Below are 144,179 nucleotides of genomic sequence, written 5' to 3'. Positions count from 1 at the left end.
GATTTTCGCAACGCTGAAACTATTGATCAACCTGACAAGTAATCCGTATTCAGTTTGAGGGGGGTAGGGTCTACCCCCTATACTCTCCCCCCTCTGGCTTGTATTTAGACACCTACTTAATACATACCACGACGCGCAATTTCCACCCTCCTTCATATTCAGTTTACCTGCACATCTCTGTCCTAATCAACCCCCTCTGTGAGGCAATTTCTTTCAATAGGTGAGGCATCAAAAAACATTTCTACAGAGTCAGTAGTAACACATTATATTCTCCTAGTCTAAACATGTATGTATCGCTAAAGAACACCTTTGTTTGCTTTCATCTGAGTCCGACCTCCATTACCCAATTTAATTTGATACTAACTATACATCAGGTCATTACGGCCACTATGAGAATCGGGAAAAAGTTGTACTTTGAGGGTACCCACCAGCCCATTTTCAGTTATTGTTCACATATGGCTTATACTCTCAATTTTTTCCTTACTTCCAATCCATAAAGTTTTCCAGGTTCCCCATGCACATTTACTCAAGTTCATTTTTCTTTTCTTCTTCATTGATCTTTATCGCCACATGTTCCATCTGACTCATCTTTGATTGGTATCCGTAGACTGTCTTTGTCCAGTTGAATTTGTCCTTTTTCGGGCTGCCTTGCAGCAAGTTCCTGGGCCCTTTATTTCAAAGGCCAGTCCTTTCATTGTCTTTCCGCACTTTTAGTTAGTATCTCTTTTATCACAGAGAACTTGAACTGTCACAAAGAAAAATGTAAGCAAGGGAGGGCACCTGGATTTGAACCGGGGACACATGAATGGGGGAGTTTTTGCAGGAAATGTCTATTATTGGGCATTTTGGCTGGGTCCCTCGACCGTTCCTCTCTGCTCATAGGGTCATGTGCCATCAATTTCCTAATGTATACGTGTCTCTCCTGTCCATCTGTAATAAAAAACTGAATGAGATTCAGTTGAAAAATAAGTATGTCTCTATCATCAGTACTTTTCTTCTAAACCCAACCTTTAATAAACCTACTCTTGTGTGTCTGTCAAACATTCCTGCCTCCTAAACAATCTACATCATGTTTTTCCTTTAATTCCTAATACATCAAAGCTACTGATCCTCTCCTTTTTTGCGTACATTTTTACTTTTTCTCAAATTACTGCTGTCTGGTACCGGGACCTGGTTTTATATAATGAACACATTCACCTGTGTCTAGTATTTTCTCTTCTATTCTATGGGCTTTTCTTTCTATCACAAAATATATGTCCTCTCAAAGTCGACATTCTCAGACTAGGGATTTAACAAACATAACAAACAACAAACAAACAACATGACAAAAAAAACAAAAAACATTAAAAAAGGGACGTATCCTTCTTCGTGTGTTGCTCTCCTTCTGTCTTCTAGGCGCATCTGTAGCTGGAGGAGACAATGCAGGCGAAGGATCTTGCTTTTTTCAGAAAACTGAAATAGAGGCAAAAGTCATTCGGGGCTGTCAAGGGGGTCAAGTTTCTCCCTAGCCTAGACCCTTTCTCCTTGCTGCTAAATAAAAAGATGTCTACTAAGATCATTGCTTCTAGTATTCTTAGACCCCTGAACTACAGGTGTTAGGGGCAGGCCCCCTTAGTCCAGCCGAGCCACTCTGGAGGTCAGAAGGTGCGAGTCTGTGAAAGGCCTAACTCCTTCCCGTTGCCCAATCAAGAATGTCAGGTCCATACAAGAGGCAAGGAATTAATGCGTTTTATTATAATACATGCACCATAGGGATCACATACATGGAAGAACGTCCACACATCTCTCAACGGACCCTGGCTCCCAGGCCAGTTTTGTGGTTGTATGACGTCACAATAAGCGTCATCCTCGGGAACCGTCTCAAATACCTATCCTAACTTGGGATAGGCTCTTGAGTAGTAGGTCCCATATGGAAACATATAGAGGTGCTATGTTATTGGCCTGTGTAGTGTCAGGTGGTACATTTAGCCATTCACAAAAGGTTTGTTAGGATTTAAATTAGGCGACACGCACACCTTGATCTCGGCCTAGTATGTAACGCCTAACTGAGGTGTTTTTCTCCTTATTTATGTGGATTACATTTTGGGATGATAAACCACTCATATCACACCCCCTTTTCAAATACCCGGGGTCACAATGGACCATGAACCAGGCTGGTTGGTCAAATGCAATATTTATTTATTTATTTAAAATTCAAAAGAAATCCCACACTTTTTAATGTGGGGCAGCAATCACCAATGGGGACATAGTTACAATGAGAATGCGAACAATGCACTCGGTTTGACTTTTTAGTGGAGCGTATACACAGCACAGCAGAATAGGAGCACTTTTTGATTTAAGACAGATAGCACCCAAGTTAGAATTTCCCCCTGTAATGTTCCCTAAACCCACCAATAATCAATTCTGAGTGGATACCAAAGAAGCAGCAGGTACTCAGGAATAAGAAACTGAAACGGAATCTAAATCTGACCTTCCCTCCCCAAATAAGAGAGAAAAAGGATTTTAAACCCCTTGCAATGTGGTGAAATGACACTCGGAAATGGATAAAGCAATAATGAATGTGTGTTAAATACGATTCCTTACTAAAGCAACAATGCAAAGATACTAACAATCAAAGAATGGATTACCAAAAGCATAATGTTCAGAAATTAGTGGAAAGTTCAAAACAAATTGCAGTCAAATAACACGTTTAAAATTTACAGTTTTGGAATTTCCGCCTAAAATTACCCAAATGGCTTTTAATAAAAACAGGTGAAATATGCTGATTTGGAGTGCAGGGATAGATATATATCACAGGTACAAAATAGAACTGAAAGTAAGTCTCTAGCTGGTAAATTAAAAGAGTTGTGCAATATAGGAGGAGGCGCGCTTTGAGTAAAATGAAGGGTAAAATTGGAAAGGAAATCAGTTTGTGAAAACACCAGTTTTACTTTAAACTAGATTTAATGACTAAGAAAAGAGGAACGCCACCCGTGTGAATTCTCACTGCAGATGTAACCCTTCACGCAGTGTACCCCTTTTCTTTAAGAAAACGTACTTTATTTAATAAAAATATCACTAATGACCTATGATCTATGTAAAACAGAATTGAAGAGAAAAGTCGCGCTGATGCTTGGAGAGTAATGACAAAATGCACAGAGAATTCTGACAGTGGGACAAGTTATCAGGATAAGGATAGGATGACTTATAGAGTGGGGTGAGGACAATGCAAGATAAGGTATACTAGGGATTTCTATAGGGTGATGAAATACTCACAATCCACTTTTTAGTTTTGGGCTTTTTGGACAGTCAACCGAGTCTCGTCACTACACGGCAGGGCATCTGGCAAACAGTTTTGCGGTTCTGGTCCCCGGCTGGCAGGGACTGGGTGGGAAATTCAGGTCACTGTGTACTACAGGTCAACAGGGTAGCAGGATTGTAGCAGCATGCAGTGAGTGGCAACAAGCAAGGCTGGATCAGGATACAAAAGGTACCACAGCGTTCCCCTTGTTAATGGGAAATTTAGTGGGTTTTTAGATTTGATGCCTTGCTGGGAATGGGATCAGCACTACTTGGGTTTTTCAGTGGGCCCTGGAGTAGGATCAGCAATGCTTGGCCTAGTAGTTGGAGTCTGGATCTGGAAGATGACAGGAACAGGAACGCAGCACAGGATTTCAGGAAGAGTGTGTGTCTAGAGTCTTGTCAGGGACCCTTATTTATAATGCATAATTACATCATCAAAGTATAGGATGGCAGGGTTAACTAAGCACATCTCTAAACTACTTGGATTGTACAGGGGTGCTAGTCTCTGCCTTTCTCTCAACTTGTTGGATTTCAAAGGGAATGATGTCAGATTTATGAGGTGAATTTTACAATGTCCAAAAACTCCCACAATTGCTTTACTTAAAATCAGATTTTTCCAAAAACATACATTTATACAATTGCAATATCTTAGCAAATTTTATACACAGGTTACGTAATGTGTGCAGCACATATCAGTCCAATCCTCCAGTCTGTGGGACCTTGTTTTGCCCTTCAGATACATTTTGGTAAATTTGAGAATGAAAGATTCAGCCTAAAATTCCATAACTTTCTACACAGATGCGAATTATCTCAAGAGATGTATGTACAAAAATGTATGTTTGCAACATTGATACTTTTCTATTTATCCTCAATACTTCTTTCTGTCCTCAACGTGTCAGTTAATTCTACCGTGTCTCAAAAGAAAGCACACAAATAATTACTTTTAAACTGTGAAATTTTTTCAATTTTTCAAAGTCTTGCTGCAGAGATAGAAGTCTTTAAAGTTTATTCCTGAAATAGTCTTTGGGAACAAATGGCAGTCCCTTTGTCCCTGGCTAATTTTCTTTCTTTCCTTCAACTCCTGCCAACTGTCCTTTCCTTCAGAGCATGGGGTGGGTTTCTCCCTTGATTGAAGTCTTATTGCCCCTTCACACTTCAGACTTCCTTCCCTGGGAGCTTCATTGTCAGGGTCCCAGCAGAGACGAAAGTTTGTTCAACCCCGTAATTATCAGGGGGTTGTCAGTATCTGCTGAGAGAGAGCCCTCCTTTTGGTGCCACCCCTCCAAGCAGAAAACCTGTTTTTCAAATGCAACTCCAGCCACCATAGTTTTAACCTTTATTTTCTGATCTTAGATCCAGAATTAAAACAAGCCTGTTGGATAAAATAACCCATGTTATATAGTCCAGCAACAAACCCCTTCATATTGCTGAAGACTGGCAGGCTTTTATTCACCAGTGTACTGTTCCAACACACAGGCATTTGTTTTTTGTTAGTTTGCAAAGGCCCATTTTTTTATACGTGGTGCAGCTGGCCTTACTTCTTAAGTAACTTCAACTTCAACTTTTCATCTCCCGCAGATTCACACACTGCCTTGCAGCTATAGTTATTCTCTTGAATGCTGGAGTTGGTCTGAAGCATGGATACACTGAAACAGACATTGCTCAGCTAGTTAGAGTCTCCCTCTGAACAGCTGAGTTTTGAATACTTTTGCAAAGAAAATGAATGCATTTCCCGTGTAAGTAAAAGTAAAGTTCCTGGTTGATTTTTTTTAGAGTTGGTTTGACAGGGCTTGCCAATTCAGAATCATGCTTGGTTTTGCTGAGGCACAGTGAGACACAGAGGGCTTGGTAGGGCTTATTAATCACAGTGGCTTTAAGGAACTGAGGGAATTAACGTGAAAGCCGCATTTTTTTTAAAGCTGAAAAAGGGTTTCTTTTCAATGGGGATTTTGGCTTTTGCAGCATAGCAACGCTGCTTTTTCCACTTTCTTCATTTTGTTTATGTCAGAACACACTGGCAATCTCCTTCAATGTGCCCCCTTTGTTCCATCCTGCCCGATGTGTGCTTGGCAGGATAGTGCAGCCATTTTTGTTGTTGTTGCAAAACGCAGTTTTGAGCCATGGCACTCACAGGAGCCAGCACAACCATTTTGTAGTGTCTGCGCAATTGCAACTTGGTGATGTGGGGAAATGCTGTTGAATGGGTCAATATATCCCACAAGTTGTTACTTCAAAGTTGTTACAGTGAGTAAACCTTGTGATTGGTCGGTGACCCCCACTGTCCACCCTGAGGGTCCTTGGCTAATGATTGGATGAGCCAGGAGCCCCCAAGCCTGGGACTAACTCTGTTGTCAGGCGTGGAACACCTGTGAATGGTGGCTTGTGTAAGTATGTATCAGCAAGTTGCAACTGTATGTCAGCATTATAATGGTGTGTAGCCCATTGCTGTAGTGAGCACGCTCCATTCCCCAACGCAGTGCTGTAAAATAACAGCAACAACTTTGTTGCAGCTGTTGTCTGAACCGCGGAACAGGTTGCTCTTCTCAGGCCCCAATCTTGGCAGCCCCTCAACGCGGCCAGATTAAGTGCCTGGAGACCATACCTGTGAGTCCAGGACCTCCAGATTTTTCTGTATTTTGTCGGAGAGCTCACCTCTCCTGCAGCTAGTGTTACTTGGGATCAGAGTGAGGAATGTCATTTACAAATGTGCGACCTTGGTGGCGGCTTCGCTTTGGCCACAGTAGTTCTGCTTGTGCATAATTCTGTGAGGCTTGGGTCCCATTTCTAGGCCAATCACGGCCTGCTAGATTTCTTAAGCTATGGTCTAGCTTCTACTATACACGTTTTTTAACAGTCTATAGGTTAGTGCACTATGGCTGTCAGGTCCCTTGAGTGCTCCATATATCTCGGAAAGACAAAGGATCCCTCCACTCTGGGCCAGGGTATTAGTATGACTAATTAGCTTGGAAAGAGAGTCCAGAGGGTGCAATTTTTTAAACAAAGTATCAAAAGGAATTTATTGTGCCTGATACATTATTGTAACATACAAGTTAATCATGATTTAATCTGCACTACAAGTATTATTTACATAGCAGGACAATTAAGAATATACAATTAAATACAATTCATCCATATGACAATCAATCATAAGCTCATTTGTTCATATCCAGCCGTCATACATCCATACACAGATCCCAAACAACCATATATTACATGGACGCGGTAGCATCCATGTAGTTATGGTTAAGTTGGTGTTTCCATAAGAAGAGCATTTTTTGGGTGGCTTATAACTTGGCTCCCTCTGGACGAATCCTCACCAAACTTTGCAAAAAAAGTATATGGCCCACTCTGAATTTTGGAGAGGTTTGGTCCAGGGGGGGCAAAGTTATAGGGGGGGTCCCAAAACGTTTGTTTTTTCCCATAGACATAATGGGAAAAAGCTTTGCGCACGCCTACAGCCCAAACCGCTGGACGGATTTTCACCAAATTTGCAGCAGGAGCGGGGGCTTGTTCCCGAAAGCGTGCTTTTGCAAATTTGGTGTAAATCCGTCCAGTAGTTTTTTTTTTAAATGACCAAAATGTAAGGCAAAAACATTAGTGATATCTCTGTTCGCTTCGCGGACGGACTTCCCGGTTCGCTCCGCGGACAGTGCCCTGATTGGCCGAGCGGCTTGTGTGATGTCCGCAGACATTCGACGTGTTCGCTGATTGGATGGCGTGGTGCGTGAAGTGCGTCGGATTTTCTGTGGCGCCCGCCATCTTGCATTCGCGGACGACTGCGGACAGCGCAGTGAAACTTGGATTAAAAATTGTATTTAGTGGAGTGTGTTGGTGTGTAAGAGTGTTTGGGGCGGGTGGGGGAGTATGAGATAGGTGCAATGTTGTATTTTGTTTATGTGCTAGACGCTTTTGTTGTGTTCGATTTGTTTGCGGACAACACGGCTGTTCTGAAATGTTCGTAAATAAGCAGAATGGATTCGGTGTCAAGTTGAAAGTGTTCTAAGAAGATTCGTGGGGTCCTGGAATGTTCGCAGGGGGTGGCCTGAAGACGTTGTCTGTATTGTTCATTGTCAAGCTGAAAGTGTTCTAAGAACACTCGCGGTGTCCTGAAATGTTCGTACATAAAGAAAATGGGGGTGTTTTGAGGACGTTGTCCGTATTGTTCGCTGGGAAGTTGAATGTTTTCTAAGAACACACGCAGTGTCCTGAAATGTTAGAAAATAAACAAAATGGGGGTGTTCTGAGGACGTTCTCTGTATTGTGTGCCTGCTTAGCTGTATCCAATGAGGGAATGGCACAGAGAATGAAGTGAAAATGGTAGAAGGGCTGTCTAAGAGTTATGCGGTCTGCGGACAGGGCGTGCTACATCTGGGGTTTTCCAGCAAATCCAGCATGGAAAGAAGACTGTAGGGATCAGCCAATCAGATGTTGAGGTTGTGGATTTGTGTTCAAAGAGACTGTGTGTAGTGAAGATGGCAAAAGTGGAGAAAGTCAGGGTGTTGGTGCTCGGAGATATGTTTGTGCATGGTTTACAACAGTATGCTCAATGCAGGCATGTTGCAAAGAATTTTGATGTTAAAGGAGTGGAGGTGGTGTGGAGCACTGTGCCTGATTGCAATGTACAGGGAATTGTACAAGTTTGTGAAGATATGGGCAGGGTCAACAGTCCCCATGTGGTAGTTTTGCACTATGGTGCTTTCCATTTGAGCTATGTCAGTGCCCCTACTTTGTTGGCAGATTTGGAACACTTGGTTCAATCAGTAATGAACATCCTTCCAAATGCCAAAGTAATTTTTTCTGCATTAGTACCTAGGGAAATGTGGGACAATAGTTCAGTTTTTTGTCCTCAGCAAAACAATGCTAGGTGTGTAATCAACCGAGGCATGTGTGCCTTTATGCTTAGAGCTGGTATATTCTTCTGTAATAATGAGAATATTGATTCCAGTAATGCTGTTTATTTTAAAGAAAATGGCATTTCCTTATCTTTTATGGGAAATGCCATTCTGTTTTGGAATGTAAGGGTTGCTTTGGAGAAGGTTATGTGAAGATTTTAGGAGTAAAGTAAGAAAAAAAAATTCGAAATAACAGGTGTCTGTCAAGCATCTGCAAAAGAAAACAACAAAAACGGCTCTTTTCAGAGACAACCTCAAAGGGGAAATGGGGCACACTATTTAAATTTACATTCACCACGCTCAGATTTTCGATATGTCCGCGGACATGGCGGTAGTCCGCGGACATTGAAATCACTAGCTAGGGTTCCAGTATGTTCTATGTTACATGTATATAAAGTCAGGGATATTATGGTTAAGTTGTGCTACTAAAAACATATGAAATTCAGTAAAATAACTTTGTTAAAGGGATGTTATGGTTAAGTTGCGCTACTAAAAACCTATGAAATTCAGTGAAAAAACTTTGTTAAAAGGGACGTTATGGTTAAGTTGCGCTACTAAAACCTATTAAATTCAGTGAAAAAACTTTGTTAAAAGGGACGTTATGGTTAAGTTGCGCTACTAAAAACCTATCAAATTCAGTAAAAAAACGTTGTTAAAGGGACGTTATGGTTCAAAGTAAAACCAAAAAACCCCTGAAATTCGGCAGTTATGGTAAGATAAGCAACCATAACTCGCGCCACCGTGCACTGCCAACACTAACACCCAAGACATCAAAGATGACATCACAAATGTCATTGATGACATCACTGATGACATCACATGTGCATTTACTTTTCATGAAAACTCTGTAGGGGGGATTCTTATAATGTTGACCAAAAAGTGTGAAGGATCATTTGAATAAATATCATGAGCTAATTAGTGCATTAAGCAATGCATTGATATAAATAGCATTCTATTATGAAGTTCTATCCAGTATACTAAGCAACTCATGCAGGCACTTAGGCAGTGTGTGCAGTATACATGATGAAGGTGCAATATTCATAATCTAACATGTAATAAGTAGCTAATAAAACCCACTTAATACATTATTACACTTAATACAGACAAAACACAAAGAGACAACAACACATACAAATATGAGTATATACAGGGACAGAGAAGTAAGCAAAAAAGCAGAAGTAGTAGCAGAAAGAGTTCATAACCTAACTATCTACCTTTATGCAGAGAAATGATTGCTCTGTTTCAAAGCTGCTACTTACTGTATGTATGTGTATGAAATGATGTCAGTGAACCCTAAGGAAAGGAGTGTGAGTACAATGTATACAAATATGAGCATATACAGGGAAGGTATAGTAATAAAAATAAAACTATGAGAAAATGATGATAACTCTAATGATTATCTTCATGCACAGAAAGGATTGCTCTCTTTCAAGCCGGTGTCTTCCGCTATATATATGTTTCATATGATATGACTTGACCCTAAGTCTACAAATATAGTACCTTTTCAATTTTTACTTCCTGACTGTTACTGAAGAAAACTATGTGGCTTAGATATGTCAGTAAAGGAAAAAAAGGGAGATCCAGCCATGTGATGTCATCAGTGATGTCATCAATGACATTTGTGATGTCATCTTTGATGTTCTGGGTGTTAGTGTTAGTAGTGCACGGTGGCGCGAGTTATGGTTGCTTATCTTACCATAACTGCCGAATTTCAGGGGTTTTTCGGTTTTAATTTGAACCATAACGTCCCTTTAACAAAGTTTTTTTACTGAATTTGATAGGTTTTCAGTAGCGCAACTTAACCATAACGTCCCTTTTAACAAAGTTTTTTCACTGAATATATATATATATATATATATATATATATTACATGGACGCGCTAGCGTCCATGTAGTTATGGTTAAGTTGCTGTTTCCATAGACAGAGCATGTTTTGGGTGGCTTATAACTTCGCTGCCTCTGGACGAATCCTCACCAAACTCTGCAAAAATGTATATGGCCCACTCTGAATTGTTTTTCAAAGTTTGGAGAGGCTTGGTCCAGGGGGGGCAAAGTTATAGGGGGGGTCCCAAAACTTTTGTTTTTTCCCATAGACATAATGGGAAAAAACTTTGCGCACGCCTACAGCCCAAACCGCTGGACGGATTTACACCAAATTTGCAGCAGGAGCGGGGGCTTGGTCCCAAAAGCGTGCTTTTGCAAATTTGGTGTAAATCCGTCCAGTAGTTTTTTTTTTAAATGACCAAAATGTAAGGCAAAAAAATTAGTGATATCTCTGTTCGCTTCGTGGACGGACTTCCCGGTTCGCTCCGCGGACAGTGCCCTGATTGGCCGAGCAGCTTGCGTGATGTCCGCAGACATTTGACGTGTCCGCTGATTGGACGGCGGGGTGCGTGAAGCGCGTCAGATTTTCTGTGGCGCCCGCCATCTTGCATTCGCGGACAACTGCGGACAGCGCGGTGAAACTTGGATTAAAAATTGTATTTAGTGGAGTGGGTTGGTGTGTAAGAGTGTCTGGGGAGGGTGGGGGAGTATGAGATAGGTGCAATGTTGTATTTTTTTAATGTGCTAGACGCTTTTGTTGTGTTCGATTTGTCTGCGGACAACACAGCTGTTCTGAAATGTTCGTAAATAAGCAGAATGGATTCGGTGTCAAGTTGAAAGTGTTCTAAGAAGACTTGTGGGGTCCTGGAATGTTCGCAGGGAGTGTCGTGAAGATGTTGTCTGTATTGTTCGTTGTCAAGATGAAAGTGTTCTAAGAACACTCGCGGTGTCCTGAAATGTTCGTAGATAAAGAAAATGGGGTGTTCTGAGGACGTTGTCTGTATTGTTCGCTGGTAAGTTGAATGTGTTCTAAGAACACTCGCGGTGTCCTGAAATGTTCGAAAATAAACAAAATGGGGGTGTTCTGAGGACGTTCTCCGTATTGTGTGCCTGCTTAGCTGTATCCGATGAGGGAATGGCACAGAGAATGAAGTGGAAATGGTAGATGGGCTGTCTAAGAGTTATGCGGTCTGCGGACAGGGCGTGCTACAACCGGGGTTTTCCAGCAAATCCAGCATGGAAAGAAGACTGTATGGATCAGCCAATCAGATGTTGAGGTTGTGGATTTGTGTTCAAAGAGACTGTGTGTAGTGAAGATGGCAAAAGTGGAGAAAGTCAGGGTGTTGGTGCTCGGAGATATGTTTGTGCATGGTTTACAACAGTATGCTCAATGCAGGCATGTTGCAAAGAATTTTGATGTTAAAGGAGTGGAGGTGGTGTGGAGCACTGTGCCTGATTGCAATGTACAGGGAATTGTACAGGTTTGTGAAGATATGGGCAGGATCAACAGTCCCCATGTGGTAGTTTTGCACTATGGTGCTTTCCATTTGGGCTATGTCAGTGCCCCTACTTTGTTGGCAGATTTGGAACACTTGGTTCAAGCAGTAATGAACATCCTTCCAAATGCCAAATTATTTTTTTCTGGATTAGTACCTAGGGCAATATGGGACAATAGTTCAATTTTTTGTCCTCCGCAAAACAATGCTAGGTGTGTAATCAACCGAGGCATGTGTGCCTTCATGCTTAGAGCTGGTATGTTCTTCTGTAATAATGCGAATATTGATTCCAGTAATGCTGTTTATTTTAAAGAAGATGGCATTTCCTTATCTTTTATGGGAAATGCCATTCTGTTTTGGAATGTAAGGGTTGCTTTGGAGAAGGTTATGTGAAGATTTTAGGAGTAAAGTAAGAAAAAGAAATACAAAATAACAGGTGTCTGTCAAGCATCTGCAAAAAAACCCCAGAAAAAGGCTCTTTTCAGAGCCAACCTCAAAGGGGAAATGGGGCACACTATTTAAATTTACATTCACCACGCTCAGATTTTCGATATGTCCGCGGACATGGCGGTAGTCCGCGGACATCGAAATCACTAGCTAGGGTTTCAGTATGTTCTATGTTACATGTATATAAAGTCAGGGATATTATGGTCAAGTTGTGCTACTAAAAACATATGAAATTCAGTAAAATAACTTTGTTAAAGGGACATTATGGTTAAGTTGCGCTACTAAAAACCTATGAAATTCAGTGAAAAAACTTTGTTAAAAGGGACGCTATGGTTAAGTTGCGCTACTAAAAACCTATGAAATTCAGTGAAAAAACTTTGTTAAAAGGGACGTTATGGTTAAGTTGCGCTACTAAAAACCTATCAAATTCAGTAAAAAAACGTTGTTAAAGGGACGTTATGGTTCAAAGTAAAACCGAAAAACCCCTGAAATTCGGCAGTTATGGTAAGATAAGCAACCATAACTCGCGCCACCGTGCACTGCTAACACTAACACCCAGGACATCAAAGATGACATCACAAATGTCATTGATGACATCACTGATGACATCACATGTGCATTTACTTTTCATGAAAACTCTATAGGAGGGATTCTTATAATGTTGACCAAAAAGTGTGAAGGATCATTTGAATAAATATCACAAGCTAATTAGTTCATTAAGCAATGCATTGAAATAAATAGCATTCTATTATGAAGTTCTATCCAGTATACTAAGCAACTCATGCAGAAACTTAGGCAGTGCGTGCAGTATACATGATGAAGGTGCAATATTCATAATCTAACATGTAATAAGTAGCTAATAAAACCCACTTAATATATAATTACACTTAATACAGACAAAACACAAAGAGACAACAACACATACAAATATGAGTATATACAGGGACAGAGAAGTAAGCAAAAAAGCAGAAGAAGTAGCAGAAAGAGTTCATAACCTAACTGATTATCTTTATGCAGAGGAATGATTGCTCTGTTTCAAAGCTGCTACTTACTGTATGTATGTGTATGAAATGATGTCAGTGAACCCTAAGGAAAGGAGTGTGAGTACAATATATACAAATATGAGCATATACAGGGAAGGTATAGTAATAAAAATAAAACTATGAGAAAATGCTGATAACTCTAATGATTATCTTCATGCACAGAGAGGATTGCTCTCTTTCAAGCCTATGTCTTCCGCTATATATATGTTTCATTTGATATGACTTGACCCTAAGTCTACAAATATAGTACCTTTTCAATTTTTTCTTCCTGACTGTTACTGAAGAAAACTATGTGGCTTAGATATGTCAGTAAAGGAAAAAAGGGAGAGCCAGCCATGTGATGTCATTAGTGATGTCATCAATGACATTTGTGATGTCATCTTTGATGTCCTGGGTGTTAGTGTTAGCAGTGCACGGTGGTGCGAATTATGGTTGCTTATCTTAACATAACTGCCGAATTTCAGGGGTTTTCGGTTTTACTTTGAACCATAACGTCCCTTTAACAAAGTTTTTTTACTGAATTTGATAGGTTTTTAGTAGCGCAACTTAACCATAACGTCCCTTTTAACAATGTTTTTTCACTGAATATATATAGATATATGATAAAACCTGTAAAAGGTCATGGCTAACAATTTAAAATGTTTACATTTTTAAAGAGCAATCCATGTACATGACCACTGTAATTGGAAAAGTGATCTAATCTCGGGGTGGGTCAAGATAAATGTCCAACACAACCTCATCCCCAATTTCTCAACTGGTTTCGACGTATTCACATCATTTTAGCAACGTTTTCATCAGGAGACAAATATATACTCTAAAAGGAAGGGAAACATAAAATTCATGAAACCCTCACTTTCAGATAACACACTCAACATTAAATGGAACCCCCTCAAACCGAGGGAGCCCCCACGGTACATAGAGTTTACACCATTATTAAAACTTCAAACAGTGGCCTGCTAGCACCCAGAGACACTATCTCCAGGGTGAACCATAGGTGTCCGATGGAAAGTGATATCATCTAATATGAATGCCCAAAGTAAGGTGGAGGCACAGGTTATGGCACATAAGAATCGAAAAAATAATAATAAATTGAATACAATCCTAAAGCCATCTAAGTCAAGGGCTACTCCATTTTGTCATGTATTATGGTCATAGCTTAGATGATCATGAGGTTAAGGAATTTAAAAACCCACAGAGATGGCAAAAAGACCATTGTCATGCTACGAAGCCACTAGACAGAGCAAATCTCCAGGCACTAACCTTACAGCAAACAACAGAAAACTACTATTCCAGGTGTCAAGGACTTCGGGAATTGAGGTTTCTGAGCCAAGGGCTTATAAGACATAGCACAATAAAACTGGGAATCACCTCCAATCTAGGAGATACTAGCATATATTTAGAGACCCACATATGCTAAAATAATCAAGAGGGTAAGAAACGAAAAAAAACGTAATTGCTCTTACCCTGTAATGTCAAAGTGGTGGCACGGAAGGCGAATCAATCGCAGATCAAAGGGTGACTTGAAGAATTGGGAAACCCATGAGCTTATAGTATGTATACTGTCACCTGAAAAAATGGTTTAAAACAAGGGAAGCAAAACATACCAAATGACTCGTGAACTTGTGCACTGAGACAGCCTATAACTAACATGCAGAGCCGATTTACTGTGAACAATTAATCTAAAGCAGTGATAGCCTTATAGATTCACTTGCCATTTTATACAATACGGCATGTTAGTAGCCGACTCATGCAGCGTATTTGCTGCCCAAATAAATTGCTTACCATAAACAGTTAATCTAAAGTAGTGGTACCCTTATAGATTTACTTGCCATTTTATATAATACGGCGTGTTGGTAGCCAACTCATGCGGCATATTTACTGCCCAAATAGATTGCTTACTGTAAACAATGAAGCTATACCAGTGGTAGCCTTGTAGATTTACTTTGCATTTTATATAATACTGTGTGTTGCTAGCCAACTCATGCAGCGTATTTACTGCCCAAATAGATTGCTTACAGCGTTTGGCTTGGGTGCTGCGGAACAATTCTTGCAGCAGTACAGCAGAAACAATCCCACATCTATGTGGAACGTAAAGGCGTGTCTGACCGTAGTCAGTCCGCAGGTTACTAAGGATGCCATCACGTCATTTCCTTCAAGTTAAAGGCTTCTGGTCTGCCTGCGTGCCTACGTGCCTCCCCACCTGACCAAAGCCATACGACTAAGGAGTGCGGCACATACTGTGGGATACTCAAATGCTAGCCAAATCACCACGTGCTAACACACACGTGGGCACTCATTGCATAAACCAGCGGTCTACAATTGGCCCACAAATGCATGAAATGCACAAGTAAAGGTCTTTTTGGATGCTACCCAAATTGTCATATACTTAAATGGAAGGACATTCATTGCATGCATGGACGTGAGGTCTATGATTAACCCACGAGTTGTGACAGAAATGAACTTTTTAATTTTTTTAAAAATAGGGTCCAAATAGCATGGAAAAATGTTTTCTAGGCTGGTCATGTGATCAGTAACTAATGTGTGGATTCCCACAAGCCCCAGGGATCATTATTATAAGCTTGAATACAAAAGTGTGTGTTCCCGCCAAATAGAGGTGGCCCAACAAGTATAAACTTGCATATCAATGTGATTCAAAGAAGATGAAGATACAACATGCTAAATCATCAAGAGATATTATATCTTCCAGGGCATAACTTTGGACAACTGAATAGCGTCAGTAGGAGGTGGAACCATGGAGTGGGTTACTCCGATGCAAATGTCCAATTCAGCCCTATTAAATATTGGGTTGCCAGGGTTCCAATGTGTTGAGGCCTTTTGTTAACGCTTTAAGATTAAAGGTCAATAGCTGTTCCTTATAGGCCAGATTTTTAGACATTGGTACAACATTGGAGGCCCCTGCCACACTATGAGGTTATTTGAATATTTGCGTCTGCAAGCATGTACACAAACTCTTCTTGCTTCTTGCGTTACCGCTGTGCTGTAGCAGGCCTAATGGCAAAATAATAAATACAGTATGTATATGTCACTGTCCCCAAACTATAGAGCTGTATACCTGTGTTCTTCATGTAGTTGAGTATGTTAGAGTGTCCAGATTGTGCGGATAGCACGTGTGCTTCATGTCTAATGTAGCTAGGTCTTCATGGTGTCTCTATCCATAGGTGGCTTGGTTTCTTAGTCGAGTCTGTCTATGTAACCGTCTCCAGCTCTGTCTAGTGTCTCCTTGTTCACTTTAGGTAAGATTCACACTACTGCTGGACTGTAGGGTCTGCTGGGAGGGTATCTCTCATGATAATCATCCATCATTGGAGCAGTGGGAATGGGTGAGAGTTCGTATGAACGACAGCTACTTTGTTGCAGATTCTTCTTCTTGTTGAAGGGCCTTCCTGAATTGAGGGCACGTTCTGATTCTCCCTCTTGAGTCCCTCCTCTGGTGCACTTGTAGACCACACCACCATTATCTCCTCCGTCGTGTATCAGGCACCATACTTACGTTAATTCCTGGTAGGTGTCCGTAGTAATTGACCTGATCATCAAATGACCAGTACATTTAGACACAACCTCCTTTGGGCTTGCAGTATACCCACCTCTCAACATACTTCTTCGGGTTGTGGGGGTTTTCAACCTTCATTTCAGGCAGTAATATGTCAGATAGTGCAGATAGTGCAATCTGTTGTCTCAGCCTCTCTCTTTCCTTGATGATGTCATCCATCTGCTCTCCTTTCTCTAGTTCCATAAGTAGTTGTATTCCTACTACCTCTTCTGCTGTCTTCTGACACCTTGCAATACACAGTTTTATTCCAAGCAAAGATGCTGTTCCCAATATCAGTCCTCCAGCCCGCACCTTTAGGCTATTTGCCAGCCACGAAGGCATCCATGACCAGAGATAGGCAAACCAGCTCTTGTCCTTCTCCGTCCCCCTTGCTTTGGCTTCCATTTTTACATGCATATGGGCCAACTGGGCTACTGCGTCTGATAGTGTTCCGTTATCTTCATCATTGGCAGGGATGAGCGTGCACCAAGAACTTCCTATTTTTGTGCAAACTCCTTATCGCTATGAGCTCTTATTGCATTGACTGAGTTCACCGTTGAGTTGATGGTAATCATGAGTTCCCATCTGGTAGTTTGCAGCCATTTATCATTGGTATACACTTGTACTCAAGGAAACAGGGATGCAAAGAACATTTGGGTTCTACTGAATAGTCTGTGGGAGGCTAGTACTTTGTCTAGTGCTGCTTCAGAACATCCCCAAAAGTAGTTTCCTTCTCTCTTCACCCTGCTAAGCTTCGATGTTGGTCTGTTTCTCCTGGTTTGTTTGATGGGGGGGTTAGTGATCTCCTTTTCCTTTTATTGTATTGCATTTAAGGGAATTAAACTGCTGAAGGTCTTCCCATGGCACCACCAGAGAGGACATATTCATATGCGCCAGTGAACATATCCCCCCCAATTTGGAGCCAGCTTGTCATAGGCCTTTGTTCAACAAGCCCAATAGTGATCCATTAGGATAATTGTCCCTATCCCCATCTCTGGTATCATTTCTATTCTTTTGCACCCAACGTTTTCTCCCACTTCTTCTTCAACATTGTTCTGGAAGCAGAGAGCTGGCGTGGTTAGTGGGATTATTGGTACGGGTCCAGCTTCGTTGTCGACTCATGTCACTAATCTTGTGTCTTTGTCCCACTCCTTGAGGCAATTATCCATTTCTTCTTGTACTTTATTCACTGCTGCCTTTGCCAATGTTACTGCTTTGCTTCCCACTACTCCATGTACCCAACCATCATTTGTGTATACTTGTGCATAGATCAAAATGTGTGGCCTTTCCCAGCACCCCGGTTCTCCTCCTATCTCTCTTGCTCTCCACTTGCATGGTAGGTAGTTCAAGGTGATTGTTTTTGCTTCTCCCTTTTCTATCCCTCTGCAAATTACTGCAGACTTTCAACGAGTTGCCACTAATTGTTCATCATGGGTAAAGTCTTGATATAACTGTCCTCATATGGGAAGGTCACCTTGGACATCCATCTTAAGGTCGCTGTCTTCCCTTGGCATCTTCCCCGAGTTTGAAACATTGCTAAGTACATAAGGCATTGTGCTGTTGCTGCAGGTATTTCTGTTGCTACGAAGGTCCTGGAGGCGCTCATGGCATAAGGGATCAATGAGCAGACATAACTGCTATCGTCAGTTGTGTCCCTCCCAATTTTGGATACCTGCTTGTACCAAATGTTGTTGTTTATGTGTGTCTGTAAAATATGTTTCTACCCCTTTGATGTCTGTGGCAAGACTGCGCTTACCTCCCCTTACCTTTTCAGCAGTATTGCCTGTACCACCTGACACTGTAGTCCGTGCAGCTTGGGTCGGGGAGTTAGTGTGGGATACAGCAGAGACATGCAAAGCATGAAAGAGCTGCCAGAAAGCAGTTGCTAATAGTCCAGTAGAAAGAAGTAAGCACACAATAAACAGTACTGTTTTTATTATTTTCATCATTGTCACTTACACTGCCAATGCAGCTGATGAGATGATAAAGTTGCCCGCATAAAATCGCGATAAAAGGCGTTATCGTTAGTACTTGTAAGTACAGTCAACCTCTGCATACTAAATAATCATTAAGTGCCCATGCAAATATCTGCTCCCAAATTCTCTGTATGGAAGGATGTCGGAGTGGGGGTAAGACAGGGTATGTGCTTTGCTCATTTTGTGGGTATATGTGTAGTAGGTATTCAAGAAATGCGTAGTAGTAAATTCGTGGTGATCTGGGGCTAAAATGCGTGGGTCTTCTAATAGCATGGATAAATTGGTCAGAGAGTAATTCAGGGTTCTCAATGGGAGGCAAAATCAGAGTTATTTCCTAACACCTACACCTTATAGTACTTGTACATCAACAATCAACTATCGCAGAACCCTGCATGTGTGAGAGAAGAGAGAGGTTAAAACAGTGTTACTCGTAGTCGGTTGCATGAAATGGAACTGTGCGTGCGGTATGGCAAATTAAAGCATGATGCTGACATATGATATCTTTGTATATTCCATGTTACGGAAGGGAGTTGAGAGTACAATATGGAAATACTTGGTTTACTGAGTGTCCTGGGGATGGGGCAGTGTTCAACAGTGGTCAATCTGTACTAATATGGCTGTGGGAGGCTCAGTTACTTGGGAACGTCTGAGCATGGCATGCCCAGATGGTTTTGAGTCATCAGGGTCTTGGTTATTTGGGTTGTCTTGTTGCTGGTTGGCTCATGCATTGTTGGTTTTATCGGCTTCTGCAGCCGTACATTGGGGTGAGGCCAATGGTTTATAAATCTTCATATTGTGCAGGTGGTTCCAAGCCGACTTTCCTAGTAGCATCACTGTCCTATCCATCACATCCTCTACAATGTGTTAGCCGGTGTAGCAAGGCACGTTCCAACACCGGATAAAATATCGCAGGTGCACTCGGTCGCCTACTTGAATTGGTGCTTCTTTCTTGTGTCCGTGTTGCTCGTATCCTTCTGCATGTCGGTCTCCGACTGTCCCCTTGTCTGTTGTATCTGGTGAGAAATGAAAGAAATGCTAGAAACAAGTGAAGTTACGTAATCATACATTTCCTGTCCCAGTATTTCTGTGCTATTTTGGCAATCCCTCAGAGATCTTGTGGGTAGAGCTAACAGAAGGTGCATTCTGCATCCTGTCACCACCTCGTGGGTCATTAAATGGTGGTCGGATCCTGGTTTATTTCGTAATTTGAATAAGACAAGAGACAAGCAGTAAAGCCAGTTCTTTTTTGTGCTCTGTTGAATTTTTGCAATACACTGTTTCAGGAGACCATGGAGGTGCTCGCATACTCCATTTGCTTGCAGGTGTTATGCACAGGCGAATTTGTGTTTTATTCCTAGAAGGGTGGTAATATTTTGGAACAGTTAATTGGTGAAGTGAGGTCCATTGTCAGACCGCAGGACCTAACCCACGCCCCATCTTGGGAATACTTCTCTAACTAGGAATTTTGCTGCTCTGAAGGCATTGACATGGGAACATGGCCCAGCCTCTACCCACCTGAAAAAGGGAGAGACCACCATAATCATGGATCATATCCATGTAGTCAATGTGGAGATGAAAGAATGGCCCTAATGGTCTGGGTATTGTTCCTGTTATTACTCTCGGTGTGCAGCCAGCAGTAAACCTTTGCCATGTCAAGCAATTGCCAATAAAGTTTGCTGCATGGCTGTTTAGATCAGGGCAAAATCATGATTCTCCAATATGTGTTGCAATGACTTCTCTCCCAGTATGTGCGGGATAATGCAATTGTTGTAATGCTGTTTCTAGGAGCGCTCGTGGCACGGCCACTTTCCCTGTGTTGTTTTGCTGCCGTAGGGTATCAGTAAGGGACATTGAGTACCCGCTCTTTACCCAAAGTTACTTCTCATCTCTTGGTGCTGCTGCCTGTAACTCCATTATCTTTGTTTATGGTAAGTGAGTGTATCCATCCTTCAATAACATCTGTCTCACCCCACCCCTTTGTTTTTGCTCCTCCTTCAAGTCCCACAATTCTCTGAAATATGATGCATGTTTTGCCTGATAATCTGCTGCTTCATTCCCTCTTGATATTGGATCTTCTCTATTTGTGTGCACCTGGCCTTTCTTTAATGCTACTTCCTCTGAGTATGTTATAACATTTATTAATTCCCCTAGGAGTAGGGCAGGCTGCACTGAGGTCCCATCTGCCCTTCAGAATCCCCTTCTGACCCATCTTCCGAGCCCAGAATGTACTGTGGAGGTGACATAAGCACTATCTGAATGGATTGTCACTTTTTTGACAGTATTAATGCCACTAATTCTGCAGCTTGTGCTGAGTAATGAGGGGCTACACCACTTCAATTGTCCAATCGTTTGTTTGTTATTTGTTTGTTTGTTTATTTGATATAGCGCAAAACCAAACCCGAAGGTAGAAGGGCGCAAATATTACAAGAATACTTGAGAACTTGGTTACAAGGTGATACATAAGTAAAAACAGTTGAGACATATATTTACAAATGCAGGTAAGGTGAAAACATTAAGGCAAGATGAGATAAGCACGAGGCAAGCGGGTGAGCATATATGGCATAGTCAGGAGGGCAGGTTGTTCAGTCAGGTTATGTGACGTTAGTACATAGCCAGGTGAGGGCCTGGCGTCTGAAGTTTGGGTAGGGTTGGTCAGTTCTGAGATTGGCAGGGAGTCTGTTCCAGGTTTGGGCTGCTATGACCGGAAAGCTGGAGCCGCCGGCAGTACTTTTTTTGTATCTGGGCACCATTAAGGTGTCTACGCTGGCCCTTCTAGTGGGACGGTTAGACGATCTCTTGGTAATTCTTTCTTTCAGGTAAGGAGGAGCTATGTTGTTGAGGCATTTGGATGTGAGGGAGAGAGTTTTTAGGGTAATCCTGTCCTTAATTTTTAACCAGTGGATGTTTCTTCTGGCGGCGGATATATGATTTCTGGATGGGATGTTTAAGGCTGCTCTTAAAGCGTTATTTTGGAGAGTTTGTAGTTTATCGAGGATGTATTTGTTTGATCCTGCATACAGAGCGTTGCAATAGTCCAATCTGGATATGATTAGTGCATTAGCCAGTGTGATGCAGCTGGTCTCGGATAGGAAAGGTCTGCATGCTCGGATTAAGTTACAGGTATACGCTGTGGAGGATGCTAGGGTATTGATTTGCTTCTTGAAAGTGAGTTCTGAGTCAAGATACACCCCTAGGGTTTTGACTGCAGGCATCACTTTAATAACATTGTTGTCGATGTTAAAAGAGGTATAGTTGGGGTCAAGTTTTTTAATTGCTGTCTCTGTGCCAAGGATTAGCAGCTCCGTTTGTCGTCATTCAGGCAGAGGCCATGGGATGCCATCCATGCCTGAATGAGGAGATATATCTTGTTTACCAAGGCCGAATCTTCAGCATAGTTGCCCTAAAGGGGGATGAGGATCTGAGTGTCATCAGCATAATTTGTGTAGATAACACCCAGTCGGTCCAACTTGTCGAATAAGGGCTTGGTAAAGATGTTGTACATCGTAGGAGATACACAGGATCCTTGGGGGACGCCGCAGGAGACTTGTATGGGATCGGCGGCTGCTAGGGGGGAGAAGACTCTCATTGTACGGTTGACAAGGAAGGATTGCACCCAGGATATGGCGTCACTTGAGAAATGGGCGGCTGTGCTGAGGTGATTGCATAAGACAGCATGATCTACCAAGTCAAAGGCCGCCGATAGGTCAAGGAGGAGTCGCATAGCTGATTTTCCATTGTCCTTCAGCTCGTCAATTTTGGTCTTGAGGTCTATCAGGGCTGTTTCGGTGCCATGAAGGGGGCGGAAGCCCGATTGGCGTGAGCCTAATAGATGGTTGGTTTCCAGGTAGTCCTGTATTTGCAAGTAGGCTAGTCTGTCTATGATTTTTAATAGGAAGGGGACGGTGGTTATAGGTCTGTAGTTGGTTGGTATGGCAGGGTCAAGTGTTTGTTTTTTGAGCAAGGAGAGTACCCAGGATTGTTTCAGGTTGTTGGGTACTAGGTTTGACCTGAAGGAGGCATTGATGAGCTTTGCGATAAAGGGGGCAAGATCTCTGGCTGCATCCTTGATAATTTGGGGTGGACAGTTGTCTCCTTTACAGTTGGAGGGTTTTAGCGAGAGTATGATTTTTTCAGTCTCTGGTATAGTTATTTGTTTGAAGGTGAAAGGCTTGGGGGTACTTTTAGATGGGTTGAGAGGTGATTGTGAAGCCCCGGTCACCAGGGGTGGGTCTGGTGGTGAGGGTAGAGAAGCTTTTTTATTGGCAATTTTAGTTTGGAGGGAGCTGATTTTACCTGCGAGGGCGTTTTGTATATTGGTACACCATGATTTGTCTTTGGGGGTATTGTCGGTCTGAGGTATGGGTGATTCCATTTCGCGGAGGATAGAGAATAGTTCCTTGGTGTCGGATTTGGCTTTAACTATTCTGTCATTATAGGTGTTCTTTTTGGTGCTGATGATTTCCTTTTTATACAGTTTGGAGTGATTGGTAAGCTTAGTTTTGTTCGCCTCGGTGGGTGAGTGGCGCCAGATTGATTGCAACTTTCTTTTCTGAGTTCTTAATTCTTTCAGTTGAGGTGTGAATCAGTTGTTCAGATGAGAGAGTTGTCTGTTTTTTCGGGTTTTAAGCGGGGCAATGGTGTCCAGTGCTTTGGATACCGTACTATTGTAGACTTCCACGAGTAAGGTGGGGTCAGAGTTGTTGTCTAGGTTGTTAAGGGTGGGGAGAAGGTGAGGTAGAAGAAGTTCTGCCGTGATATCTTTTTTGCACCTAGTGGGAAGTGGCGGGGCCATGAGTATAGGTTTGGGATGGGTAAGATCAAGTGTGGTAGAGAATGTTATTAGGTGGTGATCTGTCCAAGATTGCGGTGTTATGGTGGTGATGCTGAGGTTGCAATTCAGATCAGCAATCCAATCTAGAGTCCTTCCTTTGGAGTGTGTTGGGGCATCGTCCTTCAGCTTTTAAACTGCTGCTCCAGTTCTCCGAACCCCATCGTTTTGGTCAATTGTTGAGGACCCATCAATGTACAGCACTTCTCGCCCCTCAAGTGCATCTTCCTCTACCATGCACGATCCAGTGAAAAACTCAATGTTTTGTGTACAGTCGTGAGCCCAGTCACTTGGCTGTGGACATCTGCTGTTAATTGTGCTGGATTAACATTCTTACATCTTACTATTTTAAATTCTGGTCGGGTTAATATTATTTCGTACTCTTTTGCTCTTTGGGTTGTTAGCGTGCTCTTTGGTTTATGCAGTATCACAAAGAGGGTATGCTCTATGTAAAGTGTTGTTGCGCATCCCATGGTGATTGATGAAGCCTTTTCTACTGCGAATGCTACAGCAGCCAAATATTGTTCGCATGAAAAATGTCCCTTCCTTACTGGGTCAAATGTAATATGCAATTGGCTTATGGGCCATGCTTGTCTTTTGGGCCAGTACTGCTTTCATAACCACGCAATCGGCATGTGAAAACAGGAAAACATATTTTTTGTAATCTGGGGTCGCTAACACTGGTGCGGTGCTTATTACTTCTTTCAATTCGTTGAAAGCATCAGTCATTTCTCTTGTCCATCCAGTGGCTTTGCCTCCCTCTGCGCTTCCTTGAGGGCCGTTAGAAGTGGACATTTATAAGAGCTGTAGTCAAAGAACCATGCTCTACAATAGTTACATAATCCGAGGAACTGCTGCAGCTCCCTTACTGTTTTCGGTTGGGGAGTGTTTTGTATTGTCTGTGCTCTTTTCAAGGCTATGTGTCTCCCGTCTTTGGATATTATCTGCCCAATGTATAATACTTCCTTTTGGCAGTACTGAAGTTTGGCTTTGTCTACTTTGCATCCCTTGTCTGCCAACACTGTGAGTACATGTACTGAATCGCTCCTACACTCTCTTTCTGTGTCACTACAAATCAGTATGTCATCTACATACTGTAGTACTGTGCTGTCTGTATGGACATTGGCTAGGTTCCAGTTTACGGATCCAGTTTAAACTGCTGTCCATTTGACATAAGTGCGTTTTTGGAAACGCCCCAGCCTACTTGAAAGACAGAGTGAATGTCCACCAACCCACAAGAAACTTGCGATCATCTGGGGCTTGTATGCTGGAGGTACACTGCGTTAAGCAAGCCTGTGGATATGGCAGGGTCTTTCGTGTGCAGGGAGCACGGGCCTGCAATACCCTACCCGCACACCTATGAAAAACGGAAAATCACTTGGCTTTAAGAAAGCAGCTGAAATCCGCTCTATTTCAGCACAACAAATAAATTCTCTTGCCACTCTCTTCCGGCCTCTCATCCTGCTTCTTTGGCACCTGGATGCCCTCGGGCTTTGGCGCGGTACAAATGCACTAACATAACATGACATAACATAACATAACATAACATAGGTCCATCTGTATTACGCTGTTGCCAAATGGATGGTGACTCACAGTTGGCTTGTGGCAACCTGGTGTGTTTCCACTTCTGGTTGCAATACATAAAACTGGTCAAATTGTGTGAGTCTGGGTGCAATGATATTGAGAAAAAAGTATTTTTGAGACTGATAACAGTGAAGTATGTGAGTTCTGCTGGAATGCTGCACAGGATCGTTCCAGGGTTTGCTACTACAGGATACTCTGCTTCTACAATGTGATCAAGTGGGCATAGATCTTGAATAAAACACCATGACCCCCATCTGCCTTGCGTACGGGGTACACTGCCGTGTTGCATGGAGACTCTGATGGTACTAGAATGCCTCTTTCAATGAGTGCATTGATTGTCTCATATATATGCCCTCATCTGCCTCTTTTATCAGGGTTTATTGCTTGACTCTAGGTAGTATTGCACCGGGTGTCAATTATATTTTAACTCCCCCTATGCTTCTTATGTACTCCACATCATAGGGACTTGTGGTTCATAAGTCGTTGGGTACCTTGGCCAGGTCTTTCTCCATAAATGAGGTGCAGCTTCCAGCGCCATCGCCATTTGCTGTGCTACTTCCCTGTATGTGACGTGTAGCCAAAAGCACACACTCATTTCTAATATCATTTCGGTCTCTCCTCTGTCTTCTGAAAATAGCTCCTCATCTGTCACCTGAGTCAATCTGCATCCTTCTGCCACTGCAATTATTGCCATCCATGCTCTCCCTTGGTCATCTTCTGCATGTACTGTGATCCAGTCCTGTCATACTACAACCCCTTCAATGTCTACAGCCACTACCATTCCTTCTTCTTCATCTGATGGTGTTTCTGGTCTAAATATGTACTCACCTGGTCTTCTCCATACCTTCCCTGCTATCCCTGGCAACCATGCAAGGGCCATGTCTGTACCATATTGGAATGGTTTGGAGTATGCTGGCTCCCCCCTCTGCACTGTTTTCCCACAATACGCCTGGGGAAGTTGCCTTACTGTGAGCATGTGTATTCCTGGTGTTGAGCAGATTATGCCTTTGTGTGTTAATGAGATGGTCATGTTGAGTCTGCTCATTATATCCCGACCCAATATGTTTATAGATGCATTATTGTAGTAAAGTAATGGTAGTGATAGATTGTGCTCCCCAATAGATAAGGAGATGTTATCAGTAAATGGAACCACCTCTCGAGCCCCAGAGAACCCTTGTGTGTTCATGGCATCACCTGATAATGCAAAAGTCCCTTCACGTATACATGACCTAGTCGCCCAAGTGTCAACAAGAAAGGAAAACATTTTGTCACCTATCGTCACCCTTATGCGAGGTTCCTCTGAAGGATTAGGTGTGACCGACAGGATGGGACACAACATGTTAGTCTCTGGGCTGTCCTATTGGGGAAATAAGAATAGTCAGTTCCCTGTGTAGTGGTTGTTTTCTACTATAGTGACCCCTCCCATCTTCTGAATTGGTACCATTGCTGTCGTGTCCATGGGCTCTGGGGGATGGGCATGTACTTGTGCTAGCTGTTGTGCTGGTGTCGTCACTAGAGGCACCATCATTTGCATTGGTGCTGTAGTTGAAGGTGCTTGTTGGTGTTGTACCTGTGGGGGTGGCCTTGTCTGCTGCTGCATGTTTTGCATCGGTCCATGTTGTTGTATTTCTGGGATGTTTTAGTCATTCTGTGCTCCCTGATACCCCTGTTCTCCCCACCCTACATTGCCCCCTCTGTTTCTACATGCTTGGGAAATGTGCCCTAGTTGCCCACAGGTACAACACTGTGGTGGCTCCCTTGCCTTTCATGGGAATCCCCCTTTTCCCCAAACCTGGCCCTTGCTGCATTACCCTCACACGTATTGGTGTGATAATGGTCCCAACCCACATCCTTTATGGAAGTCTCCCCTTACTCTGAAACTCTGTGGGTATCTACCTCTCCCCAAGTACCCTCCTCCTGTGGGTGATGCGCATGTTGGTATGGTGCCATATGACTGTTGTGGTTGGAGCTGAGGTTGTGGTTGTGAAGTTGCTGTTTGTACCTGTGGACTGGGGCTTGTTATCAGTGCTTCTCTAGTGCATACTTTTTTTTTTTTTAAACATTTTATTGATTTCTACAACAAACATAATTAACATACAAGCAGAGAAACAAAATCATAAAAATAAACAGAAACAAAACTTGTGCATTCGAAGAATAATCAATAATAAAGTATGGTTAGAGTCCAATGAGTCCCCTCTTTAGCCAGCTTCATGTGATCTCAGTGCGCGTTCCTGCCGACTGTTAGAAGCTACCGGGAATCGCGCTCCTCCCACTTCCTCCAGATTTTGGAAGCTTTGGTGTGGCATCCCCTTGTAGATTCTATGTTCCAACATTGCACAAGTGTCCATGTCGTCTGCCCCCTGATCTAGTGTCTGGGATTCCAGAGCACCCCATTTCTGTGCAATGTTACATTTCATCAGTCCTGTAGGAGCAATCCCTCCCATTTATGTGCAGTGTTTTCATCAGGTTTACCCAACAACAAAATTTTGGGGTCTAGTGCAATGTTTCGACCCAGTGTTCTGGACAGCTCCCCACAGCATTCACCGCAGAAAGTCTGGATTTAGGGGCATTCCCAAAGGATGTGTATGAATGTTCCAGTTTCTGTCCCGCATCAGAGGCAGTTCGGGTTTGGGACTTGCCCCCATCTGTATATCATGGTTCTAGGATAATATATTCTATGTAAGATTTTCAGTTGCACTGAGTCTGGAGGAGATTGCAATTTCGCTGGGGCATTAGGATTTGGATCCAGTCTTCCGGGTCTATGCTTCCCACGTCTTCCTCCCATTTGGACTTAAGGTGAGGGAGTTCCAGGGTGGCAAATGAGACCATGGCGTTATACAATTGAGAGGTGCATTTGGTGGGGATGTATGCCGGGAGTATGTTGCGTTCTATGGGTGTGCTTTCGGGAATGGCAGAGTCCGACTGAATATGTGTTCTTAGAGCGTGAGCCAACTGAGTATAGTGATATTGTTCAGTTGTTGGGATCTGGAAATTTAGTTGCAGAGTTTCGAATGAGGCAATTTTCCTGCCCTCTAGGACGTCCCCGATCTTGTTGATACTGGCCTTCTCCCATTTGGACCATGGTTTAAGTTTACCAAGCTCCTTCAGGTTACTGTTGTACCACAGGGGTCGTGCAGTAGTGATCTTGTCTTTCCAACCTTCAAAAGCATGTGCCCATTTCCAAACCATGGTAATGTGCAATGCCACTGTTTGTGGGGAGGGTTTTCCCAGGGGCTGATAGAGCAAGTGAAGTGGCTCTGTATCGTGCAGGGCTGCTATTTCAGCCTTTATGTGTGGTAGCGCCTGGTCCCCGTGTAGTAGGTAATTGACCACAGCTAGTTGCGATGCCCAACAGTATACTCGGGGCGGGGCACGCTGATTCCTCCCTCCCAGATCGATCTCTGCAGTGTGGCTAGTGCAATGCAGGGTTGACCTCCTCCCCATATGAGTTCTCTAAGGAGATTGTCGAGGCGGTTGAATTCGGAGTCTTGGATTTCAAGCGGGGCATTCTGTAACACATAAAGAAATCTGGGCAGGGTAATCATTTTAAAGAGGGCGACTCTGCCCATAAGTGTCAACGGGAGGAGTTTCCAGTGGCGGACATCATCTCTAAAACGGTCCATGATTGGTTGGAGATTATGGGATGTGCAACGAGTTAGGTCCTCTGATACCCAAATCCCCAGATATCGGAATCCGGCTGATTCTACTTTGTACGGGCAGTCCTGGGGAATGGCTTGTGTACCGCCTTTCACCGGGAAGAGGACAGACTTTCTCCAGTTAATTTTCAACCCGCTAAATTCGCCGAAGCGAACAAGCATCTGCGTCACTATGGGGCAGGTTCGTATCGGGTCACCCAGATAGATCAAAAGGTCGTTAGCATAAAGAGACACCCTATCCTCATGTCTCTCCGGCCATCTAAATCCGGTCCACTCCTTACTTTGGCAGAGCCATAAAGTGAGTGTCTCTATTGCTAGAGCGAAGAGGAGGGGGGACAGGGGGCAACCCTGTCGTGTGCCTTCACCGAGGGGAAAGGACTCCGAAGGCCACCCGTTTACCTTCACCTCCGCATGTGGGTCTGTATAGAGGAGTTGTACCCAGCTCAGGAAGTTGTTTCCAAAGCCCATTCTCCACATGGTTTCCCAGAGGCTGTCCCAGCGAACCGAATCGAACGCCTTTTCAAAATCTATGGCCAGTAATGCCAGCGGTCCGTCTATGACTGGGGCTCTTTCTAATAGTAGGTGGAGGCGTCGTATATTCATCCGCGTTGATTTATGTGGCATAAACCCACATTGGTCCAGATGGACCAGGGAGGTAATGACCGATTGTAGCCGGTTAGCTAGGAGATTGGCAAGGATTTTGATTTCGGTGTTAAGTAGTGAGATGGGCCTATAAGAGGTGCACTGCTCCGGTGGTTTTCCCGGCTTGGGAATGACGACGATCATGGCTTTGCGTAGGTCTGGCGGGAGGGTACCCTGGTCCCGAGCCCCGAGGAACATCCCGTGGAGGTATGGTGCTAGTTTTTCCCCGCCCAGCTTCTTCCATGTCTCAACCGGGAATCCATTGGGGCCCGGTGTTTCCCCGGACTGTAATTGGGCCATGGCCTCAGCTATCTCTGTTTCGGTCAGAGCCGCGTCCAATTGCCCCTTTTGCTGTTCCGACAGCTGGGGCAGTCCAATGTTATCAAGGATAGAGGGGTTCAGTGGAGATAGCGGGGTGCCGTACAGCGCGGCATAGAAATCCACAAAAGCCTTCGCTATTTCGCAGTCTGCATGGCATCCCTCGCCTTGCGGAGTTATCATTTCTCTGACATGGCGTTGACCCTTGTCTCTCCTCTCAAGCCAAGCCAACATTTTCCCCGCCTTGTCACCATGTTCATAGACCCTCGCTCTGGACTCTCGATGGGCCTGCTTAGCGTTGTCTAGTTCGATGTTCTGAAGCCTTTCTCTAGCTCCCTTGAAGGATCAGATGGTCTCAGAGCATGGGTCGAGAAGCTATTTGGTCTCCCAGTCACTCACTTCGGTTTCTTCTTTTGCTAGTTCCTGGAGCCATTCCCTCTTTTTGTTTGCTGTCCAGTAGATTATCTCCCCCCTCAGCACTGTTTTGTATGCCTCCCAGATGATAACAGGGTCATCCACCCTGGTGTTATTGTTTTCAAAGTATTCATTCGTTATTTCCATGACCCGGTCGACAAAGTCGGGGAAACCCTGATAGTAACTGTTCAATCTCCATGACTTGGGGGGAGCAATGCCTTGCACCCCCAACACCATTGTCAGGGGTGAGTGATCTGAGATGCCACGGGGGAGCATGGCCGTGGCCGTCGCCCTGTGTGGTGTTTGGGAGGAAAAAGTAATCCAATCTAGACATGGAGCCATGTGCACCGAGGTGGAACGAGTATGCCTCGGTGTCAGGGTGAAGGTGTCGCCACACATCTCGGAGGACCAGAGCTGACAGAAATTTTGCCAGATTAGTGGAGGTGCTCGGGTTGCAGTCTCTAATGGGAGTGCGATCCCTACTGTTGCACACGACTTCATTAAAATCGCCCCCAACACCCACATGTCGGGTTGGTGTTTTGCCATGACGATAACCCGGTCTGTTAGTAACTCCACCCCGAACCCCGGTGGAGAGTACACTGATGCTATGGCTAAGGTTTCTTCCCTAGTGTTCCAATTGCTACCACATAGCAACCTCTGGGATCCCGTTCTACTGTCAGTACCTCGAATGGAAGGTGTTTGTGAACCAGTATGAGTGTCCCTCTGGATCCCATGGTATATCCCGCATGTAATGCCACTCGGTAATTAGTTCTTCGAAAGAAAGTGCAATTGGTACCGGCTAAGTGTGTTTCATTAAGTAGGGCGATGTCTGGAGAGTGTCTCTTCAAGAATTGCATCACAAGACGTCTCTTAATTCCGGAGCCTAGCCCATTCACGTTCCATGTGATCATTTTGAGGGATTTGGGTCGCTCATGGGGTGATGAATGGGTCATTGTAGGTGGCATTCATAACTTCTAGGGTCGGGTTCACAGGTTTTTGACAGCTGTTGCATAGGGGCATTATGCGGGGGCTGGTCGCGGGGAGGGTGTGTTGCCGTTTGGGGGTACCACATGGCGACACGTGCTGGTCGGATTGGCTCAGTGAATCCATGAATGCACAATAATTTTAAAACAATACAAAAACAACCTGAACTGCCCTTTTCCCCCACCTCATACTCCACCCCAACACGAAGTACCTGTTGCCCAAACATAAGTACAACCTAACTTGCGCTTAAACTAAAGCATAAACTTTCTATCGTAGATCTGCTCCGTACTGTTTGAGCCTCACAGTTTGTGTATGTACACTGAAGCTTGGGAGCCCAGTACTCTTGCTCGCTGTTGTGTAGTCGCTTCCTCGTTGGGGGCGGCAGCTCTAATTTGGCCGCCAGCCGTTTTGCACCCTTTGATACTTGCATTCCGTTTGAAGTAAGGAATCTGTCATGTTCCGGTTTACAGTGGTTTTGCTATTTTCAAGTGTTTCCGTACATTGTTATTCATTTCCTTGTGGCGGGATTGTGTTCTGTTTTTGTGGGGTCTGATGTCTGGTGGCCTCTCAGGATGTGGTCTGTTGCGTTCACCTCCTGTTTTCTTTCTGGCGGTCCAGTCGCCTTCTGTGTGGTTTTCCGCCCAGTTCCACGCTTCTTTTGGGTCTGTAAAATATACTGTCGTGCCATTGTGGAAAATTTTAAGCTGGGCGGGGAAGATTAGGCCATATTTCATACCCATAGCCTGCAGTTGTTTTTTGAGTGGATCAAAGGACTGGTGCGCTTTTTGCACTTCTCTGCTGAAATCAGGGAAGAATGCTACTTTACATCCACTGTAAGTGACAGTCCCTCTCGCCCTTGCTATCTGTAGCACAGCATCTCTGTCCCTGTGATTTAGAAATCTCGCGATGACCGTGCGTGGTGGTGCTCCTGGTATAATCCTACCCGTTGGAATGCAGTGCACCCGTTCTATGGAAAAGAATTTGGAGAAGGATTTTTCGTCATATATGTCCATGAGCCACTCTTCAAGAAAAAGTTCCATACTTGCTCCCTCTGCCTTTTCGGGGAGGCCGAGTATACGGATGTTATTGCGCCTGGATCTTCCTTCACTCTCATCCACTCTTGCTTCCAGGATTTTAATACGGTCTAGCATTCCAGACATGCCTCGATTGACTCCACGAAGGCTGTCCTCAGTTTGAGAGATGTGTGCCTCGGCCTCACCAGTACGTGAGGTTAGCTTTTGGAGGTCGTGTCTCAGTAGGGATACGTCCGCACCAATGCTGTCCATCTTCTTCTCCATTGATGTTCTGGAGCTGGCGATGGCACTCATGACGTCTCTGAGGGAGATGTCATCCTCCATATTGTCAGGTTCAATTGATGCCGGCCGTTCCGGTGAGCGAGAGAGTGGTGTGGTGGCGTATTGGTCTATCCTGTTCTGTGTGGTGGTTTTCTTAGGTTTATCTTTCCCCATATTGCCTTGGCGCCGTTGTGTTACTGGGCTCTCTTTCGGTTCATGGGGGGGGCTGGTAGTGTTAGCTCATCGTGAGATCGTGAGCTCCTGAAGCCCAGGAGGGTGGGCAGGAGACTGCAATCGTTAAGTGCCCTTATTGTTACCCTCTTTCTCACTCCTTACCTTTGCCCCGATATCTTGGCCCTCAGAGCCACCTTCACTGCTATGAAGGAGAATCGGCAGTCGCTCTACGCAGAGCACCCGCGCCCGTATTCCGGTCTTGCCAGATGTGTCCAGGGTTGTAGCGTGCCTGCCGATTACCACCAGGGTTTAGGGACTCTTGGGGGCGATTTTATTGTCCATGCGTTTTTGCAGGCTTCAATTGCTGGGATTGCTCTGGGTTCATCTGAACTGTGATGCTGGAAATGCATCGGAGGGACAGGGCCGCCGTATCCTTGTCCTTTACTGTTTTTTATCGTGTGTTCTGTCGTGTTTTCCGCGCAGGAATTCATGTGGGACTCCTGGCGGTGCAGCTCTCCCTCTTTTGGTTTGGTGAACGGACCCGTGGGATACCCTTATGGCACCCATGGGTGGGGGTACAACCCTGTGCCCCTAGATTATGTTGTTGGGCACCTGTGGGTAGCCCGCAGAGCAGGGTATGGGCTGGTGGCAGCTCCATGCTGAAATAGACAGGTGTGCGGAGTATCCTCCATTTTGGGATACCCCGGCACTGCCATTGGGATCCGTTGATTCCTGATGGAAAACAAGATGGCCCCTGTAGCCCCTTGCTTTCGATTTCCCATTACCTTGTTTTCCCCACAGTCCTGGGAAGCCCTGACTCTGTCCCTTCCCCCTGACTGACTGTTGGGTGGAAATGCCATATATGGTGTTGTTGTGAAGGCCCGGCCAGACTAGCTGGAGCCTTCCCGGTGATGTATGTTGTGGGTACCTCCTGTGGGTGGGACCTGGGTGAATAGAGTGTGTGACGAATATGCATTCTGTGTTGTGGGTGTCTAGTATCTGTTGGTTGACACAATGACTGAGACAACCCTGCCCGAAACCGGTATGAATGCAGCTTGGAGTGTTGAATGGCTCGGTACTTGTCCCAATACACATACCTTTTGTGAGTGTCTGGAGAGAAGTGAATGGCCTGAATACCTCGTGTGCCTGATTGGCTGCCTACCTGCATGAATGCCCGTAGTCGTGATTGGATGCTTGAGTGTGACCCAGCAACAGTATATCTGGGGACCGCTCACTGCTAGGAATCATGTTCAGAAGCTGAAGTCCACTACGACGAGTATCTGGATTATCTGAAGCTTGACCTTGAAACCCTGCTGGATGCGAAGAAGTGCCATGGCTCTCCTTCACAATCTGAAAGCTGCTGTTTTTTCAAGGACTGACCCAGAGAGGACCTGGTAAGGCGCCCTCTTCCCGAGCTACGAGGGACCATCGTGCACAGCTGATCTTTGCCAATGCTCCCTGGTAGACAGACCTTCGACAGGCTGCCGACCCGATACGAGGACTGCTGCGGAACTCCAAGGAGAAGCACTCGGACTGTTGTCCGCCACTGTCGAAGACCGCCGTCGCCGACCGGAGCCGCCGTGCTCCCGTTTGCCTAAGAACTTCCATTGATCATCGGACGCTCTCGCCTGCATCGTCACCCGCTTGTCTCCCGCTGGAGAAGGCCCGACCGTCGACGCGCTGAGGAGCATCCACCGGTGGGTTTCCCGCCACCTAAAGACCACAGAGACGCCGACGACTCGACGCCCTTGAAGGGCCGTTGATTCCCCGACACCGAACGCCATGTTCCCTTACACCTCTCGACGATCCGTGGCTCCCGCCTCAAAGGGAGGCACTCAAGAAGGATCGGTCGACGCATCGTCAGAGAACTCTACTCCACCAGGTACATTGGGGGGGTAAAAATCTTAATAGGAAGAAGTGAGACTATTGAACATATGGACTGGGCGTGTGCAATATATCTTATTTTACAGGTTGCCCAGGTGGGGGGATCTCCACACAGACTGTGTCTAGGGTACGGGGCCAGTATTCTGCCTACTGTTTCAACCATATTGCGTTCCTTCCTATCTCTATTGCTGGTTTCCTCGTTATTAATCTGTGTGACATTTTAACCGTACAATTGATGCACTTTAATGAGATTTGATAACATTGGTGGTACCACTTTAGAATTGTATATATTTATCATTATTGACTTCCAAGTACAAAGTGCGTTATTGTAATCGTGTACATACCCTTGAATATTAATTATATAAAGACTGTGTTTTCAGTAATACAGTGTGTGGACATTCCTTTGTGGGGGTTCGGGGACTACACTGTACTTAAGAACCAGCCTGCATCACCTCCTGAGAAGCTAGGCCTTGATTGCTCGTCCATTGCTACCTTATAGAGAATCTGGGCTGAGGTCGGCTGTGCCTCTCCTCTACCATATAGAGAGTGGAAGTACAGACACCCCCTACCAGTCTTCACACTGGTGGCAGCGGTGGGATGCTTATCGTTTTAAGAATCAGTGTATAACCGTGCCACTTACAAAATATCCGCACTTTATTAGATTAAGGTTTGGGTGTGTACAAAATAACTGCATTACAAGCAACGGAGTCTATTGCGAATGGTAAATTGACTCGGATGAGCTTAGAGGCTCTCCAGAGTACTTGTGAAGCCATGGAGTTAGACTTTGTGGATAAGACTAGGGCTGAGCTGATAGCTGCCCTGGTGGACTACCAGACCGATGGTGAAACTCTTGATGAGGGGGGGAATGCAACCAATGAGGACTCTGCCCCTGGAGTTTCTACTGAATCTGTTTCTGGGAATGCCGCCATTCCAGCTGCCTCTGTTCCGAACCCCAGCAATTCCTTGGAACTTGAGTTATTAAGGATGAAATTGGCCTTTGAATATCGCAAGTTGGAAATAGATGCTGAGCTTAAGAAAGAGGAGCTGGCACAACAAGTGGAACTCAAGAATAGGGATCATGAACTCAAAGACAGGGACACTGAATGTCAGAGAATCCAGCTAGAGAAAGCTCGAGTGGAGACTTCAGCGAAACCCAGTTAGAGTGTCAGGTCCCCAGCAACTAAATTTATGAAGGATTTGGTTGGTGTGTTTTCGGAGGGTTCTGATATCCTCCAATGGAATGAAGCGTTTGAAATGGCTTGTGTAATTCATGATGTTGAGAAAAGAGATTGGGCTAAGTGTTTGCTAAGCAGAGTGCCTCAAACTGGATATGACTGTATTCTGAAGCTGAGTGTGGAAGAAAGGGGTCAGTATGAGTGTATGAAATCTGCTTTGATTGCCAAGTTTGGCAAGACGCCTACCCAAAACCTTAAAAGGTTCAGGGATTTTAAGAAAAGAGAGAATGTGTCTTGGGTCGACTGGGTGAGTGCTGTGCACATGAATATGATGGGATGATTGATGGTTACAAGGTGCAAACTTTTGTTGAATTGTCCCACCTGTTGTTTTTTGAGCATTTTTCTGAAGCCTGTTCACAAGAGCTGCGTCAGTATGTTGCTGACCAGAACATTTTGGATCCCTTTAAGCTTGCTAGGTTGGCTGACAAGTGGGTCTCCCACCGGGTGTCCCCTAAGGACTCCAGTGGGAAGGACAAGGACAAAGAAAAGGGGGCCTCTCAGAAAGCTGAGGAGTCCCAAAAGCAGTCACAGTCGAATAAACCTAAACCCTCCTCTCCTAAGACCCAAATATCTAGTGGGGATAAGTCATCTGTGGGTGGGAATAAGAGTAGTGGTCCACCTGCTGCAAAGCAGGCTCCCGGTGGTTCCAGTACCGTACCCCGCACTCCCGGCACTTGTTGGGACTGTGGGGCTCTGGATCACAAAAGGGGTAACTCCAAGTGTAAAGGTAAGGCACTCGGAGTACAGGCTGTCAGCCTGACCTACCCTTACCCCATGTCTGAGGTGGAGGCCACTGTCCTCCCCTCCTCTACTGGGATCACTTTTGGTGCTCCCGTAGAGATTTCCTTAGTGTCCCTTGGGGCCTGGGACCAGTATGCGGAAGTACTGGCGACTATCCCACAGAACACCCGCAGATTTTTGAGAAGTGTCCTCCTGAATGGCCAGCCTTCTACTGGTTTGAGAGACACTGGGGCAAGCATGACAGTGGTGGACAGGACCCTGCTCAAGCCAGAGGACTATGTAGATGCTCCTCTGAGAACCACCAGGTTAGCTGGTGGGCCTCCCAAATTATCGCCTGTAGCCCGAGTCACACTCGTAATTGGAGACAAGACAGCAAAGCTTCCTGTCCTGGTTCAGGACAACGTCCCTGCTAACATTCTGTTAGGTAACGATCTAGTCGAGTTGGGATTGATCGCGGATGGTCTTCCCATGACTGCTGCTGCGGTCACTAGGTCACAGGTGACACCGGGTCTGGCTGTGAGTCAGGTACCCGAGCCGAAGGCGCGGCCTAAGGCAAGACGAAGGAAGAGCAAGAAGGCCACCTCCGAGGAGGGAGCCCCTTCTCTTCCTGCTGTTCCTACAGCACCCATTGGGATCCATGCTCCGGACGGGCTGGGTCCAGTGGTAAACCCTGTCTCAACTCCTGTGGGAGAAGAGCCAGAAGACTCTCCTGTGGGAGAGGTTCTCAACCCGGAGGATCATCCCGATCTTCAATGCTTGTTAGCTGAAGGGGGACCCTCCCGGGCAGACTTCTGTAAAGGACAGAGAGAGTGTCCCTCTCTCGAGGGTCTGAGGAAACAGGCCCTGTCCCAGGCACAAGGAGAAGTGCCTAGGACTTTCTGGATTTATTGGGAGGGTGAGCTCCTTGTTAGTGAGCCCTCTAAGCCTGAGCATGGTGCCCTTAAGAGGTTGGTGGTACCCCAGGTTTACCGGCCCTTCCTACTGCAGTTGGCGCATGAGGTGCCCTTGGCTGGTCATCTTGGTACCAAGAAGACTAAGCAGAGGCTCTCTGCCCATTTCTACTGCCCTCAAATGGGAGTAGAAGTGGAGTCCCACTGCAGGACCTGCCCAACTTGTCAGTTGTCTGGCAAGACTGGAGGCAGTGTCATTGCCCCACTGCAGCCATTGCCAGTGGTTGGCACACCGTTTGAGAGGGTAGGCATCGACATCGTCGGTTCCCTTGACCCTCCCACATCAGGTGGACATCGGTTCATCCTGGTTTTGGTAGATCATGCCACCAGGTACCCTGAGGCTATACCCCTTTGGACTGTTACTGCCAAGGTGGTCGCCCGGGCCCTCCTGGGCATTTTCACCCGTGTTGGATTCCCCAAGGAGGTTGTCTCTGACTGAGGATCCAACTTCATATCTAGTTACATGAAAACCATGTGGAAAGAGTGTGGGGTAACCTACAAGTTCTCCACTTCTTACCACCCCCAGACCAATGGTCTGGTTGAGAGATTTAATAAGACTCTCAAGAGCATTCTAGGTGCTTTGGAAGAGCCCCTAAGGAGGAAATGGGATCTCCTCCTGCCATGCCTGCTGTTTGCTTACAGAGAGGTACCTCAAGAGGGTGTTGATTTCAGCCCCTTTGAGTTACTCTTTGGACATCCCGTGAATGGGCTCCTTGCCTTGATCAGAGAAGGTTTGGAAGCCACCCCTCCCGGTCCCGCCATGCAAGTGGGGGACTATGTGTTAGGCCTCAGGCGGAGGATGACACAGATGATGGGTCAAGCAACAGCGAATCTCAAGGCCAGCCAGGAATTGAACAAATACTGGCATGACCTTAAAGCATCACAAGTGGATTGGACTCCGGGACAGGAGGTCCTCGTGATGGAGCCTACCAAGCCTCGGGCATTGGCAGATAAATGGACTGGACCCTTCAGGATAATCTCCAAGATGGGCGAGGTCAACTATCTGGTTGACATGGGAATCCCAGGGGTAGCCCCTCAGGTATTCCATGTCAATAGGCTCAAGCCTTTCCACAGGCGAGCCGAAGTCTCATGTCTCTTGCTGGCTTCAGAGCAAGAAGAGGATGAGAGTGAGCCCCTTCCTGATTTGCTGCATAGCAACCCTCAGGATGGCTCAGTGGAGGGAGTGCAGCTCTCTCCCGATTTGACAACCGAGCAGCAGAGGGCCTGTAGGCCTTTGCTCCAGCAGTATGCCTCTCTGTTTTCGCTGACGCCAGGCCTTACACCGTGGTGTAAGCACGAGATTGACACTGGTGACAGCGTGCCTGTCAAAAGCAGGAGCTACCGAATGTCAGATACGGTTAAGAACCACATCCAGGCTGAGGTCGCCAAGATGTTGGATGTGGGTGTTATTGAACCCTCAACCAGTCCCTGGTCCAGTCCCGTGGTCCTGGTCCCCAAGGCAAGTTCCCAGGCAGGTACCAAGGATTGGAGGTTCTGTGTGGACTACCGAGGAGTCAATGCCGTCACCAAAACTGACGCACACCCATTGCCCAGGGCTGATGAGCTCGTGGACACCATAGGTACTGCCAAATTTGTAAGCACCTTTGACCTCACCTCAGGCTATTGGCAAATAGCTCTGACGGACCATGCCAAGGAAAAGACGGCGTTCTCATCACCAGAGGGACTCTACCAGTTTAGGGTCATGCCTTTTGGGTTGAAGAATGCCCCTGCCACCTTCCAGAGATTGGTCAATCATGCTCTCAGTGGGCGGGAAGCCTTTTGTGTGGCTTATTTAGACGACATTGCCGTCTACAGTTCCACTTGGGAAGAGCACTTGACACATCTGGGTGTTGCAGGCCTTAAAAAGGGCTAACCTCACTAACAAGGCCACCAAGTGCCAGATAGCTCAGGGGAAAGTCACGTATCTTGGTCATGAGGTAGGAGGGGGTCCAATCCAACCTCTCCCCAGTAAGGTACAGGATGTACAGGACTGGGAGACTACTACTACTCAAACCCAGGTCAGAGCCTTTTTGGGCCTCACCTGGTATTATCACAATTTCATGGCGGACTATGGAACCATAGCTACACCACTGACAGCTCTGACTTCACCCAAGCAGCCTAGGAAGGTTAATTGGACTGAAGACTGTTAGAGGGCCTTTGACGGCTTGAAAGAAAGTCTGTGTCGGGCACCCTTGTTGTCTGCGCCTGACTACAGCTGACCCTTTATCGTCCAGACGGATGCCTGTGACACCGGAATTGGAGCTGTCTTGTCCCAGTTAGATGACAAAGGGAGAGAACATCATATCATGTTCATCAGTAGACAACTCAAGGGTAGAGAACTTAGGTGGGCTACTGTTGAAAAGGAATGTTTTAGTATAGTTTGGAGCCTTAGGCGTTTTAGGCCCTACCTTACAGGGTCTACCTTCAAGGTCCAAACAGATCATAAGCCCCTGAAGTGGCTTATGCAGATGAAGGGTGAGAACCCGAAACTGCTCAGGTGGTCCATTAGCCTGCAAGGGCTAGACTTCACCATAGAGCACAGACCAGGGAAGAGTCACAATAATGCAGATGGCCTTTCCAGAAGGTATGTTGACCGTCTGGATGAGGGTGTCTATCCCGTGGGAGATTAGGCACCCTCCACCTCAGTCTGGGGGGGGGCGACTGTGATGATGGAAATGCATCGGAGGGACAGGGCCTCCGTATCCTTGTCCTTTACTGTTTTTTATCGTGTGTTCTGTTGTGTTTTCCGTGCAGGAGTTCATGTGGGACTCCTGGCGGTGCAGCTCTCTCTCTTTTGGTTTGGTGAACGGACCCGTGGGATACCCTTATGGCACTCATGGGTGGGGGTACAACCCTGTGCCCCTAGTGTATGTTTTTGGGCACCTGTGGGTGGGCCGCAGAGCAGGGTATGGGCTGGTGGCAGCTCCATGCTGAAATTGACAGGTGCGCGGAGTATCCTCCATTTTGGGATACCCCGGCCCTGCCATTGGGATCCGTTGATTCCTGATGGAAAACAAGATGGCCCCTGTGGCCCCTTGCTTTCTATTTCCCATTACCTTGTTTTCCCCAAAGTCCTGGGAAGCCCTGACTCTGTCCCTTCCCCCTGACTGACTGTTGGGTGGAAATGCCATATATGGTGTTGTTGTGAAGGCCCGGCCAGACTAGCTGGAGCCTTCCCGGTGATGTATGTTGTGGGTACCTCCTGTGGGTGGGACCTGGGTGAATAGAGTGTTTGACAAATATGCATTCTGTGTTGTGGGTGTCTAGTATCTGGTGGTTGACACAATGACTGAGGCAACCCTGCCCGAAACCGGTATGAATGCAGATTGGAGTGTTGAATGGCTCGGTACTTGTCCCAATACACATAACTTGTTGTGAGTGTCTGGAGAGAAGTGAATGGCCTGAATACCTTGTGTGCCTGATTGGCTGCCTGCCTGCATGAATGCCCGTAGTCGTGATTGGATGCTTGAGTGTGACCCAGCCGAATGAATGGGAGATCAACAGTATATCTGGGGACCTCTCACTGCTACGAATCGTGTTCAGAAGCTGAAGTCCACTACGACGAGTAACTGGAATAACTGACGCTTGACCTTGAAACCCTGCTGGACGAGAAGAAGTGCCGTGGCTCTCCTTCACAATCTGAAAGCTGCTGTGTTTCCAAGGACTGACCCAGAGAGGACCTGGTAAGGCACCCTCTTCCCGAGCTACGAGGCACCATAGTGCACAGCTGATCTTTGGCAACGCTCCCTGGTAGACAGACCTTCGACAGGCTGCCGACCCGATACGGGGACTGCTGCGGAGCTCCAAGGATAAGCACTCAGACTGTTGTCCGCCACTGTCGACGACCGCCGTCACCGACCGGAGCCGCCGTGCTCCCGTTTGCCTTAGAACTTCCATTGATCATCGGATGCTCTCGCCTGCATCGTCACCCGCTTGTCTCCCGCTGGAGAAGGCCCTACCGTCGAGGCGCCGAGGAGCATCCACCGGTGGGTTTCCCGCCACCTAAAGACCACAGAGACGCCGACGACTCGACGCCCTTGCTGGGCCACAGTTCTTCATCATCTCTTTGCGGTCCAGAACTATCGTCATCGAGGTGCCCCGCACGCCTCCTCCTTGCAGGACGCCAACGCTCTGTCGTCGACGAGCACCGCTAGGAACGAAGCTGCCACTTCCCTGCCGTAGTTCACCCTGTTCACCGTCGGACGTTCGACGACCCGTGACTCCTGCCTTAAAGGGAGGGCACTCAAGAAGGGCCGTCGATTCCCTGACACCGAATGCCAAGTTCCCCGACACCTCTCGATGATCCGTGGCTCCCGCCTGAAAGGGAAGCACTCAAGAAGGATCGGTCGACGCATCGTCGGAGAACTCTACTCCACCAGGTAAATTGGGGGGGTAAAAACCTTAATAGGAAGAAGTGAGACTATTGAACATATGGACTGGGCTTGTGCGATATATCTTATTTTACAGGTTGCCCAGGTGGGGGGATCTCCACACAGAACTGTGTCTAGGGTACAGGGCCAGTATTGTGCCTACTGTTTCAACCATCTTGCGTTCCTTCCAATCTCTATTGCTGGTTTCCTCGTTATTAATCTGTGTGACATTTTAACCGTACAATTGATGCACTTTAATGAGATTTGATAACATTGGCGGTACCACTTTAGAATTGTATATATTTATCATTATTGACTTCCAAGTACAAAGTGCGTTATTGTGATCGTGTACATACCCTTGAATATTAATTATATAAAGACTGTGTTTTCAGTAATACAGTGTGTGGACATTCCTTTGTTGGGGTTCGGGGACTACACTGTACTTAAGAACCAGCCTGCATCACCTCCTGAGAAGCTAGGCCTTGATTGCTCGTCCATTGCTACCTTATAGAGAATCTTGGCTGGGGTCTGCTGTGCCTCTCCTCTACCATATAGAGAGCGGAAGTACAGACACCCCCTACCAGTCTTTACACGGACCACAATCGAATATGGGGTCTATACGTGTGAGTTTAGCTTCCACAAGGCATCCGCGTCACCAACACACCAGAAAAGTATCTTGGGGTTTCATATGGCTTGATCTGCAAGCAGGGTGCGGTATTCCACCTGTGCGTGTGAGGGTTCAGCACGTGGAGGAGCTCGGGTGCTCTGGAGCTTCCTGTCACCTCATGCCTTGGGTGCTCACTGGGTATATGTCATGAGTTAGCACTTTAGGCAGGAGTAACTGTAGTTCACAGGTATTCAGCCATATTCGTTGTTTTGGAGGTGATATGTGTGTTTCTGCTGCTTTCAGCGTCTCGTCCCTCTTGCTTCCCAGTCCAGAGTGTTTTCTCCTTCTGCCTGCAGTGTAGATTGTTCGCCACGTATTGCCACTGGCCACACCAAGACACTCTTCTAAATTCTCTTGCTGTTGTCTGATACACCTAGTGTGAGTTGTAGCAGCCAATGTAGGCTCCTATGTGTACTGTCCCACTCCCCGACCTACTTGTATCTCTTCAGGCTGTTTGTGTGACTTTATATGGCATTTCGGAGACTTCACCATCTGTCCCCTTTGGTCAGCCTGCACACGGTCCAATGTCCTGGTTTCAGAGTCTTTAGGGGGTTGCTTCAGCCCAGTTCTGATAGAATTATGATCTCCTGTATTGTGCCGTGTGGACTGTCCCAGGAGGAGTGCCTATGCCCCTGTGCTGTCAAGTAGCTTTAATGTCCCCACTGTACTATGCCGGCGTGGTTGATGCTGTGCTGAATCAGTGGTATGTGGGGTCTCTGCGGCTGCACAGGTGTGACTGGAGAGCAGGCAGGGACCCGCACCCCTGACCTCTTCCCTCCGTCACCCGCTCTTCCCACTCCTTACCGCTGTTCTGTGTCTTGTTGCAGCTCCAGGATATAGTACTGCGACGCTGGGGGAAGATTAGCAGGTGCTCTATGTCAAGCGGAGTGCCCGGGCCCACGTTGCGGGTCTTATCAGCCGGATACAGGTACACTGTCACCCCATTGGATTCACACGGGGAGGAACAGGACAAGTTCTATAGGCACCCCTCTCTCATATGATGCGCAGGGATAAGTTCATTTGTGCCCCAACTCCCAGTTCCCGGTTCGCGGGGTCCTCCTGCACGCCTCAGATGTTCCGGGCTCCGCCCCCTCTCTCCGCCTCGTGCAGGGGTGGAAGGAAGTTTGCCATCCTCGCGCCTCACGGGCGTGCCGATCCGTTAAATAAAGCGGCAGGCGTGATCTGACCTCGCTCAGTTGCACATTTTTGGGAGTCGCCAGATGGGGCCGAAGCGCCCTCCGACCTCCGCCTCCCCGGTGCCTGTGCAGCCGAAGATGGTGGCCGCTCTTGCTAGGCTGACTTCTTCACTGGGTTCGACGTGCTCTCCGCCCACCTCGTATCTCCGGTGGCCATCTTGGATGTCTTCACTCGCAGTTTGTTTTCTCTGAACTCCAACCACCGTAACTCTGAGAGTACACTTCGATTAAGGTCCGCTGTACCGCGTTCTGCTGCAGGAGTGTTTCGCACATCGCTGGAGAGTATTTGGATATTTCCAAAGTAGCTTTTAACCAGAATGAATGCAGGATTAGGCTGGCGTCCCGGGAGCGACGGAAGATCACATCTTCATTGCACGCCCGTCGGCCACGCCCCCCTTCTAGTGCATACTTGGATAATTTCTTCTGGACTAGCTTTACTTCATCTGCCTTCATCTCATCTGCCTTCTGTTTCATCTTTTGTTGCTATAACCTGCAATGATGCGCTATGGTGAGTTGCATTTCTGGCCATGCCTTCGCTTCAATGCCTACCAATTTTTTTAAAGTTTTTCTGTACTCGCTCTTGTAATCCTTGCACCAAGATATGATGGAATATTGCTATTGTTTTGTCCCACGGCTCTTGAGTTTCGAGGCGCCAAAGTTGTTGAATCTCTTGACTGCAATTAACAGGATCCTCATCGTCAAGCATCTTGTGTGATGAGATGGCCTCTATGTCTGAGGTGTCTGGGAATTGCATCCGCAGTGCCTGCCATAGTGCTGCCCTACAATTTGCGAATGGCGCTCTGTCATGTGCTGTTTTGTTAATGGTCACCACCAGGAACCCTGCCCTCTTCCAGATATCATCAGATGCGTTACCCAGTATGGAGACCAACAGTCCTTTTACGTCTCCTACTGCTAGCCTGTGTCCCGCTGTCAACTTTTCCATTTCGTAAATCCATTTCCTAGCTCCTGCACTTAGCAAGGGTAATCTGCATTTGATGTTTTCCTCATCTGTGTGCTTCCAGGGCACGTAATGTGGTCTCGTCCGGTGTTTGTCTATACTGCCTTACCTGAATGGGTCCTCTCTCGTCTTCTATTTCTGCACCTATGTCTATAGGTTCTATTGCATGTGCATGCTGTGGAGTGTTGGGAGGCCCCACCAATCTCCTTGATTGTGTGATTGTTACGCCATCTCTCCTGCGTCCAGGGAGGTCACTGAGTCTGCTGCTGTGCGATTCCAGGGGGCTCCCTCCACTGTATCTTATGTATGTCTGTCGTGCTGTGTATCCCTCTGTTCTAGAGTCCTACACTCCCAAGAGCTCCCTCCATTAGTCCTCGTGAGGTACAGCTTGTTAGGTCCCTCCCTCTCCTCATCACTATGGTCATCGCCGTCATCAGATCCGTCATCCATGTTGCTACAGAAACTTGTTGAGAAGTTCAATTTTCCTGTTAACAGGCTAGAGTTGTGTACAGTCTGTTAATTTACATATGTCCTCCTCCTCCCTCAATCGCAGGCATGCCTTGCCCGCTTGGCCTTCCATTGTACTCATCTGTACTTTCCCCTTCCTTTTGTTTGCCTTCTTTTTGCCTTTTCCTGGTTAGTTCTATTTTGACATGGTCACTTACCTTTTTCAACACCCATGCGTCCTCATCTTTCCTACTTTGTTCCCTTGCCCGCCGTTCCAGCCTCAACAGTTTCAGTTGCTTCTCGTACTTACATGATTCCAGCAGTAATATTTTCTTCTTCCTCAATGCCATCTCCATCTCTTTTTCTTCCTTTAACACCTTCTCTATTTCTTTCCTCTTCCTCTGCATTTCCTCCCCTTGTCTTTCCTCCTTCACCTCTCTTTCTACCATATCCTTTTGTTCCTTTTCTAATAGTGCCAAATACTCTCTCTGACTTTGCTCCCACAGCTCCAGTTAATTCGCCAACTCTAGCCTTTGCGCTTTATCTTCCCTTCCTAGTCTTGATTCTTCATACTCTTGAGGATGCTCATTTCCAACCTCCTCTGACCTATCTACCTTCCTGTGACACCTGTGTCCCAGCTCCAGATTCTCTATTGCCTTCATTGCTCTATAGCCTTCTTTGCATCCTCTGCCTCCCCCGTTGTGGCCCCTTTTAGTTTTAATAGTATCTGTGCAGCTATCCACACTTCTCGTCCGATACCTGCAAACTCTGTTTTCGCGTGCCGCAGCCCCTGCTCGTTGAGGTTGGGTCCACCAGCCACCTGCCCTATCCCTCATGGTTGTTCTGTTTGGGCATACAGGGGTGTTTTATAAGTGGTATTTGAGAAACCCTTTGCTGCTTTTAGTTCTCTAAATGGGTATAAACCCGTCATCAGATATTACACTCGGCGGTGCGGGAGGCAGAGCGGCAGGGTCTGATCCTTCCTCCTTCACCTCTCTCATACTCATCATCCATGGCCTGTCCTCTTGGAACATACGCCACAGCTCAAATATTTCCATGCATTTAGCTAACCTTTTCCCTTTGTATGTACTCTTAAAATGGGTCAAAAGTGATTGCAGCATGTCTGAGGGCTGAAACGCCTCTCTCTGAGAGGCTTAACCAGAAAAAACACCTTCCGCAATCTAGGATAGCTCCAGCTAGCCCATACAGGGATCCGTCATCTATATCCCGAACTAAAACGTCCAACACATAGGAATACCACATATGTACAAATTGTCACAGTCCGAGCCTACTGAGCCCACAATCCTTGCTCATTATCAGAGCCCTTTGTCAAGATACCCGAACAAACACAGAAAATTGACTTCTACCTCTGCTCAGTTCCCTGCCACCATACACGTGTCAAACCACCTCCAGCAGCAACATTAATCGCATGTTACATCTCCCTCCTTCTGCATACATGAAACCCACTTACACAACACATTGCCTGCTATGTGGAGCAAACTTACGTTCCTCTGTGTTCGTCGATGCTGCTGCGCCACTGGCTCCACGTTAGCTGCTCGTCTCGCCCCTCTGAACTGCGTGGAAACCTCATCGACTGCGGGTGGGATAGATTTCTCAAGGCGGCTCCCAATGGCCTATCTACGGTTGCGCTGTCCGTTTGTCTCGCAATTCCCACAAGGGTCCTGCAGCCTTCTGGGTCTGACGGCTAAGGAGGCAGCTTCTGGCCAGGTTGGCGCCACAATAGATCTCGGTGGGACCTCCAACTTGTTTGGGGCAGGCCCCCTTGGTCCAGCAGAGGCACTCTGGGGGCACGCAGGTGCGAGTACGTGGAAGGCCTAACTCCTTCCCATTGCCCAATCAAGAATGTCAGTTGCACAAAAGAAGCAAGGAATTACTGCAGATTAATACAATAAACGCACCGACCCTGGCTCGCATGCCAGTTTTCTGGTTATCTGACGTCACAATTAGAGTCATCCTCCGGAAGCGTCTCAAAAACCTATCCTAACTCAGGATAGGCTGTTGAGTAGTAGGTCCCATATGGAAACATATAGAGGTGCTATGTTATTGGCCCATGTAGTGTCAGGTGGTACGTTTAGCTATTCCCAAAAAGTTGTCAATTCAAAGTTGTTACAGTGAGTAAGCCCTGTGATTGGTCGGTGACCCCCACTGTCCACACTGATGATCCTTGGCTGTGATTGGATGAGCCAGGAGCCCCCGAGCCTGGGACTAACTCTGTTCCCAACCGTGTAACACCTGTGAATGGTGCCTTGTGTAATTATGTATCAGCAAGGTGAAACTATGTGTCAGCATCATAACGGTGTGTAGCCCATAGCTGTTTTCAGTGTGCTCCGTTTCCCAACGCAGTGCTGTAACGTGACTGTAACAACTTTGTTGCAGCTGTTGTCTGAACGGCGGAACAGGTTGCTCTTTTCACGTCCCAATCTTGGCAGTCCCTCAGCTCTGCCAGATCACGTGCCTGGAGACCATTGCTGTGAGCCCGGGACCTCCGAATTGTTCTGTATTTTGTCGGTGAGCTCACCTCTCCTGCAGCTGGTGTTACTTAGGTTCAGAGTGAGGAGTGCCATTTGCAACATTGCAACCTTGGTGGCGGCTTCGCTCCGGCCACAGTAGTTCTGCTTGTGCATAATTCTGTGAGGCTTGGGGTCCCATTTCTAGGCCGATCGTGGCCTGCTAGATTCTTAACTCAGTTGGCCCTTCTATAGGGCTGCAAATTTTCGAAAAATTCAATTCTTTCTTCAATATCTTATTGCAATCAAAATATGAACAGTCAAATATATCTATGTACTTTTAAATAGGAATGTTTATTCACATTCTCATATATTGATTCATATTGCACTGTGTTGGGCGATCAAATTTTGCCTTCAATATACATTCTGCCAATGCATTTCGGTATAAACCTTCGTCAGGGCTGTATAAAGGCACTTGATTACATCATCAAGTTAGTCATAATTATGTATCCATGAATTTAAATACACTTAACGGTTTAAATACAATATATTAACAAATTCACACATACCATTTGGATTGTCCCACGTATATGCAATAGTTCCGCCAAATGAAAAATAAACAACCAACAAAAAGCCATTTAGTTTCAGCATCATAGGTTTTGTATGCATTGATTTTTAGGACAGAAATCAGTCCTACCTGATCGCTTTAAAGGCGTTTTCTCTTTAGTTTCACAGCTGTGTGTGTTTAAATGCGTCGCGAGGCGCATATATCCAACGTCTCTCTGTTAAAGAGATAGGTGGTTTAGACAACCATTCTACTGTTGTTATATCTACTGTAGAGCGCGGCGAGTGTTCGCCTATGCTTACCTGGAGTTCCAACGTTGTCCTGCGGTCTGTAGAGAGACATGTATGCGCAGGCGCCTGTGTGTTTCATTTAAACGTTGTCATGGAGACGGTACGAGGCGCCGTGGTCCAACCGGGTTGCCGGAGCACGTACGCCTCGCGCCCCACCCCCGGGTAATTACCCTGGGGCGGGGATGTCTCCATGAAAACCTCTGTTCCACTATATGTAATAGGTCAAGCTGTCAATGCCTATGTTTAACTCCATTACGGATAGCTAGACATACTATTTGTACGATGCATTACGTATATGTCATAATATATGTGCTGTGCTATTATTCATTTATAGGTGCAAGCAGCAATCTTTCACCCAGGGTGATTCCTAAACAATTACAGCATGCAATGATTTATACAAAAAAGGGTATACATGTTAATCCAAGTGTCTAGATAAAACAGTCTCATGCAACAATGCCCGAAGTTCATCTGAGGTTATCCTGCGTCCGTAAGTATATATGCAAAATCGGAAGTTCTAGATTACAAAAAACACATATAGTTAATCTCTTCATTCATTCCTTTAGGCATTAGAGAACTCAAACGGTCAATCCAGAAGGTTTCTCGTTGATCCATTGTTTTTTGGAAGTTTTCATGTGGATCTCTCTTTTCCACTATCTCTAGGATAGCAAAACGTATTTGTGCCAAGTTATGTTTCTTGTCTTGCCAGTGCCTGGCCACAGCCGAGGTTTTGTTATTATTACGTATACAAGATCTGTGCTCATTCCATCTTGTTTTAGCTGTTCTCACAGTTTGACCAACGTAATGTAAACCACAGGGACATTTTATAGTGTATATCACGTTTTCAGAGTCACATGTCCCGAAACTTCTTAATTTTATGGTTTCTCCTGTATACGGATGTCTCAAGGTATCCCCTTTCATTATGTAGCCACAGTTGTTACAATTCAGGCAGGGAAAGGTACCACATCTTTTCGTAGTTTTCTTTTTGTGTGCTGGTTTGGTTTTTACCAATTTATCCTTAAGATTATGGCTTCGTTGATATGCAAATACCGGGATGTCTTTAAATAGGTGTTCTACTCGATGGTCACAGGTCATTGTGCTCCAATGTTTTTTAATGATTGACTTGATGCGGTTACTCTGTCTTGAGTATTTTGATACAAACACTAAGGGAGATTCATCATCCTTTTTAATTTTTGTTTTCAATAGGTCTCCCCTTGTCTGTGTCGCCATGCGTATTTCCGCTGCCGATATTTCTTCTTGCTTATAACCACGGTCAAGGAATTTCTTTCCCATTTCTTTGATCTCCTTTTCGTACTCTATTGGATCGCTCACCAATCTTTTCACACGGAGATATTTGCATATCAACGAAGCCATAATCTTAAGGATAAATTGGTAAAAACCAAACCAGCACACAAAAAGAAAACTACGAAAAGATGTGGTACCTTTCCCTGCCTGAATTGTAACAACTGTGGCTACATAATGAAAGGGGATACCTTGAGACATCCGTATACAGGAGAAACCATAAAATTAAGAAGTTTCGGGACATGTGACTCTGAAAACGTGATATACACTATAAAATGTCCCTGTGGTTTACATTACGTTGGTCAAACTGTGAGAACAGCTAAAACAAGATGGAATGAGCACAGATCTTGTATACGTAATAATAACAAAACCTCGGCTGTGGCCAGGCACTGGCAAGACAAGAAACATAACTTGGCACAAATACGTTTTGCTATCCTAGAGATAGTGGAAAAGAGAGATCCACATGAAAACTTCCAAAAAACAATGGATCAACGAGAAACCTTCTGGATTGACCGTTTGAGTTCTCTAATGCCTAAAGGAATGAATGAAGAGATTAACTATATGTGTTTTTTGTAATCTAGAACTTCCGATTTTGCATATATACTTACGGACGCAGGATAACCTCAGATGAACTTCGGGCATTGTTGCATGAGACTGTTTTATCTAGACACTTGGATTAACATGTATACCCTTTTTTGTATAAATCATTGCATGCTGTAATTGTTTAGGAATCACCCTGGGTGAAAGATTGCTGCTTGCACCTATAAATGAATAATAGCACAGCACATATATTATGACATATACGTAATGCATCGTACAAATAGTATGTCTAGCTATCCGTAATGGAGTTAAACATAGGCATTGACAGCTTGACCTATTACATATAGTGGAACAGAGGTTTTCATGGAGACATCCCCGCCCCAGGGTAATTACCCGGGGGTGGGGCGCGAGGCGTACGTGCTCCGGCAACCCGGTTGGACCACGGCGCCTCGTACCGTCTCCATGACAACCTTTAAATGAAACACACAGGCGCCTGCGCATACATGTCTCTCTACAGACCGCAGGACAACGTTGGAACTCCAGGTAAGCATAGGCGAACACTCGCCGCGCTCTACAGTAGATATAACAACAGTAGAATGGTTGTCTAAACCACCTATCTCTTTAACAGAGAGACGTTGGATATATGCGCCTCGCGACGCATTTAAACACACACAGCTGTGAAACTAAAGAGAAAACGCCTTTAAAGCGATCAGGTAGGACTGATTTCTGTCCTAAAAATCAATGCATACAAAACCTATGATGCTGAAACTAAATGGCTTTTTGTTGGTTGTTTATTTTTCATTTGGCGGAACTATTGCATATACGTGGGACAATCCAAATGGTATGTGTGAATTTGTTAATATATTGTATTTAAACCGTTAAGTGTATTTAAATTCATGGATACATAATTATGACTAACTTGATGATGTAATCAAGTGCCTTTATACAGCCCTGACGAAGGTTTATACCGAAATGCATTGGCAGAATGTATATTGAAGGCAAAATTTGATCGCCCAACACAGTGCAATATGAATCAATATATGAGAATGTGAATAAACATTCCTATTTAAAAGTACATAGATATATTTGACTGTTCATATTTTGATTGCAATAAGATATTGAAGAAAGAATTGAATTTTTCGAAAATTTGCAGCCCTATAGAAGGGCCAACTGAGATGCGCCAGTTTTAATAAGGCAGAGTTGCCTTGTTTCTTCATTTGTAGTTTATTAAGGTCCGGGTGCTATAGGACCAGATTTAAACTGGCAGCTCCATTTTTACCTGACATTGAAGGTGAATTATATATATAATTGAAACAAGGAAAGGAAGAGAAGAAAATAACTTGTGGTGCCCGCCTCTCCGATACTTCTGCTAGATTCTTAAGCCATGGTCTAGCTTCTACTATAAATATTTTCTAATAGTCTATAGGTTAGTGCGTTGTGGCTGAGAGGTCCCTTGAGTGCTCCTGCCATACTATGGGGTTATTTGCATATGAGTGTCTGCAAGCATGTACACAAACTCTTCTTGCTTCTTGCGTTACTTTGGTGCTGTAGCAGGCCTAATGGTAAAATAATAAATGTGCAGACAGTATGCATATGTCACTGTCCTCTACCTATAGAGCTGTATACGTGTGTTCTACATGTAGTTGAGTGTGTGTGACTGCCCAGGGTGTGCGGATAGCACATGTGCTTCATGTCTAACGTAGCTAAGTCGTCATGCCGTCTCTACTGACAGGTGGCTTAGTTTCTTAATAGTTAGTAGAGTCTGTCCATGTAATCATTTGCAGCTCCGTCTAGTGTCTCTTCATTCACTCTAGGTAAGATTTGCACTACTGCTGGATTGTCCCGTCTGCTGGGAGGGTATTTCTTGTGATAAGTGTCCATCATCGGAGCAGTGCAAATGGGTGCGAGTTTGTATAAATGACAGACACTTTATTGCAGATTCTTCTTCTTGTTGAAGGGTCTTCCAGGACATAGCGCACGTGCTGATTCTCCCTCTTCACAAGCTAGCCTTTTCGTGGGTCGTTGGTGCAAATGAAAGAACATTTTACACAAATTTGCGTCACACTTTCAGGCCTATACTTGGCTTTTTCCTGCTTATCTGAACGTTCTTCTCCTTTATTTTGCCGTCTTCTTTTTGGTTGCGTAGGACCGCGGTCATTTCCTTTCTGTGCTGTGTTTTCATCCAGTTTGAGCCACAATAAACATTTTGCTCGCATGTTGCACACCGCTTTATCGTTTAATTCTTGTCGCTCATTGATTGCCCTATACTAATCTAGCCTACCCCTTTTGGCTACCACATTTGGCTCTCTCTTCAAGCCTTCCTGAAATTATGCTAAATGCTGCTAAATATTACCACATGCTATAAGGTTTTTCCCTTTTCTATCTTTTTTTTATGTGTGATGTTCCTAAAGAAACACCACTTCATCCTTTGTTAAGCCCTATCTAAAAATGTCATCATCAGTAATGTCAATCAACCTAGATCCTTCCATGAGAACCATTGCTGTCCTTCATGGTCTGCTCTTATTGTCCATTTCTTTGATCATTGCCATTTTTTCTTATACTATGGTTGCTTTAATTGTATTGGGGTTATCTGTCCCCCCTCTTTATCCATAAGTATCTGTGGTCCGAAACTAAATTCATCAAATATTCTCACCACTTTCCTGCACTAGGCCACATAGCCATGTTTAACACAATTCACACCTCACAACAATAAAACCTCTGGTTTTACCAGAAACACCTTGCAGAGCCACTTGCCCTTTGTGCACCAATATAAATTCATCCGCGCTCAAATGGTGCATTCCAAAAGTGGAAAACACTATCCCTTAATTACCTAAATAGAATTATCATGTTGAGCTTTGTCATCTAATCCTTTCTCAAAACATTAGCAAGTGCCTATCACAAATATAACAAGAATCTGTCTTACACACTCTCCTTCAGAGATTGATAATTCATCACTAAGCAAGAAAACTCAATTTATAGGGCCTCATTACAAGAATGGGGGTAGCCATGCCGCTATTTGCGGCATGGCTACCTCCATTCCGGGTACTGGGTCCGGGTTCCCTGAATGGAGAATTACCGGGTCATTCTGACCTTGGAGGGCCTGGTATTTCCCCATTCAGGGAAGCCCTCCCCGGTACATCCCTATTCCCATTCGAGCCCCCATAGGGCTCAATGGGAATGGGGATGATGCTAACAACAGGGCCGTTAACGACGGGCCCGTTGTTAGGATCCTGGTCCACTCACGGGACCCGCTAAGGACGCCTGGAAAAACCAGGCGTCCTTAGTGAGTCCCACAGGGAGACCTCGTAATGGAGCAGTAGGGGTTTAACGGGGCCGGCAGCTCTACTGGCCCCGTTAAACCCCTACCGCATTCCTCGTCATGAGGTCCATAGTCTTCAAAAGAACCCTCAATCTTCTGACACTTCCCATCATCCAACACCTTTTTGCGTCTGTTGCATAAACATGCAGTCCCAGTGTCCATCAATAAAACAAAGATTTTTCTTCTCCTCTGCCATATTGATTCTTGACTCCTTTTGGGATCTAGTGTCACTAATAATTCTGAACACATTAAGTCATCCTGTGAACTGTCCTACTGTAGGTGCATGCATACCATTGTTCCTATAAAAGGAGTTCTTCCTTTCCTGATGGCATCTTCTATCCTTGGTGTCACCATCTGTCCTGTGTTTGTATATTGCTTAATCTACAAAGGGGCTCACTGCACTTCCCCTCTGCAGTGAATCCATTTTACACCTGTCCTAGCTGCTGTGCCTGATGCACTCTCAACGCTTATGTCTGATACACTGTCTGTTCCTGGGCAAGCCCTTCCTTAACTTGTGAGCTACATATTAGGGGGTGTGCTGTCCCCTTTCTTACTAAAAGGTTGCCTTTCATGTCGATCTGGCCACACTCTGGCATCCTCGGTTTTAGGTAGGTCCAGATACAACCGTCTCACTTCTTTGTCTGTCTGAGAACATCCCTCGGGATCAAATGCTTCAGCGCCCTGCTACCCTTGAAAGTTTTCCCCTTCTTGGTCTGACATATCTTGTCCCTATCTAGTGTTGCTATCACCTTTCTAGTCTGTTTAAAGTCAGCCTGCTCCAAAGACAAGGCTCTATGCTTGAGGCAGATCAGGCCTCTCTCTTCAGATTTGTCCAATCTGCATATCCTTGGTTTTTATATGTGTGTACAGTGTGCGCTGTCATCTCATATATTTAATGCACAGGAGGAGCTCTTCTGACTAGCCCCTTGGTATATTTACCATTCTGCATATTCTGAAACCTACCTTGGTTTTTCTACAAGCCACCTCTTCCTCTGAAATCTGTTCCCCTGCTTCTTGGTATGCACCCATTCCCTCCTTGATCCGTTTGGTGCTTAACTATTTGCCAGCGATGCACTCACTTATTTGCTGCATTCCTAACTTTCCCTTCACTCGTCAGTATTGCCCTTCCCATGGCATACCTTGATATTTTCTTCTTTGAACCAGCTTGACTTTCGCAAGCTTTCCTTTTTATTATTATTTTTTCTATTCCTGGCAGCAGTCTACACAAAATGCACGGTAGTGCTGCATTCTTTCCCTGTGACCTTGCCTTCTACTCCCACCAGCTTTTCAAACATCTCCATGTCTACTTCAAACAGTCTCTGCCATAAACTGTGGTAAAATACTGCCATTGTTTTTCATTCTTGCTTGCGTACTGCAAGAATGTCAGTATTCTTAAATATAAACACGCAATCTCTGCCCTTTCTATTTCTTCAAAAGAACCAGCTATTCTTATTTCCTGTGTCAGCTATCATTCTAACTGTAAAACAAAAAAAACATCCTGTGTGTGTGTGTGTGGATACCTGCGTGTGAGAGTGTGTGTGTTTTTTAAATGCACTGTCTATAGTTCATTGATCACTTACACGTCCATAAAATTAGGTGTGCACATGTGTGTGTGTTTGCATGTGTGCGTGAGTGTGCATTCTGTCCCATGTCAGTGTGGCTTGCGAGCACTTCCTTCATTACTGACTGCTTATTTTTTGGACCTTAATGCATATTTTTTCCATTTTCTATGTGCATTCCAAATATTGTCAATTAATTGCTGTTTAACTTATTTATCCTTGTTATCCCCTATAGATATTCACTGTGCTTAGTTCAATAACATCCACCATTATATTAACCTACTTTTTACTAGAATTTGCACTAAGAATTACATTTTGAATCTCTGTGGCACTTGTGACCCTGGACACATTTATTTTCAATTTTGTTTCCAAATATCTTCTTATTTTCCATCCATGATGTTCAGTGAAGGAAACATTGTTCCCTTGCTTGGCACCTCTCCAATGTGCTCTGAATTTTTGGTGCAACATTTTTTAAACTTACATGCATTGCACCTCATTCTCCCTTTCTATGCCCAACATCCAGCATTATCATCATTCTAGTTGCATAAAAGCAATTCTTGTGTGTTTTCATTTGGCAATCTGTCTTTCCTCCTCTTTTCATAGCGCACTGAAGGCTATTTTATCAAAAGAATAAATGCCTCTTTCCCTTCTCCATAAGGGACAGCTATTTTGCCATATATAAAATCAAAAACTTAGTTGGCACTCCTTAACATGTGCCCAATAATAAAAACGTCCATCACCATTCCATCAAATGACTTAGCCAACCTTTTTCCACTAAGAAACAGCTCATGCAATTTTTAAACAGTGTCTCAGTAAGACTTTCTCCAGCTCATAAATGTTCACATCTTTGGACAGCCCTGAATCACAACAACAATACACTTTAAAACAAAATCTCAACCATGCAACCCTCCAGTCTGAAGCAACTTCTCTTCAAAATGCCCACCACCAAGGGGTTAAAATTGCTTTGCACTATCCCAATTCAAAAACAAGCACGTTTGCCGTTCCTCCAGCGCAAACTGATAACTATCCATCCTTGTGTCTTTCTGTGCAATCAGTCTTGCATTTTTTCAAAACCACAAATAACACTCTTTCTTAATTTTGCCAAATGACCTTCCATTCCTTTGAACAAAACACTGTGACTGCTTTCAGTTGGTGCACATTCATTATCTACTGCCTATGTTCTACCCTGGCTGGCTGCCAAGCTACACACACCAGTTTAAGAAAATATCTCTATTTTTGCTAAGTTTTAATTTCCAACATATACTGCGTCTTCATTAGCTTCGGTTTTCTAAACAAGATAGGAATATACTGACAGATTTACACCCCTTCCCTCGGATACTATGCCGCTGTTTAAAGCCAAGTCAACATTTTTTCATTTCTGTCAAAACTTCTGCATCCTTAGTTCCTGACAAGCGAAGTGCGAATTTCTATCGTATAACATTCTTTGGCTAGCCAGGAATGTGTACTGTGTAGAAAGACTAAAATTAACCCTGTATCTACCATGGTCTAGCTGTTACATAGGTTTAAAAAATTACCACATTTTCTGACTTGTTTTACATTATCTCACCTAGTGTTTCCTTTATCACAATTTAAATCACATAAATAAGTGCATTCTCATCACTAGCTCACTTTTAAATATTTTTTCTTCATTTTATTCCTCATTTTATATTTTGAATTGGTGCCAATTTTTACTTAAATAAATAAATATATTTTCTTGACACCTCATTGTTTCTCCTTAACATAAAAACACATACAATACATAACACACATAGGGCCTCATTACACGGAAGGCGGTGAGCCATGGCGCTATTAGCGCCATGGCTCATGCCGGTAAAATACCGGCACCGCCTTGGCGGAAAGGGGATTTACCGCCCCATTCCAAGGTTGGTGGGGCAGTAAATCCCCCTTCCGCCATTGCCCTTCCCCATTCCCATTTCTGCCCCATAGGGCTCTATGGGAATGGGGAAGGCGCTAATTATGGCACCGCAATTTTGCGGTGCCGTAATTAGCTCCGAGGTCCCTTAGCGGGTTGGTTTTTAACGCCTGCAAAAAGCAGGCGTTAAAGCACCAACCCGCTAAGGGACCTCGTAGTAAGGCGGTAATGGTTAACGGTCACCGTTACCATTAACGGTGGCCGTTAACCATTACCGCCTTCCGTGTAATGAGGCCCATAGACAATACTGGCCGGCCCCAACATAAATCTCAGCCTATGCTCCTTGAGGCTCCTCTCTGCCCCTAAAATGACTCAGATGGAGTTTTTAGCTTAGATATGTCCACCTGGACTTGGACTTTAAGACAAGTTCCTTCTTGACGCCCCTTGGTGAGGGTTATGGGCTCTCATATATATGGAACGCTCCTCATCCATTATACCTTAAATACTTCCATGTGACACTCTGTCATTTATTTAAACACATTCTAAACAATCCCCTTGTTACTTTGATCAAATTAGAGCAAAAAAAAAACAAATGAAAAACCTATCATTTACAGTCCCTCACATACATACCCCAATCCATAGGTGCCACTGTGCCCTTCGCCCTGCCATGCTATCAGTTCTGGGAGCCCCCTCCTGGCAATGATGTGTGAGCATACTGCAGCTTGCCCCATATCCCTGCCAGGTCTCCTCTCTCAGCCCTGTCAGCATGTACCTGTGTCTGGATCCGTGACCCTGGAGAGACGGTCTGGTCAGTCCTCATCACAGGGTCCCTTTGTGGTCGCCAAGTGAAGAGAAGGGCTCAATGCCCTCTCTGGGCTTCTGGCACCCCTGGAACAGAGAAGGCAGGCTGGACACAAGGCATGAAGGCATCAAGACACTCAGGCTGTATTTAAAAGTCATATTTTATTCTTCACAGCAAACCAGGAGACAGCAAACAGCATACAGCAGGAACACCAACAACAACCCAACTGAGTCTGAATTCAGCTCTTCTTATACTGTTTCAAAGCTGGTGTAATTTTATAATTAATACACAAAACATTTTCATTGGTCTTTATAATTTAAGACAAACCCTCATGTGCCTGTGATTTGCTGGCTTAACTGCCACTCACAGGCCCCTGTGACATCAATTAGCATACAGGCTAATTAAATTTGTGTCAGATGCTCTCAACCTTTAATATGAATTTTTTGATGTCTAGAGAAAGAACATCTTTGACGTCATCCTCAAGGTAATTTTGGCAGGTGATAGCATGCTTTCTTGCCAAAAGGTCTACAGCAGCAGTGAACTCCCAGAAAAATCAGCAATTGTTGCTAGTTTGAACAGCTCTCTGTATTTGTATTTTTATTTGTATTTGCATTATTGGCATTACAGAGAGGGCTCCAGCTGCCTGCACAACCCTTCATCAGGAGGGAATGCATATACGCTTATGCATACCGTCATATTTGTATTTGTATTTTTACTGTACTTTATATAGCAGCTTTTTCCAAAGAGCTTTACATAAGAAAATCAACGGTACATCAAATCAGAAAATGCAAATCAACATTCAGATACTGCTGGTAACAATCAATCAGAAAACTGAAGCAGGTGAGTTTTTTAGGGAAGACCGGAACGAGGAGTAAGAAGTGATAGAGCTGAGATATAGAGGGAGCATGTTCCAATGGAGAGGAGCAAGAAGCTGAAATTAATGAAAGCAGGATTGGGCACAAGGGAGACAGGGAACATTCAGCCTGAAGAGACCAGAAGAACGAAGAGAACAAGAAGGATTATAAAATGAAAGAAGAGATGAAAGATAGTTTGGGGCAAGTCCGTAAAGAGATTTCAAAACTAGCAAAGAAAATTTAATTTAAGGTGGGAATAGAAAGAAAGCCAGCCAAGTGAGGCAAGAGAGGAAAAGATTGAGTCTCGATAAGAAAGAAGACAGAGTGAACGAGTAGAAGAATGGTAAATTGATTTTAAGAGGAGCGAGATGTGGGCAGGGAAGACCAAAGAAAATAACAGAACAGTAAAATAGTCGAGAGAAGATTAACAACGACATAAGAGGTTTTGTAGCATGGAAAGTAAGAAAAGGGCAGACTCTACAATTATTATAGAGATGAAATTGTTAGGAGCGAGATGTAAGTGAGATATGAAAAGCAAAAGAAAGATTGGAGTCGAAATAGAGACCGAAATTACGAGCAGTAGGAGGAGACAGGATAAGAAATAGAAGGAGGAAGAGGCTGTGGTAGGAGAGTATTAGCAGGAAAGAATAAGACTTCAGTCTTTCTGGCATTTAAGGCAAGAAAATGGGAGGTCATCCAGGATTTGATAGCAGAAAGACATGCTGAGATGATGTGATGAATATCAGGTGTGAAAGACGAAAAAGATAGAAAAAGCTGAGTATCATCAGCATAGAAGTGGTTCGATAGTCCAAAAGAAGAAATTATAGGGACAAAAAGCGAAGTGTATAAGGAAAATAGAAAAGGACCCAGGACTGACCCTTGGGGAACACCATGATCAACAGGAAAAGATGGAGAAGTGTTGCCACCCCAGGAGACCGCAAAAGTACGATTAGATAAGTAAGAAGAAAACCATGATAGAACAGAACCACGAAGACCAAAGGAGGAAAGAGAATTCCGAAGCGGAAAGTGATCCACAGTGTCAAAAGCGGCATATAGATCAAGAAGAATGAGAACAGAGGAATGTTTAGTCTGTACTAATTGCTACCTTCTCTTGAACACTACATGGCTGCCCTCAGCTCGTCAATGACAAAATTAATTCCAAGAAGTCCAGACACTATGTCCCAGACATGTTCACCTTCAGTGGACTTTCAATGAACTTCTAAGAGGGAATTATTTAATTATTTCAGTATGACTTGCAGAATTCCACCATTTTGTATGTCTTAGTAACCATTTTAGGATCTACCTGTACTTGTCTCGACCAAACTGGCTGATCAAATTACAAAATGACTGACCAATCTGGTTTTAATCAGAACTTAGTTCCTGTTCAGGTTTAACCCTAAATTTTTGATATCTATGATAAATGAATGCTACCCAACATGCCCTCCACTGCGCAAGGCATTCTGACCCCAAGAATGTAGGTCACCCTACAATGTGCTTGTTTGGCCTTTTAAGCACTACAATCCTGATTTTTGCACTACTGGAAATATTGATCAACCCGAAATGTTATCTACATTCACATGAACCTGTTTGGGGGAGGATACCTCTGTGATTTCTGGGTCCTCTGGTGAAATTGTTTGGGTTTAAGAGCTAATCACTCTGGGTTAGTTTCCATACTTACCCCGTCAAAAGCAGGGATTTTTGGGACCCATTTTTCGTTCAGAAGGATCGCTCCATCTATAAAAGAGAAGATTCTCTTCCCTGAATCCTCCCAGGATTCCTCTTCTTCAAAAGGGATAATGCAGACTTCCTCCACAAAGTGGGTTGTCTTTGGCTTTCGATTTTTTCTACTTACTCTCTGTTCTTTAGGTTTTAGCTTTTTGTGGGTAGAAGATTTATGTTCAGGCTCAGAGGTTTCCAGGGGTTTTGTTCCATGAGAAAGCAAGCTTTCTCTAGGCTTTGCATATCCCTTCCACCCAGGCCTCCTCCTCTCGAACCTGTTGGTTGTTGTAGGTTTCTTCCCATCGTTGCTATGGGGAACCAGACCTGAGTGTCGAGTTATTCTGGGCATCAGTTTCAAGTGAAGGCTTCTGCTAAACCCTCAACATGCACCCCAGATCTTGAGTTAGTTGTTGGACTTGTTGGTTCATTTGTGACATTTTTCTTGGTTGGTAGGGAAGTCTTGGTTCATACCTTTTCTGCTAATGGAAGGGGTAGCTGTCCCTTCTCCAAGAGTTGCTTGGGTATTGGAAGTTTCCCTGAAAACCTTCCATCCCATGTCTCTCTTCTCCCGGATTCAGGAATAATTGTCCTGAAAGCGGGGAGAGAGAAAGTAGGATTATTCTGGGAATTGGTGTTCAAAGGGCATCTGGCAAAGAAACTTAGGTTGCCGGGTGGAGTATTTCTTCCCTCCTGAGGGAAGTTCGAGAAAAGTTTTGATGGAGGTTTCCTGGAGCAGTACTTTCCTGATTGGACTCCCCCTTGTGCTGGGGGAGTCCATACATACCCCAGGATGGGTCTGTTACCCTTTATCTTGGGCTGATATAGGTGGCAGGGTCAAATGGAGCGTTGGTCTATTACCCTGCCTGGCTACCACCCGATTGGATTTGATCCGAGGCTCTCCTCTGCCTCTCATTCTGCTTGTTGGTGGGAGGAGTATTTTTACACCCCCAGCTCCAGGTCCAATGTAGGAGTATTGAACACCTCTGCTACCTTTGCAGCTGTGTGTGAGTTTGATGGTTTGGGGTTTATAGGGTTGTTTTTGTATTCAGAGGGCTGTGGAACCTCATAAATCTGGGTGCCCCGTTCTTTGACCAAATGCAGGGTCCTACGCTCATGGAAATCACTTACTAGTTGAGTGATAATGTATTTTGGGAGTGCATGGAAGTATGTGTTGATGAATACCCGGCTATGACAGGGGCAGAGGCAATGGCGGGAAGGGAGGCAACAGAGAGCAGTGCAGGTGCCGTACGCCCCCGATGAAGATCATCCAGTCAGAGGGCGTACCAACGCTGAATGTCGTAACAACGCAGAATGCATAGGGCTCAGCGGTAGCAGGTGGCAACTAGGAGGAGGCGGAGTGTTGCAGGGCAGTCCACCACAAGCAGGCAGGCGGCTACTTTGAGGCAGGAGGACCATGTGACAGCGCTCAACGCAATGTCTTCCATGTTCCGTGGTTACGAGAGGCAGCTGCTGCCAGAGAGGCAGCACAGCAGAAATGTGAGGCACTGGTGATGGTGGCCAATGCTGAGATTGCACTGTGTCGAGCAAGAAGGCGAGCTGCCATCCTGGAGGCCACTTGCAGGGTGACGTGGGATGCCAAACTGCATATGCTTTCCACCCTGCAACCCATCCAAGAATCAACAGAGGCCAACCTGATGGAGAAGGACGTGGTGTGTGATTTTGCCCTGGTCGATAGATTGGGTAACATTGGGGATGAGAACGAGTCCGCTGCCTTTGTATATAGTTATTTAGGTATAGGTTTAATTTATTATTATTTTTCTTTTGCCTCAGACTTTTGAGACTTTCCATCCCTGTTTTTCATGTATATAGTTATTTTGGTATAGGGTTCTTTTCATTTTTCTTAATTTGCCACAAAATTCTTGTACCTTCTTTCATACTTTATTTGTATATAGTTATGTTTATTACAGGTTTTATATGGTTCCATTCCATGCTTCATGCAGTTCATTTGTGTGACTGCAATATTCATTATTGACATTTCACACAGTGCATCTCACCATTGCAGGTCATGTGGATTGTGACGTGCCTGTTTGTGATGTTGTTGCTGTGATGTTGTGGGTTGAGGCTTGCACATGTGCCTGACATGTGTGGGTGGGTCCATCAGACAACTGGGGGTTGCGCTGGGTGTTTTGAATTACATGTACATGTGCAGCTTCACTGTGTGTTTGGACTCACAATGGTTGGGGAGGGGGGTTCTGGTTTGTGTGAGATGATGTTCATCCGGGTATGGTTGCATTGATGTGTTTTTTATTTTTTATTTGACTCTGATTGTGGATGTAATGCCAACTGTTCCTGTGTGTTTGCACAATTTCACATTGTTTTCATTTCATGCCCATTGTTGTTCATGTGTCCACTTTGCACATGTTTGGAATTGTGTATGTGACAACGCTCTGTTCACTGCATTTTGTATTTCTCATTGCGATTGCTGCGATGGAGGTGGTCTCATTGTGGATGGGTGGCCTGTTCACGTCACTTGCACATAGCTTTTTCATTGCTGTTTCACTCCCATGTCATGCACACATGCCAACAGCATGTGCCATCACACACTGCCTGCTCTCATATCTTGCTCCACCTCTGCCCCTGGAATGCTGTTGTGACCCATGTGTGCTCATTCTGTGTGGCAGAACACATTTCATGTCTCAGTGAGTCATGCACTCTCTTACTCCCCTCATGTCACCCATGCATGAGCTGGTCAGGTTGTGGTCCCGGACAGAGACTTTGCTGCCCCTTCCACCTGCATACCTTATTCTCAGGCTGCAACATGCTAGGTTATTATTTGTTGATCTGGACAATGTTCAAATGGGTTTACTTCTGTCCTGGGGTCACATTAATTTGCTTTGCTCTGGTGCCTTTGCAGTGACCCATGGCCAACATGCACATGCCACTTTGCATTGCATTCACTTGTCACATGTGGATGTGGTGGCTACAATGTTGTTGGTGCAATATGGTGCTGTCTGATTGGGGTACTGCAAATTCCGGTCTGCAAGGGATTGACAGCGGATGGTCCGGTCCTAAAATGGTGTTCAGTGCTTCCTGTTGATCGTGTTGGTGGTGGACATGTTGGGGCTCAGCTTCATGGTGGAGGCAAACCACAGAGGTTCAGGTGAGCTGCAGCCATGCACTGTACTTGTGTAGAAGACTGTCAGGGGGCTGGCTGCTTGGCGGTAGTGTCGGAGGTGAGGGGGGCTGGTTGTAGTGGGTGGTGGCTGGACTTGAGGCAGCTGCATGGGGGAGTGCCTGGGGTGAGGGCAGTGTGGGGAGGACAGTGTACTGCCAGGGGCAGCCTGGGGTAGTGTCGGAGGTGAGGAGGACCTGGGGGGTGGTGTCTGGACTTGAGTGGGCTGACAGTGGTAGCGTCGGAGGTGAGGGGGGCTGGTGGGTGGTGTCTGGACTTTAGGCAGCTGCATGGGGGGACTGTCAGTGGTGAGGACAGTGTGGGGAGGGAAGTGTACTGTCAGGGGGCTGACTGGGGTAGTGTTGGAGGTGAGGGGGCTGGTGGATGGTGTCTGGACCTGAGGGGGCTGCTCTGAGGGAGTGTTGGAGGTGGAGGAGGCTGGTGGGTGGTGTCTGAACTTCAGGGGGCAGGCTGGGGTAGTGTTGGAGGTGAGGGGGGCTGGTGGGTGGTGTCTGGACTTGAGGGAGATGCCTGTGGGGAGTATCGAAGGTGAGGGCAGTGTGGGGAGGAGAGTGTACTGTCACTGTGCTGCCTGGGGTAGTGTCAGAGGTGAGGGGGGCTGGTCGGTGCTCTCTGGACTTGAGGGGGGTGGCTGAGGTAGTGTCAGAGGGGGGCTGGTGGGTGGTGTCTGGACTTGAGGGGCCTGGCTGGGGTTGTGTCAGAGGTTAGGGGGGTTGGTGGGTGGTGTCTGTACTAGAGGGGGTTGATGTGCAGTAGGGGCATATGCCGGCAGATTGTGTGCCTAGAGTGTAGGCGGATGGACTCAGAGTTTTGCAGATGTGTCGCCTTGATTTACGAGGGAGTTTGCACGTTTTTGTAGGGGTGTCGCATTGACTTGCGAGGAAGGCTGCGTGTTTTCGCAGGGCTGCAGCCTCGACTTACGAGGGGGCTCTTGTATTTTCACAGGGGTGCCGCATTGACTTGCGTGGAAGGCTGCATGTTTTCGCTGGGGCGTTGCCTCGAGTTATGTAGAAGGCTGTGCATTTTCATAGGGGTGCAGCCTTGACTTACGAGGGAGCTCTCGTGTTTTCGCAAGGGTGCCGCATTGACTTACGTGGAAGGCCACACGTTTTCGCTGGGGAGCTGCCTCGACTTATGTAGAAGACTGCACGTTTTCGCAGGGGTGCAGCCTCGACTTATGAGAAAGCTCTCACGTTTTCGCGGGGGTGCCGCATGTGCGTTTGGATCCATGAACATGCAGAGCACTCAGATTTACTTATGCACGCAGGCTCGGGCAGTGTCGTTCTAGGCGCACGAGCGTCGCAGGATTTCTGCACACTTTTACATGAATCAGGCCCTTAATGTATTTAAAGACACCATAATAATACAGTAATGACATAGATGGAATAAGAAAACCTCACCTGTCATGGATGGACAGCATGCATTCTGTGGTACGAGGTGTATTCTACAGACACTGGTTAGAGCCCTATCCAGTACGAATTTCATGACAATCACAATATGTTTAAGCTGTGTGTTTGTAGTGTAAATGATGGCTCAAAATTAACATTAATACACGTGCTCCAAAGAGATATGTGTGTCAAATAGTCGATTTTTTTTATTGCTCGCACAGTCGGGTGAAAGATCAGTATGTATTAATATATTGTTTGGATATGTGTCTGGAGGCTGAATCTAGTGTGGTGTTCTATTGTCTGGTTAAGCCCCAATGCAAGAAGAGCCAATAGGGATTGCATACCAAAGGTCAAGCCCTGCCCAGCCGCCCCCCCCCACCCCTACATCATACCACTCCTCGCTTTTTCCTTGCAGTCAGGGGAGCACTAGTTGTTGTTCCTGAAGTCCACCATTGTGTGCAGTCAGTGGAGTAATTGTCACCAACTGAGCTCGTAACGACAGACAAGTCACTGGGAGATGTATGTGATCCGGCATAAAATATGCGTAGTTGTTCTAGTTAATACCCACAAACTATGTTAACTGGTAAACGGTCGTGTCTTGTATGCATTCGGACCGGTTTAAGGAGCGCGTGCAACAACGGAACAGTGCAAATGTACAGGCATGTTTTCACGGCACGGCTACTGATGGCGGGCACATGATTAATGCATCTGCCCCGCTGCGCGCGCCTCTGGGAGAGAGATGCTGCTATTAGGGGTTGCCCTTATGTGTAACATTGGCAAAAAGGTATTTTACTTGTTGGAAACAGCGACGAGGCTGCTGTGTCCTCTCTGTATCCAGCAGGTGGCGACCGCGAGCCGTGCCGGAACCACCGGCCTCCCCGCCCCCTATGGGTGCCTGCAGATGACACTATAGCCGGCCGGTCTAAGTCACTGTGGGCTGGATCCTGAGCCGGTAGCCTCTCTCCTCGCGAGCCCCTGCCGCACCCGCAGCCCTGCAGTGTGGCAATGCCAGGGATGCACGCGGTGGAGAGCAGAGGCCGCCTCGTTGCCACCTGCCAGCAGCCCATACTGAGAAGTGCCGCGAGAGTGGATCCAGTCGCTCGCCGGGGCAGCCGGTGAGGTCCGCTGCCTTGCTTCTGCACTATGGTGCTTTGCCTTCGGATCTCTGGCATCTTTCTGTCCCCTGTTTCTTTGCTGCGGATTTCTGCCAGGGAGTTGCGCTCACTCTAGGCATGGCTGCAACAGAGGCAAGGGCGGTGAGGACGCACGCCCTGTCCGCTACCTGTTGAGGGAGGCTACCAACCCGTGATCTGAGCCGGGCAGGAGCTGGACATCATGTCGGGACAGGGCAGCACCCCCGCTCCGCCCGAGGACCTGGCCAAGGTGCCGGATGAGGAGCTGATGAAGTGGAGCAAGGAGGAGCTGATCCGCCAGCTGCGCAGAGCCGAGGCGGACAAAATGAGTGCCATGCTGGACCACAGCAACCTGATCCGGGAGGTGAACCGGCGCCTGCAGCAGCACCTGGGCGAGATCCGGGGGCTCAAGGTACGGGATGCCCCCGGCGTGGCCATGCACAGGGTGTGGGGGAGGTAGCCGCGGCTGGCCACAGCAGATGAAGTGATTAAACTAAAGTGCTAACTGCTTTATGACCCACTCGGTGTGTGTTTGGGGGAGGAGGGCTCGCCCTGCAGGTGCCCGTCTGTGGGATGCAGGTATGCCCCGATTCCTGCATGTGCCTCCCTAGTGCCTGCTGGGCGGCGTGGCTCGGCTTCTTGCAGGTGCCTCAGTATGTGGTGGAGTGCATTCTCGAGCTGGCCTAAGGGGCAATAGGGCAATGCCCGAACCAACAACGCAAAATGCTAGTGTGGGCCAGTTTATTTGGTCAAAGCCAATGTGGGCCCGTTTGATGAGTTACTCCGCTATGCAGCTAGTAGTTTTGACCAGTGTAGCTGAATAACCATTCTTTAAAAGGCACAATTCGCATCACTTTTATATATAAAAAAATGGCCCTTGGGTACTATTCAAACAGACTGTCACAAAAGGAATGAATTGCCATTTGTAACTGAGCCACTTTTTGATTGGTGCCCGAGACTATATTATGCCCCAGCCCCCTCCCCCCTTAATCATCCACCCTCAATGAGCAAGCTTCAGCACTTGGCCGCCCCCCACACCCCCTCAATGAGCAAGTTTCAGCACTTGGCCCCCCCCTCAATGCGCAAACTTCAGCACTTGGCCGCCCCCCACACCCCTTCAATGAGCAAGCTTCAGCACTTGGCCGCCCCCCACACCCCCTCAATGAGCAAGCTTCAGCACTTGGCCGCCCCCCCACACCTCCTCAATGAGCAAGCTTCAGCACTTGGCCGCCCCCCCCCCCACACCTCCTCAATGAGCAAGCTTCAGCACTTGCCCCCCCCCCACACCCCCTCAATGAGCAAGCTTCAGCACTTGGCCGCCCCCCCACACCACCTCAATGAGCAAGCTTCAGCACTTGGCTGCCCCCCCACACCTCCTCAATGAGCAAGCTTCAGCACTTGGGCCCCCCCACACCTCCTCAATGAGCAAGCTTCAGCACTTGGCCGCCCCCCCACACCTCCTCAATGAGCAAGCTTCAGCACTTGGGCCCCCAGCTCGCGGGCATTGCCTATTGGTATGTGCACGCCTGAAGTGTCAGAGGAGTGATCGTGTGGATTTGCTTCTGCAGCAAAGGATGGCAGCGAACCCTCACAGCGAACCCTCATGGCCCGAGACACGCGTCAATGTGTGCATTCCAAAAAAAAAACTTTTGTCGGTTCCAGCTGCCTTGCCCATCGCCCTGCAGTGGGCCCACCCACTCCTTGGTACTTGTTCATCCTGGCTGCAAGCCCGCTCTGTTGGTGTTTTCTCGCACCCTTTAACCTTTTTAGTTTAAAAAAGAAATCGCATACACTTTTGAGGGACGCCCACAGTTAAGGATGGCTATAGCTTTGTGGGGAAGAAGTCAGGGGGATCCCCTGGTGCCACCCGCATCTAAAATGCTGCCTGCGGCCCCAAGCCCACGAACGCTTCCACGACACGCGTGATTTCTGTGGCTGCTGCGCAGGGGAACGGACCCTTTTACATTTTAACACTAAAACCCAATGGCCGGACAGAATACACCGGTCAAGTTCCCGCCACAGCCTCTGGAGTTCTAATTTGGGAATAGATGCAACGGATATGAAAGAATGTCAGCTTCGGAAACGCCTGGCCCTCTTTAAGCGCGCGAATACAGCATGATTGTGTTGTGGGGGGAGGGTGTAACTCAAGCCTCGAGTCCCGGCTCTCAGATTGGATGACGTCATCCCGGTGGTTCTTTATAACGCACGCCCTGGATGTCCATTTGCTGTTCCTCGTTAGTGGACCCCCTCGAGTCCGTAGTGCGGGCCTTGAGATTGGGGTGACGTCACCCGTCCATCCTTTAGAACTCCTGCCTTGGGTGTTCTTGCCCGGTGCCCCACTGAGTAGGATGCCCCCGTTCGCTGTATGCCCGGAGTTCTGCCGTAACATACCGGTGCTGGCGAACGAACACTGATGGACATTTAAAACGGGGGTTATTATTGCAGCCGGTGCCCGTGTGCTATAGCGACATGCACAGGACCGGGGCACACAGGGATTGCTTTCCAAGCCCGCCATACACCAGCCTCGGCACAACTGAAGGTGTCATTATGTCATCGTGGTTTAAGAAGCGCCTTTTTTTCTGCTCGTGCCAGGGAGCGGCCATGGCAGCAGAGCAACATTCGATACACACGTCTGTTCAACAAGTAACTTTCCTATACCCTGCCCAGGTAGAGCGAGGCAGGTATGTTTTCAAATATTTCGTTTTCCCAGCTCAGTTGTTACTACTTAAAAGAGCATCAGCGACGAGGCACCACCTTGGCACAGATTTCAGAGACTGGCAGGAAATTCGAGCATTTGTTGTGTAGGAGGTTGGAACAACAGCTCGAGCATTCGGTAGACACAGTGAATCAGCTTTGTGGGGAAACTAGTCTTTTATGGTGTTACGTGTTTACCAGGGAGTACATGCGCCATAAAGAAATACACACACACCGGCCCAGTCTTTTCAGAATGACACGCATCGACCTACAAGACCGTAGCAGTTTAGTTTGACGTAAAACAAAAGGGGGCGAGGGGCTCAGTGCTCTTCTCTACAGGCATGCCTATGGTATGTAGCACTGGCCCCATAGCCTAGGTGCCATAGGTCACCGCTTACACCAACATTAATAACTGCCGTGCGCCTTCATGACGCAGTCGAAGAGAAACACGAGTTGGGCGGATGGCACAGCACCCCGCCACAGCGGTTCTTTGAGTGACCTCCCTATATAACGGGCTGACAAGCACTCATGTGTGCGGTTTCATTCATGAGTCGTTTCTGGTCTGCGTTCTGCAAAACAAACTGCGACCCCAGTCCTCTTGGAGTAACCCCAAAAGATTGCTGGAATGCCTGCTACCGGCCGGCCCGGGATGTGTGCCAAGAAGTAGGGACCAGCCCGGCATCATTTATAAAGTGGGTGGGAAAGCGTCCAGCCGATGCCCCGCCCTCACCCCTTCTACGACTGGGGGACCGGGCCCCCTTTTCACGAATGTGCCACATTTCATACTTAATTGTGGAATTCGTAAACGTTCTAACGCTTGCACGGGACGACGGCCCGAAAACAGATATCCGTCTCCCCTTTCGCCCAACCCTGTTTCCAGGCGTGTGCACGAGAAGGGCGGCCGTGGCTGGCAAGGTTGTCATTTCTGCCATGTTGAAGGACGTGCTGTGACCGATTAATGCTCGTTTTACACGGCCCCGTAGAAAGCATGAGACTACAGTTCTTATATTCTAGGATAAACACACCTGTCCAACGGTGCTTGCTGTTTTTGGAATGCCACATGTATTTTGCATTTCTAGTATACTCGATGGACATTCCTGGGTGAACTTCCAGCCATGGCTACTAGTTGGCGTTGTGCAATGTGTGAGTTGGCTGAAATGGATTAGCCCACTTTCCCATTTCCGGTGAAAGGGCTTATTTCCAAAAATGTTAAACCTACTTATTTGAGAAAGTTAACTCTTCACCAATCTGGCTAGAAGTCCAAGCAGGGCTCAGCAACCCTGACATTTATTTTAAGAGCACATCTCTTTATATGTCCAGTGTTGGATATTTGGGATCCCCGGCCCTCTCAAGTCTCCCTTTGGCGGGCTCGCTGCATGTGCACTCCCATAGCCGCATTCGCCCCCACCCCAGGATCTTTTTTGGATACATGCTTCTGTAAGATAAGCATACAGACCCATGTAAGGAATCCCCCTCATTTGCATAGGGAACACCCCCATGTAAATGACGGTATGCATAAGCGCATATGCATTCCCTCCTGATGAAGGGCTGTGCAGGCAGCTGGAGCCCTCTCTGCAATGCCAATATTGCATCTCCAGCACCAAAAGCTGTCGCCCTGACAACACACCTTCTGCAGTATTGGCCATGCGGTGTTTCCCATTTAAAAAATAAAATTAAAAAATGGTCCTTTCCATAAAAAAGTGGAACAGTCTCACCCTTATAACATTTTGGGCATTTCAATGTTATTTGCTTGTACTAAAGTCTGGCTATCCCTGCTGGGGGCACACTATGCCACTCCACGGACATGCCTAGGCACGCTGAGACTGTCATGGTGGTGATTTGGCATCACCTAAAAGCTATTGGCATACCCAGGGGTGTTGGTAGGTCTGGAATAGGTCTGGGGCTACCCTAATGTTGAGACTGTCAGGACTGGGGGCTAGCTGGCCTTTTGGATCAAGCTCCTGGGATTCTATCAGGGGCTACAACCAAAAGACCCAGGGCTATAGCCCCCTCAGCCCCCCCCTTGCAACGCCTCTGGGCATACCCTCTTATTTGCTTTTATGGGCACATTGGTTGTGAAGAGTTGTGAAGAAGCTGCATGTCTGACAGCCTACCACACCTTTAGGCACTGCCTGTTTTTATTCATAAGCAACCAGATGCCATATGCTTGTGTCACTGGTGTCTGTTTTGTTTATCCTATGCACTACTGTATGAGGGGGCTCCTGGAATATAGTTTTTTTAAAAAAAAAATAGCAGCACCAAATATCAAGAATGATGCATCAAACCTAGTACACTTATCACCAGTAAAGGTTTTTACAAATATTTCTGCTGAAGCAGACCAATGCCTAGGCAATCCTTTGCCTAAATGCTAATTGGTGCTCATAGAGCGTTCAGGGGCAGAGCCAGCCTCAATCTTTTAGGGGAGCTGGATGGCAGTATTGCAAGCTGGTAGTGAGTGCCTAAACCCACTGTGCTGTCGACCCCTGTCCCACCCCTTTCTCTGAGTCCAGGAGGCTAAATAGCTATTACTCCTTCCCTTGGCCCATTGGATGCACCCTTCAAACCAATTCATAGGCTATTTAGTTTCCCAGAGATGCTAATCATTGGTAGAATGGGCCAACTAAACGCTGATCAGCGCCGTTAAGTCTTAGCTTCCTCATAGGGGTCTATTGATATTGGCTTGGCAGGCTTTTGTCCTCTGCCACTGTTCGTTTGTTGCTGCTGACACGTTCATGATTGTTGAAATCCTAAGTAAATACACCACTCTCAGAGGTGAGAAATTTGACAGGCTCTTGTCGTCACATCCTTTGGTATTGGAGCACAGGGTTGGGCATCAGAGCAGAGGGATGCTTTCTGCCTCAAAGTGGGCAGGAGTGGAAAGATATTATTGTAACTGACCCAAAATATAATTTTCAATGCAGACCCATGGTTTCTGTCTGTTGTATCCCTGCTGGTGATAGCCTTTGAACATACCTCCATCTTTAGGCAACGCCACCCTATAACATTGCTCTTCGTGCAGCGGCTCCATTACGTATTTGACAAGGTGATTGGGGTTTAGGAAACTGGAGGACATTTTAGGCCTAAGCTACGTGCAAATATACAAAATAAAGCCCATTTAAATTGTGAATGTGAGTTTTCAAAGTCCAAGAGGTAAAGCTGATATGTTTTTGCTCAAGTTTCTGAATACGATTGGCTGAAAAATGCCTTAGTTACAGAAGTATCACAATTACATGTTAGCACATGACATTGCTTCATAGTACTGCAAACGGTAGTGGAAGTTAATGTGGGTTGTTTAAAGCATAACATGGCTAATTTGTGGCAAGTTGGTATGCTTGATACATTGACACAATATCTAATCAGGTTGTGTGGGCCATGAGCTGGATCTGTGGTTGCAAGCCAATGTTCAGAGAAACATGCCGTCTTTTCCCCGCTGTTGTTCACCTGCCCCAGTTAAAACACACAAAGATCTAAAAGAAAACCCATTTTTCCTCTGTTTTTATCACAGCTTCTAACCACACCATGGATGCCATAGAGATAGGGGCTCTTTTGAGCACCCTTTCCATTTCCCTAGGTGGCCATGTTGTTTTGGGATTACTTTTTATGGTGTCCAGTCATTGCATCAAATTCAAACCATTGAATGCTAAAAGCTTTGAAAAAAATGCATAAAAAAGCATTGAATGCATTTTTTCAAAGGTAAAGGTTTTATTTGAATTATAATAGGTTTTAAGGGTTAAAAAAACAGGGGTTGGGGGACCCCCATACAAAAAAAGAAAATAAATTCATTCAATGCTTTTGTTTTGTTGTTTTTTTTTATGCTAAGGCATTAAATGCATTGACATTCGATGCAATCACTATACACCCTTTTTATTCATGACAACACTCTCATATGCAATTCTATGTCCCTAGATCAATATGATGGACTGCCAGCTGCTTCTGAGAAGAATAATAATGCCCCCATCTACTAGGTACACCAGTTGGTATCAGTGCTGTGTCCTTGTTAACAAGCCTAAGCAAAGCGAGGATCTCCAAGACCCGGGAAGAGCGTCTGGCTGCTCAGGTAGCAGGAACATGGGCAGAATCCAAGAGGAACCACCTGTGTTCTCCAGGCCTCCTGAATGCCTCCCCTTGGATGCCACCATTTAATTTATCAGCCAGTCCCCATGCCCTGGGACCCCTCCCCCCTACCTGAAATTCCAGTGCCCTTCCAGAGGTCCCATAGACTTCGCTATCCCCTTCACTTAACTGGCTCTGGCTATGCCTTCCGGACTGCCTCAATCTCTGCCCTTCCATCTCCTGTGATAGCCACCATTGAAACTAGTAGAGGGACTTACTCTATTTCCTATTTTACATGGTGGCCATTTTTTGTTGTAGTTTTTTTTCTTCAGGGAAATTGGGGGTGCACCTTACACGTGGAGCACAATCCTTTCCCGCTGATAAGATATGAATGAAGAAAATTATAAAATAGTTCGTCATGTTTCTTTCTGTGGTACTGGCTCTGTGATTTTTATGCAGAAATAACATTTTACTTCCCCTGTTTTATTATTTTGGGTGATATGACTATTTTCTTTTCTTCATTTCGGTATTTTCTTTTGTCCCATAAAAGTCATATAAACCCACTGTACCAATGGTGGTGATGGCCTGTTATCATGGGGCCATCTTTATGCAATATCGAATCCTGGATGTGATCTTTTTGACATCGGGAGGATAGCACGGGGACAACGTGCTCGCCTTGGAAGCAAGACAACATGCAGCAACCCAGGTTCGGTGCCTTGGAAGCAAGACAACATGCAGCAACCCAGGTTCGGTCCCTGGGTTCGCGTTTAGAAACCTCTGGGTATTAAGCGCGTTATCAATAACCAATCATAATCTTTTGACACATGGTTCCTGGATGGATCTGGCAAACCGTTTCAGACGTTAAGAAATAGGAGCATCACACACCCAGGTGTACGTTTTAGGCCAAACATAAGTAATGGAAAATGTTTGCCAAACAGAAGAAGAGAACAGGTAACCCTCTAGTATTCCAAACCAACTAAACAAATGTAAAATAGTGTGCCGCATTGGCTGGGACATTACGCGTTGGCCTAAATTCCAAGCGTGTGGTTGTTAAGATATTATTGGCTACAATATAGAAACCTCCTGAGGACTTTGAGTTTCCAGCATGGACTGGCATGCATCAGCAGGCCCTAAACAGTGGAATTCAGCAAATAAAGCCATTGCAAATTATAGCAAGAGAGCATAATGGAACACATTGCAACATTTTATGAGGCTTCAAGTCAGAAAAGAATAACATAGAGGTGTGCAGGGTGCAAAATGTGCACTGGCCACTAGCCATTGTCTAGTGAAAATGGACTCTTGGCGAGTAAGAAATGGTGTGCTGTTTGTATGTATAGAACTGATATCGCCAGTGCATTTATTATGGCTAGCAGCTTGCAAGCTGACATTTTGCAGCCTGGAAGTGTGCATAGAAGACTATCAACTATGGAGAAATATTCTATCAAGTGGTTCAGCGTCTCATCTGATAAACAATGGCAGGTCTGGCAAATTCTTAAAAAGGCCACTACTCCTGTCGGTTGAGTTCCTTAGTGTTCATACTGGACTCAGGAGAAATGCACTCTCCCTGTGATTAGTGGTGTCAAAAAAAGTAAAAGTGCTTTCTGTGAATATCAAACACGTTTTACAAATCCCTGAACTCACCAGAAAGGGAAAATGCCATGAAAATGTTACCAGCCCTTCAGAAAATCTGCCTGACTTTGTGAGTGGGTGAGGGGATTTTGTGAGGCCCGAATGAGAGCAACGCTTGAGTTATCTATGATGTGACTCTGAACTCAGAGGTGAGGTATTTAACCTTGGGTGATAGTCACCCATGTACAATTTTATGTTATTATGGACTTCTTTCCAATGATTTGGCCTCTTGCTAGAAAGGTAGGGTACTTTCCTCTAAGAGGCTGTCATTTCTTTCCCTGTTTTGCCTTTATGAGTAGGCTAAAGGTGGGTCCCGGGCTCCGCTGAGAAGTCAGCAACAGCACATGGAGGGACCTGACAAACATTTGTTATGGTGCAAGTTAAATGCTTGTGTGTGACGTCACTGCAGTGACATCTGACTTTCATATTTCACTGAGGTGACATCATGGCAGGGAGTTATGACTGTTAGAGTCCTTCGTAGTCACTAAATGGGCTCAATTGGATATATATGCAACTAAGGCATTTGTAAATCCATGTACATCCATTTAGATTTATGGCTAATATTCTGTTAAAACACAATTTCTTGTTCCCACTTCAAAGGGTATATTTTGTGAGATCACCCAGTCTTCTGTGGCACTGCCTGAGTTCTAAAGCACTTTAGATGCAAGTTTTCACACATTTGTGGACTTTTTTAAATATACATTGAGAGCACACCATCCAATTTCTAATGCTAAACTTGCTGACCCAATAAATTGTAAATGTTACTCCTTTCCACAATGTCAGCAATTGAATAACTCTCTCAACAGGCAACAAACAGAAGGGTATATCGCTTACACTCTATTCACATACTATAGTCCCAGTCAGTGCATCCCAGCACGACAGGCACTCTAAGCTCCTCCCCTCTGGAAATAAACCCACCCTCTCTTCTAGTTTGAAAAGATGTAGTTTTCTCAAACAAATTAATTAACTTTGTGTTGTTTTCACACTTTTTTCAATGTTTTCACACATTTTTCAAAATATTTCTTTAAGCTCTTTCAAAATTAAATTGCTGTACATTTCTCAACACGTGTTTCCCCATTGACAGTTACAATGGTTCATCAGGAGAAAAAGATTTTGGTCTGTTAAGGAAAAAGGAAAGGGGAAAAGAAAAGGGAGAAAAAAGAGAAAAATAACAATTGTGGAATTAATGTTTCCCTTTTCTTTTTTATTGAAGTAAGTACTGATCATTGTACTCTATACTGAAAAATAATAATAATAATATTGAAACTAATAAGGCAACAACCAAACATTTTTTTTCTTTCTATCTATTATTCATTCTCTTCCCTGCAGTCAAAAGAAACTGGTGACACATAAAAGCTCAGTCTACCAGAAGTGACCAAATAAAATTGAGGATTCCTGGAAAAGATATTGATTTAAAGAAATCCTATGAAAACAGACAAATATTTTGGGTGAGCCAGTGGTTCTTGTAATAATCATACAATGTTCATTTATTATTATTTTTCAGTATAGAGTACAATGACCAATCAGAAAAGGGAAACATTAATTCTACAATTGTTATTTTTCTCTTTTTTTCTCCCTTTTCTTTTCCCCTTTCCTTTTTCCTTAACAGAACAAAATCTTTTTCTCCTGATGAACCATTGTAACTGTCAATGGGGAAACACGTGTTGAGAAATTTACAGCAATTTAATTTTGATAGAGCTTAAAGAAATATTTTGAAAAATGTGTGAAAACATTGAAAAACGTGTGAAAACAATACAAAGTTAATTAATTTGTTTGAGAAAACTACATCTTTTCAACCTTGAAAAAGAGTTTAAAGAAACATTTGGAAAAATATGTGAAAAGAACACAAAGTCAATACATTTGATCTGACTCACTGAACAGAACGTTTTTCAGCAAACTATTTAAGGAGTTGGTGCATTGGAGTGACATTTTTCACATATTAATGATTTAATGCATTTTTGCTTGTGTAGTAGCCACACAAATGTATGGGAAACACTCATGCTGACAACCTCACATCTTTTGTAATTGGAAATTCTTATCTACATTAACTAATCTCAAAATATCAAATTGAGCTGTCGCCAAGGTAGAGCTTAGTTTGGCTACAAATCAAATTTTCCACCCTCTCATCAAAGGACATTTAGAAACAGAACAGCACGCAGAGCATAGAGTACCTCTGGTTTGCAGGCATCCACAACACAATAGCAATTCCACCCCAGGTCACTATTCCAACCCACCCTCCTCGCTTTCAGATCCGGCAGACAAAGGCCGAGCAAATGGCAACAGCAGGTGCTATGAATCCCAGCAACACAACCTATCCACAATAATTATGCAATTGGTCATGTGCATACACTAGATTTCAGTGGGGAATATTGGTTGGCCACTGTGAACAGCTGACTGAAGTTTACCGTCGTAATTTGCAGACACCGAGGCCATGCAGCACCCAACATGCCTACTACGTCCTTTCTTTCTTGTTGTGCAGTCCTCTGACTGGATTTATGTTGTTAATATTCCTTGTAGAGTGCAATAAACACATGTGAGATTGGTTTATTGGCGCTAGCCTGTAGCCAGCCCTGTTACTGTTTGAATTAGAATGGGAAGGCAGTAAGCAGTTGTTACTCGCAACTAGTGTTCACTCAGAAGGTCCACTCTGGGCAAATGTGTTGAAACTGTTATAAACCAAGCAGGAAAGGGGACCTCACATTCTTCACTCTCTGAAGGCCTTCCAGAATATATTACAGAAAGTTATCCGTGCTCTAGTTGCATAGTCTAATATGTAGACAACCACATTAATTATCTGTGGATGGAGGCCAATCTAATAGATGCTCCTTACAGATGGAAGTCGCAGACAGCCGACTTCAGCACAAAGATGATCTGAACCCCCAGTGAGAGATTGCAATCCATCAGGAAGCCCATATTCGCCACTTCTTAGCTAAGCTGTAGGATTGTCCAAAGACTGGAGGACATATGTCGAAGTTTGCATGGTCGCCCTGAGATCCAAAGACGCCCAAACTCTTAGGTTCATTGTTAGCCATGCAGTCCTGTTTGGATATGAGGCATGCCGGTAAAGCCTAGACTTCATCATGTGTGCAGCGATAGCATCACCAACAGCAGACTTTCCGAAGCATATTCATAGCCCTTTTTTGAATACACACATGTGTGATAATAAAATTAGCAAAGCCCCAGTGATGCCAAGCATGCCCCTGTCAAGTGCTCAAGCTATTACTAACCATACTCATGCAGTCCCTTATCTGCAAAGCACTGTAAACTACAATTAGAGGAGAGTGAGTGCCCACCCCACCGCAGTGTATGTGGAGAAACCCACGATAAATTGGCAGCCACCTTCACCTCATACACCCCTTCCTCTACACCCACTAGCATGCTGGTTGCTGATTGGGCTATGGAAGCACCTTTAACATTGCCCGACCAAAGCCGGGAGGTGAAGCCGACTCCCAAAGGCTGTGACCTAAGGCCAGTAAAACTCTCTGCAGCTCTCCGCTGCTCAAAGCCCGATACACAGGAGAAGTCCTGCCCGATGCGCCCTGCGCAAATCCATCCGGATGACCTGACCGGAAGTCCATCATCGCCCTGCAACTTGACCTGCTCCATGAAGAAGGCTGCAGCAAACTACAAAGACATCGCCACAGACAAGCTTATGTCTCCAAACACAGTACAAGGTAAGCGTGCTTATTCCCATAATGCGGCTACCCATACCATGCACCTGCCAGTCCAAGCATAGAATCAACAAAAGACACATTCCCTAACTTGATAGCACCTGATCCGCCTCTGACCACGGCCCACTCAGCTAACGGTATCCACTCTCCGCATGACAGAGCACACACCATTGTAGCCCAAACCCTCGACTGTGACCTTGACCTCACGCTGCCTTATCCACTAACCCACCACTCGAGTCACATACACTCAAACCAGCCCTATGTGAGATCATGTGGCAGTCTCCACACTTACTCGCATAAGACTACCCAAGTCAAACGGCATACTGCCCGTTGCTCCGCAACATTCCATCCTCTTTATCCCACATCCCACCTCCCCTACTCCTCACGTCCACTTCCCACAAGACTAAGAAATAAAAGGCTCCATAGCAGACTCACCTTTATTCTGCCCTCCTTTTCACCCACCATCCTTATGAGGAACGGTAGACTGGGGAGCCGTACCTCAGCCGCTTGTACTAACAGCCTCATAAGGCACTTGCCTATCGACTTGTTGAAAACCAGCTGCCCACCTCTTTTGCCAATACCCCCACCACTTGAGTCATCTCAGAAGGCATCACCTGCCATACTTAGTTCTTCCCAAACCCCCACCAAATGCCCTGACACCCAGCAGGCACTGCTTAAAGCTGCCCTTATCAACGCAAGATTGGTGCATGCCTAGGCCTTGGACATCCACAATCTTATCATATCCCACAGTCTAGATCTCCTAGCCCTTACTGAATCATGGCGTCATCCTGCCTCAGGCCCTGCACTCACATTAGCTATCCCACCCGGGTACAAAATCCTAAGAGTAGACAGGCAGAATGCCAGGGTAGTTGGGGTTGCTTTGATCTACAGAGATAACCTTAATATCAGAGAATTTGTTCACAATCTAGAGGGAAATTGTGACCTGCTTTCACTTAAAATCACCACATCCCATACCAGTTCCATTCTACTGAGCCTACTATACCGACCCCCAGGCCTCATTGGCACATTTGAGGATGACCTACTACACCTCCTCAATACAAACCTCAAACCTTTGCCTAGAAGTTGCCTCTGTCCCCCCGCACCAATCATAAGTGGCGTCCCCCAAGGCTCCTGCGTCTCCCCGATGCTCTATAACATATTCATCAATCCCCTTTTCGACCTCCTGGACTCAATTGATGTCTCCTGTTCAAACTACGCTGATGACACGCAGATCCTGCTACCCCTCTCGGGCAATTACACAGACGACTCACTCACCTTGAACGCAATCTATTCAAACATCCAAGCCTGGATGGTATCTAATGGTCTGTGTCTAAAGGACAAAAAACAGAGATCCTGTTGGTTGGTCCCCTCCTGCCGTAAAAAATCTCAGTGCACTCTACACAAAATTCAGCATCGACAATCTTAGCATCAGTGTCTGTGCCTTAGTAAAGACCTTAGGTGTCTACCTGAACTCTTCATTCTCCGTGACATGCCAGTTAAATGCCATCGCAATCTCAGCTGCTTACACCACAAAGCTTATCAACGCTGCCAGACCATTCCTAGCACCAGCTAACTGCCTCAGTATTGCCAGAGCCATCACCTGGTCAAGACTAGACTACTGTAATGCCCTTTTTGCAGGCATCTCCATTTGCAATATTCACAAATTGCAAGTGATCCAAAATAATGCCATTAGAGCGCCCTCAACATCCCGAAAAGAGAGCATATTTCGTAAGCAAAAAGAAATGCACACTGGCTGCCAGTCAAAGAAAGGATCATCTTTAAAACACTTGCAAGCACCCATAAATGCCTCTCCAATACAGTGCCACCCTACTTGTCTCGAAGCTTTGTCAAAGCCCAGTGATCCAGAACAGTCAGGAAGGCCTATGCTCACAGGCTAGTCATGTCGAAATGCAAGAGAGCAAAAAGCGGAGGCTCGAGCTTTAACTCAGTTGCCGCCTCACCCTGGAACGCCCTCCCATTACACTTGAGAGCGCAACAATCTTACTATATCTTCAGAAAGGCTTTGAAAATGTGGTTTGGCGTGCATAATAAATGTAAAAAAAAAATAAGTAAAAACAATTGGATAAGGAGATTACAAGTCACTGAGGAGTTTGTGACCATACAGAGACCAAAGGCAGAGTTACTTTATACGGTCACAGAACTCTGACATGACTTGCAATATCCTCTTTACATATGGTAGGAGTATTTTATTATTGTATTCCTTCTGATACGCCACCCTCTTAAATACCTGGCAGCTTGCTTAATATAATCTAAGATCTTCCAGTTGTTGATAGATACAGTCAATGTAGATTCTGGATTTAAAAAAAATACAAAAAAACACTATTAGAAGTTTGTAATATGCTGCCGTAAAATAGCTTTAGAAGTTTAATAAAATGCTTATAAAGACCGTTTTGTGCTTTAAAATAAATGCTAACATGCAGCTAGAATGTTGCTCTCTCGTGTTACCCCAGCAGTGCGCAAAATAAACCTACTACCAAACCCAGTTTCATATCAACGAATGGCTGCAAAATGTCAGAGAAAGCGATTTCACAAGTAAGAAATCTGAAAAATGCTTTAATTTAGTTCTGCACTGACAGATGGAATTCTGTTCTGCCAAATCCATCCAGGAACGTTTTGTCAAAAGATCGCATTCAGATTCGATAATGCATAAATATGGCCCCATGATAACAGGCCATCATCACCATTAGTACAGTGGTTTCAGGTGACTCTTTTGGGGCAACAAAATAAATACACTAAATGGAGAAAATAAAATAGCCATATTACTCTAAATAATAAAACACGGGAGGTAAACGGTTAATTTTAAAGAGGGTTTAAAAATAAAAACAATATGCTCAATTTAACCATTTTCTTTCTGCGTACAAATCACAGAGCCAGTACAACAGAAAGAAATACACATGAAGAACTATATTTTGGTTTTCCTCATTCAGATCTTGTCAGCAGGAAAGGATCCTGCTCCACGTCTAAGGTGCACTGCCAATTTCTCGAGGAAAAAAAAACGGCAACAAAAAATAGCTGCCATGGAAAATAGGAAATAGGGTAAGTCCCTACCACAAGAGAGAGAAGGGCAGAGATTGAGGCAGTCCAGGACACACAGCTGGAGCCAGTTAAGTGCAGGGGATAGGGAAGTCTATGGGATCTCGGTGAGGGCACTGGAATTTCAGGTAGGGGGGAGGGTTCCCAGGGCATGGGGGCCAGCTGATAAATTTAATGGCGGCCTCCCAGGGAGGCATTTAGGTGTCTGCTGAGAGAATGCAGGCGGTTCCTGTTGGATTCTGTTCTGGCTCAACCGGCAGGAATTGTGACGTCACAGTAGTAACAGATTGCAGTTCCAATAGCGGTGTCACTCTTATTATAGGTCTGTGGTGATGTCACAACTGGTCTGTAAAAGTAGCATTTTTTACAGGTATTGCAGACTGCCATGTATCATATTTTATTTTAATTTTATTTCTATAAACTTATTATAACTCGTGTCATTAGAGGGCCAAAACACCTGCTGTATTCAGCAATGATGTGGAAAAAAAATGGAAAGGCCATGGCTGATTTAAATGCATCCTTATGAGTGATTTAGTAATGAGCTAAGTTCCTCTTTTTCCCTAGATACCAAAAATGAAGACCTTACAAACTACAGACCACAGGAGGAACTTTATTTTTCAACATCACCACTGCAACCTATCTCTTATGAACCATCTCCTCCTAGTGCTGAGTTGCAAATTATTTCTGTAGACTTGATTGCAGGACTCGCAGCTTGAAACCAGCAACCTATCTTATCACACATCCATGTCCTTTTTACTTTTGGCTATTTCGTGGCATTTAAAGAATCCCAGTGATTTGACCAAAGGGGAAATTATCGAGGCTGAAATATCCGAAAACGAAATGTTCGAATTACCAAAAGTTCGAACACTTTGTTTTTGGACATTTCAGCCCCGATAATTTGCCAAAACACACATTCTCTCACACACGCACGCACACGCACGCACGCACGCACACACACCCCCCCACTTACCTTTACCTTCACGCTGGTTCCTGCAGCGCCAGTTCCCTTTCACTTCTGTGATTGGGAAATGGTGCTGCATGGTCCTTTTCTTTTTTTATTTTTTTTTAAACGGACGGCTGCAGGTCCCCCGCAGCCTCCGCTCACTATACCATAAAGTATAGTGAGCGCGGCAATACGGGGGACACCCCCGCAGCCCCCGTTCTTTTTTTAATGCTACCACCAGAGGATCGACCTTTTGGTGTTCGATCCTTTGGTGGTAGCATTTTTAGAACTTTCGGTCATTTCGACCTAAACCGCATTTAAACACCAACAGTAAGGTGAAACTATTGCATTGGAGTACAGATAGGAGGGAGATGAGATGTGATGAGGGACATACAGCTTGTGGGTGTTGTTTTTTTTTTTTTAGAGCTTGTCCAGGTGAGAATGCCACCTGCGCTTAGTCCATGAGTGTAGGGTGTATAGGTTGAAAATAGCTGCATGGCTGCTTATTTTTGGGAATATTCAAGCAGGCGTTCGTATGGTCAAGCGTGAACAATAGGATTGGGTCTTATGCCCAGGATGTTGTTGTAGGAGATTAGTGTTCAGTTTAGATCGCACCATAAATCATTTATGTGGCACTGCAACCCCAAAACGTTTATATAATAGCTAAGCAGGAATATATATCCAGGTCCCTGTGTAGGTGCCCTCCGATCTCGAGTCAGCTGTGTGGCTAGTGGCACAGTTTGTGAACACTGGATCCCTTGGCCTATGCAGCCAATGTGCAACACACTGAAATAATCCGTTTCACACCACAAGCCCCCTACATAGTGTCCAGGATATACACTCCTGCTTAGCCATTGCTTGTCTCATGTCAAGCGTCTCACCTGGTGCTGCTTTGCTTATCATTCCGCCGGACCTGTTTGCAGAACTCTCAATTTGAAACCATCAGCTAAAAGGATCAGACACAAGATCCTGCCCCTTACCTATGAATGTCAGAATCCTGATTGCTCCCTAATATCTTATTAAGAGGCTCTCACTGAAACAATCTGTCTGAGTTACTCGCTCCGCTGACAAAGCAAAACCAACCCCAGTTTCGCCTTAAAAATGTGGTGATTGTAGCTTTGAATTCCGTGCTCCACGTGAATGGAATGCCCTGTTGTACACGTTTATCAAATCGTCTCAAACTCTGACAATGTTTAAGAAAAGTATTAAAACTTTACACTTTAAGTCAGCGGATTCATTGTTCTCATTCCGCTTGGCTCTTTTTTCCTCGAGGCCACTTGTCTCCTTCCTGTTCTGTCCCTTTGGTGCGCTCTGAGGCCCACGGGCATGTAGCACCTTATTAAGAATTAAAAAGAAATAAAATAAAAGAAATAAAATCAAACATAGGAACAGTTATTTTTAGCATGTTCCAAGCTTAACACTGATCTCGTAAAATGCATCCGGTTTGTGAGATCCTATGCAAGTGCCCTCACACTGTTTTTTGTGCTGAAGTCCTGTTAAAACCAAGCATTGGCAAAGCCAACAGGTTTTTTTGTATAGGTATTCCACATTTGCCAGCCACTGGTGTCATATGCATGGGTACTCATACCATTTTCCTGTTCTGGTCATCTTATAGCCGCCTAGTACCATTATGTAAGTGCCAGGCAAATGCCTATCCCATGCCTACACAAAGCAAACACATTGATTGGCTTTTGCCATTGCTTGTTTCAATTATGTGTACAATGTGTTAGGAATCTCCTCCCACCGTCATAGGACAGGCATAACATCATCATTTGTTGCAACTATGCAAGTGGGTCTGGCAAGTGTGCTCACTTCAAACAATTTCTGTACTGCCACAGTCCATCGTGGTGCATTTCTGATTTAAGGTGTGTTACACAAGCACATGCAGGGCAAACCTAATTTACTAAGGACACACTGTTGCTTATTGTGTCCTGTGTCACTACCTGTACTGGGCAAGGAGGAACCAGTGGTCGAAGTGGACTAAAAAAAGTAGTGGAATTATGTTCCCTTCTAGCTTGTCCCCACCCCCCACAGACCCCATTGCGCGCCCCCTCCCACGCGCCATCCAAACGCCTAAACAAATGCGCAAACTTCTTCCTACACTTTTAGTTTAAAACAAAACCATTCCGAAACAGTTTCTTTTTTCTTTTTTTCGCACACCTCGACCACTGGATGGATCTAGTGCCAACAGAGGAGTAGTCTATATCTGGCGATGGGGTTCTGTGGCTTTTGGATGGAGCACACGTCTGTGCGTCCTTCTGTGTGTAGCTGGGAGAGGGTGCAGCAGCACTATCTCCTGTCAATGCAGGAATTGGGCTGTCAGTTATAGGCTTCTAAATATGGCAGGTTCCTTTATGAACTCAAAATGGAGTCTCCGGGCTTTCATCAGCATTGGATTGTACGGAGAACAATGTACCTATTCAGAAGGCAGTGCTGTGTTGCAGGGCCACTGCCACATTCCCTGCATCAGAGATGGTGAAAGACATGCTTCTTGGCGGCATAGGTTGTCTCTCTCTTATGACGATGTGCATGGGCACGCTGTAGTGCCAACTAGTAGAGATATATAAAATGAATTGCACAATTGCCAACCTTCATTTCCTGTCAGTCATTTCTGAAACGTAACCAGTAATAAATGAGTCCAGTTCACAGAGCAAGCACGGCTTACATTGATCTATCAAAGCTAAACTGAGTATAATGTTTTGCTGAAACATACTCTCAATCTCGCATGGCTCATCAAGTCGAAATGAGGTAAAACCTCAAAGTGAGGCACAGGCCCCCGTTACACCTTCTTCTTTCCATTTTGCTTCTAAGTGAACATTTGCAGGGGGCCTGTCTTCTAAATATTCCGAAATGAAAGACTATTATTTTATGCCCCGGAGAAGTTGGGCATTCAATGCATGACATTCAGGGCCCGATTCATGGATTTTCTTTCACGGTTCATAGTGACTGCACTGCTGAAAAGTGACTTTGCACTGCCGGCTCAAACCCTGATTCAAAGTCAGTGCATAGTAACTTTTTCAGTACCAAATGACTTTGCACAGCAAAAATACACTTTGCACAGTTCCATGAATCAGAGGTTGTGTCGGCAGTGCGAAGTCACTTTTCAGCAGTGCAAGGTCACATTGAACCGTGCAAAAAATTCCTTGAATCGGGCCCTTAATGCGTATCGATGTTTGAAAAATATTTTATTGCAAATCGATTAACAAGTCATTTCTACAATGTGGGATTTCCTAACACATTCAACACCATGAACTCTGTAGGTGGGAGGCTAATGTTATACACCACAGACTTCAATGCACTTTGCTTGGTCAAAATTGATCTGTTGAATTGGGACCAGAAACCCACCTAATAGATTTTCCTTCAACCAAGACATATACATTGCACATGTTTCATCGATATTAAAACCCTGTACCCTCCCGGTGTATTTCTGATGTTAATAGGCTGTTTTTCTTTTGAAGGATGTCAATCAGAAACTACAAGAAGATAACCAGGAGCTGCGGGACCTATGCTGTTTTCTGGATGATGATCGTCAAAAGGGAAAGAAAGTGTCACGCGAGTGGCAGAGACTCGGCAGGTACACATCTGGAATCATGCACAAAGAGGTTGGCTTGTATTTGCAGAAACTGAAAGATTTGGAAGTGAGGCAGGAAGATATGATCAAAGAAAATGTGGAACTGAAGGAGGTTTGTTTAATGCTGGACGAGGAGAAAAGTGGCGGAGCGGGCAGCAGGAGTTCGATAGACAGTCAAAATAGCCTCTCCCAATTAAACACTACCACAAGTACTTTCCAGCGTGATGTGGGTGATGGGAGTAGCACCTCCAGTGCTGGAAGCACAGATAGCCCGGACCATCATAAACACCACCCAAACAGTAGTCCTGATCACCTGCAGAAAACAAGGCGCGAAGGGAGTCCGGAACAGCAGAAGCACAGGAGTGGAAGCCCTGAACATCTGCACAAGCCCCGGGGTTCTGCAAGCCCCGATCAGCAGAGGCACCTGAAGGGAGCAAATCCGGAGCATCATAAAACTGTGGCCAAAGGAAGCCCAGAGTTGCAGAAGCGCATCAGCAGTAGCCCAGAAATCCTTCCAAAGCACATCCTGAGTAGCCCTGAGCATTTTCAAAAACATAGACCTGGGAGTAGTCCAGAACATCAAAAGCACAGAAGTGGCAGCCCCGAACACGTCCAGAAAAGCACGGACCACCTCCCGAAAGCAAGAGGAAGCAGCCCGGAACATCTCAAACCGCATTACGCAGGGAGCCCCGACCATCTGAAGCATCTCGGAGGGAGCAGCAGAGAAGGCACGATACGCCGACAAGTGACGGATGACATGCAGGCTCACCACAGGAGTGTGTACAATGGAATGAATGGTGGGTCCATAAGCCTACTGAAACCACACTTGCAAAGACTGCTCAAGTAGCCGTGATATACAGCTTGTGAATTGAAGGATGGTTTCACGCGTAAGGATAGAGCATGTTCCCATACTGTACAGAGCATTATCATCATTTCTCATGGGGTCGTTCAGACATGCATCTGTCCCATTCCACTGTAACACTGTTTGCATTGAGAAATATTGCTCCATTCTGATGTGTCACTTTATACATGTGAAGGCCTTGATAGGACACTGTGCTTGTTTTGATCTTTGAAAAGCGCGTTAAAATATCAGAGTTGATGTGCAGTATGGTCAAAATGCTTTTAGGTTAGTGGGTCAAAGGCATCCCATTGGCTCTTGGGGACGTACTTTACTACCAAGCGATAAGATCATCTGTTTGATTTCACGTGCCAATATTTGGAAAACTTTTGAAAGAATTAGTTAATTGAATGACATTTCAGGCATCCATCGGGTTCTGATTACGGATGACACAGGTAGTAGGAGCGGATGAAATCCTCTTCTGATTGTCACCGGCATGGCGTGGTTTCTTGAAGATGGTCTGCTGTTGCGGCTTTTGTGTATCTTTCTCAGATTTCATTTTTAATGTTGAGTGGCATAGTGAACATGTTGTAAGAAAGTAGACCTTTCCGCAGTAGTATTCCACAAAATTCTACCGAGTCCTGTATTTAAGGGCAGGATGGTTGTGGCGTTTTCAATATATTATTAATACTAAGCGCTATAACGATCGCTTTTATCAAGAGATAACTGTCCACAGTATATTTCTGCCACTGTTGGAGAGACACAGGTGTATTTTTCCGTTTTGAATAGATTGTATCCCAGGGGTATGCATCCTGCAGATGTTTCGGTCTATGGCCCCCAGGGGCCCTCTCCATTCATTATGCTGGATGGGGTTGATGGGAGTTGTACTCAAACACATCTGGAGGGCCAGAATTGTGTTCAGCCCCCTGCTGTGCATGCTGGATGGACCAAGAGGAAGACACGTTTTCATAAAGTTTCAATATTAATTAAGCATTGTGGGGCACAGTGGGGGTATTTTGGCAGTCCTCCCACACTTCCCGCATCCATTTGAAAGTCTTTCTCATTTGGAAGATAAACGCTATTTATTGTATTATATGTAGCAACGTGTGCAAGCTGAACTTAACTAATGTGGTTTAATTCAATGGTTACATCTGTTAAGGGGTTAAGATAGTTCTCTGAGGCCAGCATCAAACTGGTATATTGTTTACCCAACCTGAGATATTATTAAAGGCTTACAGCTACTATCATGATTATAGAGGCAAAACATATCTGGTCACCCTAGGGTCAACGGTTAGCGAACCAGGGCTGCTGGCATCTTCCGATATGTTAGCGACCAGTTCAAATTAATGTTCACTTCTGGGTCCACCAGTGGTTTGCTGATGTTGTTTGATGCAAAAGAGATTGTAAACATAGTGTTACACGTGTACACTGCAACAAAGACAGACTACACAGGGAACATGCTTAGTCCTGCTAGGGGAATGATACTGAATATATGTGCAAAATGTTTCTCATGTCTTCTGTAACCTTTACATTTATGCAGGAACACAACACTGGGGGAGGGGGAGAGTGTGCCCTTATTGTAACTTCAAAACACACAAACACAGTACAAGAGAAATGGTGCTCCTTAATAGTCAAGAAATATGGGCCGTCAGAATCGTCACAAGCGTGTGATGAAGACATATGTGCGTCAGTGTTGTGCTGTGTTTTCATTTGCATCCCCATCCAATGGAAGTGTCCAAACCCATTTCAGGGGAGATGGTCATAGCTGTTTGTTGAACGATCCCCAAATATACTACTGAGTAGACTACAGCTTTCAGGAAACAAGCCCAGCAACTATGCATGCTTGGTAGGAGAGTTGGTAGGCGGACTTTCCATGGCCATCGTTACGATGTTCTGTGTAAATGCAGCCGCCACGCCTTTGCTATGTTGTTTTAAACATTGAAAGGCTAGTGTAGCCCTTGACTGCCTTTTGCCCTCTGTCAAATATCGTTTTATCCACCCTGTGAATTTGCTCTATACCTTGTTCAAAAGACATCCTATATCTGTTAGTCTATTGGAGCACATCTAGTGACCACATGTCTCAAAGACGGTCCATCCAACAGCGCCAACTTGATATTAGCTGCTGTTTTGTGACGTACGTGGTGGCTTGGGTTTAACTGGACACCAATTGAGAATGTTCTCCTCTATGCTGTTGGTTTTTTGTTGGCTGTTGTGTAGTGGGACGCTTACATGGTCAATATGACATTGCCTGACAGCAGTTCACGCCCATTGAATTCTGGATTCCTGCCATTGGTCATCTTCTTATTTGAATGACTGGCAATACTATGGATCCAGAAAATCTCTGCTATTCTTCGTGCCCCAGGAGCTTTCTTTTAGTCTTGAAGCACATTCTACAAGATGGCTGCCGAAAATCTGCTCCAGTAAAGATCCTTCTGAAATGGTTGCACTGATCCCACATGGCTTTCCAATCTCCACATCCCATTACCCCTAGATGTACTTAAGCACGCTTTAATTTAAAACTCCCCCCCAAAAGCACTTGGATACTTATTTTCAACAGGGGATAAAGCAAATTATTTTATATTGTGAAACAAAGAAACACCACATTTTAAGTGTCTTTCTAGTGAGTTCTCACTGCCTAATGGGGTAAATAACTTTGACAACTGAGGCTGCAATCGACATGTTCAGAGAGTCCCACACTCTTCATAAATGACAAGGCCTCACATTGTTGCAGTTTTTTCGAGCGGGACTAGGTTGAATTGAGTAGGCCTCACAAATATATTGTACGCTTTATTTTCAAGCGCATGCTCCATCATCTTCCATTTCTCTGCGCAGCTTCTTCTGCCCTTTGGGGTTTTAGTTCATCATCACCTTTTAAATTGGCATTAGAAGGAATGTCCCTAACTCATGATCACCTATTTTTGTTGTCTTTATAGATGTTAATAAGACGGTCTATTTCTCGTTTACTGTATGATGAGGAGCGTTTTATTCAAGTTAGCAGATTGTATGGCAAACATTTGCTACATGCCGCTGTTCCTACTCAAGAATGTACTGTGGTCACATGCACTCGAATGCAGCACATGTCACATTACCATAAGTACATGAATGTCACCCCCAAGGCGCTGGCTATAGTTCAAGAAACATGTAGGTATTAGGATTCGTCTGTTTTTATCTTGTGGGTGTTCGCTTTTAGGGATCTAAGAAAGCCATTGCTTCCTTTTCTGGTAGTCTTCTGAGTTCTGGTTTGGCGCTGGAGTGGCTGGAGCTGCCAGTTTATCAGAGCAATGACCAACACGGCAGCGGAGAGGCCACTTTATGAATGGCAATGAGTTGCTTCACAAAAAGTTTTAAAATGCATATTTGACAGTTGGGACCTTGGTTAATGGTATGCACTAGGGGTAATGAAAGTCGGCAATTAGCTGTATGGCTACTTTGATAATACAAGCAACACTTATTCGCCGAGAAGTTACTCAGTCTTACCCTTGACTTAAACCTGGGAGGGGCTATTTGATGGGCACAAATACTCATATGAGTAATATTAGTCAGACATAAGTCAATACATCCTTTTAACTTCTTTGTGAATTCTACCCAGTTGTGTTTGATGCTCTCTTTGTAAGACACATGGAACACCACGATAAACTATCCAATAGTTTATGTGAGTGGAGGGAGGAGCGTTAGAGAGATGAAACCTCAGGTTTGCTTGTTTTTTATTTTGCTTTTTAAAATGAAAAACAATCGTGCATTCTCTCCAATGTTGATTTCATTTCAGATGCAGTGCAATGATTTATCGAGTTAAATGCATAAAATGCACGCCTGTCGTCTACAGTGAGTACACACAGAGCTGCAATTCTGAAGGAAGAATTGTGTTTTGCTACAACATTAGGAACAATATTTCATGCACATACATCGCTTAACATTTCTTCAATCCAAGGTACAGGCAAGACTGTTCTAAATAAGGGCTTCGAGGCAGAGCGAGAGACATGGGACCATATGGACGCAACATGATTCAAACATTTGGTGCATTATAAGCAGGCTTGAACACAGATGGGGACTTCAGTCTCCATCACATTACAAAAATCAAACCCCTCTTTTCAGTTGCCCATACTGACAAATCTGTAAAAGATTAATGGGGACACAAATTGCTAGATGCAGGGTTCCAAATAAGATAGGTACAATGTTCAAGTGGGAGTATTTTTACATCCTATGTTTTGACGTTGGGAGTAAATTAATTTTAGGGAATAAAAAAGTAAGTTTCCATTTCCATTTGGAGGTTTTCTTTTAGGCTGGTAATACTATATTTTAACTCTAAAGCTGTTACTTTTTCTCAGCTGAACTTCTGTGCACATAATAATTCATGCACAGGGAAAGATGCCTATTTCCCTTAAAGTTCCTCTTCAGATCAGGCAATAATACCATTAGACTTCCCTTCTGACATACAGATCCGTCCTGATCTGTTGGCACCACTGTTCCAAATGGATCTGTGCTCCCTGGTGTTGTGTGCTAATTTGTAGGGAGTATTTGTGTATTTTCAGGCAGCAAAAGTTCTGTTACACTATGGCAAGGACAACAAGGCTAGCACCCAAACGGCATCACACTGCATACTCTAAGCACATTCCAACCCAAAAACCTGTTTCTAGAAGTGCTAACTTCGAATCCGCAGGCTTGGCCACAGCCGTCATAGTTCAGATTGATCCAGGGAGGCCCTGAAGTACCAAGGGCTCTAAAGACTGAACATGTGATGTGCAAAGGTAGGAGGAGTCTGCATCATTTTGTGTGCCATCACATGATTAGCTCATTCTGAAAAACAAAGGAATCTTAGTTTGATACCTAAAAACTTCTGAACATGTCCCGTGTCCTAGGGAAATTAACCATTTTCAATAAAATCATAGTTGCGGTGCTGACTCCCAAATTGTTTGTTTATCCTGTAGTTTGCGTATGTGGACCAATTTTACAAAATATTTGCAATGGTGCAAGTCCAATTAACATTAGTGAAAAAAATGTCCTGGTGCATACAGCATTCTTTCAATTCATTTTTGCACAGAACAATGATTGTCTAGTTATTTGACCTAGTGCAAAAATGCATTGAATGAATGTTTTTTGCACTTAGGCAGTATTTGCCCACTTAGACCGATGAAAAGGTTCTTTAATAGAGCCCTGAAGAGCGGCCTTAAAATGAAGGTAGGATGTAAGTGCAATATACCCAACAGTTACGAATCTAGGGTGCAATCGGTCTTCTCGGCACTCACTTCTTACTTCACTTTTCTTGCTAATGAGTGGGTTGTACTTAATTGACACAGGGGTGTTATGCCGTAGGGGACATTACGTAATGATGTCGGTTCATCGATATCATGTTTAAATTCTTTCTTTCCTGGGAAGAGGATATCCACAGGGACGTTCCGGATAAACCTACGCCGGACTGCGCTCTCCCCAAGGATGAAGAACAGGCAAGGCCAGCACGAGGGGGAAAAACCCCATATTCCTTTGAATAGGACCTTCTTTGCATAACATGTGTTTCTAGTAACCAGAGGTTCTTTTTGCGGCTTGTCAGGATGTCCTGACAGTTGCCATTTGTCGGATGAAGTGGTAACTCCAGTACACAGGCGCAGTGCCATTAAACAATTGTCGGCTATAGAACCTTCCGGATTGCTGGTCAGTTGTTTTATTCTGAATGTGCCCACCATTTCAGAGAAACATATGGCAAGCTTCTGAAAAAAAAGAACGCTGACATGCGTAGCCCAGGAAGGTTTTTTTGTTTTAGCAAAGCGGTGATTGTTTAAGCTACCTTATGGCCCTCTTATGATCTTTCGTGTTGAAGGAGAACGTTAAAGTTTTTTCAGTTCTGCTTCTTGTGCCCCTTTGAGGTTCTTAATGAGCAAATGAAAAACTTCCCAATGCTGCATAGTGCCGTGATCACTCCAATGCACATGGACCATTGCAAAGCACATTACACTGTATGCTGCCCGGCAAAGGTGCAGAAGGGGACACAATGCAACACACCCCTTCTTTTGTAGGTCTGTAGATACACACAGGTATACGTAGCTATATGTACATAGGCGAACCTTTTTATATTTATACTCTTAAATACATGTACAATTATATATTTGTATTGTCTGTTTCATGTAGCAGAATGCTACCTATACAAGACTTGTGTACTTGCTATGAAATCTGTTCTTTTGATGAAATACGAGTTGTAGGTGTGTCTTTCAATGGCTTTCTATTGCTCCCAAATCGCATTTCAATTTATTCATTCATGTATATTGTTTATGTGCATTCATTTTAACTTTGAGTTATAATGGGTAGGCTGTGCAGATGCTCCCATTTTCAGATATGCATGCCCTTGTCTGTACAATGGCCTCCAATGTATAGGGCAAGGCATGGACACTCTTATCCAATTTGTCCTAATCAGTGTTCTGTTTTGTTCTGTCTGATCGGATGTAGTCCCCTAGTCCCCTATAGCCAGCCTATAAGTCTGAAGTGTTTAGCCCCTGTTTGTCTACATTCATGGCTGCCTGTGAGGGTCCCTGTTGAGTGCAGTAATCCTCATTCCCTAGGTGGCATGGGGGTAATCACAAACCTAGTACAGCATCTTGCCACTAAACCATGGGCATGTTGTTCAGAGGGAAGTGAACCCACACACTTGACCTGACTAGTTTGGTACTCAAGGCATGAGTTCTGTCCTACTGGGCTGCCCGTCACTCATACGTGGTATATCATCCCTGCAGCACTTGACTGGTTTTAAGAACATGCTAGGAACCAAGCTCTCTAGCATCATGTCGCCCATTTACTCCACGAGGTTTAATCATATGCACAAAATACAACTTGCCTACACCTAAAAGAGGAATGTTCGATGCTGAACGTTCCAAAGGATAACTAATAACAGTCGTATACTGACGGCAAAAATGCCCACAGGAGCTTGCTGGATTGGTTTAAAAACCAATTTAGCTCCGTAAAAAGTGCATCATGTCCACAAAAAAAAGTTCTTGAAGACATTTTGTCCTTTATTAGAATCCTCGTGTTTTTGGGCGGTTAGCTTTCAAAAATACCTGTTTGCAATTATCGTGAAAGATGGTGGCCAAAAATACGACTTAAAACTAAGGCAGGCTATTCATCTGCAACTTCGAAATTTGCTTTGATTTTATTGAAATCAATTAAATATTATTCGTCAAATTCAAAACGCGACTGCAAAGCACTTTTTATTTAGTCAATGCTGTTTTCTGTATATTTTTTCTTTTCTGTTGTATGTTCATGATGTTTTTTACTTTAATGGTTTTTGCTATTGTTATTCTTTTGCCTGCCTTTTTTTTACACAGTCTACAAATCAAAGAACATAATCAGATGTTATGCATTTTTAACACCGCTCTCATTTCATCATGTATCTGCATACATTACTTTGTTCGAGCTTATGATTGCTAATAGTAAACGTATATTTCATTATGATTTATTTTAAAAAACTCAAACAATTTCACAATTACTGTACGCATAAACAAAGATGTATGGTACTCCCTGATGAAGTATAATGTTAAGAGTAAATGTTCAGCAAACCTTCGAAGACAAAAATATTAATAAAAACATTTATTTTTGATTACTGTTGATTGACCTTTATTAAAAGTGAATGCATGTTCACGAATCATGTTCTACTGGTCAGGGACCTTGTGGCATGTTGCTGCGCCAAAAGGGATTATAGCTGGCTAGGAAGCCAACATTTATTTAATAGAATACTGTAGATCGAAATTGTATGTGACACTCTATAAAACATTCTATAAAAAAGGCACATTTCCTCCAGTGTCAGTTGCACACAGCTCTGTAACATGCCCTTTAGCCTTTCCTTGTCAAATCCATCTGTAAAACAAGTTCACTTTTGGAAAATGCCACTTCTGAAAAATGATTTCATAGAACATACTGCATTTGTGAGTTGACCGTGGAGACGTTTTGAGCTGGGAACACTGCAATCCAATTACTGTTTCTTTTATTTTAGCTATAGCTGGATTGGGAACCAAAAGCATCCCTTGAAAACTGTGCACAACAAGCCCCATGTAACAGAAAATGTTCTGAAGTGAATTAAGACATTGCTTTTCTCTTTGGAAGATGGAGGGTTTGCCCCCTCCGCATGGTATGTTGATCAGTCCAAACCAGGCCGCATGCAAAGCAGACTACCAGGGAATATTCCCTTATGCATGTCAATACACCACTTCTTTTTGATCACTAAGATGGAATGTCGCTGCAATCCTTGGACGTCTCTCTTGTCGTCGAGTCACATGACATTAAAGAGACTCCTTTAGTGTCCAGTGCTCCTTCGATTTAGCATGGTTGGCAAGTGACCCGGGTTTGCTTAAAGGTGCTTAGGAAGATTTGTTTAAGGTGACCATGCCACATGCTGCTGTGTATTCCATTACATGGCGGCACTGGATGAGGTTCAGGGTGAAGCATCCTAACCACAAATGACATCTGTGATTGACAAAAGTGTTGCACATGCACTCCATTCAGTGCAGTGGCACAAAGAACATAGGTGCGTTACAGGCATGAAACAGATTGCTTGTTTGTGTAGTTCATCGGTTATTTACATAGGTGTTAGACTTTCAAATGAAGTATATGGTCCGCTCTGAATTCTTTTTGCAACGTTTGGTGAGGTTTTGTCCAGGGGGGCAAAGTTATATGGAGGTCCCAAAATGTCTTTCTTTTCCATAGACTGAATGGAGATAAAATCTGCTCACACCTACAGCCCAAACCGCTGCACGGATTTTCACCAGATTTGTGGCAAGAGAGGCGGCCTGGCCCCTTTTGTAACTTTGGTGGAAATCAATCCAGTAGTTTTTGTTAAAATGACCAAAAAGTAGGTCTAAACAAATTAGTGCTATCTGGGTGCGGTCTGTGGACTCATTTCCTTGTTCGGTCTGTGTAGAGGACTCTGATTGGCTTAGAAGGCTTAGAAGGCAACTTGCTGTCTGCGGACATTGGACGTGCCCACTGATTGGATGGTGAAAAGCGTGAAGTGCGTCAGATTTTTGGAAACACCCGCCATGTTGGATTCGCGGACTTTGGCCGCTGTCCGCGGACATCGCGGTAATAACAATTATAAACAAAACATTGCACTTGTCAAACTGATCAAATAATCTCTGGGGAGGTGAGGGGTGATGAGGATGGGATGGGATTTAGCTGCAAGAAGCAAAACAAATGGGTGTTTTTCAGTGTAAAAGTCTGCAAACAGTTTGGATGTTCGTGAACAGTCCTGTGTAGTTTGCAGGCTCCTCTGCATTACAGGGTTGGTGAAAAGTTGTTCTTGGATGGCTTATAACTTTGGCACCATATAATGAAACGTCATGAAATTTCGCAATCATATTTCTGACCTAATTCCGAATGAGTTTGCAAAGTTTGGTGGGATTCTGTCAGGAGAGGGCAAAATTAGAGGGGGGGGGGGGCCAAAATAATGTAAAGGCTTATAAATGAGTTGCCATTTGACAAATCTACACAAAGGTTTACAAAAAGATTATAGATCTAGATGTAAATGTTTGCCAAAGTTTTGTGGGATTTTCTCAAGAGGGGCAAAATTAGAGGGGGCGGTCCAAAATATTGTAAAGGCTTATAAATGTGGTGCCATTTGACGAATCTACACAAAGGTTTACAAAAAGATTATAGATATAAATGTTTTCGGAAAGTCTGAATGGATTTTTCAAGTGGGGGCTAGGTTATATGACTATTGTATGTGCAAACATTTGATACTTTTGAAAAAATAAAACATGGGTGGAGATTTCTAGCAAACCTGTTTAAGGAGCATTGGCAAGGACCTGAAAGCATGGTTTTGTAAATGTGCCCGTGTTTTATTTTTTGACAAGTGTCATAATGTAGGTACAAAAAATGTCATAATGTAGGTACATAAAATAGTGATATACCTTTGGTGACTGAGGTGTAGCCTGTGTCCATGGGCAGTGGCCATATTGTCCGGGTCATGGAATAAGGTCATGATCCGGACAATATGGCTACTGGCCATGACCATGAGGGATAACACATGGGGTTAAAGTGGCCATATCCACCTGGGACTGGCTTTGTGGTAAAGTTATTCGAAATTGGGATAGGTTTGAAAGGGAAGAAAAAGTTGCTTGTGGTAATATGCACATCAAAGGGTATCCTCGAGTCTCTCTACCAGCCCAAACACAGCCCATTGACCTGTTCTTGGGTGGATGGCCCCTGGGAGAGTCTCAACCAAGTCTTTAGCTCACTGTCCCTTTCACAGAGGAGAAATATCCCTGCATATCAGTCTTTGTCCTGCCCAAGGGCAGTCCAGCACCGAAATGCTAGGCAATTCATCTCTGAACAAGAGTACCAACAGCAAACCCAGGCACGTGTTTCGGCCTAGTCGGGCCTCATCAGTGAGGTGGAGCTGTGCCTCTCTAAGAACTGCGAGCAAGTAACACATTGTGGTAATATGGTCATAGGGTTCTATCTTTGCCTTCTGCAGGCTGCCATGGAAAGGGAAGAGGGGTTCTATACAGAGCACCGCCTTCCCTTTTTATGGTGGCCATCTTGGAAAAGGATTTCCCTTCCTACAGCGGGACACCACAGGCGTCCCGCTGTAGGAAGAAAAATGCATTTTTTAGCACCCCGGGTTCCCGCTTTTGAATCCAGGGCTGCTAAGGGCCTTTATCCCCCGGGGTAGGGCCTGGAATGTAGGATAACGGTCCGGAGCCCTCGTTATTTATTTATTTATAACACGTCAAAGCCCACAGGCATCAGGGCGCACACAGACACACTTCGAGTGGGCTGATACCTTGGGCTGCCAGGCAGTTATCCCCTGTTCCCGTCTCTGGAATGGGGGATGGACACCACATTATTCCCATTAGTATAATACAAAATACTAATGGAAATGTTGGAAAAACGTATTGAGTCTATGTACGTTACTGAGAAATGTAAAGTAGATGGAGTCTATAAGATTTATGTTTTTAGTTCTATTATTTAACTGTGAAAGGTGGTTCCTAAAGGAACCTTTCTTTTTTTTGTTTTTTTTTTGAAGAAACATGCTTGCAGGAGATATTAGAACATAAGGTGGTAAGGGAAATGAGGGAAGAGGCACCAAGCACTAATATGGAGGGGCAGGTGGACAGGGCAAGATGTTGTGCGTGTGTTACTTCTAAGGTAGTGCACAGTGTTTCTCATGCTCCTTGAGTACAAAGTCAAAAGCACTTCGAAATTGCTTTCCCCTGCAGAGTGATGTGTTGCAGCATATACGGAGTACTGTTGTCTTCGAAAGACATAGATCAACATGCCTCTTTAATTGCTTGCAAGGTAGCTGGTGGGACAGTATTGGTTGAAGAAGATCATATGGAGGAAGACAGCTTACTACTTGCTAAGAAAGGAAGAATCTTTCGGAGAGCATTGTAATGGTTGAATTTGGTGTGGCGGCACATGGAGGTGGTCCCGCAGGAATAATGTCCAGCTAGTCCGCGATTGAGTACAAAGTTGCACTCAGTGCATTTCACTTTTGAAGCTTTAGCCTTTGGTACATTCCCAACAGTGGTAAATATCTGCCACACCCAGATTCTCTCTAGGTGCTAGAGGTAGGCACTTCCTTCACCTCTCTTCATTGTCTTTGGAAATACTTCGCATTTTTGTTTTGTGGGTCCTCCAGCTGGTGGTGGCTCTTGGGGAGGAGGGATGGCAACAAGATAAATAGCAGTTTTGCTACTATTCTTCCAAGTATGTGCTTTGTACTAGATTGTTAATGGATAACAAGAAAGAATAGGTGTAGGAGCTGTGGAAAGGTACATTTTGAGCTTGAAAGTTCCTAGATCAGTAGAAAATGCAGTTCCAAAGTGTCCTCGAAGCAAGGACCTGAAAGTGAAGTGCAAACACATTCATGGACACAGCATCATGCCGCACGTGAGTGCATGGTCACGTGGCACTGTCCAGAAGGTCTGCGATAACGTCAGACGTTTGTGAACGTCCACGGATGCAAAAAATGTGGAAATAGTTACAAAAGTGTATAGAAGTGTTAAAAATTATGCTAGAAGGTGGGATTTGGCAGCGTTTAAAGGGGAAACTTTGTAAATTGGACAAAAATGTTGCTATATTGGGGTATGTATGGTATTAGAAAGTTGTCGGAAAACAGCATGCACTGGTAAAAAGACATTCTCTGAAAAAACTTTGTTAAAGGGATGCTATGGTTAAGTTGCACTAGTAAAAACCTATGAAAGTCAATGAGAAAATGTTGTAAAAAAGGGACGTTATGGATAAGATGCACTAATAAAAACCTACGAAATTCAATGAAAAATCTGATGACATTTCTAATTACATTACAACAGTAACCAGCACTAAACATGTCCTTCAGCCATGGTCATTGTGCATGGCCAAATATATAGTCATGGTCTTCGGCCATGGACACTGGCCACGGCCTTCAGTCGGCCCACTGTATATTTTAAAACACTAACATGATACCAACCATAGCCGTTGGCCTCCACTAGTGGCTACGGCCTTTAGCCATGTCCTCTGTATATTATATACACTAACCAGCCACTAGCCATGGCCTTCAACACAATACTGGCCAGTGGCCACAGCCTTTGGCCATGCCCACTATATATTCTAACATATAAATGGGCCACTATCCACGGCCTTTGACCATGGCCAATGGCTACGTCATTTGAATATGGATACTGTCTATTTTAAAATAATAACATACTTCTAGCTATGGCCTTCGGTCCTGCCCACTGTAAATTGTACAACACTAACCAGCCACTAGCTATGGCCTTCAGCCATGCCCACTGTATATTATATACTCAAACCAACCGCTAGTCATGGCCCTCAACACAATACTGGCCAGTGACCACTGATGGGCACTAGCTATGGCCAGCTGCTACGGCTTTGTCCTTGCCCACTGTATATTTGAAAACAGTAACGGGACACTAAGCATTGCTTTCAGCCATGCCCACTGTATATTTTACAATGCTAACCGACCACTAGGTATGGCCTTTGGTGATGGCCAGTGACTACAGCCTTCGTCAAGGACAAATCCACGGCCTATATTGTTATTAAGATAATCAAATATGTTATTAGCTAACTCATTAATGATGGTATGTCTAATGCTATTATGGATGTAATCTGTTATATACAATGTAATTAGTGTTGTCACCACTGATGGCATCCGTGATGCGATTTGTGATGTCATTATTGTGGCCATAGGCTGCACAACAGGGGGCACAAAGTTAAGGTGGCTTTAGCTGATTTCCAGAGATTCTGTCATAATGTATTGCTCACCTTAACATCCCTGAAAAACATTTTGTTACCTTGAATTTCAAGGGTTATGTTATTCCATAGGTCCCACAACCACATTCCCACGCAAAAAAATATTTTTACAAAAAACTTTGCATACTTATATTACTTTCAAATATTTTTTACAGTTATATCTATTATTGAAGAAGAGAAAGTCATTAAAGTGCTACAGTAATTTTGCACAAATACTACACACAATGTATTTAAAACTAGAACATTTCAGCACTACATGCCACACACATAAATACATATCTAAAATATATATATTTTAATACATTTTTCATAGCTGCGGCTATGAGGCATAACATTGCACATCATAGCATAGCATAACATAACATTCATGGTTAACGTGGCTACTGTCATCACTGTCATTTTACCCATGGCTATCATAAAGGATAATCGAAGTTAAAATAAAAACATAAACATATGTGCTTTTTTTAACACACATTGTATTAAAAGGACCAAGTAAGGATTATTGCTCCATTATACAGCATGTGTTTTTTGTTGTCTACTTCTATAGCTGAAAACTTGGCCCTGAAAAGATCCATTTTGGGGGAGTGGGAAGGACGTGGACGAATCAGGAAAGAGGAAACATTAGGATTTACACATGAAACAAAGGGTAAAAAAAGCAACATTTATTTTTCTATGCATGTTTTGTTTTGTGAATTTTTTTGTGTTTTTCTTTTTTTTTAAAAAAAGGAGTACAAAAAAATTACCAGTTAAAAAAATATATTCCTAGATTCCTAGCGGTGGCAATTGGCCTGGTGTTCTAAAATGGCCCTTCTCCAATCATCTAGGGTGGCATCTGGCACCACGATCCAGTTGTCACAACTCAAACACATTACATGGTAGTCCTGTAGATCGGCTGCATGCAGGATGGGATGAGGTTGTGTGGTGGTGAATGAAACAGAGGAAGTAACCGAAGTGGAAGGTAGTAGCACAGAGGTGCTTTTGGCCGGCAGATACTGGCAGGGAGATTGTGGACCATGGGCTATCACTGTGTGATGGAAATAAGCATTCCAATGGGGTTCCTCCACATCATCCCAAAGGACACGGATGAGGTGCTGAATCAAAGTAGAGGTTCCCAAACTCTGAGATGGTTTATTTGAAGATACTCTCTGCAACACCTTCCCACAGAAAATACACCAAACTCCCTCAACCTACTTCTTACTGTGTTGCTCTATTACTCCTACACAGGAAAATATTGCCAGCTTTCAGCAACAGTTTTCTGGGCACACTGCTTCTTCCATGGAGGTATGGCAGTACACACCCACACCACCTCTTAATCACGGCTGGATCAGGAGATACTGACAACTTGGGATTGGGGAGGAAAAAAACAAAACCGTAAAAAAACAACACAAAAAGGACTGTGTCATTTAAAATAGGAAAGGTTTAAAAAAATATATATAAGAAGCTAAAATAAAATAAAAACACAAACTACATTTGACTGGACAAAGGAGAAAAGTATAGGAACAAGAGCAGTTAAAAAGGAAGAGAAAAATGTGGATACTGCTCTTTATAAGTTCCTGGAGGCTCACACGCAGTTCACTCATCAAGAGACAAAAAGCAATGAGAAAAAAAAGTAAGCGTCTTTGGATGTGAAGAATAGCCGTGGCTACCCCAACAAGCCAATCAGAGCATGACTTCTGTGGCCCATCTATGCATACTCATACCCTTGTCAACAAGAAGGACCAATCAGGCGGTGTGGTTCATTAATGCGGCTACGCACTTTCACACCTTCCGCGCCCGCCAATCGGATTATGTGTACTCTATAGCTGGGCCAACAAGGGGCCTCAATCAGGTGGCACAGTTTGTTAATGTTGCTATGTGCATTTGTGCCTTCGTACCGATCATTCGTGTTGTGTGCAGTATATAGCTGTGTCAACGAGGGGGTGCAATCAGGTGGCGTGGTTCGTTAATGCGGCTACATGCATTCATGCATACCATGCCAATGAATCAGATTGCGTGCACTGTAGAGCCACATCAATGAGAGGGCCCAATCAGTTGGCACGGTTTGTTAATGTGGCTACGCCCATTTGTGCCTTCCTGCTAGCAATTAGATTGCATGCAACATATAGCCACGTCAATAAGTCGGCCCAATCAAGTTTCACAGTTCGTTAAGGTGACTATGTGCATTTGCGCCTAAACCATCCACCAATAAGATGTTGTGCTGCGCTTACGCACCTACACATAATCCATAACTGCATCAACGATAGGGCCCAATCAGGCGGTGCTGTTCATTAATGCAGCTATGTGCATTTGAGCCTATACCATCGACCAATCAGATTTTGTGCTCCACTTACACGTCTACACATGACCCATAATCGTGTCAACGAGCGGGCCCAATCAGGCAGCGCAGTTTGTTAACGTGGTTACGTGCATAGACCATCGACCAATCAGATTTTATGCTCTGCTTATGTGCCTACCCATGGCTTGTAGCCGCATCTAAAGCCTCTACCAATTATGTGTTGGGTTCCGTAGGTGTAGCTATGACAATAACCCGGGTGTACAGAATTGACTAAGCAGAACGCATGCTGAGATATTGGAGTGGCACATGACTCATAGCCACCCGTAAAGCATCAACCAATTATGGGTCAAGTTCCATAGGTGCGGCTATGATGATAATCCGCATGTGCGTAATTGACCAATCAAAACACGCACTGCAGTTACACAGTGACACATGACTAATAGTGGTGCATACAAACCGTGCCGCCTGATTGGTTGCTGTGCGTGGCCACGAATATTCACCACACCCAAGGACAACTCCTTTACTTTTCCTCATTGCTTTTTCTTCTGGCTACTGAGCAGCTTGTCTATGAAGTATGAGAAGGTTTTCAGCAAACTCCTCATTTCTTCCCATCCATATTTGCCCTCCTTTGTTCATTTACCTCTTTCCTTTGTCGTGTCATTTGTTCTGTTTGTAAATTCATTATTTTAGTTTGTTATTTTCTCATTTAAAAAAATTTTTTAATTTTAGTGGCAGAGTCCTTTTGTCGTGTGCTATGCAATGAGGTAATTTGGGTGCCGAATCCATCCCCTCCCAGCAAAAAATTATGCGGGATGAAAAAAACTGTAGATAGCTGGAGATACTTTATGGTAGAGCAGCACCACGCCCTAAAGAGACAGAACAGGAGCAGTGCAGGATCTGCGGGAAAACGCTACACCTTGGACCAAAAAATCTGCCCCCCCCAAAATGTTCCTTTTTAATGTGTAAATCCTAATGTTCTTCTCGACTCAGTAACAACCTCCTCCATCCCTCTCCCCACAAAAGGCTTTTTTAGGGCCTCCTTCTAAGTTATAAAAATAGACAAGATTAAGTGTATTTTTCACAATTATTCCTTTGTAGCCATAGGTATGCAGTTCATAGTCGTTTATCAATAGCCATAGCTGCCAAAGTTTACGTTATAGCCGCAGGTAAAACATGCATTGTCCCACTGGTGTGAAGATAGCTACTCCTACGTGAGCAATAGCCACAACTAGATCTGTCGAGCTGCAATTAGACATAACGTAGCTGCGGATAGGACCCCCAGTCATTGCTGAGATTAATCACACCTCAAAGCTCACCATCTTGTTGTATGCTATGGTAACCACGTTTATGAATTCATGTTTTTTTTTTTAAACAGTGATTGCATTTGTATATATGTATTTATTCAGTAGTCCTTGTAAATTACATTTTGACATATGTAGAGAGTGTAAGAGATTATGGGAGTAGGGTGCAGAAGCATGAATAGTTTCACTAGCGGTATGGTGGGTGGGTACGGGTCAAGAGGGTGGGGGTAGACTTAGTGAATGTAGAGAAGATGGGATCCAGTAAGTGACAGAAGAAGAGACACTAGCCATGAACACGGTAATATGTGCACAGTGATTATATAATGAAAATGAACATTGCAAATAGAATAATGCTGTTATTTGGCTTACAATTTGCAATAAGAATCATATTAGGTATGGCCACTTAGATATGGTAAAAGGGTATAATTTGCACGTTTCCGTCTATAAAAAAGAGAAAATATAATTACAGAACATCCCTATATGAAATACAATAAATGACAGCTGTACTCATACGTGTAACGTTTGACTCTCGTATGTAGTACATCATGTGCACTATGTTTGATGCAACATTTGCACGTACTACCATGTTGTTGTTTTCACATATAATTATCATTGGGTCATTGGGAAAAAAATCCAAGGTGGATAAAAAAAAAACACTAAGACAATAAGGTGAATGGTTGGCAGTAGAGTGGGTGGGGACACCGTGAGTTGATACGGGTATACAGGATGCACAGGGTGCACATGGTGTAATAGGGTGTGTGAGAGTACAGAACCTGGAAATACACTTGATGCAGGATTAGAGTAGGGTTGATGAGGTTGGAAGGGAGAGGGTAGGATGGGTTGGATATAAAGAGTGGGGGTGTGGTGCACAGTGGTACAGAGGGTGGAGGTACAATGCGTGGGCGACAATGGGGGTGGGTGGCTGAACAAAGCATGTGGTAGGGTAAGTAAGAGGAGGTAGAGAGGATGGGGGTAGACAGGGTAGGGTAGGGTGTGTGGGGTAAAGAGAGTGCAGATAACACAGGTAGTGGAAGAGAGGGTGGGGTAAGGATTCTGGACAAACATTTCACAAGGCCCATGAGAAACCGAAATAAAATCACATGGGCCTGACTGTATGGCATCCAACAGCTGCTATGGTGTCAGCCTCTGCACCAACAACCACCACAGCAACCTCTGCATTCAGACATTGTTCACCATGTCTCATCCCAAAAGTAGCAGCAACAATGTCACCTGAGTCACGACACCATCCCCCCATACACTATCTAAGATTTACATGCAAAAATGAGATCTAAAAAGAAAAGTGCAGTGCAAGTTCTGCAAGAAGGTTCTACGCTGTGGACCTTGTAAGGTTCAATCACATAGCTTGGGGACATCCATCCTCAATCAGCAATTAGCCTGGCTCCACTGGGACAACATTAATGTGGTCCCATTTTATTGCACACAATGTTTAAGACAAGTACAAGCAAACAAACCTTAAACCTCACAGGAAATTGTCAATTAATTATTTCTGTTAGTTCTTTTCTTTTCAAATATTTTTATTTGCAAGGGCATAGTGTTCATTCTCAAATCTTTTTCAATTTTTGTTCCATCTTCCTCCCAGGACATCTGACAGCTGAAGATACTTCATGATGAAGGAGCACCGTTCCCAAAAACAGATTAAATGAAAAAAGTCTAGTGCAAGCTCTGCAAAAAACAACTACACAGTGAACCTTCCAACATGCCATTACAGAGCTTGGGGACATCCATCCTCAAACAACACTTAGACCAACTCCACTGAGTGTATAAACTGTTTTTTAAAACGTTTTAATTTTTTTATTGAAAAGTAACCTGTGTAGAAAAAGGGAAAGAGTTGAATATGAATGTGTTTCTTTTAAAAATGTATTTTTATAGCACCATTTTAATGGACATTAAAAAAAGGCATAGGTGAATTAGGAGCCCCGTTTGTACCTTATTTGCAAGTAAGGACAGACCAATTGCAAACAATTTCTACAATACTGGTAAGTGGAACTTTGTGAGAGCAGGTGTACTAAGTTGGCACTACATGCAATCTGAAAGCAGTGCTTATAAAATACTGTAGCATTATATATAGAGAAACATTCTACATTTTAGTGATAGCTATTTTTAATAGCATCAGAATAAAACACTGTTAATGCATCGGTGTATGTACAGGGATGGCTAGATTTAATAGCATCTCAGTAAAACACTGGCAATGCATATGTGTAAGAGCAACACGAAACATTTTCAAATTCTGTAAAGTTAAGAAGAATGCACTTTCTAAACACTTTTATGGTAAAATTAACTACCACTTGATGTGATCAGGTGGAACATAGTGGCAATATATGCCATCTGATAGCAGTAGTTAATATAGCTGACACAAACACCACTGCAAATAAACCTTGAAATATGTAAATATATACCGAAACTTACTTTCACATCAGCCACGCACTTAGCATGTGCACAGTGTGAGTTCTGCAATCACAATGAGAAAAGTGGACAAAATGGTGACTTTTATACTTTCCAAAATCAATAGCAGGAAATGAGGACTATAGAAAGCAAAGTACTAAAATGGGCAGCACATTTTTACTGCAACCTATCACAGGCAAGTGCACAATTACATCAGTAAGACCAAACAATTGCAAACACTGAAACACATATAAAAGGTTTTTTTCCAACAATCATTTTATAGCTGCGGCTATAAACACCTTCTTGTATACGCGGATACACATACTTTTTTTACTAACTCAAAAACAGACAATGCCAACATTTAAATGTTCAAATGAGACAAGGGTATAGGTGAGGACATGGAATCAGAAATACATGTACAATTGTGTCGTTTTACATCCACAGAATAATATGATTACTACATAGAAATGTATGACTGAATACCTGCGGCTTTTCACATAGCTGCGTGTACAACAGCAACCAATCAATGTTGTGATATGCTAACATGCCTACATACGCCAGGCTGCATGCTGTCTACCCACGGGTATACCAACATCCAATGAGGTAATTTGTTTTGTTGCCACATATATCTGGGGAAACGGTGAAATAAATGCTTTCCTGCACTCTCAATCCCTTGCCAAGTGCCCCCAACATCTGTGGCAGCTCCTCCACCCCCTTGAAGGCCTCCTTGCCTCCCATTCCCTTTCCTATTCCCCCTATAACACTGCCCATTTCTGTGACGCAGTTTCAATCAAAATGTTGGGGAGCCAAGGCAATGCAATCCGCCAAAATACCAGGCATTGGCCTGTTTATAGATGTGATTACACGTGCCCCTGTGGACAGCTGCGACTGTGTATACCACACAGTGATTGGTGCTGTCGTAGCCACGGCTATGCCCGCCAGTTATTACTGCAATTATCCGCGCATACAGTTCGCCCAATCGCATTGTTTGTTATGTAGTCGCGGTTACTAATTCTTTTCAAACAAACACAAATTATTTATATTTGTATATATGTGTGTATTCAGTAGTCCTTATAAGTTGTAGTTTGAAATATACAGTTTAAGAGATAATGGGAGAATGGTGCAAAAGCATGAATAGATTCTGTAGGGGTAGAGTGGGTTGGTTGGGGTCAAGAGGGTTGGGTAGGCTGGCTAGGGGTATTTACAGTGTGGGTAAAGTATATCGATGGGGAGAGAAATGCTGGGGATACAATGGGAGTACAAAATATCTAAGTAGGGGAAGTAGGTGGGATAGTCAATAGAGGTAAGATGGGAGAGAAGAGATGGACGGGGTATGGTGGATGGTTTGGGTACAGAGGGTGGGGAGGAGGTTGGGTGGATGAAGAGAAGGTGGGATACTGTAGGTGCACAGAGGTGGCCACAGTAATATGTGCACAGTGATTATGTCATAATTAGCATGTTTCTTTCTGTAAAAAAAAAGAATGTATAATGTATAATTAGTTACAGAATAAAATTCCAATACGGGACAAGTGCTTGTGGTCTTGTGGGTAAGTGTCTGCACTATGAGTATGACAACCCGACTAAAACCCTGGTAGCCAAATACTTGAGCAAACTTGCCAACCTAAAAAAAAAAACAGGGAGTTGTGTCCGCCCGGTAATAAAAGTTACAATGTCCACCCACATGTGTCCTTTACTTGTGCCCCGAAAAGCAGCCACACTCAGGGGAAAGTAACTGCAACAGTGTTCAGGATTGCAATCTCTCTTGACACATCCTGAGCAAATACTGATGACTTACTTGCCCTCTCATCATTTCTCCTCCTCAACCCCATATCTAGCTTTCAACAATACTCTGCTTTATAAAGATAACTTGAAAAAGTACACATACCATAGTGTCACTCAAATATATCAATACTTATAGACCATGTCGCCCTAAGTGGTCTTGCAATTTATGTTAATTTATTAGGCAACATGGCCTAAGGGGGCCAGCTGCTTCCTTGCTCTGAAGCTAATCAGGGTCAGTCCCGATTACTGCATGGATCGGAGTACCAAATGCCTATTGTGTCACTGACCATGTCCATCGGTCAAAAAGTGTACAATTGCATCACTGTCCCCCATCTTCACTAGGAGACTACAAATACCATAATGCAATTCAGCAAAAGGTGACAAAAATATTTTCTCAGAGAGCACTGGGAACACAAGGAAGGGGCAAATCCCCTCAGACCATTGTGCTCTAAGTGCTTTTGTAACTTCTGCTAATTTATTAGGTAACATGGCCTGAGGGGGCCAGACCCTCCCTCGCTTTGAAGGTTAACAGGGTCAGTGTCGATTACTGCAGACCATTGCCAGTCATTTTTCACCCCCTATGTCACTGTAGCTGTAAAAATATTCTTTAAAAAAAAAACCTTCTACGTAGCCGAGGTTACAGAACTACAGATACCCTCGGCTATCTGTAGTCATTTTATAGCCATAGCTATTGGGAAAAACAGTGAAAAAAAGGCTCTCTGCTTGTCCATGCCCTCACCAAGTGCCCCCAACAACTATACCAGGTCCCCCCCCCACTTCCCCGATGGACTCCTCACCTCCCCTGCCATCTCCCATTCCCCCTAGAACCCTTTCTGTTTCTGTGACGCAGTTTGCTTTAAAATGTACGCTATGCACAGCTAGTCTGTCCATAGCCGAGGTTTCTTACAAGCTTTGTGTTCCAAACTCAGTCCCTAGGCCCCCTCAAACTCCCAACTTTCACTTGGTGTCCTCCCCCCCCCCACCTCTAGACTCTTGGAATTTGCATGTTTATTGACCTGCAAGTTACTTTTTTCCTGCGTTTCATTCTCCAATACCCTCGCTCGGCTATAGCCATGGCTATCTCATGCATCAAGTAAAAACAAAGATGGAGGCTATTTCAGTTATAAACACCACAGTTTCTTGGCAATTTACACAAAATATAGCTATCTATAGCTATCTATTTTGGAAAATCCAGCACCCCATTCTCCTCAAATATTTCAACAACTACTGCGCAACAAAACCCCAAACCACAAAAAGGCCTTTGCAACTCCATTCAGCAGTTTGGACTGTGCGGTCCAGCAATAATTGACCTTTTTTGTTTAATGGAGAATGAATTGCCCCAACTCTGTGTTTTTGATTTTTTAGTTTTAGTTTTCTTAATAATTTTTTATTTTTTAACAAATCTTTACCAAACCTATCAGCCTGGGGACCCATGTGTCCCTAATTGACTGCAGAATTTCAGCAAAATCGGTTGCACGAGTCAAACGTTATTAGCAATTCATTTTTTGGGGTTCCTATGGGAGCCCGACTCACCTTTTATTTATTTATTTTATTTATTTATTTGTATAGCGCCGACCACCCGCAGGCATCGGGGCGCTCACATAGAAACAAGGACAAGACTACGGAAGAGCCTAGAAGGTGCTACAGGACAGATACAAAGATACTGGAAACCTAATTAAGTGGTTCTAGGTCGAAGGTTACTTAAACCTTAACTATAGGGCTGCAAACACCAACCTATAATATGTATTTTTAAATATATTTCTGTTGTCAAACCAAACCCATTACAGAATAAATAATAGTTCTATGGTCAGACAATTTTAATCACAAGTAATGGATAGGAAAAGTAGTTTCCTTGAAATATTTATAAATTCATAAATCACAGCTGGCTTTAATCTTAACTCAAAAAGAGAAATATTAATTAGCATTGGATACAAGGTGCCTCTATAGAAAAGTAGTAGATAACAAATAGAATGAAATTACATACATAATGGGGATTTAGAGGAATAGAGAGAAACTTAGTACTTGTGTTATTTTCTGCAAAAAAGGGGAACATGATATTTGACGAAAGGATGCAGTACCAAGACAGGTTGTGAGCAATTAATATTCTTACACATCCACAAGTTCCCTGTTAAAATAGGAAACAATGTATCTTGTACATAATAAAACAAGGGACCTCATTACGGGTCCGGCGGTAGCTGTGACGGTAAAACTGGCAGGTAGCCACCAGATCAGTAATGAATTACCAGCACCTGACTAACCAGTGCCACCAGGCTATTTCAAGTCCGGTGAGCGGAAAGTCGGTTTCCAGTAATTTTGTTAGTCCCCATTCCCATGGAGTGCTATCGGACCCATGGTAAAACAAAGACACCGGAGCCCCGGCAATGTTAACAACAGTGCCAGTGCTTCCGTCAGAACTCTGCAAGCAGGTGCCGTCACGCCCGGCATGTCTGACCCTGGCAGGCGGGACAGCACCCACCCGCAGAGTTGTAGTTTGCCAGTCCGGTAACAATGTAGGCTTACCGGCACCATTGTTACCGGACCGGCATAGTCATAATGAGGTCCAAGGTCTTCAACCCAACTCTCATTAGGAGCAGGTTCGAGAACCTAAGTATTTCTTTTATTTCAACAATTAAAGCAGAAAATAGCCAGAATATAGTGTAACATGGCAAACCGAGAGAGGCTGGGAAGGATCCAAGGAGTAACACAATTGGGTCGCTAGCAATAAAACACACAAGTAGAGACTATGGACCTGATTCACAGAAGCATTTTATAATGGTGCACTCCCATTGGAAAACCATCATGTGAGTGCTGACTGTTGCTCCGTTGCCTGCATCACCCGTCCTTGATTTTTACTCTGGCCCCTTCATTCATTCTCATTGCTCTTTCTCTGCTGTTTCCTTCCTGTTCATACTTCACATTGCATTTTCACTCCATAAGCCACCACCTCCACGGCCCGCACTTCTGTACTGCTGTGCTGCAATACCTGTGTCACATTATTCGATTTTAGGTGTGTTTTCATCCTGTATTGTCTTTGATTTAGGTCTGTTTTCATCCTGCAGTGTCTTTGACTGTTTAGTTTAAGATCGAATTTAGGTGTGTTTTCATATTGCATTGTCTGAGACTGTTTAGTTTAAAATCAAATTTAGGTGTCTTTTCATCCTGCATTGTTTGTGTCTGTTTAGGTTCACATTGAATTTAGGTGTGTTTTCATCCCGCATTGTTTGTATGCCTGTAGCTTAAAATCGATTTTAGGTGCTCACATCTTCTTTTCTTGTGATTGCGCTGACTGGCCACTCCCTTTCCCTCTGCTCTGTCTGTTTTCTGCTTCTGTACCCATTCAGTTCCTATTGTTTTTTCCTCAGTCCAGTTTGTATGTCGCTTGCCTCCTGCCTACTCCCCGCCTCCGTACCTCAGCTGCTCTGCCTGCTTCTCTATCTCCTATCCTTCAACTCTCACTAAGTCTAACTTGGAGAAACTCAAGAAGGATACACTGAGCTCCAACCCAGGCCTGCCTATTGCTGACACCTATGTCAGTGCTTCCACCAGAGAGACTCTCACCGATATGCTCTTTGTCGTTCCTTCACCTGAGCTATGGACTCTTCATATGGTTGCTCTGCTTTCTCCTTACTCTTCCACACACATTAATGGTGGCACCTTCTGGGGGGCCTTCTTGCCTTCTCCTCCACCTCCAGGGTCATCATACATGTCTATCAGAATGGTACCATCCTAGTAAAAGGGTCTCAATCCAACCTCCTAATTTTTGATAGGCTCCTCCCTCGCCTTCTTAACTTTCCTCCTTCCTCCTCATGGGCTCCCTTGCCATCTGCTTCCATGGCCTCATTGGCTCCCTCGCTTCCTCCTGACCGTATGGCCTCTCTCACCAAGGCTCCCTTGCTGCCTGCAACCCACCTGGCTCCCTTGCATGCACTCTCCTCACTGACATCCTTGTCATTTTCCAGTCCTCTACCTCCTCCTACCTCTATCTCTCAGGCATTCTTACTGCTTGCAGAGGGGACGTCTGTTCCCTATACCCCCGTAAGTCTCTCAAAATTGGAAACCTGCTCCATATTGCCACACTTAACTCTTGCTCTGCTGTCAAGCACTGCTCTGACATCTGCCACCTCCTTCAACTCATGGATCTTGATGTTCTTGCTTTCACTGAGACTTAGTTTAAGGATAGCTCTGTCACAAGTTTTGACACACTTCTCCCTGAAGGCTGCACAATCCTCTCCGAGCCCAGTCACAACAGGTCAGGAGGTGGAGTAGCCCTCATCTTTCCTGAGTGGATCCCTGTTTCTGTTATTCCACTCGGGCCTACTCCTTTGAATGCCTGGTCTATAGGCTCTCTCTCTCGCTCTCATGTTTCCTCTCTTACTCTAGCCACCTTCTATCGGCCACTGGGCCAGTCTATCCTCTACCACTCAGAGTGGGTGGACCTGGCCTCTGCTCTCCTTTCCTCCTCTTCCCAACTCCTCCTGCTGGGGGATCTTAACATACACCTTGACTCTCCTGACTCTTCAGGGCCTTTCCGCAACCTATGTGACTCTCTTTCTTTCTCCATTGTACCTTCTGGCCCGATGTACACTGCAGGCCATACCTTGGATGCCCTCATATAAACCACATCCCTCTCTCTATCCCTCTCACTACCTCACTCTCCTGGATTGATCACTCTCTTCTCTCTTCACACTTGAAGCTCTCTTCTCCTAGCACACCCTGCACCGCCGACTGCCTTCAAGGTCTTTCGACCCATGAAAAGAGTGTCAGTGGCTGCCTTTGCCTCCACCTACTCTCCTCCTTCGACTCCTGCAGCTGACTCCCACCCTGACACAGCCCTTTCTAACCTTCACCTTTCCATCTCCAACACTCTCGACATTCTTGCACCTGTCATCTGGGTCCGACTGAAGCCTGCAAAAAATTACAACTCTTGGTACGACTCTGATCTGGCTGCCCTTAAACGCAAGTGCAGAGAAGCAGAACAGAAATGGGGATCCTCGGGTGCACCCTCTGACAAGCTGGTCTGCAGCCTTCTTCAAAGGCAATACCTACTCCTCATCAGGTCCAAAAAGAGAGTACATATTCAAGACTGCATCTCTGCAGCATCTAACAACACAGCCAAACCTTTCATAGTCTGCAAGGTAAACTGGCTAACCCTACTGTAGTGTCATCCTCTACTGCACCCACCCATGCCCTTTGCTTGGCCCTGGCTGCTCACTTCACCGCCAAACCACATGGCATCCTGACCTCTCTCTCCTCTGGACCCACTCATGCACCAACATCTCTTTGGCCCCCCTCGGCTACCGTTTCCCCTCTTCTCTCCTATCTTTCCCCTGTCACACCTGAGGAGGTCTCTAGACAAGTCCAGTCTATGAAAGCCTCCTCCAAACAGGTGGCCCTATGCCCCTTCAAAACCATCAAGGACAACATTGGCACTCTTGCTCCAGCCTTGGCAGACCTCTGAAACCTCTCCTTCGCCACTGGAGTTTTCCCCACTTCTCTCAAGTTGGCTATCTCTCAGCTTACCCTCCATACTGAACCAGTGATTTGACTCCATGACCATCAGTCTGGCTTTAGAGCATCCAGAGGCACTGAAACTGCTTTTCTGAACACCCATGTTGACCTGCTTTCAAATCTTGACTCTAAATCTACCTCTGTTCTCATTCTTCTTGACATCTCTTCTGCTTTCGCCACAGTAAACCACAACATCCTGATATCCCGTCTATGTGACACCCTGGTGATCACAGAACAGACTCTGTCGTGGCTTGCCTCCTTTCTCTCTGACCGACCTTCCCAGGTGGAACTTGGGTCTTTTCTCTCCTCTATCACTCTTTCTACTTGTGGTGGTCCCAAGGGATCTAACCTATCCTTGTGGTTCTTCAATGTATACATGGCCCCTATGGCACGCAGGATCTCTGCCTTCACCTCCAACTTTCAGTGTTAATGCAGATGACACACAGCTCTCTTTCAGGCTACACTCAGCCTCCTCGTCCTTGCTCATTCCTGACTGTCTGTCCGCAATTCAGTCTTGGTGTGCTGCAAACTATCTTTGCCTCAGTGCCAGCAAGACAGAGATCGTCCTCATTGGGACCCCTGCTCCCACTTTCCCACTTTCACTCTGGCCGGCCTCCCTTGGCCCTGCACACTCACCCACTAGTGAGGCAAAAAATGTGGGTGTCATCTTCGATTCCACTCTCTCCTCCTCTCACATCTCAGACGTCTCTAAAAAATCCCACTACAGGCTGCACCTCTTCAGAGGTATTCTAACTTTTCTCACTTTCCCGCAGAGGCTTACTGTCCATAGAGCCCTGGTTCTTTCTATACTGGACTACTGCAACAGTCTCTTTCCCAATCTTCCTACTTCTACTCTTTGACCTCTAGAACGCATCCAGAACAGAACCCCCAGACTTATCCTTGGCCTCAAGCCCAGGGACCGCATCTCTCTGCGCTGAAATCCCTTCACTGGCTCCCTGTGGCTGCAAGGAACAAGTTCAAGACACTCTGCATAGTCCGCAAGGCTTTCGGTGGCCGGGGCCCACACTATCAACAACTCTCTCTCCCTAAATCCTCTCCTTCTATAGCCCTCCGCTCATCCACTTCGAAGTCTCTGCTGGTAGATCTTTATCCTCTGCAGGTGCTTCCCTCTGGAACAACCTCCCTGCCTCTCTCTCCGTCTTGAGCCTGATCTCCTTAAGTTCATGAAACTCCTCAGGAACTTCCTCTTCTCTTCCTCTTTCTCTCCCCCTCTGCCTTATTAACACCCTCTCTATTATTGCCTACTTGCCTCCTCCCTCTCTCCCTAACTCTGCTCTGTTTGCTGACTGGTCGGCTGCTGCACCTCCAGAGCCACACAGGTCTCAGGCTCCACTGCCAGTCCTCGCACTTAGCCCCAGGCCTCTGCACTCTGCTCATCACATCTGCACTTCTTGCATTCATTCCATGAGAAGGGTAACCTCTCTGCACTGAACCAAGGGCCCTGCTGGACTGGGCGCAATTGTTCCCTTCTGCCTCCCTTTCACTTCCTGTCTGCGCACGTACATTGCTTAGAATGTACTAGGCCTGGTTCGCCAGGCCTAGTACGGTAGTTTGTTTGTTTCTGTATGTCCTTCACCGTCTCCTCCCCCCTTATCACGTCACTCTCTGTCACACACTTGCACTATCTGAAACGTTGTTGGCCTAGTACAGTAGTTTACTGATTGTATGTTCTTCTCCCTCTCCTCCCCCTTCCCGTCTCCCTTGTTGACTTGCACTTGCACTAGTAGTAAGGCAGTCAGGCCTAGTTTGCTAGTCATCTTTGCTAGATCAATCGGAAACTTCAAGGCCTAAGAATGACTCTATATTCCCTTGTTCCCTTCCTGCCTTGAAGCGCTTTGAAGCACTTCACTTGTGTATAAGCGCTTTACAAATACACAATTACAATTACAAAACAATTACATTGCATATTTGGAGTTTACAAAGCTATGCAATATTCATAATTTCTATTCTGGAGAAGATGTATTCTATTTATATTTCTAAGAAACAAGCATTCAAAACTGGTATCTTTCAAAGGATTGTTGAACATGACTAATGTCCTTGTGGTTTTATGCCAATGCCTTGCCAAATAATAAGGTATAGCAAAGGGCCTCCCCTATTTCTGCTCTCTTCTAGCAGACAGAAGGCCCGTCTATCGACTCTACCTTCAAACTATAGCTTTTCAATTAAGTGCATGCTTTTAAACATCGTTTATACTCTTAGAATGTTTTGTTTGTTTTGAAATAACGAGTGACACAAATTCCAAAATCATAACATCAAAATAACATTATTTTACTACGGGGATAGTTGCTTATGAATATAGTTAATCTTAAAATATTTCAATCTAATTTACACAAAATACAAAAATCTAAGTTCATTGGTGAATATCAACATTTATAACAATTCTTATTCTTATTAAAATTAAAACTTTGGGCCTCATTTCGAGTATGGAGGTAATCATGAAGCTATTTGCACCATGACTACCTCCCATACCAGTATGGAGTCCGTCCTGGTTCAATGGGGACTTACCGGTCCATTCCGACCTTGGAGGAACCGGTAAATCCCCATTGAAAAAGCCATTCCCCATTCCCATTTCAGCCCCCATAGGGCTCAATGGGAATGGGGAAGTACTTAATAACGGTACCGCAATTTGCGGTACCATTATTAGCCCTGAAGTCCCTTAACGGGTCCCATCCTTAACACCTGGTCAGACCAGGTGTTAAGGAAGGGACCCGCTAAGGGACCTCGGAATAGGGCGCAAAGAGATTACCAGCACTGATGTCCTTAACGGCGCCCGGTATCCCTTTGCGCCCACCTCGTAATGAGGCCCATTGTCTTCATAAAAAAAGAAATCTCTAGCAAAACAATTCTATAATTGCTTAAGATTGGGACACTGAGGTAAACAAATTAAAAAATTAAAAAAAACAAGAGCTGCACGAGCTGAAAGGGATGGAAATGAAGCCAGGATTACGGTAAACCCCTTGTATCCCAGCTGCACCAATGATCCTTTGCACGGGATGTTTGTTTATCTTTGTCACCTTCAGTTAAAAATGCATATTATTATATCACCTAACAGGGAGAACTCCCTTAGTGATCACAGCACCCCTTGATTAAACTAATGTTCAGTAATTCTCTAAACCAAATCTAATTTACATGGCACTGTAAATCCCTTCACATTTAGGAAAAACCTTAGCATCAGGCTTTTGCCATAACCTTATCCAACTTGTACCCCGAACGGTTAATCTGCACTCCAGTCAGATAAAAGCTGTTGTGGCAGATTTCTAGGAATTAGAAATCAGTCCTGATGGCCATGTGCTGTGTATCACCACCACGCTGTTCATAAGGGCCATAGATGGAATGATTTAGGGAAAGCATATCCTGTCCTTTCTAAAGTATTTCAAATAGCATTGTGATTTTCTGTGTATCTAGAAGTGTCTGTGTGTATATGTGTGATTGTAAGAATGGATGCTTATAAAAGAAAAGGCAGTTGCGCAGTTCAGTGCGGTCAGTTATAGCTAATATCTTTATTACTGCATGAGTCATTGCTTAACCGAGACGTAGCTGTGTGAGTTGCCAGATGGAAAACAAGCGCCTGCACTGCTTGACAAATTGCTTCGTAGCCCAGAATCGATCTCTCCTGTAGGCCTCAAATAGAGAGATGTGATCATCCAAAAATAGATTTCTATTCAGTTCGATCTGTGCACAAAATAGTTGGTAAATAATCATAGTTACAGTCCAAAAGTAAAAAGTGTTCCGAAGATTGGACACTCTATCTTTTAGACATTTTAGTGGAGATTACTTTTGTAGTTAGATGTAGAACCTTTCTGTGGCAATATACATTGAAATACTTCCAGGCAACACAATATCAATCACTCGTTCATTCGGATTTTTCCACCATAAAAGGCTCGCAATGAAACAGTAAAGCAATCTCAAACACTTGATACAAAAACAGGTTGATAGTTATACATCTCAACTAATTAAGATTGGATAAAAAAAAAAAGAAACATTGGCAAATTCCATAGCTACACATCGAGTCAGCTGTACATCATTGTACAGTACATGTTATGTTATGTTACTTTGCATTTATATAGCGCCTTATGTACCATTGGTATAGCCTGAAGGCGCTGGTAGCTTGAACGCCCTTGGGAACCGAAGTTCAAGTCAGTCGAGAGAGTAGAGAGAGTCAAAGGTGCTTCTTAGCGGTAGGTGTGGTGGCTGAGAGATTAAGAGTATGTGTTCATTCTGGCAGGATTTATCCAGGCCGATTGTGGCCGCGTTAGGCCTGAGGAGAACGCCTGGCTGGGGGGGGGGGTGTAACCAGCAGTGTTTAGTTAGAGTGATGGGTAGTATGGGTAGTATGAGGCAGATGTTAAGGCACATGGAACATGATTAAGAGCCAACAATACACTTGTTTGTAATAAAGTGCAACTGGCAAATGGAAGTGACCACAGTCAAGTGTAGAATGTACCCCGTCATTACTAATACTCAGACAAAGTGCATTGAGTGCAGATTGCAGCCTGGATTAGTGTGCAATGATGCAAGGTATAAGGAGACAGGAAAGATGTTTAGTACATGTGAGATTTAACTCGCCATTACTAATACTCAGATGAAATGCATAGACTACAAATAGAGCCTGGATTAGTGTGCAATGCTGCAAGGTGCAGGGTTCAAGGATACATGAAATAGTATCAGTGGATATAGCTAGCATTGCCTCGTGGCAGAGGTTTGGTTTGTTAGCATTTACAGGAGCTCAGCTAGACTCCACCTATACTTTACACAGTGGCATATAAGCTAGGGTGCATTAATTCAGTTCTACATTTCCATGCCCTGGGTTAGATAAGTGCCCAGTTCCGTGTCACCTCCGAGCACAACAGTAAGAAGGCGAGAGTGGGTCTATCATTCCTTAGCCCACTTTCTCTTAAGGTGTTCATTGACCAGCTCTTCCTTATGTCGGTTTAAATAGGGCAGAAGATAATGCAATGTGACAAACTCTCTACTGCGCAACAGACTCAGCAATAACATGGGACTGCCTTCCATCTATGCGTATCTGCTGTCAGTGGCAGAACAATTAGCCGAGCTCTATTAAGCAGTGTCCTGCGCTGTTGATTTGTCACAAAGGTAAGATAGCCTGGCAGTCCCGTCAGGGGTGCGAAGGAGAGATATGATCTGACTTGGCTATTTCATATTCCCTTTTATCTGCAAAGAACTGCACAATCTCAGACTTCAAAATTCATTTTGATAGTTTTGCTAGCAGTTTATAATCTGCAAAATATGTTCCCAGGCCGAACTTGTGTAGAAGTGTCTTAAAGTATGTAAGACAACCAACTTTGCTACAACTGATAAGTGGCAGTAGGTGAGTGACCAGCAGCTTTGTTAAATTCTCCCCACTAGCCGACCAGAGACTATCAATGTCAGAATAGAATTGGTCTGTATCGAATTACGTCCATTGTGTGCATCGCGGTGGTCTACATGTGCATTGTATAGTCTGAGGTGGAATTTGGAACAGATAATAGTCTCCTTAGACAACCATTCTGTGCAGTCTGTAGGGAGCCTAAATACACATGGCCCTATATTTCACACCCGTACATCCCGGCTGACACGGCTTTGCCTCTGTATATTGTCAGCATGTGATCCGTGGAGTGATGCCTATTAGGTATGGTGGATCTAAATATGCCACCCATCTGTTTGATGTCTGCCACTGATTTAACTATCTGATCCTCACACGTCATTTTAGTGTTCAATCTGAAACCTAAGTAGACAAATCTACCACAAACCCACACCTGGTGGCCATTTGAAGAGATTCTGGGTTCGATCTTCCTCTTACCTGAGACACCCATAATTAGGCACTTCCTTCCTTTGATTGACTCTAAGGCCCCTGGCAGACATGCACTCCGTGTACCTGTCGACCAAGAGTTGAAGTGGTTTAGGTGTGATTTCCAGAAGCACTGTGTCGTCTGTGTAGCTAAAAAAGGGAGACTCCTACCACCACACCTTGGAACATCTGCCTGACTAGTAAGAAAATGCTCTTCCAATGAGTTAGTGTGCGAATTAAAGAGAAAGGAGGCCAGTACGCACCCTTGTTGCATCTCCTTTTCCACCTTCATTTCCTCGCTATTTTTGCCCTTAGTTCCAAAACATACATGCATCCTCGAATTATTGTGTGGGGCCATAATCATCAGCAGAAGCGGCCTTGGCACAACCTTTTAATCCAGCATTGTCCACAGGCAGTTTCGGTGTACATGGTCCAAAGCAGGGTTTATTATTATTATTATTATTATTATTATTATTATTATTATTATTATTATTATTAGTCCATGACGTCCACATAGGTAGTGACACACAGCATCATAACATATTTTGCCAGGATTAGGTAAAGGTTTAAGCCCTGATGGATGCTTCCTGTCCTGAATGCAAGCTGGGTGTACAATAGGATTTTATTTTCCTGCACCCATTCCTCGAGTCTCTTAAACTGGATTCCCATGAACAGCTGCAATGAGCCATCAAGTAATGTAATAGAGCAATAGGCACATGGGTTTGTTTTATCGCCTTTTTGAATATTGGGACAATAATCCAGTGTGCCAGCTCGATGGCAGCGTATTCATATTGATCAAAGCATTACACAATTGTACCAGGACTGGTATCTATAAGTGAGGCTGACTAAGGAAGATGTCATTGAGAACACCATCCATTCCCAGCGATTTGTTAGACCTTTGCTTGGAGATCACATAAATCACCTCTGCCACTTCAAGAGGGTCTAATGGTTTCACAATCAGTAGGGGCCATGCCTCTGGTGTATCTTGGGCATAGGTTTCACATAGGTCCAAATCCTGAAAATGGTCTATCCAGGCATTCTCTATGATGTGGAAGCTCAGGGAGCTCCTGTACTCTGGTGTCTAATTCATAGGTGTTTCTTGGCACAATATGCCAAAAACATGGTTGTTCTTTTGTCTTGCTGCTTGCAAAGCCTGTCCTACTTATCAGTTGTGTGGGATGTTTGAACCCACTCATCCAAGCCCTGATACATCATTGTGCATTACTGGCAGCGGAAACATCATAATGGCTGCCGGAAAGCATGCTGCTCGCCAGAAATCATCCAAAAAAGCACAGTACAAATCTGAAAAATAGGCTGCCACCCACTTTTGCCTATATTAGTGAGCACAGGAGGTCACTGCCTAAAACCACCATTGGGCTACATACACAGTAGCCTGAAACCATTTGGGAATAGCAATACTGATTGCCAAAAGCAACCCAGAGCTGTTGGGAATTCATTTTCATGATGTCAAAAATTGCTAAAATCATGGCTCACCAAAACCACTAAAAAGGTCCGACCTCCTTGTTGGGGAGTGAACATCATTCTCCTGCAAGAATCTACATGAATATGAGGTCCACAGAAGTGTATCTATATTTGAACAAAGTATATTTTGAGGATTGCTTACTGGTAAAACAGCTGTCAAAAATAGGTGCAGTACCGGTGCTCGCCACTGACCGGCGCTGGTGATCTAAATTCTGACGGGAGACCTGTATTTCAGAAGCTAAACAGTAACTTGAGTTAGCTGAGACTTCAAAAGGCTTGCTTTTCTATGAGAACTCTTCACATCTAGTCTTCTCAGCAACAAGGTAGGAAATTGCATGGTCCTGTTAATCAGATGGAGAGTGCCACCCTGGTATGCTAGCAGGAACACAAGACAATGGATTCTTTCAGCTGAATAGGATATGCTGATTTGGGTGTAACTGTCCACACTGCTCTAGGAAAAACAAGACATGTGACCTCTGAGTCAAGCCAAGTTTCTAGGGGCGGGGACAAACCAATGGGTGTACTGAAGTGAAGGCAAATATATGTTTTATAAGAATACTGATAACTAATTGTAACCAGCTGATAGAAATGTACAATTTTGAGATTCTTAAAATGACACCTTCACTCACAGTTGAAGATGAAGTTGGATGCTGTGGGATGTTCTGAGGCCAAGGCCCGTAATTATTAATATTGTAGAAACTGGGTTTATACTAGAAAAAATGAAAACATACAGTAATATGCGCAGAGAGGGTTTGTACCTCTGTGTAAGGTTTGGTGCAAAACCAATATTGCGAAACCTACCAAAATTGCGAATAAATTGTTATTTCTGAACCCAAGCTCTTAGAAAGAGCAGGGTTAAACAGAGACCTGTCTTAATTAATATGTGATATGTACATGTATTCTCAACAGCTTGTGTATCTGGGAAGCATGTTTGATTATGAAAAATGTATTTTCTTGAGAAACCAAAGGGGAGTGTTCTTTCCTTCAGCCATAAAGATGATACCTGATGACTCATTCTGACTCACTACTCCCTTCTCCAGTCAGAGGACAGTAAATCCTTTAACCTATCAGGATCCTCAGAGGGTTGGGCATAGAAAGTCAGCCTCCACACCCCCTTTGAGAACACACAAAAAGAGACTGCTGAGACCCAGATGGACACACTCATTTTTCCACTACTCATTGATTCCTGCGCAGCACGCTGCCTGACCATATCCAGACAAAGACTCCAGACTCCTGAGACTCCTGATTACAGACAGACTCCAGAACCAAACTCTAGAACTTAAAATCTAGAACTTTGTAGAAAAGAGGCCTAATCCACGAGCTGAATCCTTCTCGGCAGGCCCCAGAATCCAGCAACCTAACTAAACTATTCAACAGCCGGGCGAGCTGTTTTGCTTCTGGCTAGAATCCTGTGCCAGAACCAGACCCAGAAAGTAGAGCTGTATCCAGAACCCGTCAGACCCAGACCAGGCTGCTGTGCAGTGCCGATAGCAGACCAGAGGCCACGCTGTGAGCAGAACTAGTGCCTGACCGTCCGGTGGCAAGAGTGCAGTCCAAACCTGACCAGATCTGTGATGAGGTCCATTCCAGTCCAAAACTAGGAGTGAGTATCCAGCCAAGAACTATACAGAACCAATCTCTTAGTTAAAATAATCTTATTTAAACCATTTCAACCTGAACGGAACTGCATTTAGAATCGTGTGTCCATTCTATGATTTAAAATCTGTAAAAGCTCCATTTGTCATTCTGAAAATCTACCCCCACAAAAACGTCCGTATCTTTTGAACCGTATGTCCTGGAAGCGAGATTTAACTGTCATTTTAAAGCTAAGATTCTAAGCTTTCCAATAAATAAACCCAAAATGACATTCCACCTCCTTATAGTTATTCGGTAACTGTGCTTTACGCACTCAGAGAAAAGCCCCCACGAATTGAAAAATTAGCTCCTGTCAAAATTGCTGTCTTTTGCTTGCAACTGCTGAATTTCGTTTTTAACCTGATAATCACTCACGAATCATTGCTAGTGTTGACCTGTCCCAATTCAAAGTCACTATCACCTACCCTGAATCTCCTTTAGTGAAATAAAATCATTTTTAGCATAATTTTCACTTCATTGCAATCACATTTTAAAGTATTTTTGCCTGTTTAAAAGCATACCGGTTTTCTCTGAGCTTGCTGGAGGGAACTGGAATTTGAACTGCATTTTGATTGTATTTCTGAAAACTGTGTACTCTTCTTTCCATCTCTTTGTATTGCCTAACGGTGGGAGTGAGTTGTCACAAGGGAAAAAGTGATCATATTATCTCTTGTTGAAACCATATCAAGTTTATTTCTGTGCTGCATTCTTTCCCATCTTGCATTTCCTTGAAACCATACAAGTAGTCTCTGCTACCTTATTCTTTCTATACCAACTCCTCATTGATTAAAGAGAGTGTGCTCTTGTAATATTACCCATTGTTGATCACTATTATATTCAAAAGTGTGTTATCAAATATTAATTTATTCATAAAAGTGTGATATATATATATATTGTTTATTTTTTCCAATAAACCTTTTAATTTGCAAAACAAACCTACTTCTTGGCTCAGTGAGGTCAGGGGGATTCAAAGAGAGGGGCGTTATATAAAGGTTTATCATCCAGATTTAAGAACTTGACATAAAAATATATAAATAAGGGCTTCCATTGGGCATCCCAGACTAGGCATTGACTTAGTTGGATTGCTGGATTGAAGTCACCTACAGTTGCAATCTCCCCATTTCTCCTGGACAGTTCATTTTGTTAACTCTCTCCACCTATCTCTTGGTGCTGGCATTTAAGGGCTAGCATTAGGGCTTTCCTCTTGTCCTTACATGATGAACCAGGAACTCCTTGTTCCTATTGACACGATAAATGTCAGAAAAGACTGATCTAAAGATCTTCCACAGTTGGTAATTATGTGGGAAAAGGCAGCTATAATCTCTTACGCATTTATGTCTTCTCTAGAGGAGCGATTAACCATCTTCTCTATGTAGACTGCCTTTGAGGATGTCCACCTTACTACCTTGGTGGCGTTTTTTGTTATGTTAGCGGTGAAAGTAGGAGAATTAGCTAGGTGTGAATCCCACCAGTCCCAGGCCCATGTGAGCAGTAGAGGATTATGATCACTTTCCCCTAATCTCCGAAACCTCAAAATTGTGTATATTAGCCCAGCATAAAGCGGGTATTAGTATATAGTCAATTATGCTCCTGTATTTCTCGTTATTAAAAGTAAAATTGCCAGACAAAGGGGAGTTAGTCCCTCCATTTATTGCTCTGAACCCTGGTTCAAACAATGGGCCTCATTACAAGTCCAGCAGGAAGCAAGCCGGAAAAAATAGCAGGTTACCGTCAGGCCCGTATTACCATTCCGCCTCTGTGATTTCAGGAACCACCGGGGCATTATGACCCCGGTGACCCGGGAATTCCAGAGGCGGAATTGTGTAAGTCCCCATTCCCATGGAGCCCCATATGACTCCATGGGGATGGGGACAATGGAAACACCGGTTCCATCTATGACAGAGCCCGTGTTTCCATGTCCGCCTGCAGGCAGGTGGTGTTAAACCTGCCAGGTCAGACCTGGTGGGAGTGACACCTCCCGCCTGCAGGACTCTTAATCAGCCAGTCTGGAAAGAACAGTGGCGGCGGTTTTACCACCACCGTTCTTTCCGGACATGCAGGGTCGTAATGAGGCCAAATATCTCTCACAGAAACAGAGTATTGTCTTTAGTGGCTTTGTTCTCCAGGTTGGCTTTTGATAGGCACACGGCCACTGCCTCCTCACAACCCTGCAGCAGATATTTTACCTGGTGCTCAATCTAATATTAAAAATCTACTATAAAAATCACCACCAATTAATATGGGGTAGTTAGATTTTTCAATCGAAAAAGGTCCAGTAAAGAATTTACCAAGATCACAGATGCACTTGCAAATCACCATAAGGTTTTGTAGATAAATGGCAAAAAGTACAATTCACCTTAAGAGCGGGGATGGCAGTGGGCTGTAACACTGTTTGTGGGGGTAGAGCAGCATTATGCTGTAGCTGGGAGGATGAGCCCAGCAGGAGCCCAGCTGGTTCCTGTTAACAAGGCCTAGACTTGCTCAAGAGGAGCGGGGCTGACAGTGGTCTGTTCTGCTATTCCTGTTGCTCTTGCTGTGTACCGGGAGCCCAGAATGCCTGGTGCCTTCCTCCTGGTGCTTGAGGAATGTAATCAAGCTCAGCCCAGAGCTGGAACCAGTTGGGGGTTAGTAATGTAACAGGGTGGTCGATGAGGTGTAACAGAGACAGCAGGTAAGGCACTTCTGTTCGCCGCCATGAAGGGCACTGAGGGTGTAGCAGTTGCTGGGCTGTTGGGCTGCTAGTGGATGCAGGAAGGGCTGGCCCCAGCACAATTCTGTACTAGATTACCATATTGGAGGTGTCTGGAGGCAGCATGAGTGCATACGCTTTCTGTCTGGCTGCCTGATCAGCGGTTGATAACTGACGAGGAGGAGTGAAGGATATATTCCCCTTGCTCTAAATTGTATAATTACCAAATCCTCTCATGGCACCATCAAACCCTAATCTCCTCAAACCTCTTATTGTATATGTTGATACATGTTGATCTATGGTGTACTAAAGCACTAGTAGAGCAAAGGATTACCTCACAGACAATAACCAGGCCACAAGCTACCTAGCAGCACCCACAGCCCAAATCTAGAGTTAATTCATCTCAATTTAACTTTGGACTGCTAATCATAGAACAAATCTGCATGGTCAAAAGCAAAGCTACTCGGAGCCTTGCTGCTCTACATTGTAAGAAGCCTAAGAAGACAAGGGTAAAAGTCTAAAAAACCACAACCCTCACTGAAAAGCTACCTAAAACAGGTGGATGGGAAAATCGACAAGCAAAATAAAGGTGCAGAACAGGCTTTATCTGCTACAATTAATTCATTGTCCGCAACTGATTCAGACACTCCACTGCTACCTAGTGGTGGGAACACCGCAAGCGTGATTACACCAGATATTATATCCTCGGATGACATAGCTCATCTTTCTACGACAGATCTTTTGGCTCCTTTAGAGCCATCAGCGCCTCGAGCTCACACATTGAGCCATCGTTTTCCCCTGATATTGCAAAGCTTTGACTGCTTCGAAGACCAGCAGAAATGTAATGGCGGATTAACTATTCATACTCTGCTAGGACCCTCTATCGGGCAACAACTCATACTTACAGCAAGCTATAGTTGAAGCCAAGTGCTCCTATTTCTCTGGTCAAATTAGATAGGTTCTAAATCAGCCAAAAGAACTCTTTAAAATGGTCAGATCTCTGGCAGCTAGACCTGCGCTCCTGAGCACCGCAATGACTCAGTCTCTATGCGATTCACTTTCCAATTTCTTTATCGATAAAATCAGTTAGATTTGCCTAACTATTTCAGCATCTGCTGGGCTTATAGCCCCAATCAGTCTGGTGATAGTCTGGCCCCATCAGCCACCTATATCAATCCGCTACTATGGGCAGCTTTATCTCCTGTGAGTACAGATATAATTCGGGTAACACTCAAACTTAAAGCCACTTCTCTTTTGGATTGTATTCCTCGTTCTTGAAACTAATGATAATGGACCTTGCACCTTTGTTTACGGCAGCAGTAAATCACTCATTTCTTTCCTGTTTGATCCCTGCCACTCTCAAATATGCTCTGGTGATCCCTATTTTGAAAAAGGTTACACTTGACCCTCTGCTTCCCTCAAACTACTGTCCTATTTCTCTGCTCTCATACCTAATGAAGGTGTTGGAATCCTTGATCACAAATATGCTAAGTTCTTTCCTAGAAAACTTATCTTTTAGTTAATCCATTCCAGTCAGGTTTCAGGCTGGGTCAGGGTACTGAGTTGTTTTGGTGTCGGTCATGGACGATCTGGCAAGGCTGGCAGGTCTGGGTGGCAGAGGCGTGCTGATTGTAATAGATCTGTCGGCCGCCTTCAATGCCATAGTGCATGACATTTTGCTTCGCAGACTATCCCGGCCTGGCCCCGGACTGGTTTGGATCCTTTCTTGTTGATAGTTCCCAAACTCTTTCTCTCCGTCCCTTCACTTCCTGTTCTCAGTCTGTCACATATGGGGTGCCCCCTAGGTTCTGCTCTTTCGCCTATTCTTTTCAATGTGTATGTTCAACCCCTTACCTATGTCATCCATTCTTTCAGTTTGTGCTGTTACAATTATGCAGATGACATGCAGATCATTGTCCCCCTCACTTTGACAATCCCTCGGGAGCCTCCAGCCTTCATAACTGGCTGAAGGCGGTTGAGGATTGGATGGGCCAAAAATGGCTGAAACTTAATGGTGACAGAACAGAGGTTCTGACCATTGGCTTCCCATCTGCTGTCTCCCTCTGGATGCCTGAATTGTGGCTGCCATCCCTAGACCCATTTCCGCAGTCAGTTCCTGTAGCAAAGAATGTGGATATCAAAAATGCAACCTGTCTATCTATGGAAGCCCAAATAAGCTCGGTTTGTCAGCAAGGACATTTTAAGCTCAAAACCTTGAGCAAAGTACTTCAGTTTCTCCCATCCCCTCTTCGCTCTCCAGTTGTAGCTTCCAATGTGGTATACCTTTCACAGCCAGCCTATCTACTACATCGCCATACTGCGGCTCGTGCTGTTCTTGGCTTATCTTCCTGCAATCGTATTTCATCTTTATTACATAGCCTTCACTGGCTACCGGTTTCTCATTCTGTGGATTTCAAAACACTTTGCTTAGTCCATCTGGCTTTTACTGGCCAAGGAGCCAACTACTTACGGAGGCAATTCTGCCACTGCAACCCTACCCAACAGCTCTGCGCCTCTTCTGACTTGCTGATCATAGTTCCCAGAGTATGTTGAGCCAGAAATGGTGGCCGAGGTTTTTCCCATCACAGCGGCTCTCCTGTGGAATAAACCTCTGCTTGATATCTGCAAAATTACCAATCATTTGACTTTTCGATGCCAATTAAAAACATTCTTATTCAATTAAAACCCTGTTGTTCTGGTTATCGCTCTGCTCTTTTAATAAAACAAATCCATCCCATCTAGCGCTATGTTGCCTTCAGGTGTTAGTTTGCGTTTATAAATTAGTCTAACATAGCATAACCATCCACATGGACACGATCATCATGGGGTTTAATATGCCTAACAAAGTTCTCATGACTAAAATTCTATCAATTGCAGATTTTATGAATAATTTTAAGAATATCATTTTTAAACCTTATCCATTTTGGATGACTTTTTGTGCTCTTTTATAACAGAACCTATGACCATGATCACTGACAGTCCGAGGGAGACGCAAAAAGGGTATGGACTTTCTTCTAGCAACAATAAAGCTACAAATATCGCAAAAAAGAGATTCTTTTCCGTTCAAGCAAATGGAGACCATGGTGATATTCATATCCATCCCAAACCCAGTACAGATCAGCGTCAGCCAATCCTTGCAGCCAATCATTAAGCTGGCGCTTTGCCCAACTCACATTACTTTCAACTCCCACCGAATGCAGTACCTTTGGTGGGTGTTATTGTCAAAATACTGCTGTTGAGGTTGGGTTCAAGAAAAAAACTGCAAGGCTCTTATCAATAAACCTACGCACTAGATAAACACTAATATAAAATCACAACATACAAATCCTCAAACAATTCGCATGGCAAGAAGGGTTACATGAGTGGGAAAAATTAACAAAAGTATTGATGGTGATTGTACAGTAGTCACATTTGCCAATCCATGATCACTGACTATTTTGTTAATTCAAATGTGGGCAATAATGCTACTAAAGCTGGTTCTAGGATTGTTCCATTAACCTTCTGCTATCCTATGGAAGGACGAGTAGCTTTAAACATGAATTCTACCCCCATCCTCATTACAAGTATGGTGGTCCGGAAATAAGGGTGCCGGTAGCAACGTACCAGCACACTTTCCGGACCGACAAACTCCAACAATGCCGATAGGGGCACGGATCCCTCAGCAGGCATGACCTACCAGGAATTCAGGCCCCTACCGGCACTGTTTTCACCGAAGCAACGGCACTGTTGGCAACAGTGCTGGTGCTTCAGTGACCCCATTCCGATGGAGTCCTGTTGGACTCCATGGGGATTTACCGTTCTGCTGCCACTTGTGATATCCCGACGGCACCGGGATGTCAGGTGACAGGATCAATGTTACAGAGTTGGTGGTAGTCCGCCGGTAGCACCAGCGGGTTACCGCCAACCTCGTAATGAGGTGCAATAAATCCTTAAAAGAACATGTGACGAGAAAATCCGACAATTTTTTTTGTTGCCATGTTTATCCTCTCTAGAAACACCTTTCAGTATAGGTAAACCAGCCTCATACATCCCTGTTATTGGCCGGACAGCTACAGCTCACAAATCAATTTCAGTGCCTAGCAGAGATTGAAAGCATTGATTGACTACTTCAAAGCTCAACAACTGCTCCAAGATCTAACATTTCATTTTCACCCAATCCCCCAGAAATGACTAAGAACAACATCCAGACTGTCATCACCACAGGGTTTAATTATTAACTGCATTTCTGTATGTACAACCTTAAAATAGCCTTGTGGAATGTGGCAGAAGCTAAAACGAAAATAGAAAGACCAGATATCCTAGAGTACTTGGAACAAGTTGATATAATCATGCTCCAGGAAACGCGGTCACAAAATGACATTGTCATTGATGGTTTCTACTCCTTCCACATTCCAGCACAAAAAATACACATGGACGACTTTTTGGTGGAATGGCCAGACTGGTGAAAGCTAATCTTGCTAGTCAACTAGTAACTTTGGAGCCAGTGATGACGTTCTTATAGGACCGATGCCGGTCAGTGTGAAATTGTCCAATGTTAAAGATGCATTATTGGTCAATTTTTAAAACAGCCCCCATCCCCAATATAAAGATGGCTGTTTATCCGAATTGATTGCTTTCAGAGATGATGTGAAAAAGAGTTTGGTAAATCATGATGTGTTTTTAAAATTTGGTGGGGATTTTAATTTAAAAATGGTTAATGGTGCTCTGTTTCTGTCTTTTTGAATAGACAGAAGACAGCCTGGTAGGGATTCTGAAGCGAATTATGATGGGTGTGCAAACGTGTTTGGATGGGCTAAGATTGCTGATTTATCAGATCTGGTTTGAGAACAGTGAACAGTTGCTTTCCTAATGATAGAAAAGTAAAGGCTACGTTCAGTACGGGCCAAGGCAGCTTGTCAATTGGTTACTTCTGCTTCCCAATGAAGCACTGTGAATCAATCACGGATTTTCATATAATTGAAGATATATTTAGTGACCACCAGCTGATTGTGCTGAAGTTTAATATAGCAAATATGTTGAACTCAATCAATGCACTGCATCTGACACAGACTTACTTGTTTAACTGTAAACAAAGGGTGAAGTGGCAAATGGCTGATATGGGGAAAATAGTGGAAAGAATAGTTGTCTTAAATCATGACATTATTGCCTCCTTAATGGATGGGTTGGCTGACTCAAGTAGTATTTTGGTCAATTTTAGCACATTGACAGTTAACTAATCAAATGAATTCATAATTAAGCAATATAACCCGAGCGGTGGGGGCATTACCGACTCAGGTAATGCCCCGGGCCTATAAGTACCCCGGCCCGCATTATGTGCGTGGCCGAGGCACTAAAAGCATTTTTTTCTGTCCCGAAACGCTGCGGGACAGAAAAAGAAAAAAAAAACGACCAAGAAAATGGCCGCCGACGGGAGTCCGTTTTCTCTTTCCATGGCGGCCTTCGGGAGCGGACGCGCTGGGAACACAAGTGTTCCTTGTACGTGTATCTAGAGTTCATCAAGCATTTCAAAGGAAACCAATGACTCGGAGCAAACCTTTTTTGTGGCCTAGTTACAAGTCTGTTGACAGTTGAATTATTGGGTAACCATGACAGAATCATAAGCCATATGAATGGAGGTTGTGGATCCTTTGGAAGCCCTCACACGGCTAATAGCCGATTTACGAAACAAAATGTTTTCTGCCCAAGATACCTTATGGCACTGCATGGACGTATTACAAGACGCCATGCGCTCCTCCACTCAAGGAGGTGAGACTCCTGCCGCCACTGTCTCCGGTTCTGGCTCATTGTTACCTCAACGTAAATGGTTATGGTTATGCCTACCCAGTTTCCTCTGGCCCCTCCTGAGAGGTTCAATAGCGATCCCAAGGCCTATCGTACATTTGTTAATCAGTGCCGACTTCATTTTCTTTGCCAACCGAGTTCCTTTGCGGACTTGACTACCAAAGCAGCTTTTGTTCTATCACATTTGGGTGGCACAGCAGCTGCGTGGGCCAACCCGCTATTAGAAAACAACAGTCTGTTGCTCTATGACTGTGATGCTTTATTGGCTGCTATGAGCAAGGTGTTCGACATGTGATATGCTACCCAAGCCACTGATCTGATCTGTTGAGTCTTCAGCAAGGAAGTCAACCATTGTTGGCCTATTTAGCCAAATTTAAACAGTTAACTGCAGAAACGAGCTGGCCTGAGGATAAGGAGGCGGCAGTTTTCTACAAAGGTCTGTCCGAGGAGCTCAAAGACGCTCTCTCCACTGTTCCAGTGGTACCTGCGGGGTTCACAGAACTACTGGAACTCATCATGCAATTAGATGCTTGAAGATCTGCCAGAAAAGGAGAAAAGAGACCCTGCATGCCATCTATGGGACGCTCAGATCCTCCAGTGGTGTCCTCCAGTGGACCAAAACCTATGCAGATAGGGGCCATACGTGGTCGTCTATCAAACGCAGAGAGAGGAAATAGACGCAAAAACAATCTCTGTATGTATTGTGGGTCTGCAGAGCATTGTTGGTTTCCTGTCCCAAGAAACCAAACAAGCGTCCGGGAAATGCCAAGGCTCGGCATCAGTAGGAGTCCCTGTGCCGAGTCCCAAAGCGGACTCCTGTTCAGTAAAGCCTTCTGCCCCAGTTGCCATTTCCGTGGAATTGTGTTTTCACGATTCTAGAATCCAGACCCAGGCAATACTTGATTCAGGTGCTACTAACAATTACATTGATATCTCTTTTTTGCAAGCAGCTTCTATACCCACTGTGGCAAAAAACATTCCAGAAACAGTCAATACTATCGACAGTTCCATCCTGACATCTAGTTTGGTCACTAAAGAAACCATTCCGATTAAAGTGATTCAATCCAATGGATACTCTGAGTAAGTTGTTTTTGATGTAATTGCTGCGCCTCAGTACAAATTGATTTTGGGTATATCTTGGCTTGCATTACACAATCCGTTCGTTGACTGGACGGCTAGACAGATACAATATCCCTCGCCTTATTGCAATGAACATTGCTCTAAGGATCCAGAGGTGATTAGGAATTCCTTGGTTACGTCTTTGTTGGAGGCGACATCAACCATAGGAGCTGTCCAAACCCCTAGTGTCCAAGTGCCACATGAATACGAAGAGTTTGCTGACGTATTCGACAAATTCATGGCAGAGCACCTACCACCTCATCGTCCATACAATTGTCCAATAGAACTATTGCCTGGATCCAAAATACCAACAGGTCGATTGTATTACTTAACCCAACAGGAAGATACTGTTCTCAAGGAATACATTGATAAGGCACTGAAAATGGGTTTTATTCATCCTTCACAGTCACCTGCGGCATCCCCTTTGTTTTTTGTTCCGAAGAAAGAGGGTTACCTGAGGCCCTATATTGATTACAGGGCACTCAACGCTATATCTGTTAAGAACCAGTATCCATTACCGTTAATCACAGTGCTGTTGGACCAACTGGGATCATCAGTCATATACACAAAGCTTGATCTTAGAGGGGCATACAATTTGGTACGCATACGTGAAGGCGATGAATGGAAAACAGCCTTTAAGACACGATACGGTCTCTATGAGTATCGTGTTATGCCATTCAGTTTATGCAATGCCCCCGCTACTTTTCAGTTCTTTATGAATGACCCTATCCTGATATATTCTTCTTCATATAAAGAGCATGTCATCCATGATGTTTCCAAAGTGCTACAAAGGTTACAAGATCACAAATCGTTTATAAAACCAGAAAAGTGTGTTTTTCACACCCAGGAGGTGGAATTTTTGGGTTATGACATTACTAGTACTGGCGTACGGATGAGCAGATCCAAAGTCAAGGCCATCATGAATTGGCCAATACCCAACAGTACGAAGGATCTGCAATCCTTTTTAGGGTTCGCAAACTTTTACCGTCGTTTTATTAAGTCATTCTCACAGACTGTATCTCCTTTGACAGCTCTGACCAGTTCCAAGGTTTCCTTTTGTTGGAACGAGGAGGCTCAGAGATCTTTTGATACTTTGAAGGAAGCTTTTACCACTGCTCCTGTTCTGCAGCACCCTGATATTGACCTTCCATTCATAGTGGAAGCTGATGCCTCTAGTGTTGCAATCGGTGCCATTCTCTCCCAAACGTGTCCAGACAATAGTGAGGAGCATCCAGTTGCCTTTTTCTCACGTAAACTAACACCCTATGAACGTAACGATACTGTCACTGAAAGGGAATTGTTAGCGATAAAAGATGCACTGTTAGAGTGGCGCCATCACCTACTAGGGGCTAAACACCCTGAACTGTGTATTCAGAACATCGCAATCTGTAGGCATTCAAAACAATGAAATGTCTTACTGCACGTCAAGCCAGGTGGCACGCGTCCTTTACCCAGTTTGACTTTCAGATTACCTACCGTCCATCACGTGACATCATCAAATCCGATGCTTTGTCGTGCATCGGTGGTGATAAATTTGAGGACAGTACAGAACGTTTCCCTCTGTTGGCAAAACATTTCATTTGCAGTTGCTCTGTTCAGTCTTCCCTTAAACAGGAGCTTCAGGAGTGGGTGTCTTGTAATCCACAATAAGTAGCTACTCTCAATCTGGATATCTATAAGGGTCTACCATTTATACAAGGGGTTTTATACCTGCCTACAGAAGTCAAACGTTCCAGAGCCATGCGATGGGGACATGATTCAGTAATGGCAGCTCATCCAGGCCAAAAGAAGACATTGGAACTACTCAGACGGTGGTGTTGGTGGTCTTCCATGGCCAGAGACATAACAGCTTATGTTAATACCTGTTCTGTATGTGCTCAATGCAAGACAGGTCCTGGGAAATCAATGGGCTTGTTGCAACCACTACCTGTACCTCATAAGCCCTGGTATATGATTTCTATGGATTTCATGGCCGAATTGCCGCTAGAACGGGGATTTGATACGATATGGGTGGTTTTGGATTACTTCACCAAGGTTGCTCTACTTATTCCTTGCAAGGGTTTACCCACAGCTTCTGTTCTGTCAGGACTTTTTCTAGGGCATGTATTCCGTTTTTTGGACTTACCTGCTGTCATCATCACAGATAGAGTGCTCAATTTGCCTCACATTTCTGGAAGGCCCTCACTTCAACTCTCCTCATCAATGACCGGATGTCTAGTTCATACAATCCACAGATGGATGGGCAAACCGAGAGGACAAATGGTACAATGGAGCAATATTTGAGGTGTCTATGCTTACAGTACCAGTCTACCTGGTTGTCTATGTTGCCATCAGCGGAGTTTGCGCACAACAATTCTTTACATTCCTCTATTGGTACCACTCCGTTTTATGCTCTGTATGGTCAACATCCTAGGTCCATTCCTTTGGACCCGGATCTTTCATCGGACAATCCAGCATCCAATGCCACTCTAAGAGCTATGTCAACGTTACACAAGCGGATTCAAAGACAACTTACATGGGCTCAGCTTGCTTCCAAACGATATGCAGATGCCAAGAGGGCAACTGCTCCGGAGTATCGAGTTGGAATGAAAGTTTGGCTATCAGCCAAGAACTTGAGGATACCAGGAAAAAAGAAAATTCTTCCTCGGTTCATTGGGCCTTTTGTTATTACAGGATTCATCAATCCAGCAGCTGTCCACCTGGATTTACCGGCTCGTTGGAGAGTGCATCCGGTTTTTCATGTTTCTTTGGTTAAACCATGCCATCCGGATACTCGTTTGCCTGTCAGGCCTTTGGCTGTGAAGGTCAAAGGGTCTGAAGAAGATGAGGTGAAAGCCATATTGGACATGAAGTTGCGGGCGAGCAAGCCATACTATTTGGTTGACTGGAAGGGGTATGGTCCCGAGGATCGGTCTTGGGAACCTCTTGCTCTCATCCATGCCCCTGTCCTACTCTGCAGATTTCATGCCAGGAGGGGTGTGGCAGTGCCTTTGGGGGATGGTACTGTCATGCCTCGCTCGCCCTGCTTGCCTTGCTATACATACTCCTCTGGTAAACAATACTCAGCGTTTAGTAGACAGAACCAATATGTGTTCAGAACGGCAGCAAAGCCGTTCTACACTAGATGGAAGCTTTTAATGCCCTCCCGGGAAAGCAGCGTTAATCACTTACACAGCACCAATACACACGTGAGGACGTTAGTCACATGACTATATGGTAGTATTTAGGTGCCTTTCTCTAACTACACGCCACTTCTGATTGTTGCATTTATTTCTTGTTTCCTGAAGCGACGGTGAAAGTGCCAGTACGTTAACCGCAGTCTGAATAACAACCGCGTTCTTATCTCTTTAACGGTTGCTGCTCTATTCAAGTCTCGTATTCTGAGGCATTTCCATTTCCGAAGCAGCTCGCGAGGCGGAGCCCATTCGTTTGACTATATATTGGCATTCTTACTATATAGAAGAAAGTGAGTCTCTCTGGCGTTCCGTGGAGGCGAGTGAAACCGGAGTCATGCTTTAAGCTTCCCCAGCACTACAAGACGCATGTTTAAAGCCTTCATAGCATCTGTACGTGTTTCTAGAGTTCATCAAGCATTTGAAAGGAAACCAATGACTCGGAGCGAACGAGCGTGACTCCCCTTTCACTAATAGAAGGGATCTGCTCAATTCTGAACTTTCAGGTACTTAATACCAACCATTTGTTGTGAATAATTTCAAGGGCAACTTTGGTACTACATCCCAGAGAGAAAGCACTTTGTTTTCCAGTGCAAACTTCATACACAAGGTTTTGGACAATTAAGAAGAAGAAGACAAATGTATGTTTTATTATTATTTGTGCACAGAACTCAAGGACGCTCTCCAGAGTGCACCAACCCGGTTCTAGTCCGACCCTCGTTCGTACGGTATTAGATTCCTACTAACATTTCTTTCCCTTGTCGTTTTTTTCTCATTGTGGATTACCTGCACTGGACCTTTGCTTTCTTCGAGACTCCTAATAAGGTTAGTGGACATCTAGTGATAGACATAAAAAAGCATCCTCATTAGACATATACTTACCGTGTTGTTTCTATTACACAGATTGGAGAGTGTTTTCTGTTCCTTGCCCTTTCAATTGATTCCTCGTTCTGACTGTGGTTATCTATCAGGCAGAGGGTGTCATCATTAGAAAGGGTTTTACCTCAAGGGTTCAACTTGTGCAGTTGGGGAAGAAATACCTTAGCAAGTTCTTACAGACTACTTGTATCCTTTTATGGTTGCAATCAACTTGTATCCTTTTTTGTAGTCTAGTTACAAGTCTGTTGACAGTTGAATTATTGGGTAGCCATGACAGTGTGAGAGCAGTGTGAGAGTCATATTGAGTTTGGACACAAGGCCATCCTGCTCTAGTTTTAGTTTCATAGGAAGGGATATTAATGTTAGGACAGTGAAAGTTACATCCTAGTCTAAAACCCCTTTCTGTTAATAAAATGGCTAAAGTTGAGAATATGACCGCTTTGTGTCTGCCTCTCATTTCTGACTCCTCACAATACCTATCAACAATGAAGAGCACACATATACCAAATAGAAACATTAAGATGTCAATAAAACTTTCCTTTTATACAAGGCATGTTTCAGGTATGTTAAGAGCACCCACATTACCGTTGGCGGGGTCAGCCCATAAGAGTTACATTAATGCAGGATGGAACTGGTCGAAATCTGTTTCTCACAGTATTAGTATTAGGCTCACAGATCCTATCTCTCTATATGCGGACAAACAATAGATAGTGAGCCAGGTCCTGTATGGGCTCCTTGCATATCAGACATGTTTGGTTTGTGACATCATTGTTGCCTTTCTATAGTGCTGTGATTGCTCTAAAGGGAAGGCAATTAAAACGTGCTCTGGTAAGTGGAGCTCTCTTGTTTGGATGACCTGCCCATAACAGATATTCTTTTACACTAGGTTTGGCTATAATAGCATATCTGTGGTTGAATGGATTTAAGAGCTCCAATGCTTCTCTTCTTTCTTGTGTGTAAAGTATGGACCTTTTATTCGAACTGTAGCAGCCTGTGATGCGAAAGTGTCAGGTATATTAAAGTGCATGACGGCATCAAGTTCATTGAGCCTAGTTTTTATAAATTTTAACCAAGGGTTTTTGACATTAACATCCTTTACAACTAGGAACCTGATCAGGTCCTGTGTCAGATTGGCTTTTGTTCCTCCAAAGGCATAGCTAGTGGAGTAGCGGCTGTGTGGAGAGTGTGTCATTACTATGGGTATAGCCCAATTCCATGTGACCCCCATGGTCAGAAGCTAAGTGAGAAACTTCCAGAATTCTTTTGAAAAAATCGTTTTCAATTACCTGAATGGAATTAGTGTCTGTGTATCCCCAAAGAGTCATTCCATAACTAGCCACTCAGGTGGCTTAGCTATACTATACTTTTAATATTATGTCTATTGGTTTAGTCTTAAACATCAACATGAAGCGCGACACTCCCATAAGCCTAAAATTCATAGACTGATATTTATAGTTGTTTCACTTAAGAAATGAGACCAATAGTATACCCCTAAACATTCACATTTTTTAACCATTGAATAATGGTATGATTACTGCACATGGGTGGGAGTTTGGGTGTTAGTCTTCCTCTATGACATACCATAACAACCAATTTTTGGGCAGTCACTTTAAGATCAAGCCTGTTCATACATTTTGTGTAATCAGTAATGAGTTTCTGAAGTGCTTGTTGGGTGCGCGCAATTAGCACTGTGTCATCCGCATAGGCTAAACGTGGCAGAACTCTAGACCCCAATCTCGGTACATCAGAAATGGAGCACAGCAGATCTCGTAAAGGACATGTTTATATAGGGTAAATAATAGGGGTGCCTGGACACAGCCCTTGGCGCACCCCTATCTCCGTTGGAAAGAAGTCAGTGCAGTGGCCATTCTTCCTCCTTGTGACACAGGCTAGAATTGTTTGATGGACCCTAATTAAAGGTTTGACAATGACCCCCGGGCGACTTATGTACCTGAGCACCAGCCATAGTTCTATTTACTTTGTCAACGGCTACGACCAGGTCCATGAATGCCAAATAAATTAGCTCCTTGTTTTACATATAGTGAGTAGGCCACTACTAGATACTGCCTACCCCAGGTCTAAATCCCAGCTGCACAGGGTTGATTCATCTCAACCTTCAATTTTGGCCAGAAGAGCCCACCTGAAGATCTTAAAGAGCAAGTCTAGAAGTGAAATCAATTTATACACGCCGGGGCTATTTTAGGGCCCTTTTCTAAACATTGGTTCAATAATTGCAGAGTGCCATGAGATGGGTATTGATTCTGTGTTGATGATTGGGTTGAAACCAATTGTTATAAGAGGCACAGATAGGTCCACTTCTGCACAGAATAAAACAAAAGGGATACTCTCTATTGGGTTTTTGGCATTTTATTGACATAGTTACTTCCTCAAGAGTAAATTCAATATCAATACCCAAACTCTCACCTTTATGGGGAAAAGCACCTTGATCTTCCTTGAAGCACCTTGTGCTGGTAGGTCGCTGTCACACGAGACAGAGCCAGCTCTATCTAAGCTAACAAAATGTTCCATCCACGCATGGTGTGGGACCAAGGATTCCAGCCGTGGGTTCTTATATTTAAAATACGGGTCACTATTTCCCAGAATGTTTTCCTGTCTTTTTGTCGGGATGCATTTACTAATGCAGACCATATATTATTTTCTATGTCTTTCTTCCTATCGCCCATGTTTTTTTTATAGGAGGCTCTTGCCTCTATTATTTCGTGCCTGGGGGAAATCATTTTTTTTTTTTTAGCAAAGTTATCAACCTGGTCTTTGCTTTTGTGCAATCAGAGTTAAACAAGCCAGGGGAGTCCAACCTATTTTTTCTTGAAACATGTTATTAGTACCCAGCGAGAGTCAAGCAGAATGCAACACGCATTCTGGTTGGCTCTCGCCGGGCCCTTACCCGGCCTAGAATCCTTCGATTCTTGGCCGGGACTCCAGTTGCCTTGTCCTCGGCGGGGCGCTGGGGACTCGGGTAAGCTTTTTTTTTCCCCTTCCCTCCCTCCTCCCTACCCCACTCCACTTACCTTCTTGCTCCTGCATCCCTGGTGGGGGACGATGGCAGCCTCCAGCAGTGTGGAGACTCCGCGCCTCCACACAGCTGGAGTCTTCCATCGTCCCCTGGCAGGTACGGTTTTTTTTTTCCTCCCCCCTTCCCCTCCCTCTTGCGTCTTGTAGTGCTGGGGAAGCTTAAAGCATGGCTCCGGTTTCACTCGCCTCCACGGAAAGCCGGAGAGACTTGCGTTCTTCTATTTAGTAAGAATGCCAAGATATAGTCAAATGAATGGGCTCCGCCTCACAAGCCGCTTCGGAAATGGAAATGCCTTGGAATACGAGACTTCAATAACACAGCAACCGTTAAAGAGATAAGAACGCGGTTGTTATTCAGACTTTGGTAAACGTACTGGCACTTTCACAGTGGCTTCAGGAAACAAGAAATAAATGCAACAATCAGAAGCGGCGTGTAGTTAGAGAAAGGCACCTAAATACTACCACATAGTCATGTGACTAACATCATCACGTGGGTATTGGTGCTGTGTAAGTGATTAACACCGCTTTCCAGGGAGGGCATTAAAAGCCTCCATCTAGTGTAGAACGGCTTTGCTGCCCCTCTGAACGCATATTGGTTCTGTCTACTAAACTGTGAGTATTGTTTACCAGAGGAGGAAATATAGCAAGGCAAGCGGGGCGAGTGAGGCATGACACACACTACTATACACAATTAGACAATGCAAGGTAAATGTGTCAAAGTTCAGCTCAACAGAACGGTGCAACAACTCAAACATATAACCAACCAAAACAATCCTGGTAATCAAGGGATGGTTCGATCCTGTGGATTATTTCAGGTGAACTGTTCACAATGTTTTATGTCAAGACCAGTCTTTTAAAGGCATTACAAATGTCACATTTACCTAATACTCTCCTCAGGTTGACAAAGCAAATGTTCTTTCCCCAAGACTTGTTGGAATATAACAAAGAGGAAGTCTCTCCTAGTCTTTCGAAAATGATAAAACAAAATATATTTTCCATAACCCTTATATGAATGAGGCAAAGCAATGTCTTTACTACCTTTCAGGATGGTAAAACCAAATGTCTTTTCCACAATGCTGATTGGAATTAAGCAAAGGAAAGTCTACATTACTTTTCAGGATGGCTATACAAAATGTATTTGCACAACACTGATTCAAATATGAGAAAAGGGAAGTCTTTCCAAAGTCTCTGGTTGACAAAATGTTTTCTTGAAACAAGAACGTTATTTCTATTTATTTATTTAATTTTATTGTAACTCAGTTTTTTTCAAACTTTTCACAAATACAGACTCATACTTAAAACCATTAATTACATGAACACTTGATCCTACCATATCTTAACACAAAAAATCACATAAAAATATTAAAAACAGAGGCCTGTCCAGACACATCTTACCGCAAAAGCACGTACACATGTTAAGACTCACAGTGTCACACTTATTACAAATCATTAAAATCCTAAAAATGGACTAAACTTAAAATATTAAGAATGTCTTTGAGCTTCTTCCGAAATAGACAAAAATAAATGATACATGCTTCATGTTCTCCACTCATAAATAAAGACCAATTTTCTTCCATTGTTTTGCCCTCCCTAATGTCCACCTGAATAGGTACTAAGCGTCTCATTTGTATTAATAATTCACAGTCTGCCAGTAGATGTTTCATTGTCTCCTTGTGCTGGGTTCAAACCCCGACAATTTTGCACATTAGGACCATATTAAACTTTTTTTTTCAAATAATCTTAGATCAGGAAATTCCCAATAAATTGTTTGACACATGAAGGTGTAACCACCATCTCCTGAATATAACAGATATTTTTTGTGGATTGATTAGGTTTTGACAAATTTACTGTCAAGTGCTCCCTGGCGTGAACAACCAGGGCGCATTTCAATTTGGTCTTATATTGTTTTAGCGTCATTCCTAGGAAGTCTGCTTTGATAGTCTGTACCTGCCTACTCACAACACCCTTTAGCTTAACGATGTGGCTTTTTAGCATTATCAGAGATCTGGAAAGAAGCACCTCATAGATTAGAGCCTGTAAGGATGTCACAGGGGCCCTGGCTAATTTCCAAAGGGTGACTGCGCAAGCCAGTCGAGCCCTTTGGATAATGGGCAAAATGTTACATTCCGGAAAGACCATTTCTGTAGATGTGTATGTAGATGTGTATGCAGGAACTCTTAACAAGCGCTTCAGAATGGTGTGTTCAAGTTCAGCCAGCTCTTCCAAGTTTGATAGGGCCCAGGCCAAAGTCCCATACAAAATAACAGAATTGATCATAGTCTGGTATAGCTGAATAAGGGTAGCAATAGAATACCCCCACCCTTATAAGCAAAATCCCCAATATGTCCCACAATCAGCAATACTCAAGCTCGTATTTGGTCTAGATGCATATTGCCACAAAGATTACTGTCCACACGTATTCCAAGATGTTAATAGGAATACACCTTTTCTATCAATGTCCGTCTAACTCCCAGCATATCTTTTTGGGGTGTTTTTTGGGCAAATTGAAAACCATTATTTTAGTTTTGGAGCCATTTACCACCAGTGAATTGAGATCTGCATACTTCTTTAGGTTATTCACTGTGACTTGTAGGCCACCTGGCGTGAGGTCAAAGATAACCAGGTCATCAGCTTAACCAAGCCACTGTCGAACCGTGAATCCTAAGTTTGGGGGAGGGGCCGACCTATCTTCAAGAGCAGTCCCCAGATCACTCAAGGAAAGGTTACATAATATTGGCGCCAGTTTAAATCCTTGTTTGCCTATTGATCTTGTCTGACCTGGAACCTCATTTGGTCATGAAACAGGATGATCATCTTAAGGAGGCTGGGGGTAATACCCCAACCTTGGAGCTTGTACTACAATCATACCCGGTCCACAGTGTCAAATGCAGCGCTATAGTCCGCAACATCCACATAAACAGGGATCCCCCTGATCTCCCAGGCCTGTTGAACTAGAATGATAAGCGCTGAAACAAGAACTTAAAATGACCAGGTTTCTCTTCAGCACACCAGTTTAAAGTGATTCTCCCAGTACACGCTCATGCCAGGAAACGCCTCAAGTGAAAACTCTTGATATCCTGGTTTACTCTCCTGCCAGGAATATTCGCCTTTTTTGGCTCACATAGATCCCCTGGTATATTTCATTTCCTGCGAGGTATCTCTTTTACTAAAAAGTTTTCACTTCCTGATATCCTCATCCTCAGTTAGTGGCTGCCTTGCCCTGGCCACATGCACTTTAGTTATGGCTATGCTGGATTCATGACAGTATGCTAATCATATTCTGAAGAAGAAGGGAAGATTAGTGCAGGTCGTCTCAGGGGAGGATTTTTATGTATAATTTCTAAAGCATTGTATATCTGTACATCTGCATTGTCATATTTTGTGTTTTTTATGAATGTATGTTTTTATAGAAATTATCTTTATTTCCGGAATAAACATAATTGATTTATTGATTGATTGATTGGTACAAAAGCTTAATGTAGAGTAATACATCACAAATTTAAATTAAATTAAACAGAGGACATATACATCCTGAGCATACAGCAAAGATCCAAGTTCCTCTTCAGGGCACCTTAGTGCCACATTTGTAAAGACAGTCACCAAAAGAGAAATTAATGATGATTGCAAAAAGTGATCAACAACACATTTCTTTCAAGTCAAATTCAACATGATAGGTTTCACAAAAACCCTACTTGTTTCGGGGGTAATCCTTCATCAGAGGTGAGCACTTTGAAACTTCCTAAAAATAAAGAAAGCATAATTAGCAATTCACTGAAACAGATTCCATATCTAACACATCAAAACCATACATTAAGTTACCACTACCTTATTATGACATAAATATTCTTAGACACAGAAAGCCAAACAGTCAAGCATTATGACAAAAAGTTGCTATTGTGTAAAACAGATAAAACGGTCACAGCTAGAACAGACTCTACTGTAAAGGAAAACATTACAAAATCACCCATGTACTCTAGATAAAGTCATTTTAAACAGTGCTGCCCAATGCAAAGCTTGTAAGTACCTGTGTGCCACAAAAACATGGAGTGTGTCTAAGTAACTGGAAAGCATACCACGCAACACTGAAACAAATAATGGAAACACCTCAATGTAACAGAGTCAAGTCAGATCGTAATTAAAGAGAATCAGGTTCACATACTTCTCAAAATTCACCCAAAATGTAGAAACCATCATCAACCCCATACCGCAGGTTGCACAGCTGTATACGGCAGAGCTGCTCACAAGCGGACGGCCCTGTGACATCACTCTGTACATGTAAGGCACCTGATAAATGCAGAGCCATCCCCTTGTGAGTGGTCATCGACTATTGCCGCAAGCAATACTTCTTTGAGTTCTGGGGGCCATAGTAGTACTTATTATATTCTGAGCATGTCTGAAAATGCTCTTTGTGTGTTGTTAACATTAAAAACAGTTATTTTCCTCTTGTAGATCAGTTTTGTCTTATCTTGTTTCTGCTGGATTTCTGCCTTTGAATTGTTATTGCCACAACTGACCATCTTTGTCCTCTGAGTTTCCCTATCCAATTATCTCATTAAATGGACATTTCAGTGCTCTTTTTGGGTCTCTGAAGTAGTTCATTCTACTATTGACATGGGCTTCTTCCTATCATCATTTTGTCAGAGGTTTTATGAATGCAACTTCGAATTCTACTGAGGCAGCATTCCCCTGAGCTTGCACTACATTGCAAAAATCCCATTCAACAATTCTGGGACAAGAAACAGGCTGTATTTGGGGGTAAAATTCTATTTTATTGAAATTAAATCTAAATCAAAGGTTGTCACTTAACATTTTGCTTGGGAAATCACCAACAATGTTATGCAATCACAGACAACTTGTCTACATAAAATGTAACCTGTCTGTTAGGATCTCAGTACACAATGCATACATCCATTCATGAAAAGTAAGTCTAAATATATGTGTTTCTAAACACGACTATATAATTGTAACATCACTGCTTGTCAGCCAGTGAGTATTAGAGATTTCCAAAACACCATGCAGTTTAAATTTGAATTTGTTGAATAACAGACAATTTAAACAGTTTATTTTCTTCAATACCAATTACGAGTGTTGCTATCAGAGAGTGGAATCAGAGAAAATCTGCATTAGATATACATTAAACTTCAAAGCACATTTTCAAAATGTGTATAACATTATCATATATGTATATGGTGCTTTTGGCTTCTAGGGTATGCATGTATGTAAAGTAAAAACCATTGTGGTTTGCATTAAGAATCTATGAGCTAGGGTTTTAGAAAGCTGGGCTTTCAAGTTTGAACACAGCCATCATTTTCTGAAAGGACAAGAACTATCCTTCTAATTCCATTGCAGAGATCAGGTCTATTTAATTCAGGGCCCTCCACTTATGCACAATAACACTAGAGGTATTAGAATGGCCATTTTAAATTACATAATGTTCCTGGGAATGTGGGTGGGCCAGATAAACTCTCTTTACCCCATTCGAATGATGTAGGGGTTCTCACTATGTCCCATTTAAATTACTATGGCCTCCACAGGCCATGATGTATTAATCCATTATTAATTAAGCAATATGACCCAAGCATCAGGGGCTTTACCTGGCTCGGTAATGCCCCTGTCATGAGGGGCATATTGCTATTAGTATCCTGGCCCGCAAGATCTGTGTGACCGGGGCACTAAATGCACTTTTTTTCTGTCCCAAAACGCTGCAGCATTTCGGGACAGAAAAAAAAAACCATCAAGAAAATGGCCACCGGGAAAGGGAAAACGGAGTCCGTTTTCCCTTTCCATGGCGGCCATCGGGAGCGGACACTCTGGG

At 44.3% G+C, this 144,179-nt stretch overlaps 1 protein-coding gene across 2 annotated transcripts; it reads left to right on the top strand.

Moving 5' to 3' along the window:
* The first annotated feature begins 65,589 nt into the window (after nucleotides 1–65,589).
* CCDC85A (coiled-coil domain containing 85A) lies at nucleotides 65,590–107,143 on the top strand. 2 transcript variants are annotated; one of them, XM_069608053.1, is made up of 4 exons: nucleotides 65,590–66,227; nucleotides 85,318–86,227; nucleotides 100,043–100,141; nucleotides 104,672–107,143. In XM_069608053.1, exons 1-4 carry the CDS (start codon nucleotides 66,018–66,020, stop codon nucleotides 104,698–104,700), a joined length of 1,248 nt encoding a protein of 415 aa, XP_069464154.1. In that variant the 5' UTR covers nucleotides 65,590–66,017; the 3' UTR covers nucleotides 104,701–107,143. The 2 variants fall into 2 exon arrangements, with proteins under 2 accessions (XP_069464154.1, XP_069464155.1); XM_069608054.1 differs by lacking the exon at nucleotides 100,043–100,141 and having other exon boundaries at nucleotides 104,672–107,141.
* The last annotated feature ends 37,036 nt before the right edge of the window (nucleotides 107,144–144,179 follow it).

Source organism: Ambystoma mexicanum, chromosome 4q (assembly GCF_040938575.1).
Source record: "Ambystoma mexicanum isolate Mex_15411 chromosome 4q, UKY_AmexF1_1, whole genome shotgun sequence".
Lineage (NCBI taxonomy): Eukaryota > Metazoa > Chordata > Amphibia > Caudata > Ambystomatidae > Ambystoma > Ambystoma mexicanum.
The sequence above is the reverse complement of the archived record's forward strand: the minus strand, read 5'-3'. Positions and strand labels throughout refer to the sequence as shown.

Coding starts and splice junctions, on each gene's coding strand:
- CCDC85A (XM_069608053.1), top strand. CDS start 66,018: ATGTCGGGACAGGGCAGCACCCCCGCTCCGCCCGAGGACCTGGCCAAG. Junction 66,228..85,317: donor GCGAGATCCGGGGGCTCAAG/GTACGGGATGCC, acceptor TTTCTTTTGAAG/GATGTCAATCAGAAACTACA. Junction 86,228..100,042: donor TGTGTACAATGGAATGAATG/GTGGGTCCATAA, acceptor CTACTTCTATAG/CTGAAAACTTGGCCCTGAAA.